The 139,253-nt window shown below is 42.9% G+C and overlaps 5 protein-coding genes, 2 non-coding genes and 2 pseudogenes across 28 annotated transcripts; 5 read left to right on the top strand and 4 right to left on the bottom strand.

The window, feature by feature from the left end:
* The first annotated feature begins 2,151 nt into the window (after positions 1-2,151).
* Positions 2,152-3,128, top strand: LOC133243193 (heterogeneous nuclear ribonucleoprotein F-like). The gene has a single exon (XM_061409774.1). It carries the CDS (start codon positions 2,184-2,186, stop codon positions 3,126-3,128), a length of 945 nt encoding a protein of 314 aa, XP_061265758.1. The 5' UTR covers positions 2,152-2,183.
* Positions 3,129-6,963: 3,835 nt separating this feature from the next.
* Positions 6,964-7,036, bottom strand: TRNAC-ACA (transfer RNA cysteine (anticodon ACA)). Its single transcript has one exon. It is a non-coding gene; the product is annotated as a tRNA-Cys (tRNA).
* Positions 7,037-18,635: 11,599 nt separating this feature from the next.
* On the top strand, positions 18,636-25,714 carry GJB1 (gap junction protein beta 1). 6 transcript variants are annotated; one of them, XM_061409770.1, is made up of 3 exons: positions 18,714-18,739; positions 22,908-22,965; positions 24,198-25,714. In XM_061409770.1, exon 3 carries the CDS (start codon positions 24,214-24,216, stop codon positions 25,066-25,068), a length of 855 nt encoding a protein of 284 aa, XP_061265754.1. In that variant the 5' UTR covers positions 18,714-18,739; positions 22,908-22,965; positions 24,198-24,213; the 3' UTR covers positions 25,069-25,714. The 6 variants fall into 6 exon arrangements, with proteins under 6 accessions (XP_061265752.1, XP_061265754.1, XP_061265756.1 ...); XM_061409768.1 differs by lacking the exon at positions 22,908-22,965 and having other exon boundaries at positions 18,636-18,738; XM_061409772.1 differs by lacking the exons at positions 18,714-18,739; positions 22,908-22,965 and adding an exon at positions 20,646-20,733.
* A 9,828-nt stretch (positions 25,715-35,542) lies between these two features.
* On the top strand, positions 35,543-36,592 carry LOC133242615 (large ribosomal subunit protein eL33-like; annotated as a pseudogene).
* A 1,045-nt stretch (positions 36,593-37,637) lies between these two features.
* Positions 37,638-52,985, bottom strand: ZMYM3 (zinc finger MYM-type containing 3). 10 transcript variants are annotated; one of them, XM_061409760.1, is made up of 25 exons: positions 52,934-52,985; positions 50,454-51,139; positions 49,475-49,518; positions 49,087-49,159; positions 48,357-48,651; positions 47,945-48,122; positions 47,371-47,589; positions 46,930-47,080; positions 46,598-46,713; positions 46,346-46,432; positions 46,068-46,218; positions 45,684-45,856; positions 45,317-45,482; positions 44,530-44,633; positions 44,290-44,455; positions 43,903-44,015; positions 43,585-43,759; positions 43,254-43,400; positions 42,663-42,766; positions 42,019-42,187; positions 41,595-41,746; positions 40,898-41,012; positions 40,108-40,362; positions 39,213-39,330; positions 37,638-39,102 (listed from the first exon to the last, which is right to left on the bottom strand). In XM_061409760.1, the coding sequence occupies exons 2-25, from the start codon at positions 51,118-51,120 to the stop codon at positions 38,910-38,912; spliced, it is 4,131 nt and encodes a 1,376-aa protein (XP_061265744.1). In that variant the 5' UTR covers positions 51,121-51,139; positions 52,934-52,985; the 3' UTR covers positions 37,638-38,909. The 10 variants fall into 10 exon arrangements, with proteins under 10 accessions (XP_061265744.1, XP_061265742.1, XP_061265746.1 ...); XM_061409758.1 differs by lacking the exon at positions 52,934-52,985 and adding an exon at positions 52,513-52,596; XM_061409762.1 differs by lacking the exon at positions 52,934-52,985 and adding an exon at positions 52,513-52,596 and having other exon boundaries at positions 44,536-44,633.
* Positions 52,986-66,265: 13,280 nt separating this feature from the next.
* On the top strand, positions 66,266-79,022 carry NONO (non-POU domain containing octamer binding). 2 transcript variants are annotated; one of them, XM_061409751.1, is made up of 11 exons: positions 66,266-66,374; positions 71,366-71,525; positions 72,551-72,744; positions 74,057-74,358; positions 75,162-75,257; positions 75,456-75,652; positions 75,997-76,081; positions 76,509-76,611; positions 77,127-77,166; positions 77,392-77,501; positions 78,195-79,022. In XM_061409751.1, exons 2-11 carry the CDS (start codon positions 71,375-71,377, stop codon positions 78,327-78,329), a joined length of 1,413 nt encoding a protein of 470 aa, XP_061265735.1. In that variant the 5' UTR covers positions 66,266-66,374; positions 71,366-71,374; the 3' UTR covers positions 78,330-79,022. The 2 variants fall into 2 exon arrangements, with proteins under 2 accessions (XP_061265735.1, XP_061265734.1); XM_061409750.1 differs by having other exon boundaries at positions 66,268-66,374; positions 71,355-71,525.
* Positions 79,023-79,499: 477 nt separating this feature from the next.
* ITGB1BP2 (integrin subunit beta 1 binding protein 2) lies at positions 79,500-117,311 on the top strand. 7 transcript variants are annotated; one of them, XR_009735018.1, is made up of 13 exons: positions 79,500-80,090; positions 80,328-80,377; positions 80,468-80,524; positions 80,602-80,747; positions 81,445-81,539; positions 81,647-81,705; positions 81,848-81,918; positions 82,032-82,131; positions 82,387-82,500; positions 82,738-82,800; positions 88,683-88,721; positions 116,684-116,799; positions 117,037-117,311. XR_009735018.1 is itself a non-coding variant. In XM_061409753.1 (12 exons), exons 1-12 carry the CDS (start codon positions 80,027-80,029, stop codon positions 116,725-116,727), a joined length of 867 nt encoding a protein of 288 aa, XP_061265737.1. In that variant the 5' UTR covers positions 79,500-80,026; the 3' UTR covers positions 116,728-116,798. The 7 variants fall into 7 exon arrangements, 4 of the variants coding, with proteins under 4 accessions (XP_061265737.1, XP_061265738.1, XP_061265736.1 ...); XR_009735020.1 differs by lacking the exon at positions 82,738-82,800; XR_009735019.1 differs by lacking the exon at positions 88,683-88,721.
* Positions 117,312-117,421: 110 nt separating this feature from the next.
* LOC133243576 (U6 spliceosomal RNA) lies at positions 117,422-117,524 on the bottom strand. The gene has a single exon (XR_009735131.1). It is a non-coding gene; the product is annotated as a U6 spliceosomal RNA (small nuclear RNA).
* A 4,690-nt stretch (positions 117,525-122,214) lies between these two features.
* Positions 122,215-122,782, bottom strand: LOC133243190 (large ribosomal subunit protein eL42-like; annotated as a pseudogene).
* Positions 122,783-139,253: the final 16,471 nt, after the last annotated feature.

The following is a 139,253-nucleotide window of genomic DNA, read 5'->3' as shown; positions in this document are numbered from 1 at the left end:
CGCCCGAGGTTGGGGGCGGCGGCCGGGAGGAGCTACCCCCCGCCCAAGGCCAGGGGCGGCATCTTGGAGGAGTTACCCCACGCCTGAGTTCAGGGGCAGCGGCCGAGAGTGCCAGGTTTCAGCGGTGTAGGAGTGGCCGTGAGGAGCTACCCCACGTTCGTGGTCAAGGGTGGTGGCCGGGAGAAGCTACCCACGCCTGAGGTCGCGGCCGGGAGGGGCTACCTAATGTCCGAGGTCAGGGCGGTGGCCGCAAGGAGTTACCCCATGCCCGAGGTCAGGAGCGACAGCCGAGAGTGCCAGTCGGCCATAGGCAGGAGCAGCTGAGAGGAGCTACCCCATGACCGAGGTCAGGGGCAGTGGCCGAAAGTGCCAGATTGCAATGGTGCAGGAACGGCCAAGAGGAGCTAGCCCACGTGGAGGTCAGGGGCGGCATCCAGGAAGAGCTACCCCACATCCGAGGTCAGGGGCGGCGTCCAGGAGGAGCTACCTCACATCTGAGGTCAGGGGCCGCCAAGTGCCAGTCTGCGACGGCGCAGTGCAGCCGAGAAGAGCTAGCCCACGTCGAGGTCAGGGGCAGTGTCCGCAAGGAGCTACTCCCCGCCCGAGGCCAGAGGCGGCAGCCAAGAGGAGCTACCCACCACCGGAGGCCACGGGCGGCGACGGAGAGGAGCAACTCCACATCCAAGGAGCGGTGGCTGGGCAGGTGCAGGAGGCCCGAGAGGAGCTACTCCACGTTCAAGGTCAGGAGGGGTGGTGGTGAAGAGATACACCTCTTGCAAGGTAAGGAGCAGCAGCTGCACTTTGCTGGAGCAGCCGTGAAGAGATACCCCATGTCCAAAGTAAGAGAAACACAAGTAAGACCGTAGGTGTTGCGAGAGGGCATCTGAGGGCAGACACACTGAAACCATAATCACAGAAAACTAGTCAAGCTTATCACACGGACCACAGCCTTGTCTAACTCAAAGAAACTAAGCCATGCTGTGTGGGACCACCCAAGACAGGCGGGTCATGGTGGAGAAGTCTGACAGAATGTTGTCCACTGGAGAAGGGAATGGCAAACCACTTCAGTATTCTTGCCTTGAGAACCCCATGAACAGTATGAAAAGGCAAAATGATAGGATACTGAAAGAGGAACTCCCCAGGTCAGTAGGTGCCCAATATGCTACTGGAGATCAGTGGAGAAATAACTCCAGAAAGAATGAAGGATTGGAGCCAAAGCAAAAACAATACCCAGTTGTGGATGTGACTGGTGATAGAAGCAAGGTCCATTGCTGTAAAGAGCAATATTGCAGAGGAACCTGGAATGTTAGGTCCATGAATCAAGGCAAATTGGAAGTGGTCAAACAGGAGATGGCAAGAGTGAACATCAATCAGCAAACTAAAATGAACTGGAATGGGTGAATTTAACTCAGATGACCATTATATCTACTACTGTGGGCAGGAATCCCTTAGAAGAAATGGAGTAGCCATCATGGTCAACAAAAGAGTCTGAAATGCAGTACTTGGATGCAATCTCAAAAACGACAGAATGATCTCTGTTCGTTTCCAAGGCAAACCATTCAGTAGCACAGTAATCCAAGTCTATGCCCCAGCCAGGAATGCTGAAGAAGCTGAAGTTGAACAGTTCTATGAAGACCTACAAGACCTTTTAGAATTAACACCCCAAGAGATGTCCTTTTCAGTATAGGGGACTGGAATGCAAAAGTAGGAAGTCAGGAAACACCTGGAGTAACAGGCAAATTTGGCCTTGGAGTAAAGACTGAGGCAGGGCAAAGGCTAATAGAGTTTTGCCAAGAGAACGCACTGGTCATAGCAAACACTCTCTTCGAACAACACAAGATAAGACTCTACACATGGACATCACCAGATGGTCAACACCAAAATCAGATTGATTATATTCTTTGCAGCCAAAAATGGAGAAGCTCTATACAGTCAGCAAAAACAAGACTGGGAGCTGACTGTGGCTCAGATCGTGAACTCCTGATTGCCAAATTCAGACTTAATTGAAGAAAGTAGGGAAAACCACTAGACCATTCAGGTATGACCTAAATCAAATCCCTTATGATTATACAGTGGCAGTGAGAAATAGATTTAAGGGACTAGACCTGATAGATAGAGTGCCCAATGAACTATGGACGGAAGTTCGTGACATTGTACAGGAGACAGGGATCAAGACCATCCCCATGGAAAAGAAATGCAAAAAAGCAAAATGGCTGTCTGGGGAGGCCTTACAAATACCTGTGAAAAGAAGAGAAGCCAAAAGCAAAGGAGAAAAGGAAAGATATAAGCGTCTGAATGCAGAGTTCCAAAGAATAGCAAAGAGAGATAAGAAAGCCTTCCTCAGCGATCAATGCAAAGAAACAGAGGAAAACAACAGAATGGGAAAGACTAGAGATCTCTTCAAGAAGAGAATAGGGCACAGGTATATTGAGGTGTTCAACAGCAGTCAGGAGGGAGTTAGGTCATACTTGGATCCCCCACTGAAGTTCATGTCAGTGCAGCTGCCAGGGCCCTATGACCGCCCTGGCACAGCCAGGAGGTATACTGGCATCATCAAGCAGGCAGGCCTGGAGAGGATGAGGTCTGGTGCCTACAGTGCAGGCTATGGGGGTCATGAGGAGTACAGCAGCCTCGGTGATGGCTATGGCTTCACCACCGACCTGTTTGGGAGAGACCTCAGTTACTGTCTGTCTGAGATATACGACCACAGGTATAGAGATGGTGAGTTCACTGTCCAGAGCACCACTGGACACTGCGTCCATATGAGAGGGCTGCCTTACAAAGCCACAGAGAATGACATTTACAACTTCTCCCTGCTCAACCCTGTGAGAGTCCACATTGAGATTGGCCCTGATGGAAGAGTGACCAGTGAAGCTGATGTTGAGTTTGCCACTCATGAAGAAGCCATGGTGGCCATGTCCAAAAACAGGGCAAACATGCAACATAGATACATAGAACTTTTCTTGAATTCCACAACAGGGGCCAGCAACGGGTCATATAGCAGCCAGATGATGCAAGACATGGGAGTGTCAACCCAGTCCACTTACAGTGGTCTTGAGAGCCAGTCTGTAAGTGGCCGTTATGGGGCTGGCTATGGTGCCCAGAACAGCATGGGTAGATATGAGTAGTTTTGTAGTAGCTTTTGAGTTATTTCAGTCAAGTTTTCACAGGCAGCCAACAAGCAGTGAAAAACAGTTACTACTCTAGAGCAAGCTAGGGGACCCATTTTGCACCATGAGTTTGTGAAATCTGGATTAAAAAATTACCTCTTAAGTGTTTTTTCATGCAAACTTTCTTCTAGCATGAGATATTGAGTAAACTAAAACCATTTTCAGCTTTTCTTGATTAACATTTTGGTAGTGTACTTCTGGAGTGATGTTATCTGAGTTAAAGTAGTTTTAAGTACGTTAAATGTGGATCTTTTACACCGCATCATCGTGTACACATTAGGGAGGCGTGCTTTTTTGGAAAACTCAAGGTGCTAGGTCCTTAATTCAAAGAGGACATTTCTCATGTTTGTTCATTCTAGTTTACTTTCATTTAAAATTTCTTAGGTTAAGTTTAAGCTTTTTAAAAATTTGTTTTGAAAATTGAGACACATCACTAATACTGTAGGAATTGGTGAGGCCTTGACTAACAACTTTCTTTGTACTGTGATTTCCTTTCAGGTGTATTTTGCTAAGTGAAACTTGTTAAATTTTTTTGTTAACTGAACTGTTTTCTTAAAGAGACTTTTTCACACACACACAGACACACAAAAGAAGACACCGAGGCTAGACCTCTGGGGAACATCTACAGAGGAGCCCAAGGAGGACAGTGCAGACAAAAATCATGAGCATGATATAATGGAAACCAAAGAAAGAATAATTTTCTAGAAATGAGATTTGTTCTTAGCATCACACACTACTGACAAGTTCCCTCTGAAGTATGTCTGCAGCTTTTCTAATATGGAAACCACTTATCAGCATAATGAAAGCTGATGGTTGGGGCAGAGACCAGAATGCAGAGACTGAACTATGATGTGAAGATGTCATTGTTAACTATTTTTTCTGAAAATCGGAATCTGGGTAGTTCTTTTCACAATAGCAACACTAGTTGTGTGTGTGCTAAGTCACTTCAGTCTCGCTTCAGTCGTGTCTGTGCTTAGTTGTTTCAGTCATGTCTGACTCTTTGTGACCCTATGGACTGTGGCCCACCAGGCTCCTCTATCCATGGGATTCTCCAGGCAAGAATACTAGAGTGGGCTGCCATGCCCTCCTCCAGGGGATCTTCCTGACCCAAGGATCAAACGAAGGTCTCCTGCATTGCAGGCACATTATTTACCGCTGAGCCACCAAGGAAGCCCACAATACCAGTTACCATGTGTTAAGTAACAAATATACAGAAGGTGAGTATTACAATTTCTTCCAACTCTGGAGAACATATTATTGGGTGCCTTGGCTCTTGGGGATATGAAGAAGATCAAGGTGAGGTCACTGTCCCCAAGGTGCCAATAACACAATAGGAGACAGACAAAGAGGTCTAGGGGCTTAGATGAGGGAAGAATAATTTCTATCAGAAGGGGTTGGGAATCTGAGAAATCCTGACAGAGGAAATGACTTTAAAGCTGGGATTTGAAAGATGAGTGAAAATTCTCCTGGTGAAGGGTGGAGAGGGCGTTCTAAGTAGAGGGATACAAAGGCAAGAGCTTGTAGACAGAAATGTCTCTGCCATGTTTGGGGATGACTTGTGGCTCAGTGCAGATAAAGGGCATGTTAGTGAGTTTGGACTTTAACAGAGATAATGGGAAGCTTCCAGAGTTATTTTAAACTAGATCAGTCACATGTCCAGAATTGAAAGAGTCCAACTGCAAGTGGGAAGAGACACTGAGAGACTTCCATAACTTTCTGAGTAAACGAGGATGAGCGCCTATTCTAAGAGGGTGGCAAAATGTTGGAGGAGAATGAAACAAACAGCAAAGCAAGGCATTTGAGCTAATTTAGGAAATAAAGATGATGACTTGGTGATTGATCATAGTGAAATTATTAATCTCTTGAGTTCTGGAATCAGGAAGAATTCTGGTTCTGCAACATTCCATTTGCGTGCTCTTAGAAACATTGGGCTTCCCAGGTGGCGCTAGTGGTAAAGAATCCTCCTGCCCATGCGGGAGGTTCAAGAGACGCAGGTTTGATCCCTGAGTCAGGAAGAGCCCCTGGAGAAGGGCATGGCAACCCACTCCAGTATTCTTGCCTGGAGAATCCCATGGACAGAGGAGCCTCATGGGCTACAGTCCATAGGGTCGCAAAGAATCATACATGACTGAGCAAGCACAGACGCATTATTTAATATTTCTGAACCTCAGTTTCCTCATCTGCATAATAGGGATAATGCCTACTGTATAGGACAAAACAAGATTAAGTACTCAATAAATGTTAGTGATTATGTTTAATACTATTATTTTTACTGCCAGCTAAATTGCAGTCACTGATGGAAGTGCCCAATAGGCAATTAGAAATGTGAACTGAAGTGCAAAAAGAAAATATGGACCAGAGATTTTTGATATACCTTATTACTTTGGAGAGTGGTTGCACTGCTGTGAAGGGCAGAGAACGGAACTTTGCAGAATATTTGCGCTTAGAAGTGGTAGGAGAAAGTGTACAGAAAAGTAGTGATGTGTGTGAGAGAGAGAAGTCTTACCTTTGAGAGGATCGTTTTAAACTGCTAAATGCAGTGGCTTCATCTAAATCCTTAATTCCTGACACCTCTGCACCCTTAGATGCAAGTGACCTCTTCAAACCTTCTTTTAGAAACTCTCTTCTTCAGTTTCCATGGCATTCTGTTCTCTTCTGTCTTCTCTGATTATGCATAGAACGTCTCAGCCTTATCGCTTACTTGTGCCAACTCCTTCATTTTACAAATGAGGAGACAAAAGAGCCAGGAAATGGAAGTAGCTTGTTCAAGGTTCACAGTCAATTGTTCCTTCCTTGTCTTTATTTCCACCCTTTTCTCACTTCCCACAGTTCTTTGCTCTTTGCCCTCCTATACTCACTTTCTCTTTCTAAAAACTCATCTTTTTGCACAGTTTCTAGGATTGCTTTTAGGTTTTTTGATTGCCAGCTTGAAATCTCCCATCCTTGCCTCTCTCCAGAGCTGCTATCCCACCCTTTCAATAGTTAGTCAGATGTTCCACCAATACCTCATACTTAGCATGTCTGAAATATCATCTTTCCCTACAACGCTAGCTTCCCTCTGACTCCATTACCATATCAATGCTGCCTTCATTCTCCTAGTCAGCTAATTCCTTATCAAATCTGGTCAATTGGTCCTATATAAATGTCCATGTAGTGCAGGAGTTAAGCACACTGCCTGTAGGGACAAGACTGCCTGGGACCAAATAATGGTTCTGTGATATTGGACAAGTGACTTATTTTGAACCAGAGGCCATTAGAGCTGGAAGAGAACTTAAAGATAATTATTTCCCAAAGCTTCACCTTTTTCAGAAAAGAAATCTGAATCCCTGAAAGGTAAATCCCCACAGCCTGTAAATATGAGTCAGGACTGGAACCCAGGACTACTGGAGCTCCAAGTCAATGTGCTTTGTCCTGCACCATGTTGCCTCTTGCTGTCGTATTGGACCTGTCACCACAGCCACTTCCCAAGACTGAATATTTATAACTTTGTGCCTGGATTATTGACACAGCCTTCTACCTACTCTTGCAACCTTTCCTTTACCCCATCCCCAGTTCATCCTGCCAAGTTAATCTCCCTAAAGCTTCATTTCCATCTTGTCATTCCCCTCATTGGAAAGTTTTTGGTGGTTCCTCCTCGCCTACTATATAAAATTCAAATGTCCGAAAGTGAAGTTGCTCAGTCGTGTCCGACTCTTTGTGATCCCATGGACTATAGCCTACCAGGCTCCTCTGTCCATGGGATTTTCCAGGCAATAGTACTGGAGTGGGTTGCCATTTCCTTCTCTAGGGGATCTTCCCAACCCAGGGATTGAACCTGGGTCTCCTGCATTGTAGGCAGATGCTTTTACCATCTGAGCCACCAGGGAAGTCTCAGATGTCCAAGCTAGGTATCAAAACTCCTCCAAAATGTGCTGCCAGCCCACCTTTCCATGCTTCATTACCCATACTACCCTTATTATACTTCATGACCCAGCCGTGCCCAAAACTCTGTGTTCTTTGAACAACTCATGCACTTTCATGCCCTACTGCCTTTTTACATAGTGTTCTCTCAACTTTGAATGTCTTTGATTTTCTTCCTGTCAAATTCTTACTCATTTTTCAGGGCCCAATTAAATGTCCTAGTGCATGAATACTTTTCAGATTCCCCCAGTCAGAATTAATCTTTATGATAACGTATGTTACAGGAATTGACAACATAGCTGAGTGTTTAGTGAGTTCCTGTCTCCCTTTTTTTCACCTGTGTTCCCACAACATATTGCTTATACTTCGGTTTAACACTTATTTCACTTACCTTATATTCAAGCTGATTATTTAACCTACTAATGAGACTTGTCTCATTCATCTTTGCATCCTCCATGGACCCAAGAGAGTTCTTGGCACACAATAGGTACTTAACAGATATTTATTGAAAGGAAAGGAAAGGAGAGGAAAACTGTGGAGCCAAGTCTTGAGACATCCCCTCATTAGTAATTCAGCAAGACCAACTCCTGTTGCTGAACATGGAGTGACATGTTGAGAGAAGAAAAATCTGGGAAACCCTACTGGCCGATCTTCAACAAAGTGCTTCAGGAAGCCTTGGTTCAACCTGACAGTTTGCTTGAGGGTGATAAGGTAGGAGAGGTGAGACAACTCAGATAAAATTCTTAACCACACATTCTTTAAAATAAGCTGAGATCAATGCAGGTCCATTGTTCCTTGCCAGCTGGTTTACAAATAGCTAGAGAGAGCAGTGACTGGTGCTAAAGAGGGGAGAAGGTAGAAGTAGAATGACGTTGGAGCCATTTGCATAGGGAGGTTCCCATGATCCATGAGTTAATCTTTCCCTGGAAAAGGATTCTTTCTGTCAATTGAAGTATAGTTGATGTATAATGTTGTGCTAATTACTATTGTACAGCAAAGTGATTCAGATATATATATATTCTTTTTATATTATTTTCCATTAAGGTTTATCATAGGATATTGAATATAGTTCTCTGTGCTGTAGAGTAGGACCTTGTTGTTTATCCATTCTGTATATAAAAACTATATCTGCTAACCCCAGTCTCTCACTCCATCCCTCCCCCGGTCCCCTCTGCCTTGGCAACCACCAGTCTGTTCTCTACATCCGTGATTCTGTTTCTCTCATACATATGATTGTTTGTGTCATATTTCAGATCCCACACATATGTAATATCATATGGTATTTATCTTTCTCTTTTTGATTTCAGTTCAGTTCAGTCTCTCAGTCGTGTCCGACTCTTTGTGACTCCATGAACCGCAGCACACCAGGCCTCCCTGTCCACCACCAACTCCCGGAGTTCATCCAAACTCATGTCCATTGAGTCCATGATGCCATCCAACCATCTCATCCTCTGTCATCCCCTTCTCCTCCTGCCTTCAATCTTTCCCACCATCAGGGTCTTTTCAAATGAGTCAGTTCTTCGCATCAGGTGGCCAAAATATTGGAGTTTCAGCTTCAATATCAGTCTTCCAATGAATATTCAGGACTGATTTCCTTTAGGATGGACTGATTGGATCTCCTTGCAGTCCAAGGGACTCTGAAGAGTCTTCTCCAACACCACAGTTCAAAAGCATCCTTTCTTCAGTGCTCAGCTTTCTTTATAGTCCAGCTCTCACATCCATACATGACTACTGGAAAAACCATAGCTTTGACTAGATGGACCTTTGTTGGCAAAGTAATGTCTCTGCTTTTTAATACACTGTCTAGGTTGGTCATAGTTTTACTTCCAAGGAGCAAGGGTCTTTTAATTTCATGGCTGCAATCACCATCTGCAGTGATTTTGGAACCCCCAAAATAAAGTCTGTCACTGTTTCCACTGTTTCCCCATCTATTTGTCATGAAGTGATGGGACCAGATGCCATGATCTTAGTTTTCTGAATGTTGAGTTTTAAGCCAACTTTTTCATTCTCCTCTTTCACTTTCATCAAGAGGCTCTTTAGTTCTTCTTCGCTTTCTGCCATAAGGGTGGTGTCATCTGCATATGTGAGGTTATTGGTATTTCTCCCGGCAATCTTGACTCCAGCTTGTGCTTCTTCCAGCCCAGCGTTTCTGATGATGTACTCTGCATATAAGTTAAATAAGCAGGGTGACAATATAGAGCCTTGACATACTCCTTTCCCGATTTGAAACCAGTCTGTTGTTCCATGTCCATTTCTAACTGTTGCTTCCTGACCTGCAGACAGATTTCTCAGGAGGTAGGTCAGGTGGCCTGGTATTGCCATTTCTTGAAGAATTTTCCACACTTAGTATGATAATCTCTAGTTGCAGCCATGTTGTTGAAAATGGCATTATTTCATTCTTTTTTATGGCTGTGTAGTATGGAAAAGGATTCTTGATCAAGCTCCCTGGATCACTTCCCTTGGAAGAGTGGGTAACTGTGAGGGGTAATGCAGGCCAAGTAGGTTCTTAATGGTCTCTCAGTAGCATTGGACACAGCTTTCAGCTAAGGCCTCTGTGCAGATCATCCTATTTCTAGAGTAATGGCAAGATAAAAGATGACTTGCATTCTCATTTTGGCCAGACCTTGTGGCTTGTGGGATCTTAGTTCCCAGACCAGGGATTGAACTCAGGCCCTCAGCAGTGAGAATACAGAGTCCTAATCACTGAATCTCGGGAATTTCCTGCATTCTCATGTTGACAGTTTAAGGACAGGTTGAAAACCTCAAGTTCATTTCTTTGTTGGCCACCTCCATCGTTATCAATTATCATTCATCAAAATTTTCCTAAACACCTACTACATGTAAGGTACATGGGTACTGATGCAGATTTGAATGGAATGTGCCCTTAAAAAAATTGTTATTCTAAGAAATTCCCTGGTGGACCAGTGGTTAAAACTCCACACTCCCAGTACAGGGGGCATGGACTGGATGCCTGGTTAGGAACTATATCCCACATGTCTATATCCCGCAACTATATCCCACAACTAAGACCCAGTACAGTCAAATACTTTTTTAAAGTGTTATCCTAATAGAGAAGACACATAACTAACCAGACAATATGGTGAACTCCGATAAGTGCTATCGCAGAGATATACAGTACAGAGGAGAAACTAAGGGAGAGAGAAAGTGGATGGAACAAAACCTTAACTCCTGAATTTAGCATAAAAGGCCACTGGCTACCTCTCTCCACTCCTCAGCCTTTGTATGTGAAGAGCAGACTATGTGAGCTGAGTTTCAAGGAATGGAGAGTTGGCAAAGAAATGAGGAAGAGGTATTATAGGCAGATTTTATCCTAAAAGCAATGAGGAACCAATGGAGAATTTGAAGCAGGGGAGGGGTATGATCAGATATATATTTTAGAAAGGCCACTCTAAGGAAAATTTGGAGAATGGATTGGAAGAGGCCAGGAATGGAGGAAGGGAGACAGGAAACTGGTTTACTAACCCAGTTGTAAAATTATTGTAGTCTATACCAGGGCAGTGGAAGTGGAATAGAAAGAAAGAAAAGGACCTGAAAGATATGAGGAAGCAAAACCTACAGGGTTCAGTTATTTATCAAATACAGAGTTAAAGGAGGCTAAGCAAGGGGAGGAAGCTAGTGCTGAGTCCGTAGATTCCTGGCTTGAGCTATTGGGTGGATATGAGACCATTCAATGGGATGAGGGAACACTGGAGGGGCAGCAGATTTGGGGGCAGAAGAGATGAGATGAACATCATATACATATTTGGAGACCAGGAGTGAGGTCTGGCCTGAAAATACAGATTTGAATCTATCTGTAGTTGAAGCCATGGGTTAGATGAGCCTACTCAGGGAGAGCCTGAAAAGTGACAGGAACAGAGGGACTAGAACTCTGAGGAACATCAACATTTAAGGGACAGAGTAAAAGAAAAGCATGGAGCAATCAGTTAGACAAGAGAGAGACCTGAAGAGAAAAGTGTAAGAAAATTCAAAAAAGATTCTGTAGCCATTAAAAAATACACTTTAAAAAAATATTTAGAGACATCTTTGTTGTTGTTCAGTAGTTAAGTCGTGTTCAACTCTTTGTGACCCCATGGGCTACAACACACCAGGCTCCCTTGTCCTTCACCATCTCCCAGAGCTTGCTCAAATTCATGTCCATTGAGTCAGTGATGCCACCCAACCATCTCATCCTCTGTCGTCCCTTTCTCCTTTTGCCTTCAATCTTTCCCAGCATCAGGGTCTTTTCCAATGAGTTGGCTCTTCTCATCAGGTGGCCAAAGTTTTGGAGCTTCAGCTTCAACATCAGTCCTTCCAATGAATATTCAGGATTGATTTAGGATTGACTCGTTTGATCTCCCTACAGTCCAAGGGACTCTCAAGAGTCTTCTCCAACACCACAATTCAAAAGCATCAGTTCTTCAGCACCCAGCCGCCTTTATGGCCCAAATCTCACATCCATACATGACTACTGGAAAAACCACAGCTTTGACTAGACGGACCTTTGTTGGCAAAGTAATGTCTCTGCTTTTTAATAAGCTGTTTAGGTTTATCATAACTTCATTTCCAAAAGGCAAGCGACATCTTTAAACATGATATAATAGCAAGTGAAAGAGGATATAGAACAGTATGCATTGCTGAGAACAGATTGATGATTGCCAGAGGTGGGGGGTGGAAGGTGGGCAAAAGTGTGAAGGGAATCAAAGGGTATGCATTTGCAGTTACAAAATGAATAAGTCATGGGGATATAATGAGCAGCATGGTAAATGTAGAAATAATACTGTATTGTATATTTGAAAGTTGTTAAGAGTAGATCTTAAAAATTCTCATCACAAGAAAAAAATTCTGTGGTGATGGATGTTAACTAGAGTGACTGTAGTGATCGTTCCACAATGTATACACATATTGAATCATTATGCTGTACACCTAGAGTTAATAAAATGTTATATCTCAATAAAAATAATATGTAGTATATGATGACAATTTTATAAAAGTATAAGTATATATTTTCATTGAAAAATGACTGTAAGGTTTCACACCTTGTAGTAATGCTTATCTCTGGATGGTGATGCTACAGATTATTTTTATTATTATCCTATGAATTGTTTTGGTATTTTCCAGTTTTCCATAAGGAACATACATTGCTTGTGTAACAGCAAACATAAAGATTAATATAAAAGGGAAGGACATCCCTGGAAGTCCAGTGGTTTAAACTCTGCACTCCCAATACAGGGTTTAATACGGGTTTAATCCCTGGTTAGGGAACTAAGACCCCACATGCCACAGGATGAGGCTATATATTTATATATGGAAAAATCAGAGAAGAAAGTTTAGAGAAGGTGGGAGTGGTCAAGTGAATCCAACATCTCAGAGTCAGTAAGACTAGTTCTGAGGAATGTCCAATGGATTTAGTAACAAAGTGACCTTGGTGAAAACTATTTCAATGGAGTAGGGAGCAGGTGCAGAAGCTGGATTGGAGTGAAACTGAAAAGTGAATACCAGATAAAGAAGTATAGATGGCAAGTATAGACATATCAAAAAATGTGGTTAAGAAGGAAAACAGATAGGGTAGAAGCCCAGTCTCAGATACCATTCAGTTTAAGATTCTCACACTATGTGTGGTGGCTTTGAGCATCCTGAAGAGAGGTAAGTTATGATGGTTTTCTGATACTCAGATTTTCAGTATAAGGGGTACAGCATAGTATGGAATTGGAAGCAGGAGCCATCAGGAAATCAGCATCAGAAATTGCTCTTCTGGGCTCAGAGACAAACTTAGCATCATTGGAACTGAGTGAAACACTCCAGTGTTACATATGTGGCTACACAATTTAGAGTGTGGGTTAATACTTGGGAAAGAGCCCTTCCCAAAAGCCTGTGATAAGTATGAAATCATTGTGGAAGTTCTAGTGACTCATGTGATAACAGTCAGGGCTTCTTTATCAAGGTGTGGAGCTCAGTTTCGTAGACGATGTTGTTCGCTAGGAATAATGCCAAACCTCAGTGCATGCTACGGCTCAACCCATCCCCAACACTGTGAGGTGAAATGTCAACAGTGAGAAAGAGCAGTTTATGTTTATTAAAGCACTAACACAGATTCAGCAATCAATAACTGCTTGACACTCTGAAAAGTGCCCTCATGCTGGCAAATCCAATGCCACTGAACACCCATTTCCTAGGAAACAGTGAAGTAGCTCAATCATCCTTGTGTTTTATAGGAGGAAAAAGCAACCAAAGGAACCAAAATGGAATAAAAAAGCAGTCAAAATTCATGATTTCAGGGATCTGAATGGGCCTAGGAATCAGCCCTTTAACTGTCAACAGAGTCAGTTGGGGCAGGTAAAATAGGGAGAAAAATGTCTGGGTTTCCTACCTAGATAGCCTTTCATCCCTCCTATGAACAATACTTGTTAGCAGAAGCCTTTGCTTTCAGGATGTCATCAACAGCCTGACACTCCCCTAGGTATTGACCTAGCAGTGCTGAGTGGTTCAAAGAAATAACAGGGGCAGAGTGGCTGATTGCTGAGACAAGGGGATTCTCAATAAGGCATTTGTGGTGTTATGGTTGGTAAACTTGGTTGACAGCGGGAAGGGCAGAGGAGTCCAAAGATTAGACAGAAAGGATGAGCCTCAGGGCTTCTATTTAGGGTCTGATTTACATGTTTTATTTAGATTATCAGTTTGAGGGGGTGGGTGATGAACCAATACGTTTCTAATTGGAAGTCCTGGAAACAGATCCTATGAAAAAGAAGTTCCCTTTATATACAATATGAGTTCAGTGATAGGTGTGTATATAAAGAAAGGAAACTGGAAAGTACTAAATTATTAACAGCTTAATGGGCAGGGTGTTAGCTCATCAGGTTGGACAATTAACAGAACAAGCTAAATTCTTCTGTGCTTTTTGCTTCACCCTTCATACTTGACACTTGGCTCCATTTTTTTTTTTTTTTTTTTTTAGCTACAACCTGGACTGCTCTCTGATTCCTCAACCCTATCACACTACTTCTACCCTTGGGATTGGATGCAACCTGGGAGTTTTCTTCCCCTGCTCTGCTCCCTGGGTCTTACAGTGCCTTGTACCCCAAAGCAGAAAAATCAGGAAATGGACATCAAGCTGTAACATTAAGATAGGAGCCCAACAGTTCCAGTTTCTCATTATGCTTGTTTCACTTGGCTACCTGAAATGATGTGGAATTTCCTGGGGTCTTTCGCAAGCATACTCTCCGTTGGTGCAGTGATCAGACATCAGTGAAATACAGGACCATTCCTAAACCCCAGGAGTTTGAGTCTCTTAAAAAAAGATTTATTCTTTTATTTTTTGGCTGTGGTGGGCCTACACACAGGCTTTCTCTAGTTGCAGCGAGCAGGAGGGCTATTGTTGCCATGTGCACCTGGCTTCTCATTGTGATGACTTCTCTTGTTGCAGAGCACAGGCTCTAGGTGCATGGGTTCAGCAGTTCCAGTGTTGGCTCAGGAGTTGTGGCTCACGGGCTTAGTTGCTCTGTGGCGTTTGGGATCTTCTGGGACCAGGGATCAAACTGGTGCCCCCTGCGTTAGAAGGCAGATTCTTGACCACTGGACCATCAGGGAAGTCCAGGGTCTTAATAAAATACAAAAATGAGGGAGGCAGGGGCAAAAAGAATTTCAAACTGCAGGGAGTAGATACGGTGCTGCTTAATGCTCTTACTCCCAGGAAATCTATAAGCTCCGAGAAGCACCACCTCACCTTTAGGCTTTACTGTTGGTAGAATGAGTGCACCATCCTGACAATATGGGGCTGGTTTAAGGATATTTCACACTTTTAGGTTTTTTGAGCAGGACAGCTGAAGCAATTTTGCTTTGTTCCCTGCTCCAAACTGTCCTGAGAGCAAAGGGTATATGCTTAACGTCAAGTGAATTGGTGCACTATCTGCGTCAGTTCTTCAGAAATCCCCTTGGAAAAATACTGATAACTCTCCCTTTTTGATCTCTTCTAAGAATATGAATTCCTGAGGCACAAACTCATTCATACAATTACATCTTTTAAAAAGGATCTGTGGGGACTTCTCTGGTGGTCCAGTGACTAAGACTCCACACTCCCAATGCAGGGGGCTCAGGTTTGATCCCTGCTCAGGAAACTAGATCCTGCATGCCACAATTAAGAGTTCACATGTCACAACCAAAAATCCCTTAGGCGTCAATGAAGATCAAAGATCCTGCATGCTGCAACTAAGACCTGGTGCAGCCAAATAAATAAATAGATAATTTAAAAATAAATAAATAAAAAGGATTTGTAACAACCAAGAGCAATTATTAATACAGGACAACTTCCATCTTTCCCTAGCAGCCCTTACTGGAAACAGTTTGCATAACCTTCCACAGCCTGAGCTGGGGTGGGAACTTTTGAAATGTTCTGCAGATTTTCAGGGTTAGCCACTTCCTTAATCCTATGGACCCATTTGGGAAGATCTTTTTGGCCTGTGTGTCTTAAGCAACATTTATATGGGAAGCTGTCTCCTTTGATTTCTGAGCCACACAGCAGTGCTGTCTCATTGATCAAAGCCATAGAAAATGCCACATTTTGTTTGGTAATGAGGCCCAGGGACAGGCTCGATGATGGACTCCACATGCGAGGCAGCGCTGCTGCAGACCATCCAGGGAAGCCTTAAGTTCGCTGGGCTGAGGCAGCTGGCGCTGTTCCGGGATGTAATGAGCAGAGCTCCCACTGGCTTTCTGATTCTGTTGATGAGTTTAGAACCTCTGAACTCTGACGATGTTGCTGGAGAAATGTGCTCTGAAATAAAGTGATCAATTTCTTCCAGCAACTGTCCTGGTCCTGGGTGGGACAGAACAGGAAAGGCCTTGTTTGGGCTAATATCTGAGCCATCCTGGAGACAGCAGGCTTATGTTTAAGACCTCTTATCTTGTATGTTTTGAGATCTAATAAAGATCTTCCTGAGTGAATTTGAGGAAGTAAACAGGCTGATGTAAAAAATAATTTTTTTTAATATTCCCCCCAGACGTCCATTGTGAGAAGAAAGGCTGCTTAGGATTCAAGGCAGACGCTGATTTTAGCTGCTTACCAGGAGCCAATGGATTTGCACTGCTTGCTGTAGTAGTTTTCCTCCTCTCCTCTCCATTTTCCTCCCCTCCCATGCTCTCTCTTCTGTCCCCTTTCCAGAAGATGTGTTCAAGCAGCAATAAACAGGCAGAGGACAAGTCAATTCTAGCAACAGTATTTTTTATACCACTACAAGCTACTCAAAAAGACTTCCTGTAGCCTAAAACTATAAGCACCTAGAGAAACCCTGCCAGAACTCTAAGAAACAATGAGTACACACTGATATTGACCTGTATTTTCCCTTCCTAGGAGCTCTGTTATAGGAGCTTTCTCTTCTGGTCAAACAGGTCTGCCCACCGTTCCCTAAACACATCTCACAGCTTCCTGTCACCTGGAATGGCTGGCCTCTCCATCTCCTTTATGATCTACATCCAACTCTGTCTCTTCCAATAATAAGTACCTTTTAATCCTACATCTGAATGCCTTCTGGCCCCTTGTATCTACACAGGTCATTCAGGACATAATCCCTTGTTGTAGGTACTTGGGCATATATCTTATCTCTCCAGCTAGTTTTGAACCTTCTAGAGTTAAGGACCAGTTCTCACTCAGATTCTCCATGGAACCTGTAGAGCTCATCAACTCTGATGTTGTGGTTAAACAACCTCTGGCACAAGACTATCTGGGTTCAAATCTTGCTTTGTCACTTGCTGGTTGAGTGACCTCACTCACGTCACTTAATTTCTGTATGCCTTAATTCCCCTGTAACATGGGAATATTAATAACACCTTCTGCAGAGAGCTATTTTGAGCATCCAAGTAATACTTGCAAAACACTTTGAACACTGCCTTTCACCCATTAAGTACTCCAGAAATGCTAGTCCTTGTTATCCACTCCAACCTGAATGCTCAGCATGAACTGCCAAGTGCCAAAGAATGGCACTCAGCCTACCCCCATGGTGTCAAGCTTAGTTTTGCCTTATAAGTTTACCAGACACTCACTGAAGGAATTCCCGACCTGACTTTGAATATCTTTCCTGCTCTGAGCCCTTTACCTGACTGCTGGTATTGTCCACAGCCACCCAACACAGTCTTGCCTCCTTTCTGTCTCCCAGTCATGTCCCACTCATTCCTACCTTTGTACCTTTACTCAGTGTTCCTCTTCCCTGGAAAGCTAGCCCTACCCTTCCCCTTTCCAATTCCCACCCATCCTTCACTTTTCCACTCAAGCTTTACCTCCTCCAGGAAGCCTTCCCTGATTATCTCAATTTATCTTCATCTTCCCCTTGTGGCTCAGCTGGTAAAGAATCTTCCTGCAATGCGGGAGACCTGGGTTTGATTCCTGGGTTGGGAAGATCCCCTGGAGAAGGGAAAGTCTACCCACTCCAGTATTCTGGCCTGGAGAACTCCATAGACTGTATAGTACATGGGGTCGCAAGGAGTCTGACATGACTGAGCGACTCTCACTTCACTTCCCCTTCTTCCAACTCCCTCAGCAGTCTAAGTTAGAACCACATAACTGAACATGCACCGACATTTTCCTGGCAACTTTTGAGTCTTCGTCTCATTTCCTCAGGAAGTTGATAAATTCCTTAAGAACAGCTAGAATGTTTTCCCCTCTTTTGCCATCTGCCCCTGGCATGTAACCAGTACTGGGTACTCAACAGGTGTCCAGTAAAGATTTATCAATTAATGTACCTATATGCCCGGGTATGGCCAAGGGAAGCCGGGGTTCTGGCTCTCTTCCTGGCAGTGAGCTCGGGCTGGAGTGAAGAGAAGGCAGGGAACCAGTGAAGCTGACTTCAGTTATTTCTTCACTGCCATCCGGGCCACAGAATTAGCAGGGTCTTCAGGTAAACTGTCCTTTAGACTGGACTTCTCTCTCAGTTAATGGTTGACATTCTCTGTTTACCTTAATGATTGCCAAGATCTGTTGCTGCACACGGTACATTTTGTGGCTCAACTGCCTTGGCCCCGAGGGTAGAAGGCAATTTGGAAGAGGTTTGGGGGTTGTGGGATGGGACTGGAAACACTCTGGTCCATCCCTAGCCACTTAGGGCATGGGTAATAAGCAGAGAGCCCAAGAGAACCCTGGTACTGCCATGTGGGGGAAGCCCTGCTGTCTCTCACTTTGGCCTCAAGGGGCCAGTAGCCATTGCCCATGGCTGTTTTTTCTCTCCCCATAGTCAGCATTTTCAAGGTTGGGAGCTGGAAGGGATGGCACCCAGTGCAGGAGCCCTCTCTGTAGCTCGTCCACACACCGGATCTACCTGTGGCCGGTGGGTGGGGGAAGGCTGAAGGCTGAGGCCCAGGTCCAGTTCCGTCTCCCAGATTGGGCTGAACATGCATACATGGGTGACAAAGATGCCTCTCTTCCTCTGGGATGGGGCAGTAACTTCAGGCTATGTGATTTGTCTCTCCAAAGTCACCGGGAGTTCAGGGGATCAATCTTATTTAATGATTGTATGAGGGAGGAGGTAGAGCTGGTTAATGTTTGTCTGGTTCCTCTTGGGCTGTGGGCCATATCTGGCTCCAGCCCTGGGCTCTTTGTCCCTCCCCTGGACTGGGCTGACAGTACCTAGTGACATAGTGCAGACACGCCTGCAGACATTCCCTGGGAAAGGGCAGCAGCAGCCAGGTGAGGAAGCTGCGGGCTGAGGGACGTGGGCCCAGGGGCTGGTGTGGCCCAGGAGGGAAGAAGTGGGGGTTGGGGAGAGGTTTGGGTCTTGCCTTCTCCTGGGCTCAGCATTCAGCCACTTAGATACCTTCTGTGTTTCCCTCTGAGCTGGACTGAGGCACCTCCTACCCGGGTGCCAGGCTTGCTTAGTCTTTCTCTGTAGCCCCCATCTCATCCTTTTCCCAGGCTCAGTGTTGCTTCTGCTCTCACTCTTTTTTGCCCAGGCAAGAATCACCCTCATCCCCACAGGGTCAAATCCCCAGAAAGATTGGAGGGGGCCCCCAGGCTCAGGGTGGCTAAGTTTATATCTTTAAGACATTTCCTGCCACACAGGGTTAGGGTTCAGTGGGGGCCGCTGGGCACTGCCAGGTGCTGTTTTCCTTCCCTGATTAGAAGGCTAACCAGGCGTGCAACCAACATAGGGGCTGCGGGCGGATGAATACAGCACACTCGGTAGGCACAGAGGACCAGCCAGCCGGGCCAAGGTTTGGGAGCATGCATTTCCATTTTCTTGAGGGAGGCAGGGAGACTCAAGCTGAGCTTGGAGTAACTGATGACTGGGAGATCTAAAGGATGGGTAGCCCCCTAGTTGTTTGAAAGTTGTTCCATCTGTTGGGAATGGCACGGCAGAATGCACGGACTTAGAAAATGAGATGAGAGGAGAATAGCGACAAGATGGGTTTGAATGGAGAGAAGTATAGAGGTGGATGCAGCAGAGCAATGGGGAAGGGACCCAGGCTTTGATGAGGGGCCAACATGAGCCCTAATCTGAGTTCCAGCACTGGCTTACCAGCTGTGTGATAAATTACTCAGCTTCTTTGAGTCTCCATTGCTTCATCTGTGAACTGAAGACAATAACTCACAGCTCACAGGTTTGTTGTGAGGATAAGAGTTAAGGAACAGACTACTCCTAGCACAGAATAGGTATTCCCTAAGTGGTGGCTGCTATAATAAGCCCAAGTAGAGAGCAACAGGAAGTCAGAGAGTTGATGGAGGAGTAAAAGGGTGTAGTCCCAACAGTGAGAAAGGGAGCTGATATTACCATGTGGAAAGATCATGGCAGAGCGAGAGAAGGAGAAAACTGGAATGAGCTAGACGGGCCCTGACCCAAGCCTGTCCACAGGATACATATGACAGTGTGGAGGGAACAGTGCAGTGACTGAGGTGCTGTGGAACCACAGGCTGGAGGCAGGGAAGAGAAGCGGGTGAAGAGGGAGAGGGATGGAGGGGTTTGGTCTTAGCCACACCAAATTGATGAAGGCAGCTGGAAACTCAGAAGAAAATCTGAAAAAACGTCCCCTGTCCTTTCTTGCCAGAGGCTGCCTGTGAAATGGGGGAGGGAGTATGGAGTCTGAGGCTGAGTGTAACCCCATTTAGCCAAGCCAGGCCCCTCTTTCCCAAACCAAAAAGATACAAGGATTTCCCATAGTTGGAAGGAGGGACAGGAAAGAGGTAGGAGCAGAAAGAGATAGACTTGAATGTGTGTGTGTACACGCATACACACGCATGCAGGCACATGTGGAAAGGAATGCGGAGAACAGTTTTTGAGTTCTGAGATCTAATTGATCTCAGAATGCAGTGTCCTTAAAGGATGAAAGGCTGCCAAGGTACAAAGACTTTGAGGTCAGAGGAAAACAAATTTGAAATTTGACTCTACCATTTAGCAGAAGTGCAGTTGTCATTGAGGTAAGTTGTTTAATTTCTCTGAGCCTCACCTTCTCTGTCTGAGAAGTGGGTATAATATTAGTTGGAGGGACTAAGGACAATCTCCTGATTTTGACCTGTGCTTGAGTGCTTGGGCAAATCTGGATCTGAGGACAAGGGCAGAGCCAGACAGGGTCAGAGAAATCTTGTCTAATTAAACACAGGAGCCAAACATGCCTGGAGCAACACAGAGCATATCAACACCTGGACTTTAACCCAAAGTCACAAAAACAGTTTGGATTTCAAAATCAGGTAACTCCCATGAATGTTTTTGAAATGAAACCCTTGAGGTACTGATGTTGACATAGGGATCAGCTCTTTCTAAACGGAGAGCAAAAATTGAGATCTCAGTGCTCACACAAGGGTCCTTAGGTGCTCTAAAGGGAGCTTCTGGCTATGTCCCAGAGGGCTCAAGAAGATGGGAGGTGGAGAGCTAAAAGAACCTAGAAACTCAGGGGTGGCCAGGCTGTCTGTGAGGCATCCCTAAACGACAGAGAGAAGAGAACAGCTGAAGTTCGCTTTGGGGTTTGAGGAAGCAGCCAGAGAAAGGTAAGGAGGGGGAAACAGAACAAATCTGGAGGCAACTGAAAGCCCTGGGAAGGGAGGAGAGGAGAAGAGTTGTCAGTTATAGGAAAGAAGAGAAGGGCTAGAGGAGAATAAAAGTCAGACCAATCTTCAATCTCTCTGTTTCTTAAAAGCACTCACAGAAAGAAAAATTATAATTGTATCTGAGGCAGCAAAGCTTCTGGGAAAAAACATGGGCTCTGGAGTCAGCTTGTGTGTGTGTGTGTGTGTGTGTGTGTGTGTGTGTGTGTGTGCATGTGTGTTAGTCGCTAAGTCGTGTCTGACTCTTTGTAACCTGCCAGGCTCCTCTGCCCATGGGATTCTCCAGGCAAGAATTCTAGAGTGGGTTGCCGTTCCCTTCTCCAGGGGATCTTCCCGACCCAGGGATCAAACCTGCGCCTCCTGCATCTCTTGCACTGCAGGCAGACTTTACCACTGAGCCACCAGGGAGTCAGCTTGATCTGGCTCAAAACTCCCAGCTCTGGCATGTACTCACCACATGAACCTTGTGACACTGAGATAAGTCCCTTCACCTTTGTCTACCTCAGTTTCCTCATCTGTGACATGAGGGTTGCAAATAACACCTACCTCTCAGGGTTCTTTTGAGGTTTACAGGAGATGGTGTGCAAGGGCCTGGCAGAGAGCAGGGGCTTGGGAAATGGTTATTCTTAACAATATGCTCCTCCACCACCTATTTTGACTCTAACAGGTCTCATTGGATGAAGCATTTCTTTCCATTGTACCTCCTGTACCGGCTCTGCCTTCAGAATCCCAGGGTTGGGAGAAAGGGCACCTGTGTTCCTGCTTTTCCCGCACTGGTTTAGGCCCACAGCATGAACTGACTGAGGCTTTTTTTTTTTTTTTTTTTTTAAGCTGCATGAAGAAACCTTGTGCAGACTATCCCTTTACCCCTTAGTTTCTTTCATTCCGCTCCCCCAACTTTTCTTGGGCTTCTCTGGTGGCTCAGTGGTAAAGAATCCATCTGCCAATGCAGGAGATGCAAGAGACCTGGGTTCGATTTGTAGGTTGGGACGATCCCCTGAGAAGAAAATGGCAACCTGCTCCAGTATTCTTGCCTGGAAAAACCCATGGACAGAAAAACGCAACCCATGGCTGGCTATAGTCCATGGGGTCACAAAAGAGTCTGCCATGACTTTATGACTAAATAACAACAAATTTTTCTAGCTACTAATACCCTCCCCCTTCCCCCTACAACAGCGAGGACCACCCAGAACTTGCCACAAAGTTCAGGCCTTATGTTCTCACAGCTAGTTCCTGGCTTGCAGCATGATCTTGTAATGGCAGACAAGGTGGGATGTAGAAGGAAGCCACCTCCCCTTGCCTAAGAGACAGAGGGGAATTTCTTCCCTAGAGCAACTGGCAAGCTCAGGAAACCAGGAGTTACAATATATACTTGACCCGCGGGCAGGGCAGCAACAGAATGGTCTGTTCTATTTCAGACAGACTCTATAGGTCAACAGCAGCATTGGGAAGAAATAAAGAGGGATATTGGGTTTGGCAAACCACTTAGTTCCCCCCCAAACCACATTGTTTTCTCTTCTTGATAAGGTTTTACTTCCCTTGATCACCAACCATGAAATTGGAGCTGAGCTAAGAACTTTTACAGGTTGCTTCATTGAACCTCACAATAACACTGGGTATGAACCTCATTTATAGATGTGCACACAGACTCAAAGGTTTGGTAACTTACCCCAAAGTCATAGTAGATTAAAAAAAAAAAAAAAAAAAAAAACCGAAGCTAGGTGGCTCTTATCTTTTCCATCTTCTAACCTTCTTCTGTTTGCTTGGTTAACTTGCCTTTTCCTTCTGGCTTGTCCTCACTTGGCCATCCTCTGTACGGGCTCAAGAAGAGATGGTCAGGCTTTGCTCCATGACTTTGGGATCGGACTGCACTCACAGGTTAGCAGCTTCCTTGCTTCTTGTGTTTTTATGGGTAGCCTTGCTTCTGTTGCTGTTGTTGTCATCATTAACAGCTAGCCTACACTTCGGGGAACACCATCTGCAAAAGCACAAAGACTGTACCATGCAAAGAGCTTAGACTTCTGCTTCAGACACTTTTGTGTTTCATCCTACTCAGACACTTCAGCTGTGTGACCTTAAGTGAGTTACTTAACTTATCTGGGCTTCAGTTTCCTCAGCTGGAAAGACTGGGGTAGTAGTCCTTAGAGGCTTGCTAAGTGGGTCAAAAGAAAGAATATATGGGAAAATACTTAGCACAGTTCCTAGCTTGATAAAAGTGAGCTCCTTTTCCTAACCTCAGGCTCACCCATATCCTGGAGGGGATTTAAGCCAGGAAAAATCCTGCTGAATCTAAGTTTCTAGTAGAGTCATGGGAGAGTGCCTTAGGCCAGAGGCTTCTGGTTCCCCTGGGTCCCATCTTACATGCACCTGTCCTTGTTCCGTCTTCCCCCCCGCTGTGGCCATTCTTCTGGTGGGGCTATGGGGTGGGTGCGGCGATGGACCGGGCGGGCACAGAACAGGTGGGTGCAGGCTGGGTGTCCGGCGCTGGGACACAAGTGCTCTGTGTGTAGGGTGGGCGGAAGTCAGGGCGTTTGATCTGAATTCTAAAGGGCGTTGTTCAGAGCCCCACAAAGGTCCCATTGTGCAGACACTGGGTATAAAGCAGCATATGACTCCCCAGCACCGGGCGGTGATGAATTGGGACGCAGGCGCGAACCCAGGGACCACTCCCCCTGCATAGACATGAGACCATAGGGAACCTGTCTGGGTGGCCTCAGGGATAGGCGCTCCCCAAGGTAACGGGGCTTTGTTGGGTTTAGCCCAGGTCCAAACTTAAGGAGCTGGGGGAGGGGAAGCTAAAGAGGATGGCTGATGGCAGAACAAGATGGGCCTGGCAAGGAAGGGCAGGAGAGGAGAGAATGTTGGATGAAGGTGGAGAAGAGAGATGGGGCTCAGGGAGGTCAAGTCATCAAGTGAATGAGTGAGGAGGAAAAGAAAGAGAAGGAGAGGCTGGCAAGGGAGAGGGAGTGGTGAGAAAAGCTATGACTCTCCTTCTTCCTTTCTTGTCACTGGCTCTTGGAAGGGTTGGGGGGAGGTGTCAGGCAGTGTTATGGAGCCTGGCTTTCCACCCCAGCTTTCTGACAGCTTGTTCTGTGGCTCATGTTTTGCAGGTGTGAATGAGGCAGGATGAATTGGACGGGTTTGTACACCTTGCTCAGCGGCGTGAATCGGCATTCTACTGCCATTGGCCGAGTATGGCTCTCTGTCATCTTCATCTTCAGAATCATGGTGCTGGTGGTGGCTGCCGAGAGCGTGTGGGGTGATGAGAAGTCTTCCTTCATCTGCAACACCCTCCAGCCTGGCTGCAATAGTGTCTGCTACGACCACTTTTTCCCCATTTCCCACGTGCGTCTGTGGTCTCTGCAGCTCATCTTGGTGTCCACCCCAGCTCTCCTCGTGGCCATGCACGTGGCACACCAGCAGCACATTGAAAAGAAAATGCTTCGACTTGAGGGCCACGGCGACCCCCTGCACCTGGAGGAGGTGAAGAGGCACAAGGTCCACATCTCAGGGACACTGTGGTGGACCTATGTGATCAGCGTGGTCTTCCGGCTGTTGTTCGAGGCTGCTTTCATGTATGTCTTTTATCTGCTCTACCCTGGCTACGCCATGGTGCGGCTGGTCAAGTGTGATGCCTACCCCTGCCCCAACACAGTGGACTGCTTCGTGTCCCGCCCCACAGAGAAAACCATCTTCACGGTCTTCATGCTGGCCGCCTCAGGCATCTGCATCATCCTCAATGTGGCCGAGGTGGTGTACCTCATCTTCCGGGCCTGTGCCCGCCGAGCCCAGCGCCGCTCCAATCCACCCTCCCGCAAGGGCTCAGGGGGCTTCGGCCATCGCCTCTCACCTGAATACAAGCAGAATGAGATCAACAAGCTGCTGAGTGAGCAGGACGGCTCCCTGAAAGACATACTGCGCCGCAGCCCCGGCACCGGGGCTGGGCTGGCTGAGAAGAGTGACCGCTGCTCGGCCTGCTGATGCCACAGACCAGGCAACCTCCCATCCTGCCCCCTACCCCTGTCCTGCCCCAGGCCTGCCCCTCCTTCTCCCCTGCCAGTGTGCAGGCCTCTGCCTGCTAGGGGTTGCTCCATCAAAACTTTCCTTCCCTCCCTACTTCCCTTCCTCCCCAGGGCCTTCTGCCTCAGGGCCTGAAGGTGTGGGGAGCTGGAGGCCACCCACGCCAGCACTCAAGGCTACCGGGGGTGCAGGCAGCTCTCGTTGCCTGCACCCCTTCCTCTTCCCTCTCCCTCTCCCTGGGACCACTGGGGACCAGAGGTGGGATGCTCTGACAACATCTCCAATTATGAAACTAATCTTAACCCCGTGCTGTCAGATACCCTATTTCTGGAGTCACATTGGTGGGGAGGGATGTGGGCAAGTGGAGTGGAGGGAGGGTACTGTGGACGTGTGGGTGGGGAAGGGAGGGTAGCAAACGAAAGAAAAGGAGGAACAGTGCTTGCTGGCCCTGAGGAAAAGGAGGACATATCTGGGGTGGAGGAGCTAGGGAGGGAGAAGCAGGCAGATAAGCTGGAGTGGGGGTTGGTCAGGGTTGCCTTTGCCTCTAGTCCCCAAGGCCTCTCTGCCTGAAATGTTACACATTAAACAGGATTTTACAGTAAACGAAGAGGTGGCTTGTGTGTTTGTGAAGTTCTTTCTCCTGCAATCTCTGACCACCCCCTGGATGAGCTGGCCTTGGCTTTTTGCTGATCAAGAAAGAAATGGGAAAAGAAAGAGAGCAATTTGAGTAGCTAAAGCTACCAAGGAGGGACTGCCGCGCATATCCCACTACCTCACAGGCCAGGCACAACCAGGCCCAGAGCCATTCTCTCCTGTTTTTTGTTTGGTTTGGGTTCTTTTGCCCCCGTTTTAAAATAACAGCTTTATTGGACTCTAATTCACTCATCCCTTTCTCTGACTGATTTTTTTCATCCATTTTAAGTATGTAGGTAATATATTGAGTTTGGGTAATTTTGTGCAGTTTTGTCAACATGACCACAATCTATTATAAAACATCTACATGCCCTCAAAAAGTTTCCTTGGGCACCTTCCTCTGATTTTAAAAAGATTAAAATGACAACTCCCTCTGGAAAGACAGGAAATGATGGAGAAAGTTCACAAGTCTGAGAGGGTAACATACATCACCTTGGCGAGGCCTGTCCCCTGCACTCCTGGGAGGAAATATGGCCTGTCCTCCCTCAAAACTGAGCCTTCACTGCCTATGGATGCTCTCCAAGCCACCCACTGGATTGCACAGTGACTCTGACCCCTTTTCTCAGATGGTAGCCCTAATTCTACCCTTCTCCCCAGTTTCCTTCCCTCAGGAATCAATGCCTCTCACCACAGAGATGTCTCTAACACAGGTTAAGCATTTTATAGCAGCAGTTTCCTCAGCATCACTCACCCAAGCAAGAGGTACCTCCCCTCTTTCCCTGGGGGGCTGTGGTGGGAAGAGCCCCAGGCTGGCACTTGATAAAGCTGGGTTCGAGTCTTGGTTCTGTCACTTAGTAGCAAGGTATTCCCTTCTGCAAGCTTCAGCTTTCATATGAGCAAACAAGGGCTGGCCCAGAACCTTTCTAAGCTTCCTTTGACACTCTGGGCTCCATGGATTCCCCAAAGCCTCCCCCAGTCTCATGAGGGTTCCCTGTGGCAGAGTCACTGCCCTCACCAATGGCCCCTAGGAGTAAAAGTTTCCCCTACAGTGGGTTTCTCCCTTCAGCTTCCCTACCTCTTACCAGAAAAAATTATTTGCTACTCCCTTTCAGAGAATGCTGACTCCCTGTGGGAAGTATGTCAGAAAGGAAGAGAAAATCAGGCATAATCTTATCAGAATTGTTCTCTAGAAACAGTCTTTTTCCTTCAGACAGAAAGCCTGGGAGGGTTCCTCATTCAAGGAGGTTTCTCCTTTAGAAAAGAAAGGAGTGCACAAATATTCCTTTCTCACACACTTTGCAATCCTGAAAAAGAGTTTCCTCCTCTCTTAAAAGAGAGACATTTCTTTCCTGCAAGAAATCTCCTTCCTTAGTAAACCGACAGCTACTGTCAGAGGAGAGGTCCCATCCCCTCACAGTGAGTGGAGATTTCTTATCTTATTGAAATACATTCTCCCTCCCTCCACAACACAACACAACACAACAAACAACAGCACCTCCTTTCTGTCCAAAAGGCCAAAGAAAGTTTTTAAAATTCCATCCTGGTTCAACAAAGGAACTTCATACCCTTCCCACATTGAGAAATGTTAAATCTATCACCTCAGAAATCTAGTTTCTCTTCAGATTCTAAGAATTCCCCTTGGAAAGGGGTTCCATCTCCAGATCAAGACTTTCCTCTCCAGGGGGCAGTGGTGGGACAATAAAGCTACTGGGCTGGGTGTTCCAGACAAAAGGACACTTTCTCTTGTGTGTTGTGAAACAGGTGCATGCATGTGTGCTCAGCTGCTCAGTCGTGTCCGACTCTTTGTGACCCCATAGACTGTAGCCTGCCAGGCTATTCTACCCATAGGATTTTCCTGGCAAGAATACTGGAGTGGGTTGCCGTTTCTTCCTCTAGGGGATCTTCCCGACCCAGGAATCAAACCCACATCTTGTGCACTGGCAGGCGGATTCTTTGCCACTGAGTACCTGGGAAGGTGGGAGCAGACCAAAGGAAGTTTGAGGGGAGCTGGTGTACATAATATATATAGCAAAGAGGGAGGTGGGTACAGCAGACTAACCCTAGGACTGACTTTTTTATTTGAGGTTATGTCACAAACATGTAAGGGTTTCTTATACAGGAGGCAAGTGGGGCTTAGTACTTGCCACACTGAAGACACCCAGTAGAGCAACTGTAGTAGTGAAGATGGCAATGAAATTAGGAAACCTACTTCTAGCCCCTGGCAACTTCATACTTATCCTGAGTCTCAGCTTCATCATCTGAAATATAAGGCTCTCTACCTCTTTCACAGAGCTTTTGTGAGACTCAAACAAGGTATGTTCAAAAGCTGGTTATACACTGTAAAAGTAAGGGACGATAGTATCATCAGCACCGAGACCACAGCCTTAGGGCATGCTAGAACTCGATGAGCCAGAAAGGAGTGAGGCTGGTTCAGCCAGGTTGGAGCTAGTGGAAGGAACTTGGCAATGAAGGGTTTTCCCAGGGAATGGACAGCAGTCTAAACAGCAAAGTCCAGGAGATGTCACAAACTTCTTTTGAGCATGACCCATTCAAGGGTAAATATTCAAGGGGTGTGATCTGAGGGTGGAAAAGGCTTGACATTCTCTCTCACGGTACTAGTACTTCTTAGAGACATTTCTGGTCTTTTTAGAGCATCTGTGTGTGCTGAGATACCAGGAGCTGGGGGCAAAGGAACAGAGTCAGCTCCTGGATGAAGGGACTGGTTGAACTAGGAGAGTAGTCAAGGCCCCAGCCAGCTGAGTTGGGATTTCAAAGCAGGCTGCAGTCTCCATAGAGAATTGGCATGGCAACCATGAACTGATTCGGATGCCCAATCAGATAGCCTGGGTGCACACAGTGGTGGCTAGAGGGGAATGCTTGCTCCATTTACTGATTCCACAATACGTAAATGCCAGACTTGACCTATGAGACAGAAGGGGCTATAGAAGGGGCTATAAAAGCCCACCAAGCTAGGCTCCCTTTGATTCCTGGACTAGGCCAGTCTGAACCTGTCAGGTGGGGAAAGGATTGGGGCACTTAGGGAGGGAGAATAAAGCGGACAGAAACCATACAGATATCTGAAAGGGTATGGTGTTGTCTTCAGAGTTAGATAAACAATCAGGTATGAAGGATTTGAGGAGGGAAATGGCTAGATGGGAGGTAGGACAGATAAACTGTGACCTGTTAATAATGGGCCTTGTATGTCACTATAAGGCATTAAGACTGTTTTATAGTTGAGTTTTGAGTAGGGGAGGGCCACCTTCAGATTTGCAGTGTGGGAGCTCACTCTGGCAGCTGCAGAGACAGTGGACTGGTGGTTGGAAAAATGAGGGGAAGAATGACTGGCCATGGGACTGTGGTAATAGCCCAAGTAGGGCCTGTGGGACTTGGACAATGGTAGGAGTTAAGAGGACACAAATGTAAGAGGCCCTTTGGATGCAGGATTGACGCCAGGACTTGATGTCTGAGTGTGGCGAGACTGAGGAGCCAAAGATCATTTGGAGATTTCCTCCCCCTTCCTTGACTGGCAGACTCCTAATCATTGAAGACTCAGCTCAAAGGTCAGTTCCTAATATGAAACCTTCAACTCTCTTCTCCTTGCACCCTCCCCCCAACCCCTCAGAAAGAAGGAGTCCTCCCCCCATTCTGAATTCCTGCAGGATATTGTAGTAGTATGTGTTGATTAGAGTTCTTATCAAACTGTGTGCTAATTACTTGCATAATCTTAGCACACAGTAAGTGCTTAGTCTGTTGAATTAAGGGCAGTAGGAAAGAGGATATAGGCATGTGCAAAGGCTCAGGGTCTTGAAAGAGTGGAGTGTGTTCTAGAGCAAAGAATGCCTGGGATGGGGCTCAGGGTGTGATAGGGAATAAGACTGGCAATTCAGGCAGGGGCCAGGCCATGAAGGGTCTCATATGCTATGTGTAGAAATTTACACAGGAGTTTGAACTCTTAACTATCACAGGTAGGTATGCTTCTTTTTTAAAAGTTAGGTCCCTGCTAGTGTGGGTGCATGCTAAGTTGCTTCAGCTGTGTCCGACTCTTTGCAACCTTAAGGACTATAGCCCACCAGGCTCCTCTGTCCATGGGTTTCTCCAGGCAAGAATACTGGAATAGGTGGCCGTACCCTCCTCCAGGGGATCTTCCTGACCCAGGGATCAAGCCCATGTTTCTTATATCTCCTGCATTGGCAGGTGGATTCTTTACCACTATGCCACCTAGGAAGCCCAGGCTCCTACTAGACTTGTAGGCAATTCTGTACTCATCATGGTAGGCAGACTGGAGATACTGAGGAGATTAAGGTCAGGGCAGACCTTGCACAACTTGATGCATTAAGGTTGATGGAGAACTATGGAAGAAAGGGCAGAGCGATTTGACAGTGGACTTCAAAGAGAAAGGGTAATTTATTCAGGATGGTGAACAACTGTTCTCCATGTCAACTGAAGACCCTCTGAAAAGTCAGTACAGCATAGTGACCTTTGCCAAGTTGTTTGGCCACTCCATGCCTCAGTTTCCTCTTCTGTAAAATAGAGATAATAATAGTACATCTATCGCAGGGCTGCAGTGAGGATCAAATGCACTCATTACATAAAAGACACTTAGAATAGTACCTAGTTGATAGTAAGTTCTATGCAAGTGTCTGTTTTTATTTCCTCCTGCCATCTTTGCCATCCTCCAAAGATTCACCAAGAAAAAGAAATGCAAAAAGGCAAAATGGTTGTCTGAGGAGGCCTTACAAATATCTGCGAAAAGAAGAGAAGTGACAGGCAAAGGAGAAAAGAAAAGATATACCCATTTGAATGCAGAGTTCCAAAGAATAGCAAGGAGAGATAAGAAAGCCTTCCTCAGTGATCAATGCAAAGAAATAGAGGAAAACAATAGAATGGGAAAGAGTAGAGATCTCTTTGAGAAAATTAGAGATACCAAGGGAACATTTCATGCAAAGATGGGCTCAATAAAGGAGAGAAATGGTAGGGACCTAACAGAAGCGGAAGATATTAAGAAGAAGTGGCAAGAATACACAGAACTATACAAAAAAAGATCTTCACGACCCAGATAACCACGGTGGTGTGATCACTCACCTAGAGCTAGACATCCTGGAGTGTGAAGTCAAGTGGGCCTTAGGAAGCATGTCTATGAACAAAACTAGTGGAGGTAATGAAATTCCAGTTGAGCTATCTCAAATCCTAAAAGATGATGCTGTGAAAGTGCTGTACTCAATATGCCAGCAAATTTGGAAAACTCAGCAGTGGCCGCAAGACTGGAAAAGCTCAGTTTTCATCCCAATCCCAAAGAAAGGCAATGCCAAAGAATGCTCAAACTACCACACAATTGCACTCATCTCACATGATAGCAAAGTAACGCTCAAAATTCTCCAAGCCAGGCTTCAACAGTGTGTGAACCGTGAACTTCCAGACATTCAAGCTAGATTTAGAAAAGGCAGAGGAACCAGAGATCAAATTGTCAACATCTGTTGGATCATCAAAAGAGCAAGAGAGTTCCAGAAAAGCATCTACTTCTGCTTTATTGACTATGCCAAAGCCTTTGACTGTGTGGATCACAATAAACTGTGGAAAATTCTTAAAGAGATGGGAATACCAGATCACCTGACCTGCCTCTTGAGAAATCTGTTTGCAGGTCAGGAAGCAACAGCTAGAACTGGACATGGAACAACAGACTGGTTTCAAATCGGGAAAGGAGTACGTCAAGGCTGTATATCGTCACCGTGCTTATGTAACTTATATGCAGAGTACATCATGAGAAATGCTGGGCTGGATGAAGCACAAGCTGGAATCAAGATTGCCAGGAGAAACATCAATAACCTCACATATGCAGATGACACCACCCTTATGGCAGAAAGCAAAGAAGAACTAAAGAGCCTCTTGATGAAAGTGAAAAAAGAGAGTGAACAAGTTGGCTTAAAACTCAACATTCAGAAAACTAAGATCATGGCATCCAGTCCCATCACTTCATGGCAAATAGATGGAGAAACAGTGGAAGCAGTGGCTGACTTTATTTTCTGGGGCTCCAAAATCACTGCAGATGGTGACTGCAGCCATGAAATTAAAAGACCCTTGCTCATTGGAAGAAAAGTTATGACCAACCTAGACAGCATATTAAAAAGCAGAGACATTACTTTGCCAGCAAAGGTCCATCTAGTCAAAGCTATGGTTTTTCTAGTAGTCATGTATGGATGTAAGAGTTGGACTATAAAGAAGGCTGAGCACCGAAGAATTGATGCTTTGGTGTTGGAGAAGACTCTTGAGAGTCCCTTCGACTGCAAGGAGATCCAATCAGTCCATCCTAAAGGAATTCAGTCCTGAATATTCATTGGAAGGACTGATGCTGAAGCTGAAACTCCAATACTTTGGTTACCCGATGTGAAGAGCTGACTCATTTGAAAAGACCTTGATGCTGGGAAAGATTGAAGGCGGGAGGAGAAGGGGACGACAGAGGATGAGATGGTTGGATGGCATCACTGACTCAATGGACATGAGTTTGAGTAAACTCCAGGAGTTGGTGATGGACAGGGAGGCTTGGCAGTCCAGGGAGGCTGCAGTCCATGGGGTCGCAAAGAGTCAAACACAACTGAACTGAACTGAAAGATTCACCAGCTCTTTCAAACACTGAGCTAAATTCTTTGTCTCACCTAACATGTTTTCTTGACTGTCTAGTTGTCAATTGTGTGCTGAAGTAGGTAAATCTTTATGTTTGCACACATGTAATGGTACATATGGCCACATTCGGATATAAGTGGAAGGATGGTTGTGGGGGGAGGGCCTTAATTCTTAATGTAGTTTTAATGAAAAGAATGTGTCTCAATCATAATAAATTCTGAAACTTTATTCCCAGACTTACAAATAACTTAAGTGTGGGACTTCCTTGGTGGTGGTTAAGACTCTGTGCTTTACTGCAGGGGGTGTGGGTTCAGTCCCTGGTTGGAGAACTAAGATCCCACATGCCATGCAGTGCAGCCAAAAAAGAAAGAAAGAAAAAGGGAAATAACTTAGGTGGATGAAAGGAAAGAAAGGGGATTGCTCATGGAGCACCCAGTATGGACCAGATTTGGTGATAAATTAAGCACTTATATGTATCATCTCAGTAATGGTAACATAGCTATTACTATACCCATACTTGCAGATGAGGAAATAGAGGTTTTGAGAGGTTGAGTAGTATGTCTGGCTGAAAACTGCAGAGCTAGAATGAACACTTAGGTCTATTCTAATCCAAAATCTGTGCTATCTCCTCTATCCCAAAGTAACCGCTCTATGTTGCCCTAGGAAGGCTTTCATGATAGAGGGGGGTTGTGGGGGAAGCTCAGTATGATATGAAAAAATTAAGTTGCTGGAAAACAAGATGTATGTTTGGGGGGCCCTAAGGTTAGGAGAGAGGAATGATGAAAGCTGAAGAACAGGCTGCCCTGTGCTTCTTCCAAGATCTCTGCTTGGAGCAGGATCCAGAAATTGTCCATTTCTAGGAAGCAAGGCAATTTGGGGAGTGCAGGCAAGAGGGGGAGAGAGAGTTATTTAGAACCCCTACCTTTCAACCCCGTGAATCATGACAAGTTTTTAAATCCTACTATTTCTCTCCCTTAAGCTTAGAAATCTCAAATGCGGTCTTCATTTTCCAGCAGTTCCTTTACCACTTTCTCTTTGCCTTCCACCTTCCCTTTAAGGGGCAAAGCCCCTCACCCCACAATTAGAGATAAAGGTCTTGAAAAGCAGATTCCTTGGAGGATTAATGCCAACAACAACAACAAAAAATCATTCACACTAGAATATAATCAATTCACCAACAAAGAAAGTCTTGTAAGTCGGCTTCCCAAATCTTTCTCAAGTTCCTTTCCTCCTCAGCATTCCCATTATGTTGCAGTCTTCCTTCAGGCCTTGAAATTATCTCCTAACTGGTAATGTAGACAAAAGCTAATGTTTATTAAGTGCTTGTTGTGTGCTGGGCACTGTGCTAAACCGTATCTCCCTTAATCCTCACCATTCATGGAGGTAAGCATAATTACTGTCCCCAATTTACAGATGAGGAAACAGGCCCACATAGTAACTTGGCCAGACCAAACAGCTCTAGGAAAGAAAGGGCTGAGCCACGGATCTAGAACTCATGTCTGCCAGATGCCCTAGGCAAAGGACATACCCATTTCTGTACCACTGGCTCCCTGAAACTGGCCTCCTGGGTTTCTTCAGCACTCAGTTCTCCATTCACCCAGACATGCTAGAGTCACCTTAAAACGTGATGCCAAAGACTACCCTGGTGGTCCAGTGGTTAAGACTCCATGTTTTCAATGCAAGGGGCATGGGTTCAATCCCTGGTCAAGTAACTAAGATCCCACATACCCCATGGTGAGGTCAAGAAAATTTAAAAAACAAACAAACAAAAAACCATGAAGCCTACCCTGTCAATTCTTTGTGAAAATCCTTTGATGACTTTCCACTGCTTTGAGGAAGGTATGACTGTTTCGGTTTGCCTGGACCAAGGGGTTTCCAGGATGCTGGGCTTTCATTGCTAAAACTGGTTGGTCACCTTAGCAGGCCTTTCACAACCTGATTCCTTTTCCCCCAGCAACACCTCCCATCACTCCTCAGCCCTTTTCCTGTGCAGTCTCCACCTCCTGTGCAGCCCAACCACCCTTTCCTGAAGACACTCCCAAGATCTCTTTTACCTACATGCCTTTGTGCACATTGATCCCTGAACCTCTACGCTACCTGATAAACTATCTACTCTTCATGAGAACACAGCTGCCATGTCACCTCCGTGGTCCATCTTGATTTCCTGGGACAGAATGAATAGCAATTACTTTCTACCTTGGTTATTTTATTGACGTATGAGTCTTCCCCAGGGTCAGACCAGGGTGAGACAATCAAGGCACCTAGGGTATAAAACGCCTCCTTAAGGAGGCAGTCACTCTTAGGGTGGCTCAAATGCCAACCTTATATTTGCATGACCCCAGCCAGGAGTGCCTCCTTAAACTTTGCACCCCAAATGCCTTAATTGGCTCACTCTTGACCCAAGCTTGGTCCTATCAGATTGGGGACTTCTCAGAACAGACTCTAAGTTCTTACTCATCTTACTTATGATTAGCACAAGGCTGGGCACAGGGCAGAAATCTAGTTGGGCAAATGACATCACACCCTTCTCTGTTCTAGTAGGGGAAGGAGGTAGGAAAGCTACATGGCTTTGGGCCCTGCTGAGGATGGGAGTAGGAGAAAGCAAATTAACAGGCTTCACCCTGGCCTGTGGTATAAAGATAGCTTTTAATCAGGTGGTTTTACCTTTGGCACCTGGCAGATTTGGGGTTCCACCTATTTGTCTGGTCTCTCCTTCTCAGTTCCTTTCACTGGTTAATTGAAGATATTCTCCAAGGTACCGTTTTTTTATCCTTTTCTCTTCTTATTTCCCCCGAATGATCTTGTCCATTCTCATAGCTTCAGCTAGGAGCCTTTTGCAGATGACTTCTAAATTGACACCTCATGCATTATGCTAAGTGAAACGAGTCAGACAGAGAAAGATAAATACCGTGTGATATCACTTGTATGTGGACTCCAAAAAAGCTGAACTCATAGAAGCAGAGAATAAAATGGTAGTTTGCAGGGGCTAGGGTGTGGGGGAAAATTGAGAGATGTTGGTCAAAGGGTATATACTTCCAGTTCTAATATGAGTAAGTTCTGAGGATCTAATGTGCAACATGGTGACTATAGTTAACAACACTGTATTATACACTAAAGAGTTACTATGAGAGATCTTAAAACTTCTCACCACACATACACAAAAAAATGGTAAATAAATGACAGGATGGAGGTGTTGGCTAATGCAATGGAGGTAATAATTTTGCAATATGTAAGTGTACCAAATCAACACTGTACACCTCAAACTTATGCAGTATTATATGTCAATTATATCTTAATAAAGCTAGAACAAAGTAAGACACTTTCTCTCTCTTTTAAGCCTCAGACCCACATTTCCAACTGCCTAGTATATATAGTAGCATCTAGCATCATCATTGCTCTTTCATACCCGTTTTGTCATCTGACCTTTGCAATAATTCTGTGAGCAAGTCAGGGCATTTTTTAGAGGAGACTCAAAAGGTAGGCTTGCCCAAGTTTTCGTGGCCGAACTATGATTAAAACTCAAGTTTGGGTATTTTCTTTTATGCCATGTTCCACAGCCCACCACATGGATATGTCAGTGGAGTCTCAAACCAAATGTGATCAAAACCTCAACTTGTTACAACATCCTCCTACCCTAACTCCCCTGAAAAAACCAACCAACCAACCCCCAAGACAAAACTACAAAACCCTGCCTCTGTTTCCCAACTTGGTTAAAGGAGTGTCACTTTCACTGTTTCAGCCATCTAGGAGCCTGTGGAGGCCTGCTTAGAACAAGACTTCTAAAAGGACAAACATATCTGGAAGGCTGTGGTCCAAGGCCATTTTTTTTGCTTGCTATAAGCAGGGTGTCCAGAACCAGAAGGAGCACACAGCCCTTTTTAAAATTGAAAGTCTTAAAAAAATAAAAATAAAATTGAAAGTCTTTATGCTTAAGATGAAATTGAACTATATGTAGGCAAGAGACGTGCTTACGTGTTGAAAGCAAAGAATAACACAGCAACTCCTGGTGAAAAGCCTAACAAAACCAGAGCAATCTGGGGAAATGTAATTTGTCCTAAGGAACAGCAGCAGGGCTTGTGTTGAATTCCGAAGCAAACTTCATGCTAAGACCATTGGACACAGAATCTGTGTGAAACTGTATTAAGTAAATAAAAGTGTGGATTTGTTCTGTTTTTTAAAAAAGATGTCTCACTTTTCCAGTCATCAAGGCTAGAAACCTGGATTTCATGTTTGATTCTTTCCTCTCTTCCATAGCCTACAGACCTGACCTTCAAAATGTCTGAAACTCATTTTGAATTCATCCTCTTTTTCTTCTCTGTCCCCATTGAAGCTCATAGAATTTTAGCTACAATCCTTCCACTGATGTCCGGGCCTTCTGATCTACCCTACCCCCTGACCCTCCATATTGTCCTGGAGATCTCCTCCCTAAAGCAACACATCTGATCCCCTCACCCCCTCATCGGAAATCACAGCCTTTGATTGTGCTGGTCCCCAACCCCTCCTACTTACTGAGACCCGGGTCAACTGCCACCTCCCTCAGTGAACTTGCATACAACCCCCTGTAAACCTGAAATGACTTCCTTATTCTTTGCTCTCTCATAGCACTGCTGCTGCTGCTGCTGCTGCTGCTGCTAAGTCGCTCTGTGCGACCCCATAGACGGCAGCCCACCAGGCTCCCCCGTCCCTGGGATTCTCCAGGCAAGAACACTGGAGTGAGTTGCCATTTCCTTCTCCAATGCATGAAGGTGAAAAGTGAAAGTGAAGTTGCTCAGTCGTGTCCAACCCTCAGCGACCCCATGGACTGCAGCCTTCTAGGTTCCTCCGTCCATGGGATTTTCCAGGCAAGAGTACTGGAGTGGGGTGCCATTGCCTTCTCCGTCCCATAGCACTAGGTATTGTATTTCATTCTGCTAGTCTCGCAGCTAACTGTTCACTGTTCTCTCCCCGCTCTAGCCTGGGAACCTGCTGGGGATAGGATCCCAGTCTAGTTCATCTGTCTTCTCTGAAATGTATAATCTGAAACTAGGTCCTTAAACGTAGTAAGTAGGTCCTTAATAGATAGCTGCTGCATAAATCTTTCTCTTGAGTGTTTGTAAACTTGTTATAACAAGGACCATATTCCTAGTGGATTCATTCAGTGAGATGGATAAAAATGATTCTCAGCCTGCAGTGGGACACCTCACTTTACACCTTGAGAGATCTGAAGTAGTCCAACATTGCTCTACTGTATCATTCACCCCTCAAAACATTGCTCTCCCTCCCCAATAGAAGGCAAAAGACAATTTTAACTCTTTATTTGAAACAATTCCAGAGACAGAAGGTTAGTCGTGACAACAGCTTCTCACTACAACACAAGGTGGGCATGGCTCACTGAAGGGACAGGCCAGGTGCCTCAGAACAATATATACAATTTAAACAGTGGCTAAACTGGTGACAGTTATAAAAACACAAAAAGGAGGCTGGGGAACAGCAAAGCCAACAGGGAAAGAACTAGGTACCCCCTTTGCTGGACGCTAAGAGTTTTCTGCAACTACAGAGGCAAGATGGGGAAGAGAAAAGATGGAGGCAGTGGGGGCAGGACCCATGCCCACAATTCTTCACCTATCCTTTGACCACAGATCCCATCCTGCATGACTCAGGGCCCCCACAGGCTTGGCCTGGCTCTTACAATGGGGGAAGAACAAGAGTGGGGAACCCAGCCCCAACCCAAGTCAGAAGGTGGTTTTTGCCTTCGGAACTCTGTCCACTGAACTAAAGGGAGGCAGTTACAGAAAGCCGCTAAGCATGTTGACACCATGGCTCATGCCAACCTAAGATGGCAGAGAGACAAACACATAAACCAAGGGGATAGGAGTCTTCTCCCCATACTTAAGAGTCATTCTCTGCCTTTGAAGGAAAAAAAGCATTTAGAAGATTTTTTAAATTGCAGCACCAAGCGTTGGTGCTTGCTGGGGTGGGGAGGAGGAACAAGGTAGTGAGGGGCTTCCAACTACCAATTATCTTGTGGGAGGGAAGAGTGCCTAAGCTCTGTGTTTTAGGTAAATGGTCTCTTCATCACTTTCATAGTTCCTTTCATATCTTTCATACAAGACCCCTTAGTTTGTGACCAGGGAAGAGTAGAGAAGTGAGTGGGGACAAGGTTGAGAAGGCAGCTGGGTTCTTCCCTCGGCCAAACCTAGGAACAAGGGCCTTGACCTATGTGGGATGGGTCAGGAAACCCAAAGCCAACAGGATCACCAGAGCTATGAACACTTCACTCAGAGTTTGGCCCCAGGAGTTTACTCTGAAACATGAAGAAAATGGCCTAGCTGGTTTTTGCCCATCCCTGGGAGACCAGTCTCTCAGTACAGAGGACTGGGGCCTTGTGGTCGTCAAGTGGTTTGGGAGAAGGTAAAAGCCAGGGATTCCTAGGGAAGGCAGGGAATGGATGAGTAGAAAAGGGCAGTCAGAGCCCTTTCAGAATGAGTAGCATCGGTTCCTGGGCCTGTCGCCCTGTGGAACGTGGCCGTGGGACAGACGTCGTGGAAGATGGATACGGGAAGCATGTGGGCTCAGTCTAGGTCTTCCTCCCCGGGACGACCCAGCTCCTCATAAATCTCACGCACAGCCAGAATGCGATTGAGCATGCTCTCCAACATGCTGCGGTCCATGGGGATCACAGAATACCAGAGAGGTGACTCAGCAATGCAGGACCGCTCGGGTTGCAGGTAGAACACGTCATTGCGCGTCCGGAGGCTTTCAGGACTGCAATGGTGGGGGCAGGAGGGGGGCAGGTGGACAGAGGTCAGTAACTGGGAGAAGTAGGGCCCGTGCGTCCCCAGGCTAATGCCATTCCTGCGAACCTGCCAACTCACCATTTTGAGAGATAGAATTCATAGAACTTGACAGGGCAGCGGAGGGGATTCATGCGGTTCTCACGCTGCTCTAAAATGGGGGCTTCATCATCTCTCTTCCGTTTCCCAGGACCTGTGTCTGTGGAGGAGGCAAATGACCTGGACTCATTAAAAGTGCAGTCTCAACGATGGATCTCCAAGAGCACAGTCCAGGGCACAGGTTGAAGGCCTCAGGATACAAAATGGGCTCATGGAGAAATAAAGGCAGAAGAGTCGGTCAGTCTCTCTGCACCAACTCAACATTCTGCAACGCGCTGCTCTGAAGGGTGCCCTGGTTCTCACTGTTAAAACACTCTCTATCATCTTCCCAAAGTTGATTTCCTAAAGAGGTGATCTCAGAAGTCACATGGACAAACTGACAAAACAGACCCTACTGTAAAATCAGGGCTGCTTTCTGGGACAAACAGCGATGGCTCCAGCACCCCACACATTAGTCCTGGTAGAGTCTCAGGTCCAAAAGGGACCTTGGGAACTGATTCCAGGGCCAGAATAGAAACCAAGGTACTGTGGCAGTTACGCCCAGCAGCAGAGCCATGGAAAGCCTGTCATTCACTCTTGTCAACTCCCCCTTCAGCCAAACACACCCAACAGCTTCCTACCTGTCCACCACACCTCCTAAAAAGTAAATTGCCCTGAAATGAGGAAAGGCAGGAAACAGGCAACTGGGTAACCTCCTATATGTGATAATCACTTCCCACCAGATTGAAAGACTGGTTGTTGTTCCTTTTTTCTGGAAACCAGGAATGGAAGGATAGGGAAGCTAGAGATAATGGAGAGGGCCAACCTGGTGGTATGGTGGGGCAGGGAAGGGGAAAGCAGAGGGAGAGGAAAAGCAAAGGCGGGGGCAGCATCATACCTCGCCCTTTCCTCTGGCGGACAGGAGCGTAGTAGCGGATGCTCACCACCTTGGTGGTGCCCCGAGGGGTGGTACACTTGCGGGACTGCCGGACCACATTGGTGAAGGAGAGCTGCATGTGTTCCTCGGCTGTCTGAAGCCCAAAAAACTTAGTGTTGAAAAACATGAGGGTGTTGAGAAGGACAAAGGGCGAGTAGACCCCCAGCTGCTTACACTCCCAGAGGTGCTCTTCCTCTACTCGGGAGAACACCGTATCTGCAAAGGCAAGGGGGGGAGGCTGTCAGGAGGGACTGGCTACCCACACCTATCCCCTTTGCTCCCACACATTCCACTCACAAGCACTGAGCACACCAGACTCGTTTGGTCACTAAAGGACCACCATGTGTAAAACCCTGACACCTTGCTATACTGCACAGGAGGACTGGATTTGTTTGTTGGCTTTTGGTGGGGTTTGGGGGGAATTTTTTCCCCACAGTTTCCACCTGCATTAGAAGTTTCACTCATGTAAACCTTCAGGAGTCCAACTTCCTTCTTTCTTCACTTACCACTCAACCCTGGTCACTTTTTTGGTCCCAGAGATAGCTCTTCAGACCTAAGGCTTGATCCCCTCCTCATGTTCAAGGACAGGGGCTCTGATTCCCCTAGCTCTAAACCCCAAGGCACCCAACTACACGCTCCTGTACTCAGACCCTTTTGTGAAGAGTGGCAGACCCAAGAGTCCAGGGCTCGGAGTGGTACACTGGAAGAATAGAGCAAAGGGCAGAGGGGTTGCCAAGTCCTTGGCCCTTACTGTTAGGGAGGAGCGTGGGCTGCCAGGTACTCAGAGACTTGTTGAGTTCTTGAACAAAAGTCAGGTAGTAAAGGTCCGTGAAAATGTTCACCATTCGGTTATTTTCCAACAAGTACTGGAAAAAGAAAAACAGACACACATACAGCTAGACTCTGGGCCCTACAGGAAAGACAATGATGCCAACGGCCTCAGGCATGGCGACCTGGACAGTTAGGAGACCATGGGAAACAGTTGCTGGGTTAAGTGATCCAGAGTGGTTTTCCCCAGGTAAACCTACAGCTCTCAGGTGCTGAGGCCCTGTTGGAGGAGAAGACAGTTTGGAAGAGACGTATCACAGCTGCTTCTTCACAAGCCCACACCCCTTTGTCAGCTAAGGCACATGTGACTTCTCCCCATGGAAACCAAACATTACCCCACCATTCAGGAGACCTCGCTCTGCCCATCCGTCCTCTCTGAGCATGGGTTTGAGGACAACAAAGCAACCCAGACAGCAATGAATACTGCTCCTTGGTCAATAGTCCTGGAATGCAGCTTTGATTTTGGTAGAGTATTGTCATTTCTTGTCCTGTCTGGAGTAGGAGATGCCTGCTCAAGGCAGCAGATGAGGTGAGGAACAGGAAGTGGGACAGAATCATTTCAGGTAGGACCCTGCCTACTGTGCTGAGTTACGACAAGTGAGGCGGCATGTCAGTGGTACCTGTTGGATGCCAAGACACAGATAGTAGATGCTATCAGGTTCATATCGTTCACCGTTGGGTCGAGTGATTTCTCTCACAAACTGGGCCAAACCATAGTTGAGTTCAGCAGCTGAGCAGGCCAGAATATCCTCCTTGATACGCATAGGTTTGGCTGCAAAGATACACAGTGGAGGTAGCTGGCATTAAGACAGCTCCACATGGAGAATTTCCCTTAGCTCCATCATTAACCCCTTCATCCCTTAGTCACGTCCAGCTCCAGAACAAACCCAACAATCACACAAAGAGCCTTCAGTCTTGAAACCTAGATGGCATCTCCCCTTATTCTGTAACTCCTCTACATCTGCACAGGATGCCCTATGGACACCTTCAGCTGAATCACAGCCCTGCTCCCTCTCCCCTTCCCCTCCTCCCCTGGGTACTTACGGCCAAAGCGCAGCTCATCACCCTTGCTAGTTTCTCCATTGGCATATTTCGACTGCACCCAGCACTTCCAAGCATTGACACCATAGGAATAGTTGAGTCCAGTACAACTAGGCTGGCTGCTCATGGAGTCCCGGGAACAGCTCTCTGAAAGCACCAGCCGCTTTTGACCCTGGAGAGGAAGAGAAAGGAGTGGGTAGCAGAGGTAAGGCAAGGAGCACTGTGGAAGCAAGTCAGGACAGTGTTCACCACCAGGGCGGGGTGGGACCAATTTAAGAATGCAGCAAGCTTCCACAGCACAGGACCCCAGGAACAGCTCTGATGAGCTCTGATGAACTGGGGAGAAACTAGAGTTTGGCTGTACCTTAATGCAAACAGTCCCTGGAGAATGGAATGGCAACCCACTCCAGTATTCTTGCCTGGAGAATTCTATGGACAGAGGAGCGTGGTGGGCTACAGTCCATGGGGTTGCAAAGAGTTGGACATGACTGAGTGAATAACACAACACAATGCACACAGTGGTAGAGAAAGGAGGCTAGGGAAGGGGAAACTAAGGCTTCTGATTTGGCTATGAAAGCCCCACACCCACCCCACTGCCCTTCATGCCTCCATCCCTCTTCTGTGGATATAGAAGCTCCAGTCCTCACCTTCCTCATGGCTCGGGGAAGGTCTTGTTCAGTAGACACGTCCTCAGGCCCTACCAGGCCACAATCAAAGAGGAAGTCCACACTGGGGTTAATGTCCAAAGGATCTAGAGGGGAAAGGAAGAAGAAATCGATTTTTTAAGACCTCAACCCTGTAGTCCTCCCACCTCACTCCCACTACTTGTCCACTTGACTCGAGATGAGCCTCCCAGACATCTTCATTATAGTCAACAGGACAAAGCTATACACAAAGAACATGCTCACAGGCATGTACACATAAAATTCACAACATTGGGAAGATTCCTAACACTACTGAATTATAAACTTAAACATGGTTAAGTTGGTAAATTTTATGTTATGTGTTTTTATTTTATTTTATTTTTAAACTTTACAATATTGTATTAGTTTTATAACAACTACAAAAAGAAAAAAAAAAAAACAAGACTCAAGTGTAAAAAAGTGTCCTGGTATCTCTGGCACTGCTCTCTGTGAGAGTCTTCTGTTTAGGGTCATTCTTGGGGTCACAAGCAACATTTCTTTCCTGACGGTACACATGCTACTATATGCAGTGGGCACACCCTGAATCCTACTCACTCTTGGGGAAGTCTGCCTCCAAGTCTTGTCCAGGCTCATCCAACACATTGGCCATCTTGACGGCCATGGCCAGGACATCATCCCGAGCTGGCCCAAACAGGTCACAATCTTCCAGAAGTCCCTCTGCACTCTGGTTGCTCACAAGATCTGGATGGCAGGGAGGTTGGCTCAGTCTCTGCAGCTCTTCCTTGGTGCCCCCCAAAGGCTTTCAGGGGCTGATCCCAACTGTTCCCCCATCCCACCAGGCAACAAGATCACCATTCTCCACCCCCTTAGGCAGACACAGACTGGCAGCACCCTGTCTCCCTCACCACCGCTGCCCATGGCATACCACAAAGGTCAGATGAGGCCTTGTCCAACTCCTCAGCCTCTGCGATCATCTCTGCCATAGCCAGGATATCGGCCTCCAAGGGGTTGGACGGGATCTTCACCTTCAGCTCCTCAATGGTCTCCACAATCTTGTCTGTGCTCTCCAAGGTAGTGGGCAGGAACATGGGCACAGGCACCTGGAGGCATGAATCCCAACTAAATGCCAAGAACCACACTAGCACATGAGATGAACAGCTAGTGAGAGGGAGGGAGTGGGGGTGGTGGCCTCCAGCCTGGAAAAGTGAAAGAGGCCCCCAGCAGGAAGGGCAGGAACACTCACCGGGATAGGCATTGAGAAAGGCACCGGGACTTTCTGGCAGTACAGATGCATAGGCACTGGCACAAAGATGGGCACTGGGATGGGCAGCACGATCACCTGTGGCTTCCACTCTTCTATTGACAAGAAAGGGGTCTTCTCAGAGACCCTGGCAGATGAGTCATATCTACCCCAGGACCTGATACTTGTTCATCACCCCCAAAAGCTCTAACATGTGCTCAGTATCACAAAGCTGCCCTTGAAACAAATGTTGACAGATGACCCTGGGACTCCAGAACAATATGCAGGACACTTCAGCCATCTAAGAAACTCCCTTGTCCAGCTCCCAGGCATAGGAAGAGGCCTAAGACCATAAAATACAGCCTGTGGCACCTTGGTACCCTCGCTCACCTGTCTGACTCCCTTTGGACTTCATCTCCACCTTGCAGGAGACCCCCCGATTCTGCATCAGTGGTTTACACATAGCAGCTTTGTTTTTGCGGGGTGCTGCTGGGGGTGGTGGCGGTGGTGGTGGAGGAGTGGAAGCAGCAGGGGCTGGTCGGGTCTTCACAGGGATCTGCAAACACAAAGGAACATGAGTACCACTGCTACAGTAACCCCTTTGAGACCATCTTCCCCCTTGGCTCTTGCCTTGACCTTGCCCAGATTTCCATTTTCCTGTAGGGTCTTTATGGTGTTTCTGTTCTCCACTTTGGTTTGAGAGGGTGTCTGGGGCTTTGCCTCAGAAGACTGACCTGTAGATCAAAACAAATGAATGCTCTCATCTGAGGCACTAGCTCTCTGTTTTCCTCACCCCTGCTCCAGGAGGGCTTTGTTAACAGAACTCCGAATGTGAATGGTAAGTCTAGAATTTTCCCTTCACTCCACCCCAGCTCTAATCTTCTCTAGGTCCCAGCAATAGTGGCCAAAAAGATTCTTTGCTCCCGGCTGCCAAGAAGGATTAAAAACATTGCTTCCCCAATAACCCATAATTTGAGACCTTCCATTAAATGGCCATCAGGAGTTTAGTACCCCTGGAGTGTGGAGGTGCCATGGTGATATTCTAGAAATGACAATAGTCTTCATTCTCCCTAAAGGTGTTTACGTTGAGCTTGTGTTGACACTTCCTTCTCTCTGAAAAGGAACCACAACCCCTATATGCCCCACTCTACCAGGGCAGGTACCCATTCCTTACAATATATACCTTATAGAAAATCAGTAGGATCTAACTCTCAGAACCCCTTTTTAAAAGCTCTCAGAACCTTTAAATGAGACTCCTCTAGTACCTGCACAGTTCAGAAGCTAAAAAACAACACAGAAACAGGAGCTCTGGCCAGGGATGAGGTGAAAGCAGGAGAGGAAGAAGAAAGGGGCTGGGCCCAGGGTCAGAGGAGTCCAGGCCAGTTCTAACAAACTGTGCCCCCTGCCCAGGACTCACTGTTCAGGAGGCTCTCAGGCCCACTCTGGGTATCCAGGTTGGGTTGGTTCTGCTGGCTGTAGAAGCGCAGCAGACACTGTTGGTTGCAGAAATGACGGATCTGCCCACGCCAGTGGATGGTCTCCAGCAGCTTCCCCTGGCGCTTACAGGCATGGCACCGGGCAGCCTGAGGGTGTTGACAGGGTGGTCAGACCTGCCTCCCTAAAATGTGCTGGGTCCCTTGCCCTGGGATAAGCCATGCCACTCTACGGAAGCTGGGCTAGTCGGAACCTCCTCCCTGGAGATGGACCCACAGCCTGATGATGGCACAACAGCCCGTGCTCCTTGCTGCCCTTTCCTTCCTTTGTGACATGCAGCCCCCCCTTACCTTGCAGTACCACAGCAGGTACTTGCTCTTACAGTCCTCGCTGCAGAAGTCCCAGGTGCTGCCATCCAGCTGCTCAGTGACTCCGCGCTGGCAGGTCTGGGAGCAATAGGTACAAGTGATACAGCATAATCCCAGCTTCTTAGTGAAGTCCTGTTTGTATAGCAGCACACAGCCTGGAAAGGGGGCAACAGAGAAGAGTCCAGAGACATGAGATCTCCATGTGGCCATGAGACCCAACTTTCTCAAGGCAGTGCACCTGAAACGTTTAACAGCCTCCAGAGTGTCCTGAGCAGAATGGACCACCCTGCAAGCCTACCTTACTTAATCTGCTGTTCTTCCCAGCTGCAAGGTACAGGACTCTCTGGCCCTTCCCCATCTCCTTACCTTCACTGCAGAAGCTCTTCTCCACCCCACTGAATCGGAGCTTCTCATGCAGGAGTTTCTCCTGCCGGCAATGCTCACACTGGGACACCACACCCCGGAGGCGCTTGAAGTCCTCACAGCAATCACGACAGCAGAACTGGAACACCTGGTCCTGGGACGGGGCATGGGGTGGGGGAACAGGGCTGCGACATCTGGACCCAGCGAGAGCCAAGCAGAAGGACCCCTTCAGACAGATGTCTGGTCATGTAGCAAAATATGGGTGGGGGTGGGGATCTTACCTGCCAGTCCAAGACCTCAGGCTTGCCACTGAAGAGGCTGTGGCAGTAGTGACAGCTCAGGTGAATGCCCCCCTCGGGGCTCGTGCGCTGGAGGGAAGGAAGACAAACAAGGGAGGGCCATGATGTGTGCAGTGGGCTGGCGGAGGGAGGGGAAGTCAGGCTTGCTCTTTGCTCTGCCCAGGCCTACCTACCCCAGGTCTCATACCCTCTCTATTGCCACACCCATTATCCCTCGTCCAGGGTCTGGAGTACCTGGAACTTGGTCCAGCAGCTGGGGCTGCAGAATTGGTAGACTGTGCGATCAACCTTGTTGTAGTAACAGGGGTCAGAGAGGCTGCGGCGGCAGAAGCTGCAGGGTCGGGGAGGGCCTGGGGCACAGAGAGAAAAGGACAGAGAGAGGAGAGGGAGAGAAAGAGAAAAAGAGAGAACACACAGCAGGTGTAAGGCAGTGCAGAGATGGAACGGGAAATCCACGGGAGAGTGTGGTTGGGGCCGAAGTTGGGCAGCAGGGGTTACTATAGAAGGAGTATGGGAGGTAGAAGGAAGGCCAGCAGGGGTCTCAGAGAAGAGGGCTTTGCACCTACCAGTGAGCCCTGCCTGCTTCACTTTGTAAGAAGTGGTACAGCACAGGGAACAGAACAAGCTGGTCTTGCCATTACGGTCCACATGGGATAGCATCTCAAAGTTCTTACACAGGGTCTTGCACCAGACACATGGGTACACCCGTGTGTTTTTCTGTGAGGATGGGGAAGGAGAGGCTGAGGCTGGATTTGTCCCTTCACTTTTATTTTTAAAATTTTTAAAACATGAGATATTTCAGGCATACAAAAAAGAATAGATGATGAGATAACAAACACCTGTGTGTCCACCAGCCAGCTTCAAAAATAAAACATAACAGATACAATTGAAACCCCCTTTATTTGTTTTATTTCTCCCAGCCCTCGACCCGTCAGGCACCTTTATTTCTCACCCAAGGACCACACCCCCTTCCACAGCCCTCTAATGCGCTACTCCCTCGGCCCCACCTTCTTGTATGCCCCCAAGCAGGTTGTGTTGCAGAACCGCTTTTGTTGGCCCTCGTGGAAGAGGAGCTCGGGGCCAGGGCTCCCAGTCTTGGTGTAGATGTAAGCCCCGCACTGGTCACAACAGTTGGTTTTCAGTCCCTTGTTGGCCCGGAATTTGGAGAAGCAAGAATTGCTGCAGAGCCGGTGCACCACGCTGCCATTGCTGACCTCATGCAGGACCTGCCACACACACACACACACACACCCTGAGCTGGGGCCTGGCCACCACCACCCACCCTGGTGCAAGGATGGCCCGCCCCACCTCACCCTAGACCTTTACAGCAGACAGCGGGCCCAGGGACCCCCCAACCTGCACATCAGGATGTCGACTTGATGCTGAGGTCCTGGGAGGCAAGGACGGCCAGCTGCACACAATCCTGGAGAAGCTCTAGCCTTGAATCCACTCCCTCACGATGGCTGCTTCCCCCTCCCCACATCCCTCATCCACAGGGCCTGGCCCCTGCAGCCCCAGGATTGCAGGGGCGGCTCAGGGCTGGCCAGGCTCTGAAAGTCAGCCCCCATCCAGCTTCCTCACCTCTCCAGTCTTCTGGCATATGCTGCAGCGAGTGGCATCAGCAAGATCCCCAGACTGGGGGATTGGGCGCTGCTGCTGGGCCTCATACAGGGAGAGACAGACGGATGTGCAGAACTCATGGAAGGAACCTCCCAAACCGGTCTGCGCCACAACTGAGTCCTTGGTGTTCCAGATCTCCCTGGAGGTGGGGACAGGCTTGTACATTTAGTCGATACCACCCCCTCATTTCATGAGCCTCCACCTTCCGCCTCTGGGATCAATGACCACAGAATCAAAAACATTCTCAGACACCCTTCCTATTAGTGAACTGCCTCTATCCCGTATGGTGCTAGGGTCTTGCCAACAGAATCTGTCTCACCCTTTACTCCCGGCCTGATCCCTGCTCTCCCCACAGCCCCAGACCCTCACGTACTTCTTGCAGAAGGTGCAGGTCTTTTTGCCAGAGGGCTTCTTGGAGAAAGTGGTGAGGCAGGATGAAGAGCAGAAGAGCTGAGGCAGCCCCTTGCGTTGGTAGGCCGTCTGGCCCTTCTGCAGCGGTGTCCGGCAGTGGGCGCATGTCATCTTGGTGCCTACTGAAGAGCGCCCGGCCCTCTGTGCCACACTCGAGCGTAGAGACATGCGAGGAGAGCGCCGGGGCCGGAATGGCACGAAGTCCTCATCATTGGGATCATCTACCATGGCATCAGAATCCTCATCTGACACTGGAACTGGGTGGGGGGGGGGGGGCGGTGGTGCGTGGGGAGAAAAGGCTAAGGGACCAGGCCTCCAGCCATCACCTGACCTGCAGGTAGTTCAGCTGATCCTGGGATCCCCAATCCCCATGGTTCTTGGCTTTCCACTCTGCCCCTATTACACTGGAATCTCAAGCTACTGGTGTCACCATCCCTTAGTTACTCTGTAATGTCCTAGGGAGGGGAAGGTAGGGATCCAAGTGAGAAGATTCGGGGACAGGGATGGCAGAGTTGAAACAGGAAACTCCATTCTCACTGCTCTTGTTTTCAATTTCCCCCACTGCCCCAGGTTCCCATGCCAATCCAGGGCAGAGATAGGTGCTTCACATTCTGCATGGTGTGCAGCACCACAGGAGCTGGGAGATCCATGCCGGCTACATCCCACCCGGTCACACTTCAAGTCCTACTCACTGCTTTCAGTGGAATCCACAACCTCAGGTTTTGGAGGCTCTACTCTTCTAACGCGCTCGCTTCTCTTCTGCACCTTGGAAACATGGGGAGGAAAGCTGACACCAGGGGCAGGCTAAAGGGCCAGCTGCACTAGTACAGGGTTTGGGGGGTGTACAGAGATGGGAGGGGGAGAGAGAGTAGGGACCCTGGGCCCAGCCCTTAGGAGGAGGGGAGAAAAGGACGCTGGACTTTCTCCTTAAGAAGCAATAGACACAAGTGCTCCCTCCCTCCTCCTAACTCTCCTCACATACACTCTCCACAGAACAACATCTGGGAGGGAAAATGAAGGGTCTGCCCTTCCCAGAGCTATAGGGGGAACCAGACTCCTTCCAATCCCCTCCCCCCTCACCCTCTCAGGCGGCTTCTCACTCGCCTTCCCAGTCAGGCCATCTCCTGCAAAGGAAGCAGAAAGCAGCCTAATTCTTGAGCCTGCCCTCACCACCCCCTCCCTGGCTCAACCCCCGCCTCCATTCCTGGGGAAGAACTTACTCAAAACTGAAAGGGAAAACTCGCGTGCCTGTGGCTTCTTGAGGCCCCTCTCAGGGTTACCTCGAGCTCTGCACTAAGGGGGGGGGGCGGGCTGCAGCTATTCTCCATGAAAAAACAATCCTACCTTCCCACCAGCTTTCTATCCCAATGGTTGGGAGTTAAGGAAATACAGGTAACATCCCTTTCAAGAATTTATAGTTTATCAACAAAAGCAAATGCAACCACCCAAAGGTAGCAAGGGGAAAAGGAAGCAATAATGTATGGGGAGGTTCGCCTGGACTCAGGTGGTTATATAAGCCCTAAGACCCTGGTCACAACCTGGGAGAGGCACTGTGCTAGGTAGAACTGGGAAGAAATGCAAGCCTCTTAAGTTTCTGACTATCAGAGACACAATCCTAGGCCCTGCATGTCTACCATTCCTCTGAAAGCACTCTGCACTTGGCTCCAGAACCTAGCATCATTCATCAAACCCAGAAACCCCACTCTCATCTAGAACAAAACAGAAAGATCTTAGAACCAAGAAGCCTGGTGTCCTCCCCAAGTCCTGAAGGAAGGACCCTGGTAACCAAAAGCCCACCGGGAGAAGAAAAAGGGACTCTCTCCCACAAAATCCAGTCTTCTCAACCCACCCCCTGAAACCTTGCCCCTATTTTTCCTCCAGAGCCACTGAGCTTCTCCCTCCCTACTTTCCTTCATCTTCTTCACCACATCCCTATTCCTTCTTTCCAAACCCCTAACTCCTCCATACACATCCCTACTCTCCACCCCCACTTCTTCCCCACACAGCCACCTCCTTACCATCCCCCAGCCTTGATTTTCCAGCTGATCAGGCAACCTACCTGGCAAGGAAGGGTGTGCAGGGGGGCTAGGGCTCCCAGGTTTGGTCTGAGAACTGTTGATTCCATCCCCCAGAGTCTCTCCCACTGAAGGGCTGGGGGGGCCATTTGGGCTCTGTGGTTGCCCTTGGGGAAGCTCCTCCTCCTGCCCAGGGGAGCCCCTTCTCCCTGTAGCTATGGAGGTGGTCTCCTCCTCTTCAATATGTGGGGATTGCAGAGTTATTGGAGAATCTGGAGCCAAAGGCTCTAGTAGCCCCTCAGGTGAAGAGGGATTTGCCCCAGCTCCTGGGTCAGGTGGCACCACCTCAGGGGTCCTGCCCCCTGGTCCAGGCTCTAGGGTCTGATCGCTTGCATCCCATGCAAGGGTCCCCTCAGGACCATGGTCCACCTCTGGGGGAGAGGGGGCTTTATAGAGTAGCCCCCCCAGCCCCAGCAGCTCAGTGGCTCCATCCAGGACTCCAGGGTCTTTCTCCAGGCCAGCAGGGGTATCAAGCAGGTCCAGGGCTCCCGAGGATGGAGAAGGGCCAGGGGGGGCCCATCCTCGAGTTGGGGCAGTCTGAGATTCCAGTAGATCCTCTCCAAATTCCATGTCTACTGGAAGGTCTCCAGCCAAGGGCTTCTCTGGCAGGGTCAATGGGTCAAACGGACTGGGGAAATCACTGGGATCCATGAGGATGACTGGATGTGGGCTGTAGATTAAGGGTAGAAAAGAGGGCAGAAGAGGTGGTCTTCGCCAGAATTCCTTCTTATATAGGCTCTGGGACACACCCCACCATCCACTTGGATTTCTCTTGAACCGCCCCCACCACTATCGACAAACATTAGCACAGGTTTTAGTGCGAATGACCACTCCCCCCCCAGTACAGCGCCCCCTGTGGGAAGAAGCGTTCCCCGCCTTGGCCCTGTACCCCCACTCTTCAGGCGCTCCACCCGCCCGCCTAGCCCCCGCCACCCCATTGCAACTCCCAGTTCCCCTCCCCCTTCACCTTTCCCTCCCCCCCCAACTCCGGCTGAACGCCCCCTTAGAGTCTTCCAGGGCCGTAGCCACCAGGAGCCTTTCCCGCCCCCGCGGTCTCAGTTTCTATCTCCCCTCCCCTCTCTCCAAGAGCCCCCCAGTTCCCCAGTCTTTACCCACCCTGTCTGGCCCCACCCCCCTCCCCGCGTTGCATAGTCGTCCCTCAGCCCTTTCCTCGCCCCCCCCAACTGCCTTTCCTAACCCCTCCCCCCAGTTACCTTTCAGGGTCTCCCACTTCCTCAAGCCCAGTCCCCCTTTCCTATTGCTCCCCTGGTCCTTCTTCTCCTGTTGCCCACCCCCCACCGCAGGCATTTACAGGAAGACATTTTGGAGCTACGGTCTCTCTTCAGACCCCCCTCCCGGCTACTGCGAGCTCCTGCTTGCAGGTTCGGTTCGGCTTATTCAGGCCCGACCCCTACCTGCGGCAGGGTTAGTGTAACCGCTACAAGCCTAGAACTGCAGTCAGCGACGGCCCCGCGCTCCTTCTCCACCTCCCTCCCTAGCAGCCGGGACAGGGGTCGCGGCCCCTTTAAATGGCAGCGCCGCTCACGGAGCCCAGCGCTATGCACCAGGCGGGCGGGCGGCGTCAGCAACCAACCCCATTGGCTGGCTCAAGGAGGGGGCTCGCGAGACAGCGCCGGCCCCCGGCGCGAGACTCCCAGCCCAATGGACGCCTGGAAATTGCGGAGTGGAACGTCGGCACTGGAGATGGAGCTTGAGCCCCCGCCCGGGGCCCCGTTAGTTGAGGAAAAGCTAGCCTCCGGAGCTTGGAAGCCCGCCCCTGGGGAAGGAGGCACCCCCTTTTCCACCAAAGGGCCAAGTACACTAACCCACAAAAAACAAATCTACGCACCTGCTTCCCTTACCTGGCTCAAGAGTCTGGCCCCTGGTCAACACCCGTGCCCGCCCTACCTCCTGGAGCCCACTCTACCCGTGATCCCCTCCTCTCATTCAAATGGTTCCCGGTCCCCTCCCCCTCCTCGTGTCTCTCTCCGCTTCCCACTCGTGTTCAACCCCCCAGCGTCCGCCCCCCTCAACAGTCCCTACCTACGCCATGCAGCAGGCGCCTGCCAAGATTACCCTCCCCCCAACCCCACCTCTCCGGAGCCCGCCCCCTGGGCGACTGCTGGGGTAATGAGTGACAGCGGAGGGTGGGGGGAGGCAGGGACCCAGCCCTCACGTGCCCCTCCTCCTCCTCTTGTCTGCAGCCTCGGGCCCTCCTAACCATTCTGAGACTCAGAGTTGTGGGGTGTCTTAAGCCTGCTCTGCAGCCACTCAGGGAGGGTTAAATGGCTCTGGCTCAATGACAACGCCTATGCAGTAACTGTTACTGCCTGGTGACCCCAAAACCAGGTCCTGCAAAGACACTCCCCCACTCCTTCCATGGTCTTAGGGTAAGTTCTGGGATCTTCTCCCTGAGTCTTCCCCCAAGAGCCCCCTGAGTTATCTCTTCAGTAGTTTTCCTCACCGAGGCCGATAGATTTTCTTCCTCCTTTTTCTCTGTTTCTCCCTCCTTTCTGTCCTTGTCCCTCACCCCCCACCCCCACCGCGCGCACTCTCTCCCCCAGTCTCTTTTTTGTCTCTGTCTCTCTGTCTCTCTTAGGCACGAGCACGCACGCGCGCGCGCACACACACACACACACACACACACACACACACACACACACACCCCCCCACACACACACACACACACACACACTCCCCCTCCTGGATGGTCCTTAGCATGTGGGTGTGGCTGGGGTTGAAGCTAGAGAAGTAGGGGAGGGGGAGGGGGTATTAGCATTAGGCCTACTGGCTTTAAAAAAAAAAAAAAAAAAAAATGCGTGCCAGGATCCATTCCCAGCCCTCATTAGAGTTAGAGCACTTTACAATCCCCGCTCTCCACTTCCCCTCTCCGACCTCCAAGGGTTGGAGAGTATTTAGTATCCTGAGATACTAGAAGAGGCTCGGGCTGGAAGGGAGTCCCGACACATGTTTAGGTTTGGTGTCCAGTTCCTGCTCTGGCCTGCCTCTTTGCTCTGGGCCTTTCTTCCTTCCCACACTAAGCCTCTCCTAGCCTTGTAGTCCTTGGGAGTCTTATCCTGCCTTGCCTCATTCACTTTCTCAGAAACCTTATCCTTCCTGGCTCCCCTCATGGCCTTGAGGTTATCTTTGCTCTCTCCTATACACAGAGATAAAAGCAAGAATTTTCCCGTTTAGGTTTCCCAAACCCAGCTTTCTCTTTATCTTAACCAGTATACTGTGTAACCATCTCTCATTTTCTTATTTCTCTGTCCCTGTACCTCCTTTTTGCATTTTCAGTTTGTTCCATCTCAGTTGGGCCACCTTGTTCTTTTGTATTGCCAGCCCTTCTCAACACATGCTTGGATCTTTGGCTGCTCTGGTTGTGATCCTTGTGCTGGTTTCAAGTTGAGGGGAGACAATCTAAAGGGGGTTGATGGTGTATTCAGAGGTATAGTGTGTGGGTTCTGGAGACAGACCAGAACTCTAATCTCAACTCAGCCTTCTTTTTAGCCAGTTGCCTTTGGATACATCACTTGTCAAGTCACTAGGTCTTATTTTTCTTATCTTTAAAACAGAGATAAGAAAACCATCTAAATCTACAATAGGGGACTGGTCAAATCAACTTTGGTTATGTTCATACAATAAATGTAATCATTAAAAACATTTTTGAAAAAACTAATGATACACAGAGGATTTTTAAGGCAGTGAAACTATTCTGCATGATTCTGTAATGGTGAATACATGTTTGTGACATGTTAGAAGTCATAGAATGCACAACAAAAGTGAACTCTTACCTGAAGTATGGGTTTTGAATGATATTAATGTGTCATCTTCTGCTGCCCTTTTCTCCTTTTGCCTTTAATCTTTCCCAGCATCAGGGTCTTTTCCAATGGGTAGCAGAGGATCAGTGGTTAGATAGCATCACCGACTCAATGGACATGAACTTGATCAAACTCTAGAAGATAGTAGAGGACAGGGAAGCCTGGTGTGCTGCAGTTGATGGGGTGGCAAAGAGTTGGACACGACTTAGGAACTGAACAACAACAACAAATGCCTCAGTGTAGGTTCATCAGTTGCAACAGATGTACCACGCTGTTGGGGAATGTTGATAGTTAAGGGAAGCTGTGGAGCTGGGAGGCAGGGAGGGCAGGGAGTATATGGGAACTCTGTACTTTCAGCTCTATTTTGCTGCAAACCTAGAACTACTCTAAAAATAGTCTATTAAAAAAACAAATGACACATGAAAACACTTCTGATATTACATTTTTTACAAAAGGAGTTAAAATATGATGCTAACTTTGTAGAAAAATTCTATATATAGATGTGCTTAGAAAATTACTGCAAAGGGGTTCCCTGATGGCTCAGTGGTAGAGAATCTGCCTGCCAATGCAGGAGACACGGGTTCAATCTCTGATCCAAGATGATCCCACCTGTTGCGGACCAACTAAGTCCTAAACCTGTGGGCCACAGCTGTTGAGCCTGTGTTCTAGAGCCCAGGAGCCGCAACTACTTAGGCTTGAGTGCTATAGAGCCCATGCTCTGCAACAAGAGAAGCCACCAGAATGAGAAGCCTGAGCACTGCAACTAGAGAGTAGCCCCTGCTTGCCACAACTGGAGAAAAGCCTGAGCAGCAGTGAAGACCCAGCACAGCCAAAAATAAATAAATACAATTATATAAAAAAGAAAATGACTGGAGTGAATTTAATGATATCTCATATAGCAATGCTACTAAGATTAAGTGAGATGTACACTTGCCTGACATATAGCAGGTGTTTAATAGATTCTTGTTCGTATTATAAGGGAAACAGAGCTGATTTCATGAATGATTTGGGACTTCATACCCTGGAGCCTTCATGTTGTTAAAATACATATATATATATATATGCATATATATATTTCTCTTTGAGTAAGCGAAGAGTGCCCATATTTAATAGGTTTGAGTATGTATTAGCCACAGATGAAAGGCTCTAACATAGAATGAGCTGATGGGGGACAATAGAGCAGGTGTTGAGTAAGATTGTGGCCTGCAATTCAACACTCATTTCAGCCTTGTTACAGTTATGAATAGTACTGAGTTCTATTACTTGTTATTCACCATTTATAAAGCAGTCCTAACGTTCTGTAAACACCATAACAGGTAAAAACTCAGTCCCTGTCTTAATGGGAGTTCTTTCATTTTAGTTATATATATACTTTTCTGATTATAAAAATATAAATGTTCACTGTAAAAATGTTGAAAAGCATAGAAAGTTTGAAGAAAGCAATGATCACTTTTATCCTACCTATCATACCTGGAGATACAACTACTCTTTTTGATGTATATCCTTCCAGTCCTTTGTTTTCTTTTCACATATATATTTTTTCAAAGTAGGAATTATCTTGTACAGTGTGTTCTACAACATAATTGTAATAGCTGTAGATTATTCCATCATTTGCATGTGCCATGCTTTACTTAACTAACTACTGCCAGATGTCAAACTTTTATTATTTTTTCATGACAGGCAAGGCTGCATATAACTTGATTAAACAAATGGTGATACTTCCCTGGTGGCTCAGCTGGTAAAGAATCTGCCTGCAGTTTGGGAGACCTGGGTTCCATCCCAGGTTGGGAAGATCCCCTGGAGAAGGGAACAGCTACCCACTCCAGTATTCTGGCCTGGAGAATTCCATGGACTATTCCATGGGGTCACAAAGAGTCACACATGACTGAGCAACTTTTACTTTCACTTGGCAGCCATTTGATTAGAGTGCTGTTCACTCTTTAGAACCTACTCTGGAAACATATGGATTTTTACGTAATGTTCTATACCATTCTAAAGAACCCTTGGGCTTCCCTGGTGGCGCAGATGGCAAAGAATCCGCTTGCAATGCAGGAGTGAAAGTGAAAGTGAAGTGGCTCAGTCGTATCCGACTCTTTGCGACCCCATGGACTGTAGCCTACCAGGCTCCTCTGTCCATGGGATTCTCCAGGCAATAGTACTGGAGTGGATTGCCATTTCCTTCTCCAGGGGATCTTCCCAACCCAGGGATCAAACCTGGGCCTCCTGCATTGTAGACAGACGCTTTACCGTCTGAGCCACCAGGGAAGTAACGAGAGTTCAATTCCTGGGTCAGGAAGATCCCCTGGAGAAGGAAATAGCAACCCACTCCAGTATTCTTGCCTAGAGAATCCCATGGACAGAGAAGCCTGGTGGGCTACAATCCATGGGGTCGCAAAGAGTCAGGTATGACTGAGCGACTAAGCACGTGCACACACACACATACACAAAGTACCCTGGAATGAAGAAAAGGATATATGCATTTAGGGAGACAATGGGGAAATGCTAGACTGTGAGCTCCTCAACAATAGGGGCCAGTTCTTACTCTTCTCTATCTCCAACCTCTAGCGTAGTCCCTGGTATGTTTATTGGATGAATTGCTGGACAAATGAGTTACGGAGAAAGGGGGAAAGCCTCAGTGAATTCAAATTGCAGTAACATTTCTATAATATAAGATTAATAAGGAAAGAAAGAAGAGTGAAACAAGAAGGGAGAAAAGGCAGACAGTCAAAGATAAGGAATCTTCATCTTTAAACAGAAGAATACTACTCAGCCATAAAAAAGAATGAAGTAATGCCTTTTGTAGCACCATGGATGGACCTAAAGATTATCATACTAAGTGAAGTAAGTTAGAGAAAGGCAAATACCATGTGATACCACTTATATGTTGAATCTAAAATATGATGCAAATGAACCTATGTATGAAACAGAAGCAAACTCATAAAGAACAGACTTGTGGTTGCCAAGGGGAGAGAGCTGGAGAAGGGATGGAGTGGGAGTTTTGGGGTTAGCGGATACAAACTATTATACATAGTTAGGATAAACAACAAGGTCATACATACTGTATAGCACAGAGAACTATATTCAATATCCTGTTATAAACCATCATAGAAAAGAATATAAAAAAGAGTGTATATTTATCTATAACTGAATCACTTTGCTGTAAGGAGAAATCAACACAAATTGTAAATCAACTTTACTTCAATTTTAAAAAGTAAGCAGAGTCAATAACATTGCTTCAGTGAAAATTAAGAAAAAAATATTCTATTGAAAGCAAAATTCTTTTTGTATTGTTAAGAAATGTTAAAAACACAAAATAAAATTATTTGAAGATTTTAGAAAAAGAAGAAGGAAAGAAATGTAGCAAAAGGGCACCTATTCCTCCTAATCAGAAAGTCCAATGGTGGCAGTTTGACTTAATGTAAATTTGACTACACTCTTTTTTAATATTAATTAATTAATTTATTTTATATGTGGCTGTGCTGGTTCTTCATTGCTATGAGCAGGCTTTCTCTAGTTGTCCCAAGTGCGGGCCACTCTCTAGTTGTGGTATGTGGGCTTCTCTTTGCAGTGACTTCTCTTGTTGCAGAGCGTGGGCTCTGGGGCTTGAAGGCTTAATTGCCCCACAGCATGTGGTATCTTCCCAGACATGGGAAGGATCAAACCCCTGTCCCCTGTATTGACAGGCAGATTCTTAACCACTGGACCATCAGGGAAGTCCTACACTCCACTCTTTAACATTCACTCTGACCTGTCCAAACATCTCTCCCAGGTTGGGAAGCAACATATCCTAATTTACTCCACAGAGGGTCAGCTGACTTTATGAGACACACACTCTTGGGTCTATATGGGTCCTAAGATCTCTACAGGACTTTATGCTATGGTGCTGTCCCTTGAGAAATCAACTTAGGTTAATATTACTTCTTTGGGTGCAACTTATACTTCTTTTTTTAAAATAAGAGCTTTTTTGAGATGGAATTTATATACTATACAATTTGGCCATTTAAAGTGTACAACTTAATGGATTTTAGTATATTCAGGGATATGTGCAACCATTAATAATCAGTCAATTTTATATTTTCATCATTTTAAAAAGAAATCTTGTATCCTTTAGCAATCTTCCCCCATCTCTCCATCTCCCAAAGCCTTATCCAAGCACTATTCTACTTTTCTTCTCCATAGACTCCCCTATTCTGAACATTTCATATAAATGGAATCATATAAATATGTTGGTTTTTGTGACTGGCTGTTTTCACTTAGCATAATGTTTTCAAGATTCATCCATGTTGTAGCATGTATCAGAACTTCATTACTTTTTTATGACTGAATAATATTCCATTGGATGGATATATCATATTTGTTTAACCGTTCATCAGTTGATGTACCTTTTGGCTATTATTAATAATGCTGCTATAAACATTCATTTTGACCAGCTTTTATGTGAATAAATGTTTTCAGTTCTCTCAGGTAGAGTGCCATTTCTGGATCATATGGTAACTTTATGCTTAATTGTTTGAGGAACTGCCAAACTATCTTCCAAAGTAGCTGAACTATTTTGTATTCTCACCAGCAGAGTTCCAGTTTCTCTACATCCTTGATAACTCTTGTTATCTGATTAATCAAAGTCCATTTATTTAGATCTTCTTTAATTTCTTTCAACAATGTTTTGTAGCTTTCAAAGTATAAGTTTTGCACTTCTTTTGTTAAATTTGTTCCTAAGCATTTTATTCTTTTTCATATTATTGCAAATAGGATTGTTTCTTATTTTCATTTTCAAATTGTTCATTGCAAGTGTATAGAGATATATTTGACATTTGTATATTGATCTTGTATCCTGCAACCCTGCTGAACTTGTTTATTATTCTAAACATTTTTTAGTGGATTCCATAGGATTCTCTGTATATAAGATCATGTCATCTCCAAGTAGAGAAAGTTTTACTTTTCCCTTTCCATTTTGTATACCTTTTATTTCTTTTTCTTGCCAATTATCCTGGCTAGAACCTCTAGTACAATGTTGAATACAGGTGGCATCCACTTATAGTTCTTAAGACAGAGTCTTGTAGACTTTTTGATTTCAGCCATTCTGACCGGCCTGAAATGGTACCTCATTGTGGTTTTGATTTTCATTTCTCTGATAATGAGTGATGTTGAGCATATTTTCATATGTTTGTTAGCCATCTGTGTGTCTTCTTTGGAGAAATGTCTGTTTAGTTCTTTGGCCCATTTTTTGATTGGGTCGCTTATTTTTCTGGAATTGAGCTGCAGGAGTTGCTTGTATATTTTTGAGATTAATTCTTTGTCAGTTGCTTCATTTGCTATTATTTTCTCCCATTCTGAAGGCTGCCTTTTCACATTGCTTATAGTTTCCTTTGTTGTGCAAAAACTTTTAAGTTTAATTAGGTCCCATTTGTTTATTTTTGCTTTTATTTTTGTTACTCTGGGAGGTGGGTCACAGAGGATCCTGCTATGATTTACGTCAGAGTGTTTTGTCTATGTTTTCCTCTAGGAGTTTTATAGTTTCTGGTCTTACGTTTAGATCTTTAACCCATTTTGAGTTTATTTTTGTGTATGGTGTTAGAAAGTGTTCTAGTTTCATTTTTTTACATGTGGTTGACTAGTTTTCCCAGCACCACTTGTTAAAGAGATTGTCTTTTCTCCATTGTATATTCTTGCCTCCTTTGTCAAAGATAAGGTGTTCATAGGTGCGTGGATTTATCTCTGGGCTTTCTACTTTGTTCCATTGATCTGTATTTCTGTCTTTGTGCCAGTACCATACTCTCTTGATGACTGTTGCTTTGTAGTATAGCCTGAAGTCAGGCAGGTTGATTCCTCCAGTTCCGTTCTTCTTTCTCAAGATTGCTTTGGCTATTCAAGGTTTTTTGTATTTCCATACAAATTGTGAAATTATTTGTTCTAGTTCTGTGAAAAATACCATTGGTAGCTTGATAGGGATTGCATTGAATCTATAGATTGCTTTGGGTAGTATACTCATTTCACTATATTGATTCTTGAAAAAAGGAACCCTCTTACACTGTTGGTGAGAATGCAAACTAGTACAGCCACTATGGAGAACAGTGTGGAGATTCCTTAAAAAACTGGAAATAGAACTGCCATACGACCCAGCAATCCCACTGCAGGGCATACACACCGAGGAAACCAGAATTGAAAGAGACATGTGTACCCCAATGTTCATCGCAGCACTGTTTACAATAGCCAGGACATGGAAGCAACCTAGATGTCCATTGGCAGACAAATGGATAAGAAAGCTGTGGTACATATACACAATGGAATATTAATCAGCTATTAAAAAGAACTCATTTGAATCAGTTCTAACGAGGTGGATGAAACTGGAGCCTATTATACAGAGCGAAGTAAGTCAGAAAGAAAAACACCAATACAGTTTACTAATGCATATATATGGAATTTAGAAAGATGGTAATGATGACCCTATATGCGAGACAGCAAGAGAGACACAGATGTAAAGAACAGACTTTTGGACTCTATGGGAGAAGGCGAGGGTGGCATGATTTGAGATAATAGCACTGAAACATGTATATTACCATATGTGAAATAGATGGCCAGTCCAGGTTCGATGCATGAGACAGGGTGCTCAGGACTGGTGCACTGGGATGACCTTGAGGGATGGGATGGGGAGGGTCAGGATGGGGAACACATGTACACCCATGGCTGATTCATGTCAATGTATGGCAAAAACCACCACAATATTGTAAAGCAATTAGCCTCCAATTAAAATAATAAAAAAAAGACAGAGTCTTACACACTGGACCATTCACTTTTTTCTTTTTGGCTGCACCACGTGGCATGTGGGATCTTAGTTTCTTGATCAGGGATGGAACCCGTGGCCCCTGAATTGGAAGTGGAATCTTACCCACTGGACTGCCAGGGAAGTGCCACCTTTTTTAAAAAATTGATGTTACCTGTTTATCTAGTTGGTAATTTGTGGAGGACAGATCATCCTTAGTACTGAGAAACCCTATATTACTATGTTCAGTGTGCGTGCTAAGTCGCTTCAGGTGTGTCCAACTCTGGGCAACCCCACTAGGACTGTAGCCTGCCTGGCTCCTCTGTCCATGGGATTCTCCAGGCAAGAATACTGGAGTGGGTTGCCATGACCTCCTCCAGGTGGATCTTCCTGACCCAGGGATCGAACATGTGCCTCCTGCATCTCCTGCATTGGCCGGCGGGTTCTTTACCACTAGCGCCATTATTATGTTCAGCACCTTGAAAATATTCAAGTATTATGTGATTGATAATAATAATTAGGAAAAAATGGACTTATCAGAGCCTTGCTTTGACCCTTTTCCTCTGTTGCTTGGTTGGCTCTTCTCACCTCAAACTCACCTTGACCAAAACTGCACTGATTGACTTTCCCTCTGCTTCCCGTCCTAGTTAGTGGCACAACCAGACAATCAGGCACCCAAACCAGAAACCTGCAAATCATTCTAGTCTTCTACTCCTTACCTTCTTAATTGATTAAGTCTCCTTGATCCTGCTGCTGCTGCTGCTGCTGCTAACTCGCTTCAGTCGTGTCCGACTCTGTGCAACCCCTTAGACGGCAGCCCACCAGGCTCCCCGTCCCTGGGATTCTTCAGGCAAGAACACTGGAGTGGGTTGCTATTTCCTTCTCCAATGCATGAAAGTGAAAAGTGAAAGTGAAGTCACTCACTCGTGTCCAACTCTTCGCGACCCCATGGACTGCAGCCTACCAGGCTCCTCCGTCCATAGGATTTTCCAGGCAAGAGTACTGGAGTGGGGTGCCATTGCCTTCTCCCTCCTTGATCCTACCTTCTAATTATTTAGATTTGGTTTCCTCTTCTTTGTCCCTACAAAGACTTCGTTCAGTCCTTCCCCATCTTTCACCTGAAATTATGATTGTATTCTAGCTGGTGTTCTGATCTCTTAGCTTGTCTCTCCCAATCTTTACTACACACTGTTGCCAGAGTGACTGTGGTAGCTGAATAATGCCCCCCAAATATATCCATGTCCTAATTCATGGATCCTGTGAATATTACCTTATTTGGCAAAAAAGTAGGACTTTGCAGATGTGATTAAGTTAAGGATCTTAAGATGAAGAGTATTCCAGGTGGTCCCTAAATCTAATGACAAGTGTGCTTATATGAGAGAGGCAGAGGAAGATTTGACATATAAAGAAGAAGAAAAGGTCCTGTGACCACAGAGGGAGAAATTGGAGCCATGCAGCCACCAGAAGCTGGATGAGACAAGAAACACTCTTAGAGCTTCCTGAGTGATCCTGGCCCTGCTGGCACCTTGATTTCCTCCCAGTGATACTTATTCCAGACTGCTGGATTCCAGAACTGTGAGAGAATAAATTCCTGTTAAGTCACAAAGTTTGTGGTAATTTTTTTACAGCAACCTCAGTACATTAATACAGTAATCTTTCTGAAGTTCAGACCTATCATATATGGAAAAAATTATTGTCTTTGTCTCTCAGTCTCTTTGTCTCTCTCTGTCTCTCTGTCTATGTGTGTGTGTGCGCATGTATCTGTGATAGCCTGGAAGAAAATCTACCAAAATGCTAACAGTTGTTTCTTTTTAAAAATTATTTATTTATGGTTGTGCTGGATCTTTGTTGCTGTGTGTGGGCTTTTCTCTAGTTGCGGTGAGTGGGGCTACTCTTCGTTTTGGTGTGCTGGCTTCTCATGGCAGTGGCCTCTCTTGGCACAGGCTCTAAGAGTATGGGCTTTGGTAGTTGCAGCAGGTGGGTTCAGAGTTGCAGCAGGTGGGCTCAGAGTTGCAGCAGGTGGGCTCAGAGTTGCAGCAGATGGGCTCAGTTGCACATGTGGCCTCTAGGGTGCGTGGGTTTCAGAAGTTGTGGTGCATGGGCTTGGTTGCTCTGTGGCATGTGGGATCTTCCCAGACCAGGGATCAAACCCGTGTCCCCTACACTGGCAGGTGGATTCTTATCCACTGTACCACCAGAGAAGTCCAACAGCTATTTCTGCATAGTGAATTTTGATGTTTATGTGTGTGTGTTTAGTCACTTCAGTTGTGTCCAATTCTTTGTGACCCCATAGACTGTAGCCTGCCAGGCTCCTCTGTCCATGGGATTCTTCAGGCAAGAATACTGAAATGGGTTGCTATTTCCTTCTCCAGGGGATCTTCCTGATCCAGGGATTGAACCTGTGTCTCTTAGGTCTTCTGCATTGGTGGGCAGGTTCTTTACCACTAGCGCCACCTGGGAAGCCCATGGATGGTGTTTATGTGTATTTTTGAATGTTTCCTTCAATAAGCATTTATTACTTTTAAAATGAGAATAAAGACATGTTACTTTTACAAAACCCTTAAATCTCTCCATCACCTACAGATTAAAGTAAAAAATTCTAAGCATGGCACAGGCTCTTAATTATTTGTCTTCCCTGGTGGCTGAGACAGTAAACAGTCTGCCTGCAATGCAGGAGACCTGGGTTTGATCCCTGGGTCGGGAAGATCCCCTGGAGAAGGGAATGGCTACCCACTCCAGTATTCTTGCCTGGAAAATCCCATGGACAGAGGAGCCTGGTGGGCTGCAGTCCATGAGGCTGCAAAGAGTCAGAGATGACTGAGCTCCATCATATACAGATTCAAGTAAAAAATTCTAAGTATGGCACAAGCCCTTAATTATTTAGCCTATATCCATCTCTTCAGTCTAATTTCCAATCATTCAGTCTCCCCACTTCTCTTCAGTCATGACAAATTACTTAAAACATAGGTCATTCTGTCTCTGAACCTTTGTACACTGGTGTCTCTGACTTCAACCTCTTAGTTAAGATGATTAAAAGGTGCTCTTTTCTGTGAAGCCATTCCTGATCCACTCAAGTAGAGCTGTGTTACCTTTACCTTTTCAGTTCAGTTCAGTCACTCAGTCGTGTCTGACTCTTTGTGACCTTTACCTTTAGCATGATACTATTATTTCATTTGCCTACAGTATTGTTTACATTAACATTTCTCTGCTTATGTTGTGATTGCCTTAAGAAGATACACAAAAGTACAAGTTTTCTTTTGTTATTTTATTTGGTTTTCCAATGGTGTAAACAGCTATGGTAAGTAAAAAGTTCGTTGAAATGTTATTGAATCCATAGCTTTTTTGTAACTTTGTTTTTCACTCAACATATACTAAAAACAATCATGCCAGAGTCTGTAAGATATTTGATGTTAAAAGTCCTTATAGATCTTTATGCATTTATATGGAAAGATAGCTAAAGTATTTTTAAAATGAGAAAGCCATGGCCCAGAAAAATATATGTAGCTTAATCCTTCATGTATAAAAAGGTAGAAACTTTTCTCTTTGACCAGGACAGTATAAATATAGAAAATAGAAATGCAAGAATGCAGTCATAATTGTAACCACTGGGATGAACAGGAGAGACTTTTCTCTTTTTACTCCTGGGTATTTGTTTTTGTTTTCTGTAAGCAGGAAAAATGTCTTTTTCAGGGTAGAGGTATTAATTCATTTTTCATTATACAGGTGTTGCCTGCGTGCCAAGTTCCTTTAGTCATGTCCCACGTTTTTTGACCCTATGGACCATAGCCCACCAGGCTCTTCTGTCCATGGGATTCTCTAGGCAAGAATTCTGGAGTGGGTTTGCCATGCCTTCCTCCAGGGGCTCTTCCCAACCCAAGGATTGAAGCCCAGTCTCTTGTGTCTCCTGCATTGGCAGGCGGGTTCTTTACCACTAGTGCCACCCGGGAAGCCCAATAGAGGCATTATTTATTCTCAAAAAGTTTGGTAATCATTGGTATTGATATGTCCAATATGGTAGCCACTAGCCTTGTGTGACTGCTTGAATTTTAGCTAATTAAAATGAAGTTGAATTAATAATTCAGTTTCTCACGCGCACTCCTCCAAGTTCTCAATGGTCACATATGGCCAGTAGGTACAGCCACATTGAACAGAGCAGAAATAGAACATTTCTGTCATTGCAGAAGGTTCTAGACAATGCAGATTTAGATCACTGTGTCCCCACATAAGGTGGCGCCAGTGGGAAGACCCTGAAACCCTGAGTGTGAGTTAGTGGGAATTAACTACAAAGACCTATCAGGTGAGCAGTTGTAGTCCTCGATTAGCCACAGGGCTAGCTAGGCATTATTGAAAAATTGGCATCCTTTGGAATACAGAAATCAGTCTGGATCTGGAGGCCTAAAATGTATCCATGGCAATGATGACACCTGTTGATTCTCTCTGTAAAGCACGGGAACAATAATGATCTTTGGACTGCTGGGTTCCCTGGTTACCATGGAAATAAGAGTGCTGGTTACAATTCTGTGTAATTACGCAGAGACTGAAGTATCGATCTCCCCTCCTCTCCTCCATCCCTTTCTTTAACCATAACCATTGTGATGACTGTTTCAGCTGGGCTTCATGAGTCCACCTGGCAGCAGGAGACGCAACTAGAAAATCTGATTAAGTAAGAAGTGTCAGAGTGTAAGTCTTAATGAGGAAATGTGAAAAAAGAAACATGGCGGGGCATTTTTTCAGTAGAAAAAAGCGAGATCTACTACACTGAATACAATGACATTGTTACTCTAGCTGTTTGCACAGGCGCAGTGCAGGAATTCTCAGAGCACGCCTACGCGCACATTATCTCCCCTTCTCTTTCCCTCTCTTTTCACTTTCCTCTCTCTCTCCCTTTTTCCCCCTCTCCTCTGCCCCTCCCATCACTTGGTCTTTCGGTCTTTCCGTTACTTAGTTGACGTCTCTCCTTCCGACCCTCCACTCCCTACCCGTTTATCCCCCTCCCCCCTTCCTTTTCCGCCTCTAGCGGACGCAACTTGCGCAAGCGCACTCGCTACAAAGCCTCGCTCTTTGTCCCCATCTGTCGTTCACACGAACTCCAGTCTTTCACATTTAGTAGCCAATAAGATCGAAGAAATGGTGGAAAACCGATTCCACCTCTGGAGAGAAATGTTGATTGGCATATCAGATAACCAATAGGGAACGCTACTTTGTACCCCTTGGGAGGCACCGATCTCCGCCGTCTCGTTTCCGGCGGTCGCGCGCTCTTTTCTCGGGACGGTAAAGGCCGTGTAGCGTCGCCGTTACTCTGAGCAGAAAACAGTCGGTGGAGGGTGAGTATGGGGTCGACTTAGTTCTTGTTGGAGAGAAGAGTAGGATTTCTAGCGACAATCGGTGAAGGAAGAGATGAGGGCGAGGCTGGGTTTGAAGGAAGGTGGGCCGTTCGTTCTGCGGCCCCTTGAGGCCTTGTCTCCGCGGCCACACGTTCTCCTCATCCCACCCGCGGGGGCCCATCGCTCTCCCTTGATCTCGCCTTCTGCTTTAACTTGGTTCCCGTTTCCCTTCCCTTGTCGTTTTTTGTGCAACACATCTTGGAAGCTGAACCTTGTCACTAAGTTCCCCAATCGTTGAGCCGCCCTGGGCCTGAGGGTGTGGGGTCTATTATCCGAGAGCCCTGAAGTCGCGGCTGCAGGAGGAGGCGCTTTGTCGGGCGCTCCTCCTCTCGACCTCGTGAGGCCGTTAGTTCCGGAGGAGAAAGGGGGCCCCCTCCCCTACCCCAGCGATGCTTCTTTGTCAAAACTCTGAGCTGGGAAGTTCATCTGCTAGTCCAGCCCTTGTTGTTTTCCTAGGCAGATTCCTGAAGACTTTTTTTTGTCCTGTTGCCTATCTACTCGACCTATTTATGACATCACTTTTTAAAAAATTAAAATTAATTTTATGGATTTCCTATCGGGTATTTTACCTTTGGAAAAACTATTGTCGTAAGCTGCCGCTTTGTGTTCTTAACAGAAGTCGAGGTTAAGGAGGACTGGGAGGCACTTTGTTATTTTCAAAGTTGAGGTAGGGGTAGGGTTGTCAGAGAAAATACAGGACACCCCGTTAGATTTGAATTTCACGTAAACAACAAATTTTTTAGTATACGTAGAATGGGACACTAAAGATCATTTATTTTTCAAAATCTGAAATTCAGATTTAACTGTAATGTGTTTTTATTTGATACATCTGGCCACTCTAATGGGGGGATCCTGGCTAGATTTATATTGTGTCTTTGTCCATGTTCCTTGTAACTAAATGAAAGGTCCTAAGAGATTCTTAGAAAAGGGCCTTACGTTGCCAGTGCCTCCTGCAGCTTTCAGGCTGGTCCACATCCAGGCAGCCATCTCCATCTGGTAGATTTTTACCAGATTTCCCCCACACACAGTTTTCACTTAAAAGTTGATCCTTTTCCTGAAAATTAAGGGGACATTTTTTTTAGGTTTCAGATATGTGGTGTAGTGTTTGGTCTTAAACAACATTTGTGCAGTTGTGTTGCAAATAGCCCCAGTTTTTCTAACAGCAATATGTATTTGCTCTCAAGAAGTCCATCAGGGTTAGTCTTTGGGGCAAGTAAGTAGACATAAATCCTTACTGTTGATCTTTATGATTTATTCCCTTTTCAGAGGCCCCAGTGCCTAGGGGCAGTGAATTTATTACCCAGATATCTGCACATATTTCCAAATTATATTGGTGGTCATCATCAGAAGTAGATTACAGGGACAAATGCTTACTGAATACTTGCTACTTTGTGGGCACTGTTTTAGGTGATTTATACAGTATTATTTTGTGTTCACTGTTGAATGCCTTCTTGGGAAATAAACTGAAGGGAAAGAGTATAAAGATTGGTATTATGGAGACATTTACTCGACACAAAGGTAGGCAGTTTGGTTGTAAAAATAATTTTTGCTAGAATCCAGAAGAGCAAGGGAAGAATGTAATTGATGAAATTTGTCTAACTGGAGCACCGCATATGTAGAAATAGGGGTGGTGATTGCCAGCAGGAACAAATAGCTGTTATGTCCATTATCTGGTTTGGTCAAAATAACCAGCACTGTGAGATAGATGTTACCCCCATCTTACTAGTGAGGAAACTAAGAGGTTAGGTGACATTTTAGTAAGTGTTTTGAATCCTAAAGTCTAAAATCAAGGTGAGTTCGATTACTCACAATGAGCATGAGCTTTAGAGTTCAACAGACCTGAGTTCTACTCCATGCTTCATCACATTTGTGTGACCTTGGATGTGCATCAGTTTTCTTATTCAGAAGATAGTTGTGAGTATTAAATGAGATAATATAGTCTTAGCACAGTGCCTGACATTCAGTGATCAGTAAATATCTGGTATTAACATCTTAACTACCACATTGCACTTTCTAAAATAAAAAATAACTTCCATTGAAGTAATTCTAAATAGTTTAAAACATCCCTATGATCAAAGAAATAATTTCTACTAAGAAATTGTAAAATGGCCTTTTTGAATGGAGTGGTGAGGTGTGGTTAGGATGTAAATATAGAATTTTTAATATTTCAGTTTTGAGTGGATCTCTGTAAGGATTTCTATTAACATATAACAGTGTGGGTTCCTGAATGGGATGCAAGGTATTGAGGCTGGGGCCACTGACTCTTAAAGGCTGGAGATTAAAAAAAGAGAAAGACTCTTTGGATTCTAGCCAGAGGTAAGAAGAAATAGTTGGAGAAATGGCTGTGAAAATAATTCAAGTTTCTGCTATAGGCTTTTGGGATCAGGGGAACAGGGATGTTTAATATGTAGGACTCATAGGGGAAAACATCTGATGCTAATGCCCACCTTACCTATCCCCAGCTCTATTTTTATGTTTTAATTTCTTGTATCTTATTTTTAAAAACATTTTCTCTTTTTTTAAGGTGTCAAATTTGCTCTGAAACTGCTGCACTTATTCACAGTATTTAAAGTTGTTAAACTATAAGCTATGTGGCAAGAGTCACAAAGGTGTTTAAGAATTTATCCTACGGAAATACTTACTGCAACATTATAATAGGAAAAAGCTGAAAACAGCCTAAATGTCTCATAGGGAGTAGTTTAGTAAATTAGTGTACATCCAATTGGACTTTATGTAACCATTAACAATTATAATTAAGTTGACAGGAGGAATGAGAAAAGGGTGAATATAAAATAGTGCATTTATGGTTGCAGTTTTGGAATGATAGTGTATCTTTTTAAAGGTTAAGAAGCAAAAATGGAAATTGTGGGAGGAATATCTGTTCATGGAGGTGCCCTAAGACTTAGCTGAGCGCATTGGTGTATAATAGTGACAAATTATAAATAACCTAAGTGTCCCAGGACTATAAGGGCTTGGTTGACAGCAAAATACAGAGTCCATTAACAATAAATGTAGAAGATATGTAAATAAGTGACTGAAATGGTATATCAAAATGTCAACAGTGACTTTCAGTGGTCAGTTTTTGGGTTTTTGTTTTATTGTTTCCTATGTTAAAGATGTAGTTTGTACTTTATTAATGAAGAACAAAAGACTGATGAAATGATATAAATGAGAATTCAAGTTTTGGCTTAAATGTCAGATTTCTAGTGAGGCTAAACTCACAACTCTATTTAAAATTGCAAATCTTCCCCTTCTACTCCCTATCCACTTTCCCCTCCACTCAACTTTTATTTTCTCCTAGCATTAAACCTCTTAAGTACTATGTAAATTAATTATTATGTATATTTTCTCTCACTGGAAGGTTATCACTGCTGAAGGCAAGACTGTTCATTGATTCATCCCAAGCAACTAGAATAGTGTCTAGCAAATAAGCATTTGGTGAATATTTGTTGAATTAATGTAAAAAATCAGTAAAAAAGAAAAAGTCATTTTTATCATTTTGTTACTGGAAAGTCAGTTACAGTGACTATTTCATGGATGTAGTTTTTAAGTCTTAAAATTATATTCTTAGAATAAATTATTAGAAGTAGAATTCCTGAGTTAAGAAATATGAACATCTTGATACCTCTTGTTACCTATTGTCTTATAAAACAACTTTATATAAACTTAACTGCATTGATATTTTCAGTTTTGGTAGGATATGATATAAAAAATGTATCAATGTTTAGAAAGTTTTATACACATAAGTGTCTTGTATATTCCTCATCCAGAATCAACAGTTACCAAGCCTTTGTCACATTTTTTTAATCTGAGGAATATAATTTATTTTAAGGGAATCATATGATGTTAATAATACAGTTTTCAGGGAAATGATAATTTTCTGCATCTTTCAGTTAAATCTGACTGGAGGGTCTTATGTTTAGGGTAAAAGATTCAGAATTGATTTTTGTCCTTTAATTTACTGGAAAACTGCCTTTGGATAAGGGAGATGGTCCTCAGCTGATCTGTTAGGAAATTTCCATCTTAAAACCATCAACTTTTGTATTCAGCCTGGATTATACCAGGAATTTTCATTTTAATCTTATGAGTTTTTTGGCCATGCTGAGTGGCTTACAGGATCTCTTATTACCCAGTCAGGGATTGAAGCCCAGCCACAACAGTGGCTTGGAATCCTAACCACTAGGCAACCAGGGAACTCCCTTATGTTGATTTTAAATGACAAAATTTAATATTTTATGATTGTATATGTTTGTATTTGATGCTTCTATTACTTTGATAGTCATTTATCTTTCTATTGTGATTAATAATGATATTTAATAATAACAATATATGCTAGTACAGAACTAGTATTTTCACATATTTATTCATCTTCATAGTTACCTTGAGAGGTAGGTGTTTTTATTATCCCTTTTATAACAACTTAAGGAACTGGTTCAAAAGTAATTTACTAGTAAGTGTTAGGACCATGTTTCACATATAAGTATGTCTAAGTCTATACAGCCCATACTTTTCCACAGTATCAACTGTAGGCTAGGGCTGCAAGGTGCCAGAGAAAAACAAAGACTTACTAGTCCTGGAGATAACAAGAATCTATTTCAATAATTGTATTTTTAAAGTGATTTAATATTATGATAGGGCCATTTTTTAGGGAGTAGATTATTTTGGGAAAGTCACTTCAATGCATGTAGTTATTGAACTGGAAGGTTCCTCAAGTCATTCTATTGCAAGCTGTTCTTATTTAGTACTTGTCTAGTTTCTGTGTGCAATATAACTGCTAGTGCTGGTGGTTTTAGATACTTGAATTGTACTCCTTCACCATACCTGTTTGAAATAGTACCATAGGTGATTAATTGACATGTAAGTCACTAGGAAATTAGTGACTGAATATGTTCTAAGCACTGAATATGTCTGACATTCCAGTTTATTTTTAGGGTACAAAGATGCAGAGCAATAAAACTTTTAACTTGGAGAAACAAAACCACACTCCAAGGAAGCATCATCAACATCACCATCAGCAGCACCACCAGCAGCAACAGCAGCAGCCACCACCTCCACCAATGCCTGCAAATGGGCAGCAAGCCAGCAGCCAGAGTAAGTACATGCTAGGTAATGAAGTAGAAACCATTCCCAAGTCGGTTCTCTCTTGGGAATAGTTTCTTGATTTTTAGATTCGACTCTTGGGATTATAAAGGAATGGGCTTTTGTGGCACACCTTTGTTGTTCTTTTCCCTATTTATCTCAATATTTAGGATAGAAAAAGGCTGATTCTCTGAAATAAGGAGCAGATCTGTAGGATAGCAGTTGAATACAGGTTGCTTTGCTGCATTGGCACATCCTTTTGCTAAACAGATGGCTGCATGTTTTACCTGAGAGCTTGGTTCTTACTGTGGTAATCATCATATGACTAGTAGGTAGAGAAAATATAAAGAAGGTTTTTAAGACTTAAAGGAGAAGAAATCTGATACTGAGTATTATACTTTTAGCCTGGGGCCTCTGCCTCCCTAGTTTTAATCAGAGTAAAAGATCTTTAAAGATACATTCCCATCCATTCAGCTAACTTTGAGCACCTCTTGTATGTGTCTAAAACTACAAACAACCGCATCTTCCTTATTTCCAAAATTTCCTACAAAGAATACTCTTTCCTAACTCATTTCTTTTCATTATATTACCCCAAGCCTGAAAGAATGGGAACTGTTAAGGTTATGAAGATTGATTTGGGATTGGGAAATGGGACAGTTTTGTTTTTGTTTTTTGGTTTTTTTCTTTGTAATTATGTTTTAAATGTAAAAATCCAGTCACTTCTGACATAGAGCTCCTTGACTTGCTTGGTTTTCTCTTTGACAGTAACTCTTGTATTGTCTTTCTGTCTCTGAGTTAGTCTAGGTTGGCTCCTGGACCACAGTAGAGTTGTTGAGAAGTCTGTCCTCCCTCCCTCCACCCCCCAGATCTTTGCATACTGCTTTCACATTCTAAGTGCAATTTACTGATAAGTGGTTAGTGGATAGATTCCATTGGGAAATGGTGTTGACTTCTCTACAGCAATTACATTTCTTATCTAGCAGCAGTTGTTGTAAATCTCTCCCCAATCTTTTAAGTGACTATGTTTCTTCTCTCAGATGAAGGCTTGACTATTGACCTGAAGAATTTTAGGAAACCAGGAGAGAAGACCTTCACCCAGCGTAGCCGGCTCTTTGTGGGCAATCTTCCTCCTGACATCACTGAGGAGGAAATGAGGAAACTGTTTGAGAAATATGGGAAGGCAGGCGAAGTCTTCATTCACAAGGACAAGGGCTTTGGCTTTATCCGCTTGGTAAGCAGCTGTAGGCTTTTAGAGCATGTGCTCTAAAAGGTGGTGAAGCTGGGAAATGATGGATATGGAAAATTAGGCAGTAGAAATAATTCTTAGATGATGTTTGTAAAAGCTTATAGTTGGTAGAACAGGACAAAATGCATATTTTATTTTAATTTTTCCTGATAGGTTTTTGTTTCAAGGCAACATAGGTTTATTTGCCTAGGACTCTGGGGCTTATATGCCCTTTGGAACTTTTTTTAATTGGGAAATTTCAAGCATATAGAAGTGGAGAGAATAGTACAGTGAACCTGCACATAACTTGTTACCCAGCTTCAATAACTTTCAAGTCATAGTTAATCTTGTTTTTTCTGTACCTTTCCCCTGTTTACTGTCCTCTACAAATACTTTTAGTAAGTTAAGATTTTTTCCTGAAAAAATGGGAAAAGACTTTTAGTAATGATCAAGATTTATATAATTTATTTCCAAAGCCCTTGTGCATGTATTATCTCACTTAAGAGTCTTCAAAACTTTGAGGGGACAGTTTTTTATCTATTTTTTTTTTTTTTGTATCTACTTTGAAAGAAAAATTTTAATTGCTAAAATCCACATAATATAACGTTTATCATAATCATTTTTAAGTGTAGATGTCTGATTTGATTTAGGAAATGTGTTTAAGTATGTGGGGGAAACCTTTTTGGGTGTTATCTATCTCCATAAATGAGGAACATAATGTGCTAGTAAGATCACTGGATGTTACGGTTAGAACCAGTCTTCATTCCAGATCTACCACTAACTCAAAACTATATGGGCAGGTCTTTTTTTCTGGGGCTCAGATTCCTCTTTAAGAATGTGGAGGGGAGGGTCCCATCAAGGTCTGTGGTTCTAAAGAGGCCTCTTGGAGGGTATAATGATTCTGATTACTCTGGTACATAGCTAGCTGAAACTAAAATAATTCTGACTTCTGTATTGTAAGGGTAGGTTTTATGCTGGTCATTGTTGTCCAGATTTAACACTTAAGAGAATAGCTTGTGATACTGATGACCATGTAAGTCATGTTAACTCTAGAATTTCCAATTGATTTATTACAAGGCCATCAGAGCAATTAGGTTAACCAAAGAATTATCTGAAACACATGAATCCGTTCTTCCAGTTCCATCCTTTTTTTTTTTTGTATGCTTGTTGCCAAGGGTTTTGGGTTTTGTTTTTTTTTTTTTTTTTTTTTTTTTTTGAGACATTGAGGTATTGAGCTATGGTACTTTAGACTCTTGATGGCTGTGTAGGTGGTCATTGTTCAGCTATTGAGTTATTCTGACTTTGCTCTGCTTCCTAGGAAACACGAACCCTAGCGGAGATTGCCAAAGTAGAACTGGACAACATGCCACTCCGTGGAAAGCAGCTGCGTGTGCGCTTTGCCTGCCATAGTGCATCCCTTACAGTCAGAAACCTTCCTCAGTATGTGTCCAATGAACTGCTGGAGGAGGCCTTTTCTGTGTTCGGCCAGGTGGAGAGGGCTGTAGTCATTGTGGATGATCGAGGCAGGCCCTCAGGAAAAGGCATTGTTGAATTCTCAGGGAAGCCAGCTGCTCGGAAAGCTCTGGACAGATGCAGTGAAGGCTCCTTCCTGCTAACCACGTGAGTGAGGGGTCATTTTCAGAAACATACCTTAAATGCTACTTCCTTCTGTGGTCTCGGGAGTTAGCCTCTAAGAAGCATGTTCTTGTGTTCATTTAGAAGACTAGATACAATCCAGCTCTCTGGTAGGGTTTTCAGTATAATCTTAAATTAATGGAAATGGTATGAGGATTAAAAGATAGACATTTTCAGTAAGTTGTCATTTAGTCAGTGTTAAATCTCCCCTTACTTTGAAGTTTTAGAACTCGTAAGTTGTTTTGCGCATGCAACATTTCTCTTAGTATTTATTCTAAGTCATTATCTTGAGTTCTGAGTTTGCTTGCTCAGTTGTATCTGACATTTTTGTGAACTCATAGACTGTAGCTCACCAGGCTTCTCTATCCGTGTAATTTCCCAGGCAAGAATACTGGAGTGGGTTGCTGTTTCCTTTCCAGGGGATCTTCCCAACCCAGGGCTCAAGGCTGTGGCACCTGCAGCATCTCCTGCGTGGCAGGCAAATGATGGCTGCAATGGGGCAGCCCCGCACTTAAGTACTTTACCTACTTAAAGGCTGTGTTCAGAGATCTGAACCCTGACCCCATCCTGTCAACCCCAGATTCCACAGAGTTCTGTTTAAAGGACTTGGTTACTTGGGACTAGGTGTAAAAGCACCTTCAGAAGTATGTTTAATTGTTTAGTGCTAAAAAAAAAAAATTGTTTAGTGCTGACACTTAATTAGTTCATTGTGCCACTGACTCATGTGGAGAGGGAAGCCTAATGAAGGTTATAATTTGACTAACACTGAGTGTTTTTCTTTCTCCCAGATTTCCTCGACCTGTGACTGTGGAGCCCATGGACCAGTTAGATGATGAGGAGGGACTCCCAGAGAAGCTGGTTATAAAGAATCAGCAATTTCACAAGTATGTGATCCTGTCAGATTCCCTGTTAGTTGTTTGCCTATTTATTCTTAAGGAGGCTTGTAATGGGTTGTGTAAAAGAGGCAAGTCTTTGCTGTATGTGTTCAGTGGCAGCCATTGTCTTGGCCCTTGGGAGGAATGTAGTGTTTAGTTGGGAGAATCTTGGACAGAGTTTTAGTAACCCAGAAACCTTGTCAATAGAGAGCGAGAGCAGCCACCCAGATTTGCACAGCCTGGCTCCTTTGAGTATGAGTATGCCATGCGCTGGAAGGCACTTATTGAGATGGAAAAGCAGCAGCAGGACCAAGTGGACCGAAACATCAAGGAAGCTCGTGAGAAGCTGGAGATGGAGATGGAGGCTGCTCGCCATGAGCACCAGGTCATGCTAATGAGGCAGGGTGAGTATCTACCTAAGGCTTAAAACTAGAAGAAGGACAAAATAACTTTTTTTCAGGAGTTTCTTTGTATCAATCAGTAGAGAAAGGCGTAAACTTCAGCTTTTATTCTCTGAAATATTTTGTTGATCTTGGTAGGCAAATGAGCTTGGAGATGTGGCAGAGGATACTGGATTCTGTGGAGAAGGAAATAATAGGTTTGACTTCATTTTTGGAATCTGGATACCTCGGATGGCCACTCAGGGATTAAATATCCCCTTTGCTTTCTGGATCTTTATTTGTGGAAAATTAATGGGCCTATATGAGGAGGGTGAAGAATATTCTGAATTGGTCTGTTGTTTTTCTAGATTTGATGAGGCGTCAAGAAGAACTTCGGAGGATGGAAGAGCTGCACAATCAAGAAGTGCAAAAACGAAAGCAGCTGGAGCTCAGGTAACTTTTTTTTCCTCCAACCCTTTTTCTCCACCAGCTCTACAGGGTAATGTCTCACTCCTGCTTCTTACCACCATGCTACCTCATGCATTTGTAAATATGTTGGCAAATATTTCCTGGCTGCTTCTCAAGTTCTCCCTTTAGGTAGATGTTTTGACTGCCCATGGTTCTGTGAATTCTTGGGACTGCACTAAAGAGGAAAGCAGCTGAGTGACTGGTCTCATGAGGCTGGCTCCTTTGGGAAAGAACTTTTTCCCCTAAAGGACACATCTGGGTTGTTTTAGGGCTGGGCCCACTTAACAGTTGCCTGGAGAACTAAGGTAGTTTCAGTGGGCTCTTGGATCTCCTTGGCTGAGTCCCCTATTAAGATAGATAATCTGTTCAAGTTCTGGAATGCCTGTGCTTAAATATCTTGGTGACTCTGTAGGCAGGAGGAGGAGCGCAGGCGCCGTGAGGAAGAGATGCGGCGGCAACAAGAAGAAATGATGCGACGACAGCAGGAAGGATTCAAGGGAACCTTCCCTGATGCGGTATATCTCTCATGTGCCCATGATACGACAAACTCACCACTAGGATTAGAAAACACAATAGGCTATGACCAATTTTTCCATTCTGTGACACTTCTTTTAGAAAGAAGCAGTCATAGGAAGGAAAGGTAAGGTTTGAAGAGGAGCTCTTTTTACCTCACAGGCAATTTAGGATGAAAAGCTGGGGCTAGTATATGCTGTTTAATCTCAGTGACTGCAGGATCAGATAGATTCAGTCCTGTGGCAGCCTTGCCTGGTCTTCTGATGTCCTCAGCAGTTGTTGTACAGGTTGGAGCCCTGAAAGAAATCATGTGTCTCTCCTTTCATCTCTCAATTTGTTCCTAATAGGAAACTCTGACTTGTGTCCTAGTAGCTCTAAACTGAATTCATTGTACAACTACAGTGAGTTAGTTCAAGGAGCTGTTGCAGATGTTCTTTAGTGTGTGGTCCTTAGTGGATTGTGGTAGAATGAATGCAGTGCTGTCTTGGACTGTCTTGAGTGTTTTTTTGTTTTTCAGAGAGAGCAAGAGATACGGATGGGTCAGATGGCTATGGGAGGTAAGGACTTAGGAGATTAATGGTACAGATTTCTTTTTTTGTCTCATCTCTGGTGGACTATGTAGCTTCTCCTACCTAGTCCAAATTTAAGGGGCTTGACATTTCTGGAAGCAAATTTTGGTGGGAGGGTAACATGTCTTAGCCCAGAAGTCTTGACTTGTTTCCTTTGGCATAGATAAAGAATGTCAATGTCTGTCTCCTCTATTGATCACTACTCTGCTTTAGGTGCTATGGGCATAAACAACAGAGGTGCCATGCCCCCTGCTCCTGTGCCAGCTGGTACCCCAGCTCCTCCAGGACCAGCCACTATGATGCCAGATGGAACCTTGGGATTGGTAAACTGCAGAGCTTTATAGTAGCTAAATGGTGATAGGAGGAAGGACTTTGCCTTCATGGTCCTTGGGCCTGCTGCAATTTTGCTACAGATTAAATAGTTTTTAGGATCACTGTTATCTATAAAATGTTAACCTCAAGCTCTTTGAGTCTTGTGCAAACCCAATCTTAAATTATATTTTATCCTCTGACTGGCTAGTCTTGATTGACATTTTTTTGCTACCCTGGGTAAATAGGTTCCTTTTTGGAGGGAAGGCAACAAAGGTTAGGCATTATCATATGAAATACATGTGAGTCCAAAAGGTTTATGGCTCATGCAATCCTGAGGTGGTTTAGTTGTAGTGTCAAAATGTTTACTTTGAATAGGGTTAAATTTGCTGAAGAGTGATGGCCTGCCCTTGTCCATATACCTAGTTCAGGAAAAAGGACTTGGCTAACATTTATCTAGCCCAGGAATTTAGTATATAATGTTACTTAGCCTGTAGGAATCAGGATAAAAAGTTAAAGATGGTTGGGTGGAACTGTCAGCAACTTCCTTTTTAGGGTTATCCACTATAGTTCTAAACAGGCTTAGTCTCCCCTACCATCAGGAACCTTGAATGTGGTGTGGAAATGGCCTCCAGGGGAGGAACTATGGATGGGTGGGAAGCTAGGGCACAGGTTCTATTATAACGTCATTCTCTTTTCTCTTTAAGACCCCACCAACAACTGAACGCTTTGGCCAAGCTGCTACAATGGAAGGAATTGGGGCAATTGGTGGAACCCCTCCTGCATTCAACCGTGCAGCTCCTGGAGCTGAATTTGCTCCAAACAAACGTCGCCGATACTAATAAAATTGCAGTGTCTAGTTTCCCAAAACCCTTAAAAGAAGGACCCTTTTTGGACTTAGCCGAATTCTACTCTGGAAAAGTGTTAGGGATTCCTCCCAATAGTTTAGGTCTTCCCTGCCTGTAGTACTCTAGGGAGTATGTTGGAGGCAGAGGGTAAGGGAGGGGTGATATTTAACAAATCAGTTCTATGTGGTATATCCTTTCACTAATCAATTCTGTGTGGTGCATTCCTAAAATCTCATGTGATTGTTGAGAGCCTGTGAGGGCCAGGGAGCCATGGCAAAATGGATCCAGTTAGAGCCCCCATTAATCTTAATCATTCCACTCTTTGTCCACCCTGTTCTATTTGCTTTCTTGTTCTTACACCCCCCCCCCCCCGCCACCCCAGTCGGTAAAGAATCTGCCTGCAGTGCTGGAGACCTGGGTTCGATTCCTGGGTTGGGAAGATGCCCTGGAGAAGGAAATGGCAACCCACTCCAGTATTCTTGCCTGGAGAATCCCATAGACAGAGGAGCCTGGCAGGCTACAGTCCATGGGGTCGCAAGAGTCGGACACGACTTAGTGCACTGTCTCACCCCAGAGATCCTGCCACATATACCACAAAAACCAAACATCCCCCAATGACCTTGGCCCCACTGTTCCAATCACTCCCAGGTGGGAATTCAGGCACATGTCCACAGAGGTCACAGACAACATACATACGGTTCTGTTATGTCCCATATATTACCCTTTCATGTCCCAAGGAAGACATTTTCTCTTAGAGATTTTCATTTAGTGTATCTTTAAAAAAATCTTGTGTTAAACTTGCCTCCATCTTTTTCTTGGGTAAGGACAACCCAGAAATGGCCCTTTTGTGTCTGTGATGTTGCCATTCACAGCTTTCTTGATAGGCCTAGTACAATCTTGAGAACAGGGTTGCTGTATGCTGAATGTCAGACGGTAGCTCTTAGCTTTGCCTATCTTAGGTAGTTACGCTGTGCATTTTTTATTGGTGTACCATGTTTGATTTGTCCCTAATACCTTTGAAGTTTTTCTGAGAAATGAATAATGCAACATGAACTTATTAAAATACATTTTAAGCCTTTTAATTTTCTGTGCTGTTTTTGAAGGGGGAGGAAGGGAAGTTCTGTCTCAGATGAGTGCAAGGCTATAAGAATAATCCTTTATGACCTTTTGCTTAAAATATTAATCTAGGCAAACATGGGAAAGTTAGATGTATACTATGGTCAAAGTGGTTGAAGATCTGGTGCTATTGGTGGTACACAGAAGTAATGAGGATGGGAGGAAAGCTACTGCTTTGAAAGAGGAAGAAAATAGCTGGAGGAATTGGGGTACCTTCACCAAACTGGGAGGGGGCTTAAAATTGGTTATTTCTTTCTGACCAGGCTTGAAATTGGCATGGTAAATCTAAAACAAGTCTCAGCAATGGTTAGCTGACCTCACCCAGGTTCCAAGCCCTGCTCTGCCTGATACTTTTTTCTTAAGCCTCAGAGCTAAAATGTTCCTGAGTTCTTTTCTATTGGCTGGGAAGACCAATTGAAGTTCCCTTGCCCATGTTAGGAGGTATACGCCTCCTGAACTAAAGATAGAAACAGCTGGCCCTTCCAGGCAGCTAAAAGCCTCCAGACTAAGAGGTGTTCCCCACTCGGCAGCCAGACTCCTTGAAATACCCTTTCAGTAATTCTACCAACGCCTCCATGTCTCTACTCTGCCATAACAAAGGCTGTGGGCAGCATTTTGACCCCCAAACCAACCTTCCTGGTGAGTAATCCTGACCTTGCCAGGAGCTCTGTGGGTGCTAAGGGAGTTGTCAGCTGTAGGCAGTCTGTTAAAGGAACAGAAATTTAGTGTGTACCTGCCTTAGTTCAATTGGTCTGGGTGTTCTTCAGTCTTTACTGATATTCTTTTTTTTTAATACCATATGGAAAGATGGTAAGCATATAAACCTGGAAAAGTAAGAATTCCTTTCCTTCCTGATCTTGTTACTGGTATCCACAGATTCCTGTTACCATCACCCTGGGGTCCCAATCTTCCATGATGCACTTAAGGTGAGGAATAGGCAAGGGGGGAATAGCAAGAGCATTTTGCAAAAGAAATACAGCCAGGAATCTAAGCTGAGCTGGGTCTTTTGTTATCAGGGTTGGTCCTGCTGCCGGAAGCGAACTGTAGATTTCTCTGAGTTTCTAAACATCAAGGTAAATTCTTTACTTTCAGGTATTCTGCCCCCAGTAGAAGGATTCCATCCCTAATCTTCTTTCCCTATCTATACTAGGGCTGTACTGTGGGACCACACTGTGCCGAGAAGCTCCCTGAGGTCCCTCAACCTGAGGGCCCTGGTACAAGCAGTTCACTTCAGGAGCAAAGACCTCCGAATGTGATTCCAAAGTCAGCAGAGACTTTGCGTCGGGAGAGGCCCAAGTAAAGAGGAGGTCCCTGGGTTTTTCGTACATTCATGAAAATTCCTAGGAGGATTAATGGGTCATTGAGGTTTGGGAGCTAGAGATCAGAGATATGAGGAGACCCAAGTGTCAGGGCTTGGTGTATGTTTTTGTGCCTTAGGGGAAATTTGTCCAGAAATAATGTCCTTGGCTCTTAAGATGGTATGGGGTAATGGGGTAGGTATTTTGAATCACCAGAGTAGATAACCTCTCACAAATACATACATAGTTATAATACAAGGGTGATTGTTGAATGAATTGGGTTTTCTTTTTGGAAAAGAGTTTTAAAATATGTTTTATATATTAAGAATGTAGTAGTATTGGCAGCCAGGAGGCTGCCGAGAAGAATAAATCAATTTTGTGGCAATAATATGAGCAACAGAAGAAAGTCTACAGTTAATTAGATGAATAAAAGGGAATGATTGCAGTTGTATAGAAAAATATGGATTTAGAGCAACTGAGTAGTTTGGCAAGAGAAGCCCTGGGGAATTCCCCAGGGTTCAAGGATTTGGCATATCCACAGAGAAGAAAATTGGCAATGGGATTACTATCCATCTTCTCTAACTCTGCCCTACTTTCACCAGACTTCTTCAATTCCAATACCATTGGTGGGAAGGTTGGCACTGCTGGTCACAGTTAGTGGGTCAGGACTAAATCACCCCACGCATACCCCCTAGGTCAGAGTTGCTTCCAAAGTTGCTTCCGCTAAATATATCCCAAGCCCTGGAAATGGCACTGGAACAGAAGGAATTAGACCAAGAACCTGGAGCAGGTAAGTGGGTCCTTAGTAGGACAGGTTTCACAGGCTGGAATTTAGTGAAAGTGGCAGTTGGGTGGAAGAAATGAATAGGGTTCCTGACTCTTGTTTTCTTTGCCCAGGAGTTGACAGTAGCTTGATCCGGATTGGGGCCAGCTGCCAGAACCCAGGATGTGATGCTGTGAGTGAGAGTTTGTGGAGGACTCAAGCGTGTGTTTGAGAGACGTGATGCCTGAGGGATGGCTGGGTATAGATGTGAGGCTGCATACATTTTTATTCATTCTGATCTGATTCTTATCCTGATTCTCCTTTATCTGTCTTAGGTATACCAAGGCCTAGAGAGTGATGCTACTCCATGTACCTACCACCCTGGAGCACCTCAATTCCATGAGGGGTGATGGAGGGGACTGGGTGGGCTGTGAGACAGGTTTTTCCCAATGTTGACCTTAAGATGGAGTGCTTGTGGGGAGGGGAAAGGAGATTAAGTGAATTCTATTCCTACCTCAGGGTGAAATCTTGGAGCTGTTGTGGCATCCAGACCCTGGATTTTGGGGCATTCCTGGCACAGCCAGGATGCAGAGTTGGTAGACATGATTGGGGGAAGCAGGTAAGTCCTGACTTTACTGAACTCTTGATTAGAACCCAGTTCCCAAATAATTTCTCCTCCTTGTACCTCATGGCCAAGCTCTGTATCTTCTCCCTTTTGCATGGACCAAATAAGATTTCTGCTCCCAGTGGTTTTGCAATATGAGGTCGTGTTAATCTTTCTGACACTCTCTGTTTCTTCTCCACATACACCATGAGAATGCCCCTTGGGATAAGAGTCCTTTCTTACCATCCACATTTCACATCTTCTTTTTAGGTGCCAGCATCTTGCCGTCATGATTGGCATCAGACAGATTCCTTAGTAGTGGTGACTATATATGGCCAGATTCCACTTCCTGCATTCAACTGGGTGAAGGCCAGTCAAACTGAGGTGAGGAATGTCTGATGCTGGATGGGAGGCCAGTGAATTGGGTGATATCATCTTACCTGCTGAGTCGTCATACACAGTTAATACGTAGGCGCCATAGTCCTCTGGTAGAGCTGTAAGGTCAGGGTTATTTGACTGGCCTGTGGATGTAGGGAATACACCACTGGCCTGCTTCTGTGTCATAATAATGTGTTCTGACCTTCTGAGATTGTTCCTACCCCTGTAATTCTTTTCTCTCAGCTTCATGTCCACATTGTCTTTGATGGTAACCGTGTGTTCCAAGCACAGATGAAGCTCTGGGGGGTAAGTGAAGAGAAAGGGGCACAAGAAGGGGAGGCAGATGGGGTAAAAAGAAGGGCCGGACTGGAATGAATAGAGGGTGTCTTGAGGGACGAAGTTGTAGTGGGAAAGTGGAGGTTTTCTCTTCATTTGCTTTGATATTCTCTCTCTCTCCCCCTCTTCTCCCTATTTTCTCCCCTTCCCCCCAACTCCCCTTTCTTTCCTCTTTCTCTCTCTCCCTTACTTATTCCTTCCCTATATTTTTCCCCATCTTGCATTTTTTATTTTTCTCCCTGTCATTCATCACCACCCTGCCCTGACCCCAATCCCTTTGGTTTCCTCATTTTCTCTTCTGTGTTCGTCTATCTTTCCCTCCTCCTCAGGTCATAGACGTGGAGCAGAGCTCTGTCTCCTTGATGCCATCTCGGGTTGAAATTTCCCTGGTCAAGGCTGACCCAGGATCCTGGGCCCAGCTGGAGCACCCCGATGCACTGGCTGAGAAGGCTAAGGCTAAGGTTGGGTTAGAGATGGATGAGGAAGAGTCTGAGGATTCAGATGATGACTTGAGCTGGACAGAGGAGGAGGAAGAGGAGGAAGCAATGGGGGAATAGTGATACCAGACAGTCAAGTCTAGATAGGATCTCAGTGACTCCCTTAGAATTTCAGAGACCAGGATATGGTTGGCCATGGAGTGTCACTGAGCAACAGGAGGCAGGAGGGGAGAACAAAAGTGTCCAAACCATGCTGTTTTTTCCCTTAAATAAATCTTGTATTCTGCAGTTTCACATAGTGTCGTTCTCTCACCTCACTATCTAAGATTGCATTCGTTCCCTCCAGCTTCTGTGTGTGTGTGTAGCACACATGTGTGAATACAAGCACATGCAATCAATTCTTCACAACCACCAAGTATTTACTGAGTACTTACTACGTGCCCAGTTACATGTTAGGTGGTTTAGAGGTATCTGAGAAGCAGTAGACTTATTCATTCCTCTTAGGAAAATTGTAGTGTGGTTGACAAGTCAAGGCTAATATACATGAGATAATAAAAAACATTATCAAGTAGTTTAACTGAGTGCTAAATTGTGCAGTACAATTTTAAAAGCTATAGGAGTTGAGAGAATGGAGTGATTAATGTGGACTGTAGTAGAAAGGGAAAACACCATGGAACAAGTACATTTTTTACAGCTTTAATTAAATATAGTACACATCCTATACAATTTACCCAAGTGTAAGTGTAAAATTCAGGGTGTTTTTTTTTTTTTAGTATACTTAGAGTTGTGCAGCCACAATCAATTTTATTTTTATTTTTTGGCCACACAACAGCATGTGGGATCTTACTTAGTTCCCCAGCCAGAGATCGAACCCATGCCCCTGCAGTAGAGTGCAGAGTGTTGTTAACCATTGGACCACCAGGGAAGTCCCAACTACAATCAATTTTAAAAGTTTTTGCCATTCCCAAAAGAAACCCTATACCCATTAGCAGTCACTCCCAATTTCCCCCCAAACTGATACAACCACTGATCTACTTTCTGCCTCTATGGATTTACCTATTCTGGATATTTCATACAATATGTGGGTTTTTGTGGCAGACTTCTTTCACTTAGGATGTTTTCAAGGTTCATCCATGTTCATCCAACATGATGCTCATCCGACATCAGTACTTTGTTCCTTTTAATGACCAAATGATATTTCACTGTGTGGATATAACACTTGTTTATCTTTTCATCACTTGAGGTATATTTGGGTTATTTCTACTTTTTGGCTATTATGAGTAATGCTCCTGTAATAATGCTCCCGTGAGCATTCAAGTTTTTATGTGGACCTATGTTTTCATTTCTCTTAGATATATACCAAGTATAATTGGAGTGTAATTTCTGGGTAAAATGATAACTTTTAACCTTTTGAGGAATTGCCAGACTGTTTTCCAAAGAGGCTGTACCATTTTACATTCCCATCAGCTGTGTATGAGGGTTCCAGTTCTCTACATCCTAGATATCATTTGTTACTTGTCTTTTATTTAAATTACAGCCATCCTAGTGGGTGTGAAGTGGAATCTCATTGTGGTTTTAATTTGCTTTTTCCTGATGGCTAATGATGCTGAGCATCTTTACATGTGCTTGTTGACCATTTTTGTATCTTATTTGGAGAAATGTCTAAACCAAACCTTTGCCCGTTTGTTAATAGGGTTGTTTGTCTTTTTAGTGAGGTTTTTAAAAAATATGTTCTAGAGATAAATCTCTTGTCAGAAACATTTATAAATATTTTCTCCATTCCTTGTGTTGTCTTTCTACTTCCTTGGTGTCTTTTGATACACAAAAGTTGTAAATTCTTAGGAATTCTAATTTATCTATCTTTCCTTTGGTTGCTTATGTTTTTGATGTCATATCCTAGAAACCATTGCCTAATATATGAAAATTCATTCCTATGTTTTCTAAGAGTTTTATAGTTTCAGCTCTTTCTTTTTGATCTTTGATCCATCTTTTTAAAAATACTTATTTATTTGGCTGCACTTGGGATCTTCATTGTGTTATGTGGGATCTTCCATTGTAGTGCACAGACTCTGGTTATGGCGCGTGGGCTCCAGAGCACAGAGACTTCAGTAGTTGTGGCACATGTACTTAGTTGTTCCACGCCACGTAGGATCTTAGTTCCCCCACTAGGGATCAAACCTGCGTCCCCCGCATTGCCAGGTGAATTCTTAAAATTTTTCGTATGTGGTATGAGGTAGGGGTCCAACTTTATATTTTTGCCTATAGCTATCCAGTTGTCCCAACATTGTTTGTGGGAAAGACTATTCTGTCCCCACTGCATTGTCCTGGCACCCTAGTTGAAAATCAATCAACCATAAATGTGAGGGTTAAGAAATATATTTTGAGTGGAGATTTGGAGAATAAGAAATTTGGATAGCTATGGAAGAGTAGGGAGAGCCAGGCTTGGGTAAGAAGGTGTTCTATTTTACTTTTTATATTTTATTATAAATTCCAAAGGGCTTCCCTGGTGGTTCAGAGGGTAAAGCAATACATTGTCATTGTAAGACAATGCAAAAATGTGTAGAGTAAGAAGTAAGAACTCCTCTTTGGATTCTCTCCAAACTTAGTCCTTTTGCTGTTTGTAACCACTGCTAACATATCAGAGGATTTTTTTTTTTTTTTTTTTGGCCACTTGGCATGCAGGATCTTAGTTCCTTGACCAGGGATCCAACCTGTGCCCCCTTGAGTGAAACCATGGTGCCCTAACCACTGGACCACCAGGTAATTCCCTCAGAAGGTTTAAATGAGGGAACAAAAGAGTCAAGTGAAGTGTGGCTAGATTGGGAAGAACCTAAAATTCTAGATCAAGGATTTTGAATATGATTTTAAAAGAGAGTTAAAAAGGCATTATAAGCATTTTCTTTTTAAAAAATTTTGTTCAAAATAAATAAATAAAAAATTTTGTTCTATTTATTTGGTTACACTGGGTCCTTGTTGCTGCATGCAGGATTTCTCTAGTTGCAGCAAGCGGGGGCTACTCTTTGTTGCAGTGCACCAGCTTCTTGGTGTGGTGGCTTCTCTTGTTGCAGAGCACAGGCCCTAGGTGCACATGGGCTCAGCTGTGGTGCACAGTCTTAGTTGCCCTGTAGCATGGGACCAGGGATCAAACCTGTGTTCCCTGCATTGGCAGGTAGATTTTTATCCACTGTACCACCAGGGAAGTTCAGCCTTTTCTTTTTAAATGTAGTTTTGGTTTGGTTTTTTTTTTTTTGCGGGGGGTGCACCTCACAGCTTGTGGGATCTTAGTTCCCTGACCAGGGATTGAACCCAGAACCATGGCAGTGAAAGCACTAACCACTGGACCATCAGGGAATTCCCTTAAATGTAGATCTTAATTAGAGGAGTGATATCTCTTTTTTGGAGTCTCTCTTGAATCAGATTTACTCCCTCAACAGCATGGCCAAGAATCTGGGATTTCAGATTCTTAGAAACATCAAACTAGGAAGCTTACCAAACCTCAGGTGATCTCAAGTATTTTTCATAGCACCCTTTTATCTCAGTTCAGATTCAAGGAACATAAGGTTTCATTAGTAGCTAGGCGTAAATGGGGATGGGAGAATGGACATGGTCAGCAAAGGTGAGGGATTGCAGCATAGCGTGGCTGAGAATTTGGAAACTGAGGCAAGATTAGGGGATGTTAAAGAATGCATCAGGAAAGTTTCCTCTACCTTTCCTCTACCTTGCAGGAAAGTTTAAACAGAAATAAAGGGGATTCCTAGACCTCCAGGATATTCAATAATTCTGGCTTAGCTCTCTGCTCTCATTCAAGTGCAAATAAAGTTTTCCCCTTGAACTGAACCCTCCAGATCCTTTCTAACTAGGTGGCATGCGGGATGTTAGTTATCCAACCAGGGGTCAAACCTGTGCCCCTCACTGTGGAAGCTTGGAGTCTTAACCACTCAACCACCAGGGAAGTCTAGAAGTTTACTAGACTAAAAAAAAAAAAGTTCTTTTAAAATAATTTTATTTATTTTTGTCTGCACTGGGTCTTTGTTGCTGTTCATGGGCTTTCTCTAGTTGTGGCAAGTGGAGGCTACTCTTCATTGCGGTATGCGGGCTTCTCATTGAGGTGGCTTCTTTTGTTGTTGTACAGGCTCTAGGCACATGGACTTCAGTAGTTGCAGCACGTGGTCTCAGTAGCTGTGGCTCATAGAACTCAGGCTCAGTGTTTGTGGTGCACAGGCTTAGTTGCTCTAAGGCATGTGGAATCTTCTGGAGCAGAGATCGAACCCTGCATTGGCAGGCAAATTCTTATCCACTTGCGCCACCAGGGAAATCCCACAAGTTTGTTGTTGTTCAGTTGCTGTCGTGTCCGACTCTTTGTGACCCTATGGACTGTAGCACGCCAGGCTTCCCTGTTCTTCACTATTTCCCAGAGTTTGCTCAAACTCATGTCCATTGAGTCTGTGATGCTATCTTATCTTATCTTATCTCCCGGCAATCTTGATTCCACCTTGTGATTCATCCAGCCCGGCATTTTGAATACTCTGCATGTAAGTTAAATAGAGTGACAATATACAGCCTTGTCATATTCCTTTCTCAGTTTTGAACCCGTCAGTTGTTCCATGTCCAGTTCTAACTGTTGCTTCTTGTATAAGTTTCTCAGGAGACAGGTTAAGTGGTCTAGTATTCCCATCTAAGGATTTTCCATGATTTGTTGTGATCCACACAGTCAAAGGCTTTGGCATAGTCAATGAAGCAGAAGTAGATGTTTTTCTGGAATTCTCTTGCTTTCTCTGTGATCCAGCAAATGCTGGCAATTTGATCTCTGGTTCCTCTGCCTTTTCTAAATCCAGCTTGAATATCTGGAAGTTCTTGGTTCATGTACTGCTAAAGCCTAGCTTGAAGGATTTTGAGCATCACCTTCCTAGCATGCAAAATGAGCTCAAAAGTTTACTATTTTTTTAAAGTAGGAACACTTTATTATTTTGGTTGCACTGGGTCTTTGTTTCGGTGAATGGACTTTCTCTAGGTTGCAGCAAGCAGGAACTACTCTTTATTGCAGTGCTTGGGCTTCTCATTGTGGTGGCTTCTCTTGTTGTGAAGCGCAGGCTCTAGCAGGTGTAGGCTTCAGTAGTTGTGGCGCGTGGGCTCAGAAGTTGTGGTGCACAGGCTTAGTTGCTCTGCAGCATGTGGAATCTTCCTGGAGCAGGGATCAAACCCATGTCCCCTGTATCAGCATATGGATTCTTATCCACTGAGCCACCAGGCAAGTCCAAAAGTTTACTTTTAATGTCATTTTTCTGTGGGTGAAACATCAAAAGGGGCTTTAAAGGATGTACTTTTTTAAATTTAGAGATGTAAAATATATATAGAAGAGTGTATAAAGTACACTAATCTTAAATGTACAACTTTTTTCTATCTTATCAAAATCAGGGGACCAGCAACTACTCAGAATTCCTGGAGAGGATGGAGGTGAGGAATCAAAAATTTCAAGTAACCCTTGTATATAAACTTGATATATAAAGCTTAAAATTTGCAGCATTAATAAAGTAGTATACTAGATCCTTTTACATAGCCCCAAACCCAAAATATGAGTTTCAAGCAGGTGTATAACATTATTAACCACCACTACAACAATAACCATAGCTACCATTTCTGATACAAACTAACCTGCCAACCATTATACTAAGTGCTTTACATGTATTATCTTATTTAATCATCTACTTCCCACCATCACATCTACATAGTTATTCATAATAGCACAAATACTCTCCCTGCCTCCTTTTATAGTTCTCATTTCTTTCCACTGTGCATTGTATCATATTCCCTCACACCTCTCTGGAAACCTCACACCATTAATTATCCTCTCTCTCCCCTGTTTGTTCAGCCTTTCTCTCTCTGGATATTTTCGTTGACATTTAAACATGTGCAAGTCTCCTCAGTCTTACAAAAACAATTTCCCTTGACTTCATATTCCTCTCCAGCTACTATTAATTCCTTTCTCTCCTTTGTAACCAAACTTCTTAAAATAACTACTCTTTTTCCATTTCCTTCTTCCTAGTCCATTCACAACACACTTCAATATGTCTTCTAACTGCCTCAATCTGGGGTGATAAGATTACCATTGACTGGGCCACCAAGTCACTAAATCCAATGGATACTTTAGTCCCTATCTTACTTGAACTCTCAAGCAAAATTTGACATTAATGATGGTTTCTCTCTTGAAGTACATTTCATGGCTTCTATGACCCATCACTCCTCTTGGTTGTCTTCCTACTTCTCTGGCCATTTCTTTCAGTCTCTTTTACAGGCTCCTCCTCTTCTTACTGGCCATTCAATGATGAAGTTCCTCAGGACTCAGTCCTAGGCTCAGTCTCTTCATTGTTGTTGTTCAGTTGCTAAGTTGTGTCCAACTCTTTGTGACCCCATGGACTGTAGCACGCCAGGCTCCTCTATTCTCTATCTCCCAGAGTTTGTTCAAATTCATCTCCATTGAGTCGGTGATGCTATCTAACCATCTCAACTTCTGCTTCCCCTTTCTCCTTTTGCCTTGAATCTTTTCCAGCATCAGGATCTTTTCCAATGAGTTGGCTCTTTGCATCAGGTGGCCAAAGTTTTGGAGCTTTAGCATCAGTCCTTCCAATGAATATTCAGAGTTGATTTCCTTTAGAATTGACTGATTTGATCTCCTTGCAGCCCAAGGGACTCTCAAGAGTCTTCTCCAGCACCACAATTTGAAAGCAATCAATTCTTTGGCGCTCAGCCTTCTTTATGTTCCAACTCCACATCTGTATAAGACTACTGGAAAAGCCATGACTTTGACTATATGAATCTTTGCCCATAAAGTGATGTCTCTTCTTTTTAATATGCTCTCTAGGTCTCTTCATATATTGATATATATAACTCTCTTCTAGACACTCTTAATTATGCCCATGACTTCAAATACCACCCACAGGCAAATGACTCATGTATTTTTCTCTCTAGGCCATATCTTTGCTTTGAGGTCTAGATCTGTGTATTATAATAATAATAGCTAATGCAGATTTAGATCAGTATCTGACATATAGTAAGTACCTATTATTAGTACCGCTACTATTCTTCTTTCTTTTCACCAAAAGCTTTCACCTTGGCCTTTTGGGAAGGTCGAGGTGTTTCTTTTTTTTTTTCCCTTGGAGAAGAGGGACACATTTCCAATATCCAATTTTATAATGTTTCAGTAAGAAAATAGGATTCTTTTAGCTGCACCTAATGACTTGTTGGATCTTAGTTCTCCAACCAGGGATTGAACCTGGACACCTAAGCATGGACTACCAGGGAATTCCCAGAAAATAAAATTTTTCTTGACACTCAGGTTTTGCTAGTCTGTGAAGTGATAACATATTTACCATACAATTGCATTAGCTTCAGCATTATGTATGATTGTATTCACCTCCTGAGGGAGTAAACATCATATATAGAATGCCACTGTGTAGGACACTTCTACCCACATTATTTTACTTAATCCTCACACCTGATCTCTGAGGATTATTATCCCCAGTTTTTATAGATGAGGAAACCAAAGCTCAGAGAAGGACATAGCTTGCTTGAGGTCACATGGCTACTGATTAAAACCTCAGTCATTGTTCAAGAGCCATCTGAGAATATCCAAATACCTAAAATCCAATTAAAATCTTAGAAGAGGAGCTTGATATCATACCCCTCTAGCCTAACAGAGTCCCTTTGATAAGCCTCTCTGGGAACCAGCAAGGCTCTTGGTAATATCTCACATTGATATAATGCTTTCCTAAACTAGGGATCCCCAACCTCTGGGATCTAATGTCTAATGATCTGAGGTAGAGCTGATATAATAATAGAAATAAAGTGCACAATAAATGTAATGTGTTTGAATAATCCTGAAACCATCCCCAAACCCCCTGGTCCATGGAAAAATTGTCTTCCACGAAACCAGTCCCTCATGCCAGAAAGGTTGGGGACCAGTGTCCCAAACAACTTTTCACCTCTGATCACCTCATCTCTAACCTAAGTGGGACCCTTAGGTACTTTACCTGTCACTTCATCTGGATCAGTAATTCTCTCTCAGTTACACCAGATTCAGTGTTACTGATTCTGGGACCCATGCCTCCACTGTCCCCTCTCTCTCTGCTCCCAAGGTCCCAGAACACTGCTGGAGGGAGAACCAAGCAGGCCAGTATAAATTCATGCTGTCCAGTTTCAACTTGGCCCTTGCAGCTGCTCAGCAACCCTTTTATTTGTCTCATACATTCCCTGGCACTCTCCCCACAGAGGCTGTTCCAGACCTTCCTCTTCTCATATTCCAGCTCCTCCTGTTCCACTCCTTCAGATTAATACACACACTTTCATCAGATGCTTGATAATTCAATAACATTTTAAAAAGCATTTTAATGGAGAATGTAAAACATGTACAAAAGTAGACTGAATACTGTAATGAATCCCTTACTAAACACTCAGCTTCAACTAGTATCAACTCTTGGGCACTCTCGTTCCATCTGTTTCCTCTGTACCATAATATTTTGCAGCAAATTCCAGATATGATGTCATCCCATACCTAAATAGTTCATTATGTATCTTTAAAAGGTAAGGATTCTTTTTTAAAAATCATAATTGTAGTATCATTAGCGCACATAAAATAAACAAGCAGTATTTCCTTGATATCATTAAATATCAAGTCAGCATTTAAATTTCTAATAGTTTCATAAATGTCAAAATAATTTTACAGCTTTTTTGGTTTGAATCAGTATCTAAGATCCACACATTGTGATTGAATATGTATTATATGTCACTTTTTTCCTTTCAACTTTTTGTTGAGGAAGTTGGATTGTTTTTCAGTAGAGTTTCATAGTCTGGGTTTTGCCAATTCCATCTCTGTTGTATAGGTTCTCTGTTGTATATATTGGTAAGATCAATAATGTCTGTACAATGCATATTCTATATTAATTGTCCTATTTTCAGCGGTGTGAGGAAATTGTCTACGTGACCAAAGAAATGGAGGGTGTCTGGCCTAGAGACTGACTCAGGAAGAAGCTAGGACCTCTTTAGCAGGAATGAAACAGATGGTTCAATAAATAGTAACGGAGGTCCAGGCAAGATAAGATGGGTGAGGGGCCATGCAGTGTCAGATTTCTTCTCTGCTGGTATGTAGAGCAGGACAGTCAGGGAAGCAATGATCAGGCTGAAGTCAGAACTAGAAAAGGAGAGGTAGCTCTTGAGGCAGCAGCTGGGATTATTTCTCAGGGGATTACTCTTCTTGCTATACCCTGTTTTCTAAATATATCTTATTCATTTCCACCTCTGTGCCTTTGCCCTGGATGTTTCCTCTGCTTGGAATAGCATCTCCTTTCTCTCTACCCACCCAAATTCTACTTACCTTTAACGACCAGTGCAAGTTCCCTCTTCTCTGTACTTTAGCTTGTAGAGTCATAAAATATTTCTGAAAGGATAAACAAGAGATCAAGAACATTGATTGCTGTCCCGGGAAGGAAACTGGATGGCTAGAGGACAAGGCTGGAAGGGAGAAAGATATTACTGATTTGCTGCAGGATGGACAGTTGATCTGATGAAAGTGTCTAATATGAAATCTGTGGAAGTAGAAGGAGGGAGATTGGAGTTTATAATTTGAGGAGAAAGAGGAAGGTCTGAAACAGCCTCTTTGGGGAGACTGCCAGGGAACATATGAGACAAATAAAAGGGTTGCTGAGCAGCTGTGAGGACCAAGTTGAAATTGGACAGCATGAATTTATGTTGGTCTGCTTGGTTCTCCCTCTAGCAGTGTTCTGGGACTTTGGGAGCAGAAAGAGACAGAGAGGACAGTAGAGGCAGGGGTCCTAGAGTCAGAAACACTGAATCTGATGTAATTGGGAGATAATTACTGATCTGGATAAAGTGACAGGTAAAGTACCAGGGTGGGGGTCCCACTTAAGTTAGAGATGAGGTGATCAGAGATGAAAAGTGATTTGGAAAAGTGTTATATCAATATGAGATATCACTGATGAACTAAGGGCCTCATTGATTCCCACATAGGCTTGTCAAAGGGATGCTGCTAGGCTAGAGTAGTGTGGTTATCTTCTAAAATCGTCTTCTAAAATCCCAGTTGGGTCCTTAGGTTTTAGATATTCTTTGATGACTCTTGGACAACTCTTAGCAATGACTGAAGTTTAAACATGTGGCAGTCATCACTGAAACTGGAACTTCTGCAAGATACATGACGGGAAGGGTAATTTTAAAAAAGCTCTTTATTGAGCCTTTACTATGATATAAGTATTGTAATCAAAAATGTGCATGTGTACATGCACACTTTATCTGTTATTTCTCTTTGTATATATTATATATACATATATCTCAAATGAGAATATATATTCTCCTTTACTTCTCACAATAGTGTATTAAAAGCATTATTATTATTTTTTTAATAGATGATGAAACTGGGCTTCAGGGAGGTTGCATAATTTTCTCTAGGTCACACATCTATCAAGAGTCAGAACTGGGACTCAAATCCAGGTTTGAGTACAAAGCCTGTAGTCTTTCGTTTCTAGCACTACTTTCCAGCAAATACCTCCATCCATTAAATCAGTATTATTTTGCCAATGACATCCATTATTAAAACTTTAGATTCATTCTCACCAAAAAGATTTATACACTGAATTGAAAGCTTTTGGTGAGTAAGAAGTTAATTGACTAGGGTGGAAGAAAGAGACAGTGAAACCAATTGAAGATGGTTGCAGTAGTCTAAGAGAGAAAGATGAGACCTCAAACTTAAGTGGGTGTGGTAGTAAGAAGGGAGGAGAGAATAATGTATTTAAAAGATATGTCTTAGTTGATTCATGCTGCTATAACAAAGTACCATGGACTAGGTGGTTTATAAACAAATAAATTTATTTCTTACAGTTCTGGAGGCTGGAAGTCTGAGATCAGGGTACCAACATAGTCACGTTCTGATGAGGGACCTCTACCAGGTGGAGAGGAAAGAGAGAAAGCAAGCTCTCTCATGACTTGTATAAGGGCACTAATCCCATTCACGATCTCTTGTAATCCTAGTTAGACTTCCCTGGTTGCTCAGACGGTAAAAACATCTGTCTACAATGCGGGAGACCCGGGTTCAATCCCTGGGTTGGGAATATCCCCTGGAGAAGGAAATGGCAATCCACTCCAGGACTATTGCCTAGAAAATCCCATGGACAGAGGAGCCTGGTAGGCTACAGCCCAGTTACCTCCCCAAAGCCCCATCTCCTAATACCATCACATTGAAGGGTCGGATTTTAATGTATGAATTTTAGAGGACACAAGCACTGAGTCCACAACATCAGAAGGAGTGAAAGAAATATGGCCACTGCTAGTCTCTATGTTCCTTAAACTTACTGTAACTCACTCCTTCCTCAGTGCCTCTGTACTACCTGTTCCCCCTACCTGGAATAGTCTTTCTCCAGGTCTTTGAATAGGTGATTCTTTCTTAACATTCACAGCTCAACTATCACTACTCATGATACGGAAACAATTCAACTATCACCACTCATGATAGGGAAACAATTCATTATCTCAAAAATTAATCAATAAAGGGAGATAATCAAGTATTTATCCTGCCTTTCCTGGATGAACTGGGTAGATGAAGGGACATGTCTTTTTCCAAAACCATTCCAATTAATAAAAAGAAATAAAATTAGGATATCACTGTTCTGCAATCCTTGATAAATAGTGAGCAAAGATATTAGACATTATGTCTATCCTATAGTCATATGAAAGGAATGGAATCTGAGTTTGATCTAGTCTTTGGATCCAGGTGCCAATTTGTAGTAAATACATAGAAACCACATAATGCCTATGTAATTAGCAAAATGCAGAGTGAGAAGCTTCATAGGTCAAATTTGAGTTCTTCCATTAAACAAAAAAAAATCACACTTCTCAGTGAGGCCTTTCTTGACCATCTTCTCTAAATTAGCACCTACTCGCCAAGGTACTATCACATTACCCTGTTTGATTTTCCCCATATCCATTATCATCTGCTGAGGTTTCCTTACATGAGAAGCAATATAACATAACAGTTAAGAGGACAAACTATTAATATAACATCAGGCTGCCTGGGTTCAAATCTTGACTACTTACTAGTTATGTGACCTTAAAGTACTTAAGAGCTATAGACCTCAGTTTCCCCAACTATAAAATGGGATTAATAACAGTGCCTATATCATAGGGTCATTAGGAGTATTAAATGAGATAAGTCTATCTCATTTAATATCTACCTCATAGCTTATCATAGTACCTAGTACAAGATAAGCATTATAAATGCTAACAATATTGCATAATTATTTTTTTCTTGTACATTATTTCTCTCATTCACTAGCATATAAGTCTTTCTGCACTATATGCAGCATCTAAAACTGCCTAGCGCATATATATATTATGTGCTTAATATATGTTTGTTGAATGAAAGGCCTGAGTTAGGGTGATAAGGAAAGTAGAAAGGAGATATGTAAGATATTATTTAAAAAGAAGGAAAAAAAACCTTGGGCTTGATTTTTTTCTGATAAAGAGGGAATGGTATAAGATAATTATCACAAGGCTTCAAACTTAAGTAACAGGTAGGTTAGTGCTTTTAACAGAAACAGGAAAACTGGGAACTAGAACTAATATTATATGAATATTCCAATAGTGAATTTTATTTTAGATACGAGTTTGAAATGATTGCAAAAGATGTGAGTGGAAATGCTGCTGCTGCTGATACTGCTGCTAAGTTGCTTCAGTCGTGTCCGACTCTGTGCGACCCCATAGACAGCAGCCCACCAGGCCCCGCCGTCCCTGGGATTCTCCAGGCAAGAACACTGGAGTGGGTTGCCATTTCCTCCTCCAATGCATGAAAGTGAAAAGTGAAAGTGAAGTCGCTCAGTCGTGTCCGACTCTTAGCGACCCCATGGACTGCAGCCTACCAGGCTCCTCTGTCCATGGGATTTTCCAGGCAAGAGTATTGGAGTGGGTTGCCATTGCCTTCTCCAGTGGAAATGCTCGCAGGCAGTTAATTAGAAATGCAAAATTAGAGTTCATGAGAAAAATCAGTGCTGAAGATAGATTTCAGTATCATCTGCATCAATATGATACAAACATTTAACTTACTAGTATGAGCTTCCTTCATCTTTAAAAAACAAAAACATACAGATGTGAATAAAATGGAAAACACAGTATTTGAACTCTTAAATTGTTCTCAGAAGAAGTCACCATAAGAAATTTGGTGTGTATTCTTACATTTTCTATACATTTATAAGCATATTGGCATACAACATGTAGAGACATAGTAAAAGTATGAGCAATACCTATGTTTTTATAGAGAGGTTTGGTTTTTCTTTTTGCCCAATTTGGAATTATTCTATAAATATTTTTCTGTAGCTTAATTGTTAAGCGTATCACTTTATTGTCCTTTAAAATATTTCCACATCAATATATATAGATCTCTGACATTCTTTTTTGTGCTGCATAGTATGGATATGCCATAATTTATTTAACTCTTCTGCTATTGGCGAACACTTAAGTTGTTGACAGTTTTTTAATATTACAAATTGCTGCTGCTGCTGCTAAGTCACTTCAGTCGTGTCCGACTCTGTGCAACCCCATAGATGCAGCCCACCAGGCTCCCCCATCCCTGGGATTCTCCAGGCAAGAACACTGGAGAGCGTTGCCATTTCCTTCTCCAATGCATGAAAGTGAAAAGTCAAAGTGAAGTCACTCAGTTGTGTCCAACTCTTCACAACCCCATGGACTGCAGCCTCCCAGGCTCCTCCATCCATGGGGTTTTCCAGGCAAGAGTATTGGAGTGGGTTGCCATTGCCTTCTCTGAATATTACAAATTATGCAGCAATTAAAATCATTATACATGTATCTTTGAATATTTATACTAATATTTTTTGAGGATAGATTCCTAGAAGTGGGATTGCTGGAAAGGAGTTATAAATATCCTTACACATTTGAAGTGTTAATATATACTGCTCAGTTTCCCTCCACAAAGGCTGTTTCAGTTTACATGGCCACCCAGCAGTGTACGAGGTACCAGTTTCCCCAAAACCCTCTTCAATATTTTGTTATGAATTAAAATTTTTATCAACAAGATATGCAAATAATGGTAGCTCATTTTTATTTTGCATTTCTTCTGGTCTCAGGAAATGGTAAGCATTTTTTACTGAATATAGTAGTCCTCCTTATCCATGGTTTCACATCCCATGATTTAGTTACCCTCAGTCAAATGTAGTCTGAAAACATTAAACGGACAATTCCAGAAATAAGCAACTTGTAAGTTTTTAAAAAATATTTTATTGGAGTATAGTTGATTTACAATGTTGTATTTAATTTCTGCTGTATAGCAAAGTAACTCAGTTATACATGTATATATATATATATATTCTCTTCATATTCTTTTCCACTGTGGTTTATCACAAGATATTGAATATTGTTCTCTGTACTATACAGTATGACCTTATTGTTTATCCATCCTATATATAATAGTTTGCATCTGCTAATCTCAAACTCCTAGTCCTTCCCACCTCTACCCTCTCTCTTGGCAACCACAAGTCTATTCTCAGTATCTGTAAGTCAGTTTTTGTTTCATAGATTATGTTCATTTAGTATTTGTCTTTCTCTTTCTGACTGACTTTGCTTAGTATGATAATCCCTAGGTCCATCCATGTTACTGCAAGTGGCATTATTTCATTCTTTTTAATGGCTAATATTCCATTGTGTAAACATACATACCACATCTTCTTTATCCATTCATCTGTCGATGGGCATTTAGGTTGTTTCCAAGTCTTGACTATTGTGAATAGTGCTGCTATGAACATAAGGGTGCATGTATCTTTTCAAATTATAGTTTTGTCTGGGTATATGCCAACAGTGGGATTGTAGGATCATATTATACATAGGTCTATTTTTAGTTTTTTGAGAAACATCCATATTGTTTTCTCTAGTGGCTATACAATTTACATTCCCACCAACCATGTAGGAGGGTTCCCTTTTCTCCACACACTCTCCAGAATTTATTACTAGTACACATTTTTTTTGACCACACTGCGTGGCTTGCGGAATCTTAATTCCCCAACCAAGGGTCAGACCTGGGACCTGACAGTGAAAGCGCTGAGTCCTAACCACTGGAATTCTGCCAGGGACTTAGACTTTTTAGTGATGGCCATTCTGACTGGTGTGAGGTAGTACCTCATTATAGTTTTGATTTGCATTTCTTGAATAATTAAGCGATGATGAGCATCTTTTCATGTGCCTATTGGCCATCTGTATGTTTTGTTTGGAGAAATGTCTGTTTCAATCTTCTGTCCATTTTTCAATTGGGTTATTAGTTTTAAATTGAACACAATTCTGAATAGCAAGATGAAATCTTGTGACATCCCACTCTAGGATGTAAATCATGCCTTTGTCCAGCACATCCATGCTGTATACACTACCCTCTTATTAATCACTTAGTAACCTCCTAGAAGTTATCAGATCAACTGTCTCAGTGTCACAGTGCTTGTGTTCAAATAACCCTTATTTTATTTAGTAATGGCCCCAAAGTATAAGAGTAGATGCTGGCAATTTGGATATTCTCTTACTGTACCTAATTTGTAAAATAAACTTTATCATAGATACTATATTATAAGTTTTGGTACTATCTGTGGTTTCAGGCATCCCCTGGGGGTCTTAGAAAGTATCCCCTGTACCAAATTTCTGTTAAACTCTGTTTCCAGCCCCATATGTCATGTGCATCCTCTGCTGTACCTGGTGTCTTGGATCTTTGCATAGTTTTTCTGGTGAAATGGCCCCTTCTTATCTGTATCCTCTGTAGTAGATCAAAATCTCTTCCCAGCTACTATTAATATTTCAGCTACAGTTTCTCAAATGACATTCCTGCATCGAGAAAATCCCAAGAACTTTTTATCCTTTCGGGTTTGTACATGTTTTGTATGTTGTTTTGGTTTACTTTGGTGCCTCAGAAGAGATTTGAAATGCAATACTTGTCATAAACTAAATTCTCACACATAACTGCTTCTCTATTCAGTTCCGTTGATATATTTGTCTATTCTTGAACTATTTCACAACTTTATATAATAATTTGATATTTGGTAGGCAAAGCTTCCCTTACTTCTTCTATCTTTTAAAAGTTTCTTGGCTCTTTTTATATGTTCTTCCAGATGAACTTCAGAACCAACTTGTTTAGTACTCTTATCCCTGACCTCACAAATCCCAATGAGATTGTTGTAGAAATTTATACTTACTTGAAAAGTTTTTAAATAATGAAACTTCTCATTCAGGAATATTGTACATCTATCTGTTTGTCAAATATTCATACTTATAGCCTTCAGTAGTATTCTGTAATTTTATTCATGTCAGTATTTTGTATGTTTCTTGTTAGGTTTATTCCTATCATTTTTTTCACTGCTATGAATTAGATCTTCCCCCCATTGCATTTTCTAATTGGATATTGTTTTTATAGAGAAAAGTTATTGATTTAAAACTTAAACTCTATTTCTATTTAATTTTAATAGTATCTCAGTTCATTCTCTTGTATTGTCTATATATCATATATAAACAAGGACATTTTATGATTCTTCCTTTACAGCATTTTAACTTTTGTCTTCATGCTTTGGCTAGAACCTGCAGAGCAACATTCAGTATTAGTTGAGAAAACAGGTGAATATTCTTGATTTTGTTCTGACTTTAAGGTGAATGCCACTAGTATTTCACTATTATGATGATTGCAGTTGTTTTCTTCTTTTTTTTAAGTAAAAAATTTTTATTTACGGCTGTGCTGGGTCTTCATTGCTGTGCAGGCTTTTCTCTAGTTGTAGCGAGCAGGGACTACTCTAGTTGTGCACAGGCTTCTCATTGTGGTGGCTTCTCTTGTTGCAGAGCACAGGCTGTAGGGCACATGGGTTTCAGAAATTGTAGCACAGGCTCAGTAGTTGTGGCGCACGGGCTTAGTTAATCTGCAGCATGTGGGATCTTCCCAGACCAGGGATTAAACCCAGGTCTCCTGCCTTAGCAGGCGGATTCTTTATCACTGAGCCACGAGGGAAGCCCTGCCGTTGTTTTCTATATTCTCTTTCTTTGGCTGCACTGGGTCTTAGTTGCACCATGGGGGATCTTCAGTCTTCATTGCAGCATGCAGGGTCTTTAGTTGTGGCATGCAAACTCTTAGTTGCAGCCTATGAGATCTAGTTTCCTGACTAGGGATTGAAGCCAGGCCCCCTGCATTGGGAGCTCGAAGTCTTAGCCATTGGACCACCAGGGAAGTCCCTGTGTCTCTATTTCTGCTTTGCAAATAAATTCACCTGTACCATTTTTCCAGATTCTGCATATAAGTGATATTATGCAATATTTGTTTTTCTCTTTCTGACTTACTTCATTCTATATGACAGTCTCATTTGTTTTTTCAGTATTGAGCTGCGTGAGCTGTTTTATATTTGGAGATTAATCCTTTGTCAGTTGCTTTGTTTGCAAATATTTTTTTACCATTGTGAGGGTTGTCTTTTCATCTTGTTTATAGTTTCCTCTGCTGTACAAAACCTTTTAAGTTTAATTAGGTCCCATTTGTTTATTTTTGTTTCTATTCCCATTAATCTAAGAGGTGCGTCAGAGAGAATCTTGCTTCAATTTATGTCAAAGGGTGTGCTGTCTGTATTTTCCTGTAAGAGTTTTATATTGCCCAGCCTTATATTTAGGCCTTTAATCCATTTTGAGCTTATTTTTATATATAATGTTAGAGAGTATTCTGATTTCATTCTTTTACATGTAGCTGTCCAGCGGATTTTCCTGGTGGTCCTGTAGCTAAGACTCAAAGCTCCCAGTGCAGGGGTCCCAGGTTCAATCCCTGATCAGGGAATTAGATCCCACATTCCCCAAGTAAGAGTTCACATGCTGCAACTAAGAGTTTTCATGCTGCAGGTAAAAAAGAGATCCCGCACATGCCATAGCTATAGATCCTGCAAGTGGTTTAGTCACTCAATCGTGTCTGACTCTTTGCAATCCCATGGACTGTAGCCCAGCAGGCTTCTCTGTCCATGGGATTCTCCAGTCAAGAATACTGAAGTGGATTGCTGTTCCCTTTCCCAGAGGATCTTCCTGGCCCAGGGATGGAACCCTGGTCTCCTGCATTGCAGGCATATTCTTTACCATTTGAACTACAGGAAAGTCCTAAAGATTCTGCATGCCGCAACTAAAAGATCCTATGTGCTGCAATGGAAACTGAATATAGGGCATGCCACGACTAAGACCCGACACAGCCAAATAAACAAACAAACATATAGCTGTCCAGTTTTCCCAGCACCACTTATTGAAGAGACTGTATTTTCTCCATTGTATATTCTTGCCTCCTTTGTCATACATTAGGTGACCATAGGTGTGTGGGTTTGTCTCTGGGCTTTTTATCCTTCCATTGATCTATATTTCTGTGTTCTGTGCCAGTATCATACTATCTTGATTACTTTAACTTTGTAGTATAGTCTGAAGTTGGGGTGGTGCCTGATTCCTCCAGCTCCATTTTTCTTCCTCAAGATTGCTTTGGCTCTCATGGCCAATTTTGTTTCATCTATATTTTGCTAGCTCCTGCTTCTCTGCCCATGTAAGATTATTCTGAAGCAAATATCAGATATCATATTATTTCATCTCATCCATAAATATTTTGGTATGTATCTGTAAGACATAAGAACTTTTCTTAAACATGACAACAAAACGATCACCTCTAAAAAATTCTTATATTCATCAAGTGTACAGTCATTGTTCAAATTTTCCTGATTGTCTTATAAATGTTTGTGTGTTTATTTTTAGTTTGTTTGAATCATGATCCAAGCACAGGTTATATGCTGCAATTGGTTGATATGTTTCTTTTTTTAAAGAAAATACTTAGTTATTTATTTAGGGCTACATTGAATCTTAGTTGTGGCATGAGGGATCTTTTGTTGCACTGCTCGGGCTCTTTATTGTGACTTGCAGGCTTCTCGCAAGTTGTGGGGTATGGGCTCTCTAGTTGTGGCACACTGGCTCAGTAGTTGTGGCATGGGGGCTTACTTGCCCCACACCATGTGGGAATCTTAGTTCCCTGACCAGGGATCAAACCCATGTCCTCTGTAGTGGAAGGCAGATTCTTAACCACTGGACTACCAGGGAAGTCCCTGTTTCTTAAGTCTCTTAATCTATAGGTGCCCGTTCCTTCTCCCACCATTTTTTTTTAACTCCCATGAGATTTATTAGTTCAAGAAACTGAGTGATTTGTCTCATAGCACTTTCCATAAGATACATTTTAGTAATTGTATCCCTGTGGTGATATTTTCTTGTTCCTTGTATTTCCTAAATACTGATGAGAGCTAGAGACTTGATTAGATTTATATTTCCGTTCTATTTTTTTCTCTATTGAGGGACAAGAATATGTCATAGGTAGTATTGTGTACTATAAGTAGACACAAATTCTCTTGTTTCTTTTACAATCTTTTTTGATGTTCTGAAGTTTCATTAAAAATGTCCGAGTGGAGATTCCTTTCTTTGTTTTCTTTTTCCTGTTTGGGATTCCTGAGTTTTAATGTTGGCATTAAAAAAAAAATCAATTCTCAGCTATTTCCCTTCAAATATTGCTGTCCTACTGTTTTCTCTATTCTTGGCCTGAACTCCAATTAGACAACACCTGTAAACATAGGGCTTTTAAAACTTACATTGTTGGCCACTAGGGATCAGATGACTTCAGAGCAAGAGTCTGCTGCAGCAATTACCCATTAGAGTTGTAGTTATTCATTGTTTCCTCTGCTTTACTGCCAATGTTCCATATATATATATATATATATATATATGGACAGAGATATACATGTATCTCCACACACAGTTAAAATATATCTTAAAATTCATTCCTATCAGTATATAATTCACCTCATTTTTTCCACTGAGGTATAACTTACATACAGTAAAATGTTCAAATCTGAAGTATACATTTTTGTGTATGAATACATCTATGAAACAACCCCCAGCTCAAAACAGAACATTTCCAGCACTACAGAGGCTAGCTCCTCGTGACCTCTTTCAGTCATTATCCAGTTCCAAGATTAACCGCTTTCTGACTTCTATAGTCATAGACTAGATTTGCCTATATTTGAATTTCATATACATGGAATCATACAGAGTATGAACTCTTTTGAATCTGACTTCTTTCAGCATTGTCTTAGAGCTTCATCTATTTTCAATGTATCGATAATTTGTTCTTGGGAATTCCCTAATTGTTCAGTGGTTAAGATTCCAGGCTTTTACTACCAGAGGCCTGGGTTCGATTCCTGGTCAGGGAACTAAGATCCCTGTAAGCCATGCAGCGCTGCCAATAACAATAATAATAATTTGTCCTTTTTTATTGCTGTGTAGAATTCTTTCTTAAAATTAACTTCCTCTGTGATGACCTACAGAGCAGTGAATGGCACCCCACTCCAGTACTCTTGCCTAGAAAATCCCATGGACAGAGGAGCCTGGTAGGCTGCAGTCCATGGGGTCGCTAAGAGTCAGACACGACTGAGCAACTTCACTTTCACTTTTCACTTTCATGCATTGGAGAAGGAAATGGCAACACATTCCAGTGTTCTTGCCTGGAGAATCCCAGGGACGGGGAGCCTGGTGGGCTGCTGTCTATGGGGTCGCACAGAGTCAGACACGACTGAAGTGACTTAGCAGCAGCAGCAGCAGCAGCAGTGATGACCTAGAAAGATGCGATGGGGGGAGGGGAAGGAGGCTCAAGAGGGAGGGGATTATATCTATAATTATGGCTGACTCATATTGTTGTATGGCAGAAAGCAAGACAACATTATAAAGCAACTTTCCTCCAATTAAAAAAATTAACTTTCATTTTGTGGATATATCATAATGTAGATAACAAATCCTCTGTTAATAGATATATAAATGGTTTTCACCTTGGTACAAACACTCCTGCAGTACATATGTTTATTCATGCACCTTTGCCAATATGTATATCAATAGGATAAAATCCTAGATGTGTAGGTGCTAGGTGAAATATTCTGTGCATTATTAATTTTAATAGATTTTGCCAGATTGTCTTCCAAACAGTATATATGAGTCTGATTCTCATCACCCTTGCTAACTATTAACAATTTATAAATTGAGGTATAGTTGATTTATAATATTACACTAGTTTCAGGTATATAACATAATGATTCAAAATTTTTATAGATTATATAGCATTTAAAATTATAGGGACTTCCCTGCTGGTCCAGTGGCTAAGAACTCATGCTTCTGGGTTTGATCCCTGGTCGAGGAACTAGATCGCACATGCCACAACTGAGGGTTTGCATACTGCAACTAAAGATCCTGCTTGCCACAATGAAGACTGGAGATTCTGTGTGCTACAACTAAGACCTAGCAGAGCCAAATAAATAAATAAATAAGCAGAACTTGAAAAAATTAAATTATTATAAAATATTGGCTATATTCCCTGTGTTGTATAGTATATCCTTGTAGCTTATTTATTTTTCTTTGGCTGCACTGGGTCTTCATTGCTGCGCATGGGCTTTCTCTGGTTGCAGCGAGCTGAGGCTACTCTCTAGTTCTGGTGTGTAGGCTTCTTATTGCAGTAACTTGTTGTGGAGCACAGGCTCTAGGGCATGCAGGCTTCAGTAGTGGCACACAGGCTTAGTTGCCCCGCTGCGTATGGTATCTTCCTAGACCAGGGATCTGACTCGTGTCCCCTACACTGGCAGGTGGATTCTTAACCACTGGACCACCATGGAAATCCACGTAGCTTATTTATTTTATACATAATTTTATATTTTAGACTTCACATATAAGTGGCAACAAATTATTTTCTCTGTCTTATTTCACTAGGCATAATACCTACCAGGTCCATCCATGTTGTTGTAAATGGCAAAATTTTATTCTTTAACACATCTTCTTTATCCATTCATTTGTTAATGTACACTTACTTTGCTTCTATATCATGGCTATTGTAAATAATGCTGCTATGAACATCACAAACTCCTTATTGTCAAATTCAGACTTAAATTGAAGAAAGTAGGGAAAATCACTGGACCATTCAGGTATGACTTAAATCAAATCCCTTATGATTATACAGTGGGAGTGAGAAATAGATTCAAGGGATTAGATCTGATAGAGAGAGTGCCTGAAGAACTATGGATGGAGGTTCGTGACATGGTACAGGAGGTAGGGATCAAGGCCATCCCTAAGAAAAAGAAATGCAAAAAGGCAAAATGGTTGTCTGAGGAGGCCTTACAAATAGCTATGAAAAGAAGAGAGGCAAAAGGTAAAGGAGAGAAGGAAAGATATACCCATTTGAATGCAGAGTTCCAGTAAGAAAGCCTCCCTCAGTGATCAATGCAAAGAAATAGAGGAAAACAATAGAATGGGAAAGACTAGAGATCTCTTCAAGAAAATTAGAGATACCAAGGGAACATTTCATGCAAAGATGGGCACAATAAAGGACAGAAACTGGACCTAACAGAAGCAGAAGATAATAACAGTTGGCAAGAATACACAGAAGAACTATACAAAAAAGATTTTCATGACCCAGATAACTACTATGGTATGATCACTTACCTAGAGCCAGACATCCTGGAATGTGAAGTCAAATGGGCCTAGGAAGCATCACTACAAACAAAGCTAGTGGAGGTGATGGAATTCCAGTTGAGCTATTTCAAATCCTAAAAGATGATGCTGTGAAAGTGCTGCACTCAATATGCCAGCAAATTGAGAAAACTTGGCATTGGCCACAGGACTGGAAAAGGTCAGTTTTCATTCTAACCCCAAAGAAGGGCAATGCCAAAGAATGCTCAAACTACCACACAATTGCACTCATCTCACACGCTAGTAAAGTAATGCTCAAAATCCTCCAAGCCAGACTTCAACAGTATGTGAACAATGAACTTCCAGATGTTCAAGCTGGATTTAGAAAAGCCAGAGGAACCAGAGATCAAATTGCCAACATCTGCTGGATCATTGAAAAAGCAAGAGAGTTCCAGAAAAGCATCTACTTCTGCTTTATTGACTATGCCAAAGCCTTTGACTGTGTGGATCACAATAAACTGTGGAAAATTCTGAAAGAGATGGGAATACTAGACCACCTAACCTGCCTCCTGAGAAATCTGTATGCAGGTCAGGAAGCAACAGCTAGAACTGGACATGGAACAACAGACTGGTTCCAAATAGGGAAAGGAGTATGTCAAGGCTGTATATTGTCACCCTGCTTATTTAACTTATATGCAGGGTACATCATGAGAAATGCTGGGCTGGATGAAGCACAAGCTGTAATCAGGTTTGCTGGGAGAAATATCAATAATGTCTGATATGCAGATGATACCACCCTTATGGCAGAAAGCGAAGAAGAACTAAAGAGCCTCTTGATGAAAGTGAAAGAGGAGAGTGAAAAAGTTGGCTTAAAACTCAACATTCAGAAAACTAAGATCATGGCATCTGGTCCCATCACTTCATGGCAAATAGATGGGGAAACAGTAGAAACAGTGACAGACTTTATTTTGGGGGCTTCAAAATCACTGCAGATGGTGACTGCAGCCATGAAATTAAAAGACCCTTGCTCCTTGGAAGAAAAGTTATGACCAACCTAGGCAGCATATTAAAAAGCAGAGAGATTACTTTGCCAACAAAGTTCCGTCTAGTCAAGGCTATGGTTTTTCCAGTAGTCATGTATGGATGTGAGAATTGGACTATAAAGAAAGCCGAATGCTGAAGAATTGATGCTTTTGAGCTGTGGTGTTGGAGAAGACTCTTGAGAGTCCCTTGGACTTCAAAGAGATCCAACCAGTCCATCCTAAAGGAAATCAGTCCTGAATATTCATTAGAATTATTGAAGTTGAAGCTCCAGTGCTTTGGCCACCTGATGCAAAGAGCTGACTCATTTGAAAAGACCCTGATGCTGGAAAAGATTGAAGGCAGGAGGAGAAGGGGACGAGAGAGGGTGAGATGGTTGTATGGCATCACCGACTCAATGGACATGAGTTTGAATAAACTCCAGGAGTTGGTGATGGACAGGGAACCCTGGTGTGCTGCAGTCCATGGAGTCAGACACACTGAGCAACTGAACTGAACTGATGAACTTTGGGGTACATCTGTTTTCTTTGTGTGTGTGTGTGTGTTTATTTCTATTTTCTTTTTTTTAATATAAATTTATTTTAATCAGAGGTTAATTACTTTACAATATTGTATTGGTTTTGCCATACATCAACATGAATCCGCCACGGGTGTACACGTGTTCCCCATCCTGAGCCCCACTCCCACCTCCCTCCCTGTACCATCCCTGTGGGTCATCCCAGTACACCAGCCCCAAGCATCCTGTATCCTGCATTGAACCTTCTGTTTTCAAATTAGTGTTTTCATTTTCTTTGGATATATGCCCAAGTGTGGAATTGCTGGATCATATGGTAATTCTGTTTTCAGTTTTTTTGTAGAATCTCCATACTCGTTTCCACTGTGGCTGCACCAATTTACCTTCCCACCAATAGTGTACTGGGGTTCCCTTTTCTCCATATCCTCACCAACACTTGTTATTTGTTGTCTCTTTGATGATAGCCATTCTGACAGGTGTGAGGTGATATCTCAATGTGGTTTTGATTTGCATTTCTCTGATGACTAGCAGTGTTGAGCACCTGTTGACCATCTGTGTGTCTTCTTTGGAATAATATTTATTTAGATCATTTTTAAATTTTTAAATCAGGTTTTTTTTTTTTTAATATTGAGCTGTATGTAGTATTTATATATTTTGGATATTAACCCCTAGTCTGTCATATAATATGCAAATATTTTTTTCCCATTCAGTAGGCTGCCTTTCCATTTTCTTGATCATTTCTTTGTTGAGCAAAAGCTTTTACATTTAATGAGGTCCCATTTGCTTATTTTTGCTTTTGTTTCCTTTGCCTTAATTGACACATCCAAAGAAATATTGCTATGATTTATGTCACAGAGAGTTCTGCCTGTGTTCTGTTTTAGGAGTTTTAAAGTTTATTTTTGTATATGGTATTATATAATGTTCTAATTTCAGTTTTTACATGTAGCTGTCCAACTTTCCTGGTACCATTTATTGAAGAGACTGTCTTTTTTCCATTGTGATTAATTGACCCAGGTGTGTGGTTTTATTTATTTATTCTGTTCCACTGATTTATGTGTCTGTTTTTGTGCCAGTACCATACTACTTTGATTATTATAGCTTTGTAGTATAGTCTGAAGTCAGAGAGCATCATTCTTGAGTTCTGTTCTTTCTCAAAATTGTTTTGGTTATTAGGGATCTTCTGTGTTTCCATGCAAATTTTAAAATTATATGTTCTACTTCTGTGAAAAATACTATGGGTATTTTGTTAGGGATTGCATTGAATCTGTACATCACCGTGGGTAGTATTTTAACTACTAGGTCTTCCAGTCCATTAACACAGTGTATCTTTCTACCTGTTTGTGTCATCTTTAATTTCTTTCATCAGTATATTATAGTTTTCTGAGTACCAGTCTTTTATTTCCTTAGTTAGATTTATTCCTAAGTATTTTATTCCTTTTGGTGTGATTGTAAATGAAATTGTTTCCTTAATTTCTCTTTCTGGTAGTTTATTGTTAGTGTATAGAAATGCAATGGATTTCTGTATATTAATTTTGTATCCTGCACTTTACCAAATGATGAGCTCTACTCTTTTTTTGGTGGTGTCTTTAGAATTTTCGATGTATAGTATTAGGTGGTCTGCAAAAAATGACAATTTTCTTTCCCTTTCAATTTGAATGCCTTTTATTTCTTCTTCTTGTCTAATTGCCATGGATAAGACTTCCACTATTATGCTGAATAAAAGTGGCAAGAGTGGGCATCCTTGTCTTGTTCCTGATTTTAGAGGAAATGCTTTCTGCATTTAACCATTGAGTATGATGTTAAGTGTGGGCTTGTCGTATATGGCTTTTATTATGTTGAGGTATGTTCCCTCTGTGGGCTTCACAGGTGGCACAGTGGTAAAGAATCTGCCTGCCAATGCAAGAGATGCAGGTTTGATCCCTGTGTCAGGAAGATCCACTGGAATAGGAAATGCCAAACCACTCCAGTATTCCTGTCTGAAAAATTCCATGGACAGAAGAGCCTGGTGAGCTACAGTCCATGGGGTTGTAAAGAGCTGGACATGACTGAGTGACTGAGCACACATGCACACATGTTCCCTTTATACCCACTTTGTTTTTTACTCTTTGGCCTGTAGGATCTTAATTCCCTCACCAAGTATTGAACCTGGGCCCTTGGCAGTGAAAGCACAGAGTCCTAACCTCTGGACTGCCAGGGAATTCCCTTTTTTTCTATACCACTTTTGTAGAGAGTTTTTTAATCATAGGTGAATGCTGAATTTTGTCAAAAGCTTTTTCTGCATCTATTGAGATGATCATAAGATTTTCATTCTTAAATTTGTTAATGTGGTATATGACATTGATTGATTTGTAGATATTGAACCATTCTCACATACCTGGGATAAATCCCACTTGATCATGGTGTATGATCCTCTAATGTATTGTTGAATTTGGTTAGCTAATATTTTGTTGAGGATATTTGCATCTAAGTTCATCACTGATAATTGGCCTATAATTTTCTTTTTGTGTGATATCCTTGTCTGGTTTTGGTATCAAGGTGATGTTGGCCTCATAGAATGAGTTCCAAAGTGTTCCTTCCACTGCAAATTTTTTTAATAGCTTGAGAAAGATAGGTGTTAACTCATCTTTAACTGTTTGTTTGGTAGAATTCTCCTGTGAAGCCATCTGATCCTGGTCTTTTGTTTGTTGGGAGATTTTTTTATTATTATCACTGATTCAGTTTCATTACTGGCAATTAGTCTGTTCATATTTTCTATTTCTTCTTGGTTCAGTCTTGGGAGATTGTGCATTTCTAGGAATGTGTCCATTTCTTTTAGGTTGTCCATTTTATTGGCGTATAGTTTGTAGTAGTCTCTTATGATCCCTTTAATTTCTATGGTACCAATTGTACTTTCTTTTTCATTTCTGATTTTATTGATTAGGACCCTTTCAGTTTTTTTAAAAAAAATGTTTATTTATTTTTGGCTGTGCTGGGTCTTCATTGTTGCACAGGCGGAGGGGGCAATGGCACCCCACTCCAGTACTCTTGCCTGGAGAATCCCATGGGCGGAGGAGCCTGGTAAGCTGCAGTCCATGGGGTCGAGAAGAGTCGGACACGACTGAGCAACTTCACTTTCATTTTTCACTTTCATGCATTGGAGAAGAAAATGGCAACCCACCCCAGTGTTCTTGCCTGGAGAATCCCAGGGATGGCAGAGCCTGGTAGGCTGCCATCTATGGGGTCGCACAGAGTCGGACACGACTGAAGCGACTTAGTAGCAGTAGCAAGAGGGGGCTACTCTCTAGTTGAGGTGCCCAGGCTTCTTATTGTGGTAGCTTCTCTTGTTGTGGAGTACAGGCTCTAGGGCTCATGGGCTTCAGTGGTTGTGGCTCACAAGCTCCAGAGCACAGGCTCAATAGTTGTGTCACATGGGCTTAATTGCTCTGTGACATGTGGGATCTTCCCAGATCAGTGATTGAACCTGAGTCTCCTGCATTGGCACATGGATTCTTTACGACTGAGCCACCAGGTAAGCCCCTCGTTTCTTTTTTTTTTTTTTTCCTTGATGAATCTGGCTACATGTTTATCAATTTTATTTATCTTTTCGAAGAATTAACTTTTAGTGTCATTGATATTTTCCATTGTTTATTAGTCACTATTTCATTTATTTCTCTCTGTTTTCTTTCCTTCTACTAACTTTATCTTTTGTTCTTCTTTTTCTAGTTCCTTTAGGTGTCAGATTTATTTGATATTTTTCTTGTTTCTTCAGGTAATCTCATATCACTGTATTTATTTATTTATTTGGCTACACTAGGCCTTAGTTGCAGCATGTGGGATCTTCAGTTTCAACATACAGAATCTTTAGTTGTAGCATATGGGCCCTAGTTCCCTGACCAGGGATCAAACTGGGGCTCCCTGCATTGGGATCAAGGATTCTTATCCACTGGACCACCAGAGAAGTCCCTTGTGTCACTATAAACTTCCCTCTTAGAACCGCTTTTGCTGTCTCCCATAGATTTTGGATCATTGTGTTTTCGTTTTCTTTTGTCTCCAAGTATTTTTAAAATTTTGTCCTTGATTTCTTCACTGATCCTTTGGTTTGTTTAGTTTCCATGTATTTGTGGGGTTTTTTTTTTTTTTTACAGTTTTATTTTCTTGTAGTTGATTTCTAGTCTCATAGTATTGTGGCTAGAAAAGATATGATACTTGATATGATACTAGTTTTCTTAAATGTACTGAAACTTAGTTTTATGGCCTAGCATTTGATCTCTTCTGGCGAGTATTCCATGTGCGCTAGAAAAGAGTGTATATTCCACTGTTATTGGATGGAATGTACTATATTTATCTATTAAGTCCATTTGGACTAATGTTTTATATAAGACCAGGGTTTCCTTGCTAATTTTTCATCTAGATTATCTGTCCATTGATGGAAATGGGGTGTTAAAATCACCTAGTATGATTGTGTTGCTGTCAGTTTCTCCCTTTATGTCTGTTAATATTTTCTGTATGTATTTAGGTGTGCTTATGTTGGGTGCATATATATTTACTATTGTTATAGCTTCTTTCTGTGAGGAAGCTTTGCCACAGCATGCAAGATCTTAGTTCCCTGACCAAGGATCAAACCTGTGCCCCATACAGTGGAAGCACAGAGTCTTAACCATTGGACAGTCAGGGAAATCCCTGTTATATCTTCTTTGGATTGATCCCTTAATTATTATGTAATACCCTTCTTTGTCTCTTGTTACAGTCTTTGTTTTGATATATATACACTGCTGCTGCTGCTGCTAAGTCGCTTCAGTCGTGTCCGACTCTTAGCGACCCCATGGACTACAGCCCACCAGGCTCCTCCATTCATGGGATTTTCCAGGCAAGAGTACTGGAGTGGGGTGCCATTGCCTTCTCCGATATATACACTACTATGTATAAAATAAATAAGTAGTAAGAACCTACTATATAGCACAGTGGACTCTACTCAGTACTCTGTGGTGACAAAGGGGATGTATTATACATATTGCTGATTCACTGTGCTCTATAGCAGAAACTAACAACATTGTAAAGCAACTAAATTCCAATAAATTTTTTAATAACCTATAAAATAAAGTCTATTTTGTCTGATATAAGTATTGCTACCCCAGCTTTCTTTTGATTTCCATTTGCATGAATACCTTTTTCCATACCCTCACTTTCAATCTGTGTGTGTCTTTGGATCTGAGGTGTATCTCTTGTAGGCAGCGTATATTTGGGTCTTGTCTTTGTATCCGTTCATTCACTCCATGTCTTTTAATTGGAGCATTTAGTGCATTTCCATTTAGTGCATTACCCATTATTGATGGATACATACCTATTGCCATTTAGTTAATTACTTGGGGGTAATTTTTGTAATTTTTTTGATCGTCTCTTATTCTTTTGTTCTATTCTCTTGTAATTTGATGACTGTCTTTAGTGTTAGTTTGGATTCCTTTCTTTTTGTGTATGTGTTTCTACTATAGATTTTTAGTTTGTGGTTATCATCAGGTGTGTGTGTGTGTGTGTGTAAAATCAATGTATATACACATATATGTGATTAAGCTGCTAATCTCTTAATTTCAAAGGCATTTTAACAGCTCTGCATTTTTACTTCCCTCACCCCATGGTTACTGTTTTTGACATCATATTTTACATCTTTTCATCTTGTGTAGCCTTTAACAACTTATTGATTTTTAGTGCTTTTATTTTAAAACTTTCCTACTAGCTTTGTACGTGGATGATTTACTACCTTTACTGTATATTTGCCTTTATCAGTAAGCTTTTTCCTTTAATAATTTTCATGTTTATAGCTGTGGCCTTTTCTTTTTCACTTCCCTTTAACATTTCTTATAAAGCTGGCTTGGTGGTGCTGAACTTATTTTTTTGCCTGTCTGTAATACTTTTACAGATTTGATTTGATTTCTCCATCAAATCTGAATGAAAGCCTTGCTGGGTAGAGCATTCTTGATTGTAGGTTTTTCCTTTACTTCACTTTATTTATTTTTTTCCTTTACTTTACTTTATATGTACTGTGCCACTTCCTTCTCACCTGAAAAGTCTCTGCTGAAGTTAGCTGATAGCTTTATGGGAATTCCTTTGTATGGTATGTGTTGCTTTTCCCATGCGCTTTTTATATTCTCTTTATCTTTAATTTTTGCCCTTTTAATTACAGTGTGTCTTGGTATGGTCCTCCTTGAATTGATCCTGTTTAGGACTTTGTGCTTCCTGGACCTGGATATATGGATATCCAGGATAGGGAAGTTTTGAGTTATTATGTTTTCAAAAAGTTCTCTGTCCGTTTCTCTCTCTTCTCCCCCTGGGACCCCTGTAATGTGAATGTTAGTATACTTGATGTTGTTTCAGAGGTCTCTTAAACTGTCCTCTTTTCCTTTTATTCTTTTTTCTGTTTTACTTTGGTGATTTCCACTACTCTCTCTGTATGCCAGTTTGCTGATCCATGCCTCTGTATCATTTAGTGTACTTTTAATTCCTTTTAGTGTAGTTTTCGTTTCACTTATTGTATTCTTCATCTGTTTTGCTGTTCTTTATATATTCTAAGTCTTTGTTAAAAAACTTCTAACTTCTCAGTCTATTCATCTCTTCTTATCCTGAGTTCTTTGATCATGTTTACAATCATTACTTTGACCTCTTTATTGGGTAGATTGTCTATCTTCACTTCACCTAGTTCTTCTTCTGGAGTTTTATCTTGTTCCTTCATTTGGAACATGTTCCTCTGTCACCTCATTCTGCCTAATTTGCTGTTTTTATTTCTATGTATCTGGTAGATTGGTTATGTTTCTCAACCTTAGAGAAGTAGCCTTTTGTAGGAGACATCTTATGTGTCCCAGCAGCACACTTCCCTGTTGTCACCAGAGCTATATGCTCTAGAAGTGGTTCCTTCTCTTATGGTGCGTTGACTACTGTGGGTGGTCTCATAGGTGTGGCTCACCCCTGGTTTGGTTGGTTTTCAGACCCTGCATTGTATAGAGGCTACTAGCTGCTGGTCAGCAGGGTCAGGTCACAAGATCCTGGCTGAAGGACCCAGGTTTGGGGGTGGGGGTGGTCCTGGGCTAGTGCTTGCTCACTGGTGGGCAGAATCAGTTTCTAGGATGGATTTCCTGGATCTAGTGTCAGCCTTCTGAATGGGGCTGGTGAATGGCGCTGGTTCCTGATGTGCCTGGCTGCAGGTTCCCGGGTATTCCACTGCTGGTACTGGCCCACTGGTAAATAGGGCTAAGTGGCTGGCTGAGGAGTTCAAGGCATCTCAGTGCTGGTATTGGCCTGCTGATAGGTGTGGCTAGGGCCCAGGTGGTCCCAAAGCTAATTAATGCCAGCTCATTGGTGTGCAGAGCCAGGTCTTGGTATCTCTGGCTTCAGGGCCCTGTGCATCCCAAAGCTGGTTTCAGCCCACTGGCGTATGGGGCTGGATCCCCGGGCTGCTGGCTAAAGAGCTCAGAGTGTCCCAGGGCTGCTCTCTGCCTGCTGATGTTTTGGCTGGGTCCTGAGAAGGCAAGCTGTGGGGCTGTGGTGATCCTGGGGCCAGTGTCTACCCATTGGTTGGTGGGGTTGAAGTCCAAGAGATCTCAACAGTGGTGCCCACTCACCAGTGGGTGAAGCTGGGTCCTGGCACTAGTGCCAATCCACTTGTGGGTAGAACCAGGTCCTGGGGTCTCTGGCTGCAGGGCCGAGGGGTCCCAGAGCTGATGTCTGGCCACTGGTGGTTGAGACCAGTTCTTGACATGGCTGCAGGGTCTGGGGTGTCCTCAAGCTTGTGTCAGCCCACTGGTGATTGAGGATGGATCCTGGTGGCTGAGGGGCTCAAGAGGTCTCAGAGCCGATGTTGGCCTGCTGGTGGGTGAGGGCATAGCCCAGTAGGTTCCAGGGCTAGTGCCAGCCTGCTGGTGGGTGGGCTGGGTCCTGCCATGGCAGGTTGTGGTGCTACAGTGGTCCTTGGGCAGATGTCTGCCCACTGATGGGTGAGGCTGGTTCCAAGGCTAGAGCTTGCTCACGGGTGGGTGAGTCCAGGTCACAGAGTGTCCTGAGGCTGGTGCCTGCCCACTGGTGGACATAGCTGAGTCCTGGGGGTCTCTGGCTGCAGGGCTTTGGGGGTCCTGGGTCTAGTACCTACGCTCTGGTGTATAGGACTGGGTCCTGGGCCCTCTGCGGACAGGGCCATGTCCAGAGGCAGCTGTGGGTTCAGAGGGTTTTAAGACCACCTGCCTGCTGGTGTGTGTGGCTGTTCCTGCCTGGCTAGTTGCTTGGCCTGAAGCATCTCAATATGGGTGCCTACAGGCTGGTGGGCAGGAGTGGGGCAGCATCCCAAGGCTAATAAACTAGAAGCAGGATTCCAAAATGGTGCTTGCCAGCCCCAGTGTCTCTGTCTCCAGGATGAGACATATGTCTATGTCCAGTTGTCTCTTGCCTCTCTGGAAGGCTGGCCAAGATCAACAGGTGGCTCTGATCTAAGCTTCTTTCAAATTACTGCTTCAGCCCTGGGCCCTGGAGCATATGAGATTTTGTATGCCCTTTAAGACTGGAGCCTCTATTTCCCATAACCTTCTGGCTCCCCTGAAAGTAAGCCCCACTGGCCTTCAAAGCCAAACATTCTGGGGATCATCTTCCTGATATTGGACATTTGGACTGGGGAGCCCGATGTGGGGCTCAGACCCCTCGCTTCTTGGGGAGAGCCTCTGCAATTGTAATTATTCTCCCATCTATAGGTTGCCTACTCTGGGGTATGGGTCTCGACTATACTGTGACTCTGGCCCTCCTACTCATCTCATTGTGGTTCCTTCTTTACGACTTTAGTTGTAGGAGATCTTTTCTGCTAGATTCTGGTCTTTCTCATCAATAGTTGCTCTCATCAAATAGTTGCGATTTTGGTGGTGCCAGTGAGAGGAGGTGAGCTCAGTCTTCCTGCTCGGCCATTTTGACCAATAAAGAAACTAGTAAGAAATATTTTTATCTTTGACAATCTTACAGGTTAGAAACCTATAACTAATAATATTTTTTTTCTAAAAATACATGTACATGGCAAAAAACAACACAAGCAATATAAAAGGATATACAATTGAAATTATAACCCCTGTTCCCTCAGTTCCCTTTCCAGAGATGCCCACTGTCAGTTTCTTGTTTATTCCTCCAGATATCTTGTATGCAAACCATGTATATACAAGTATAATAAATGGGTGTATATGTGTGTGTGCACATGCATTTGAATATGTATGTCTGATTTACTGATGAAAACATCTGAACATACTTATTTGTTCATGTGGGTTAGTATATTTTAGGAAACATTCCTAGAGGTATGATTGTTGTATCAATGTATTATACTGATTGATATCATTCCCAGCCCACTATCCATGCCATGTCTTCACCATTGTTCAGCAGTCATAAAATTTGAAGACAGTGGAACTGATCTCACTCCCAGCTTCAAGAGTTGGTGCACCACCGTGTAACATGATCAAAGTAAGTCTATCCCCTATGCCTTGGTTATTGGTTCAGGCAAGCCAGGCCTTCACCAATCAATGCATACCACTGTCCTATCAAAGGGAAAGTTCAGGAATGGTCCAGTGATACCAAGTCAATGAAATGTTAGAAGATATTTGTTGATGTATTGGGAGGAAGAAGGTTGATTTTCTTTTTTTTTTTCCTTTGCTGTTGTGAGAGAGAATAAAAGCCAGCTTTGTCTCTTCTTTTGCACAGTATGTTGTAGCTGATGTGAAGAGTTCAAGTGCTGCAGCCCTTTTGCTACCAAGAACGGAGTCAAACAGTGGAGCTTGCACTTGGGATGACTGAACTGACAGATGGTAGGAAATTAGGTCCTTGGTGATATTGTTGAGCCACAGAAGCAAACCAATTTCCAAGCCCACTCGTCCCCTGGAATTTGTGTTACTGGAACCAATAGATCATCTTTATTGTTTAAGACAATTGGAGTTGAGTTTTCTGTTACTTACAAATAAAAAAGCATATAAACTTTATTTTTTTTTCCTTTTTTAAAAAAGTTTTTATTGGTGTATAGTTGATTTACAATGCTGTGTTAGTTTCAGGTGTACAGCAAAATGATTCAGTTATACATATACATGTATTCAAAAATGTGGAACGCTTCATGAATTTGTGTATCATCCTTGCGCAGGGGCTGTGCTAACCTCTATATCATTCCAATTGTAGTAATGTGCTGTAGTAATGTAGTAGAGTGTTCCAAAGTGAGCACACTTTAAAAATTTTTTGATGAGTTGCCTTACAAAAGATATACCGATTTACAATCCAACAACAAAATATGAGTGTTTCTCCACAGCCTTGCTAAAATAATATATTATCAAACTATCTGATACTGCCATTTTTATAGGAAAAGAGTGGTATCTTAACAGTCTTTTTATCATGAGTAAGGTTAAACTTTTTGTTTGTTTGTTTATGTTTTGGCCACGCTGCTCAGCATGTGGGATCTTAGTTCCCTGACCAGGGACTGAACCTGTGTCCCCTGCATGGAAGCATGGAGTCCTAACCACTGGGCCACCAGAATTCCCTAAGCTTTCTAATGTACTTAAAATTCACATATATTTCCTTTTTTTCTGCATGTGTGTGTATACTACTCATGTCCTTTGCCTAGTTTTCTATTTCTCTTTTCTTATTGCTTTGTAAAAGCTTTTTGTATCCTAAGTAAATCAGGTTCTTGTTATGTGGGTTGAAATGTACTTTCTGAATCTCTTCTTTGGCTTTTGATTTTCTTTTCCCATTAAAATGTTTTTTTTTTTTTTCTTTTCTTTTGGCTGCACTGGGTCTTCATTGCTGCTTGTGGGCTTTCTCTGTTGCAATGCACAGGCTTCTCATTGCAGTAGCTTCTTTTGTTATGGAGCACAGGCTCTAGGGCACGCAGGCATCAGTAGCTGCAGCTCATGGGCTCTAGAGTGAGGGCTCAGTAGTTGTGACACATGGGCTTAGTTGCCCTAGAGCATGTGGAATTCTCCTGGACCAGGGATTGAACCCCATCCCCTGCACTGACAGGCTGATTTCCAACCACTGGACCACCAAGGATCTTTTTGCGTTTTTAAAAAATTTTGTTTATTTATTTATTTTTGGCCGTGCTGGGTCTTCATTGCTGTGCAGGCCTTTCTGTAGTTGCTGTGAGCAGGGGTACTCTCTAGTTATGGTATTCTCTTGTTGTGGATCACAGACTCTCGGGTATGCAGACTTCAGTCGTTGTGGCTCCTGGACTTGAGAACACAGGCTCAGTAGTTGTGGTGCATGAACTCAGTTATTTGCTCCATGGCATGTGGGATCTTCCTGGACCAGGGATCAGCCCCATGTATCCTGTGTTGACAGGTGGATTCTTTACTACTGAGCCACCAGGGAAGCCCTGCTTTTTGCATTTTTATGGCAAATATATATAACATAAAATTTAGCATTTTAAAGTGCACAATTCATTGGAATTAAGTATATTCACAATATTGTATAACCTTTACCACTACTTATTTCCAGAACTTTCTCACCCTAAAGAGAAACTCTGTTCCTATTAAACGATATTTCTCCATTGTCCCTTCCAACAGACCTGGTAAACTCTATTCTAATTTCTGTCTCTATGAATTTGCCTATTGTAGGTAACTTATATGAATGTAATTGTACAATATTTGAATTTTTCTGTCTTATTTCATTTAGCATGTTTTCAAGATTCATATTTATTGTAACATATATCAGAATGTTATTCCTTTTTATGGCTGAATAATATTCCATTCCATGTATATACCAAATTTTATTTATTCATTCATTTCTCAGTTCAGTTCAGTCGCTCAGTCATGTCCGACGCTTTGCGACCCCATGGACTGCAGCACACCAGGCTTCCCTGTGATCACCAACTCCCAGAGCTTACTCAAACTCATGTCTATTGAGTCGGTGATGCCATCCAACCATCTCATCCTCTCTCGTCCACTTCTCCTTCTGCCCTCAATCTTTCCCATCATCAGGGTCTTTTCAAATGAGTCAGTTCTTCACATCAGGTGGCCAAAGTATTAGAGCTTCAGCTTCAACATCAGTCCTTCCAATGAATATTCAGGACTGATTTCCTTTAGGATTGACTGGTTGGATCTCCTTGCAGTCCAAAGGACTCTCAAGAGTCTTCTCCAACACTACAGTTCAAAAGCATTAATTCTTCAGGTTCAGTTTTCTTTATAGTCCAACTCTCACATCCATTCATGACTACTGGAAAAAGCATAGCTTTGACAAAACAGACCTTTGTTGGCAAAGTAATGGCTCTGCTTTTTAATACACTGTCTAGGTTGGTCATAGCTTTTCTTCCAAAGAGCAAGAGTCTCTTAATTTCATGAGTGCAGTCACCATCTGCAGTAATTTTGGAGCCCCCCAAAATAAAGTCTGTCACTGTTTCCATTGTTTCCCCATGTATTTGCCATGAAATGATGTGACCAGGTGCCATGATCTTAGTTTTTCAAATGTTGAGTTTTAAGCCAACATTTTTACTCTCCTCTTTCACTTTCATCCAGAGGCTCTTTAGTTCTTCTTACTTTCTGCCATAAGGGGTGGTGTCATCTGCCTATCTGAGGTTATTGATGTTTCTCCCATCAATCTCGATTCCAGCTTCTGCTTCATCCAGCCTGGCATTTCGCATGATGGACTCTATATATAAAGTAAATAAGCTGGGTGGCAATATACAGCCTTGATGTGGTCCTTTCCATATTTGGAACCAGTCTATTGTTCCATGTCCAGCTCTAACTGTTGCTTCTTGACCTGAATATGCTGCATTCAATATGCTAGCAAATTTGGAAAACTCAGCAGTGGCCGCAGGACTGGAAAAGGTCAATTTTCATTCCAATCCCAAAGAAGGGCAATGCCAAAGAATGCTCAAACTACTGCACAATTGCACTCATCTCACACGCTAGTAAAGTAATGCTCAAAATTCTCCAAGCCAGGCTTCAACAGAACGTGAACCATGAACTTCCAGATGTTCAAGCTGGTTTTAGAAAAGGCAGAGGAACCAGAGATCAAATTGCCAACATCGGTTGGATTATCAAAAAGCAAGAGAGTTCCAGAAAAACATCTACTTTTGCTTTATTGACTATGCCAAAGCCTTTGACTGTGGATCACAATAAACTGGAAAATTCCTAAAGAGATGGGAATACCAGACCACCTGACCTGCCTCTTGAGAAATCTGTATGCAGGTCAGGAAGCAACAGTTAGAACTGGACATGGAACAACAGACTGGTTCCAAATAGGGAAAGGAGTACATCAAGGCTGTATATTGTCACCCTGCTTATTTAACTTATATGCAGAGTACATCATGAGAAACGCTGAGCTGGAAGAAGCACAAGCTGGAATCAAGATTGCCAGGAGAAATGTCAATAACCTCAGATATGCAGATGACACCACCCTTATGGCAGAAAGTGAAGAACTAAAAAGCCTCTTGATGAAAGTGAAAAAGGAGAGTGAAAAAGTTGGCTTAAAACTCAACATTCAGAAAACTAAGATCATGGCATCTGGCCCCATCACTTCATGGCAAATAGATGGGGAAACAGTGGAAACAGTGGCAGACTTTATTTATTTTTTTTGGCCCCACAATCACTGCAGATGGTGACTGCAATCATGAAATTAAAAGATGCTTACTCCTTGGAAGAAAAGTTATGACCAACCTAGACAGCATTTTAGAAAGCAGGGGCATTACTTTGCCAACAAAGGTCCGTCTAGTAAAGGCTATCGTTTTTCCAGTAGTCATGTATGGATGTGAGAATTGGACTATAAAGAAAGCTGAATGCTGAAGAATTAATGCTTTTGAACTGTGGTGTTGGAAAAGACTCTTGAGAGTCCCTTGACTGCAAGGAGATCTAACCAGTCAATCCTAAAGGAAATCAGTCCTGAATATTCATTGGAAGGACTGATGTTGAAGCTGAAGCTCCAATACTTTGGCCACCTGATGTGAAGAACTGACTCATTTGAAAAGATCTTGATGCTGGGAAAGATTGAAGGTGGGAGGAGAAGGGGATGACAGAAGATGGGATGGTTGGATGGACATGAGTTTGGGTAAACTCCGGGAGTTGCTGATGGACAGGGATGCCTGGTGTGCTGCAGTCCATGGGGTTGCAAAGCGTCAGACATGACTGAGTGACTGAACTGAACTGAATACTTAGGAATGAAGTTTTTGTATCATGTGGTAATTCTATGTTTAAATTTCTGAGACCCTACCAAACTATTTTCCACAGCAGCTACAAACATTTTACATTTCCATCAGCAATGTGCAAAAGTTCCAATTTCCTTTTTAAAAAAACTGTATACAATTTATTTAAACGTAAAAAAGTTCATGCATTTCTCCCAACCCCTACCCCCAACTTCTTAAAACCCCTGTTTGCCTCTTGCCACCATCAGTCTGATCTCTGTATCTCTAAGCTTGGGGATTTTTGTTGTTATTATTTTCAGATTACACACATAAGTAAGATCATACTCTATATATCTTTCTCTGTCCTACTTGTTTCATTTCCCTCTAGGTCCATCCATGTTGTTGCAGATTTCAAGATTTCATTGTTTTATGGCTTAGATGTATATATATATATATATATATATAATTTATTTATTTATCACTTCATCTATCAGTGCATAGTTACATTGTTTCCATATCTTGGCTATTGTAAATAATGCTGCAGTGAACATAGGGGTGCATGTATCTTTTCAAATTAGTGTTTTTGTTTTCTTTGGATAAATACCCAGAAGTAGATAAGACTTCCCTGACTGTCCAGTGGTTGAGACTGTGCTTCCAATGCAGGGGGCTCTGATTTGATCACTGGTTGGGGAACTAAGATCCCACACGCCGAGCATTGCAGCAGGAAAATAAAATTAAATAAATAAAAATTAAAATACCCAGAAATGGAACTGCTGGATCACATAGTAGTCCTATTTTTAATTTTTTGAGTAACCTCTATACTGTTTTTCCATAGTGGTTGTATCAATTTACATTCCTACCGACAGTGCATAAGGGTTCTCTTTTCTCCACATCTTTGCCAACACTTGTTATTACTTGTTTTTTGTTTGATTGTAATAGTCTTTTTTTTTTAAGTAAAGAATCTCAAATTTTTATTGTCTTCATAATAAAAAATGAAGCTCAAAACTGGATCACTTGGCCTTTTTTCTTCTTATTTCCTCCTAGCTAAAAACACTTGTATCTCTTAATAGCCAACATTCTCTTAGATCTGCAGTTGGGCTCAATGCATTCAAGCCTGAGTACAATCTACTTTGTAGTTTTAGCCTTTTTCTGGAAAATCGGCTTAGTCTGCCCACCATAGTCACTCTGCTTCCTGTCAAAATGCTGCTTTCCCTGGCCATACAGAGAATGCTTGCCCTTCTTGTACTATGTCACTTTGTGAGGTTGGTACTTGCCATACTTGTAACAGAAAGTCCAATGGGCTTTGGGAATGTTCACCATGTTTGCAAGAGCGTTATCAGAGAAAAGAGACCTGGCCAGAAAAGAAGTATATCCATCATAGTCATTTTAACAAGTGTGAGGTAATATCTATCCCACTGTGGTTTTGAATTGCATTTCCATGATGATTAGTGATGTTGAACATTTTTTCATGTACCTGTTGGCCACCTTTTGTCTTCTTTGGAAAAATGTCTTGTTCAGATCTTTTGCCCATTTTTAATCAGACTTTTTTTGCTGTTGACTTGTATGGGTTCTTTGTATTAAATATTTTTCAGATATATGACTTGTAATTATTTTATTTCTTTTTAATTGAAGTTAATTGGTTTACAAATGTGGTGTTAGTTTCAGCTATACAATAATGTGAATCAGCTATATGTATACATATATCCCCTCCCTCTTGAGCCTCCCTCCTGTAATTATTTTCCTCATTCAATAGGATGCCTTTTTATTTTGTTGACGATTTCCTTTGTTGTGCACAAGATTTTTAGCTTGATGTAGTCTCACTTGTTGCTTTTGCCTTTGTGGCTTTAGTCTTTGCTGTCAGACTAAAAAAAATCATCATCATCAAAACCAATGTTAAGGAGATCTACCTCCTATATTTCCTACCTATATTTTCTTCTAGATGTTTTATAGTTTTAGGTCTTACATTTAAGTCTTTAACCATTTTGAGTTAATTTTTGTATATGATATAATATAGTGGTCCAGTTTCATTCTTTTCAGTGTGAATGTCCAAATTCCCAACACCATTTATTGAAGAGACTGGTCCTTTCTCCATAGTACATTCTTTGTTCCTTTGTCATTGACTAGAGTGCTAGTCAATTTCTTAGTCAAGTTAAGTTCTAGTCTAGTTTCTTAGTCTAGTTAATTTCTTCACATCCTCACCAACACTTGTTATTTTTCATTTTTAGTCATAGCCACCCTAATAGTATGAAGTTGTATTACATTGTGATTTTGATTTGCATTTCCCTAATGACTAATTATGTGTTGTACATCTTTTTGTATATTTATTGGCCATTTATTATACCTTCTTTGAAAAAAATATCCCTTTGCCCATCTTTGAATTTGGTTGTTTTATTATTTTTCAAGACCATTTTGACTATTCAGGGTCCCTTCAGATTCCAAATGAATTTTAGGATGGATTTTTCTATTTCTGCAAAAAATTACATTGGAATTTTGATCAGGATTGCACTGAATCTTTAGATCACTTTTTCCCCTACAATGTGTGTGTGAAGTGAAAGTCACTCAGTCGTGTCCGACTCTTTGTGACCCCATGGACTATACAGTGTATGGAATTCTCTAGGCCAGAATACTGGAGTGGGTAGCCTTTCCCTTTTCCAGGGGATCTTTCCAACCCAGGGATTGAACCCAGGTCTCCCGCATTGCAGGCAGATTCTTTACCAGCTGAGCCACCAGGGAAGCCCTTGGTGTGTGTATGTGTGTATAAAATTTGAGATGATCATGTGATTTTAATCCTTTATTATGTTAATATCGTGGATCATATTGATTGATTTGCATATACTGAAGCACCCCTGCACCCCAGCGCTAAATCTTACTTGGTTGTTGTATATGAACTCTTTAATGTGCTGTCGAAATTAGTATGCTAGTATTTTGTTGGGGATTTTTACATCCATGTACATCAGGGATGTTGGCCTGTAGTTTTCTTTCCTTGTGGTATCTTTGTCTGGCTTTGGTTTCAGGGTAATAGGCCACAGAGTGCATTATGAGGTATTTCCTCTTCAATTTTTGGGAAAAGTCTGAGAAGAATCGGTGTTGCTTCTCTTTTAAATGTTTGGTTGAATTCACCAATGAAACCATCGTACTCCTGCGAATTTCTTTGTTGGGAAGTCTTCAATTACTGGTTAAATATCCTTACCAGATATAGATCTCAGATTTTCTATTTCTTTTTTTTTTTCTATTTGTTTTATTTTTATTTTTTTATGGGCCATTTTTGGTAATTTATGAAGGGGATATACTCATTTCTTCTACCTATAGACTACTGTATTTCAAATGTGTGAGTGTTTTTTCCACACCAAGAAATTCTGCAGATCTCAGGGGATACCAACTAGGTGTTCTATGATTTAACTCAATTCTGACACTATCTACCAAGAGATAGCATCAGATCCTACAAGTTAAGTATTCAGTCCCACAAGTGTGCCCCCACTTCAGATGCCAATTGCAAGTCCGGATTGTCGTTTGTGTTTCTGACTGAGCAGCTACATATCGGAGGTTCCCAACACCCCCTTTTTGTGTTTGGTAACTTGTTAGAATGGCCCCACAGAACTTAGTAAAACAGTTTACTTACTAGATTATTGGTTTGTTATAAAAGGATAAAACTCAGAAACAGCCAGATGTAAGAGATACATAAAGTTATGGGGGAAGGAGTGTAGAGCTTCCATGACTTCTCTGGGTGTGATACCCACTTAGTACCTCCACATGTTCACCAACCTAGAAGCTCTCCAAACTCCTTTGGTTAGGATATTTATGGAGGTACATGTTTGATATACATGTTTGATTGAATCATTGGCCATTGGTGATTGCACTGATTTCCAGCCCCTCTCCCTTGAAAGTCAAGGGATGGGACTGGAAGTTCTAATCCTCTAATCACATGGTCATTTCCCTGGCTGTCACCTCCCATCTGAGGGTATCCAGAAGTCCCCAGTCAGCCAACAGTCATCTGGTTTATAGTCTTGTTCAAGTCGTCTATTTCTGCATTGATTTGTTTGGTTGCTTGGCTGATCAAATTGTCCTGTTCCTTTTTCCCCTCCAGTTTTAGTTCTTACTTCTAGTCAATGAGTAATAACTCCTGTATTCAAAACACTTAAACTTATTCTTTTTCTGTCTGTAGCAATAATTATTTTGTACCTATTGTTCTTTCATATTTTTCCCCACCTCTAATGTTTCTGTAAAATTATTTCAGATTTTGGTTTTAGGATTATTAAAATTCTTGGCTAAATTATACCTCTTTTATTGTAGGAATCCTTAATGATTATATGAAAGTCAGAGCCATATTATCAGAAAATATTTATTTTAATTGTTATTTACTTTTTGAATATTTACGTAGTTTCACAATTTCAAAAGTTTCAAGAGGATATACAGTTTAAAAATCGCCTTGTAACTCTTGTCCCCAAGCCAGACAGTTTCTCCTTCTAGGAAACAACTAAAGTTACCAGTTTGCTTTTTACTTTTGCTACACTGCATAGCATGTGAGAACTTAGTTCCCTAACAAGGGATCAAACCCACATGCCCTAAACTGGAAGGACAGAGTCTTAACCACTCACCAACACGAAAGTCCCTAAAGTTATCAATGTCTTGAGTATCTTTTCAGAGATAGTCTGTGATATATAAACAAAAATTCATAGTCTTTCTTTTAATTTTTTTCTTATCAAATTGATAGCGTACCATCCACATGTTTTGGATCTTGTTTTTATCTTAACACTATATCTTGGAGGTCATTCCAAACTCTCATTTTTAAAGCTTTTACTGTGGAAATTTTCAAACATATACAAAGGAGAGAGAATAGTATAATAAGTCCCCATGTACCTATCACCCAATTCAATAATAATGAATACTCTGTTATTATTGCCTTAGCCCTCTCATTTATTACTATTAATATTATTATTAGGAAAATTTTGCTGTAGTATTTAAAGCATATTCTAGACATCTTCCTACACACTTCACTTTTAAATATTTTGGCTTATATATATCTTTAGAAGACAAAGATTTAAAAAATATAACTACAATAACATTATTACACTCAATAGAATGTATAATTTCCCAATTTCATCTAATGCCTAGTCTGCATTTAGTTTTCCCTTAGTAGCTCTAAATGTTTTATTTTGCAGTTGCCAACCTTCAGGTATTTTTATTGACAATTTCAGAAGCTCTGCAAAGAACAATGCAAAGAAATAAAGGAAAACAATAGAATGGGAAAGACTAAAAATCTCTTCAAGAAAATTAAAAATACCAGAAATGGTATGGACCTAACAGAAGCAGAAGATATAAAGGTGGCAAGAATACTAAGAAGAACTATACAAAAAAAAGCTTAATGACCCAGATAACCACAATGGTGTGATCATTCAACTAGAGCCAGATATCCTGGAGTGCGAAGTCAAGTGGGCCTTAAGAAGCATCACTACGAACAAAGCTAGTGGAGGTGATGGAATGCCAGTTGAACTATTTCAAATCCTAAAAGATGAAGCTGTGTTAGTGCTGCACTCAATATACCAGCAAATTTGGAAAACTCAGCAGTTGGCCACAGGACTGGAAAAGGTCAGTTTTCATTCCCATCCCAAAGAAAAGCAATGCCAAAGAATGTTCATACTACCATACAATTGTACTCATTTCACACCCAAAATCATCCAAACTAGGCTTTAACAGTACATGAACTGAGAATTTCCAGATATGCATGGTAGACTTAGAAAAGATAGAGGAACCAGAGATCAAATTGCCAACATCCATTGGATCATAGAAAAAGCCAGGGAATTCCAGAAAATCATCTACTTCTGCTTCATTGACTATGCTAAAGCCTTTGACTGTGTGGATCACAAACAACTTGGAAAATTCTTAAAGAGATGGGAATACCAGACCACCTGACCTACCTCCTGCAAAACCTGAATGCAGGTCAAGAAGCAGCACTTAGAACCAGACATGGAACAACTGACTGGTTCCAAATTGGGAAAGGAGTACGTCAAGGCTGTATAGTGTCACCCTCCTTATTTAACTTATATGCAGAGTGAAAAGTGAAAGTGAAGTCACTCAGTCATGTCCGACTCTTTGTGACCCCATGGACTGTAGCCTATCAGGCTCCTCCGTCCATGGGATTTTCCAGGCAAGAGTGCTGGAGTGGATTGCAATTTCCTTCTCCAGGGGATCTTCCCGACCCAGGAATTGAACCCGGGTCTCCCGCATTGCAGGCAGACGCTTTACTATCTGAGCCACCGGGGAAGCATATATAGAGTACATCATGAGAAATGCTGGGCAGGATGAAGCACAAGCTGAAATCAAGATTGCCAGGAGAAATATCAACAACCTCAGATATGCAGATGGCACCACCCTTATGGCAGAAAGCAAAGAGGAACTAAACAGCCTCTTGATAAACGTGAAAGAGGAGAGTGACAAAGCTGGCTTAAAATTTGACATTCAAAAAACGAAGAACACGGTATCTGGTCCCATCACTTCATGGCAAATATGTGGGGAAAAAACAGAAAAAGTGACTTTATTTTCTTGGGCTCCAAAATCAGTGCAGATGGTGACTACAGTCATGAAATGAAAAGCTGCTTGCTCCTTGGAAGAAAAGCTATGACAAACCTAGACAGTGTATCAAAAAGCAGAGACATTACTTTGCCAATAAAGGTCCGTCTAGTCAAAGCTATGGTTTTTCCAGTAGTCATGTATGGATGTGAGATTTGGACCATAAAGAGGGCTGAGCACCAAAGAATTGATGCTTTTGAACTGTGGTGTTGGAGAAGACTTTTTTTGTTTGTTTGTTTGTGTTTTTGTTTTTGTTTTTTTGAGAAGACTCTTGAGAGTCCTTTGGACTACAAGGAGATCAAACCGACTGGTTTTCCTCAAGGAAATCAGTCCTGAATATTCATTGGAAGGACTGATGTTAAAGCTGAAGCTCCAGTACTTTGGCCACCTGATGGGAAGAGCCAACTCATTGGAAAAGTCCTTGATGCTGGGAAAGTTTGAAGGCAGGAGAAGGGGGCGACAAGATGAGCTGATTGGATGGCATCACTGACTCAACGAACATGAGTTTGAGCAAGCTCCAGGAGATGGTGGACAGAGAAGCCTGGCATGCTGCAGTCCATGGGATCACAGAGTAGGACAAGACTGAACAACAACAACAGAAGCTCTGCCACTGCCGCTCCCCGTTTTCCTTAAGCTTTTTTTCCTATTTGACACTATTGTATATATTTCTTATAACTTTTATTTTTTTTTCAATTTCTATATTTTATTTTTTTTATTTTATTTTTAAACTTTACATAATTGTATTAGTTTTGCCAAATATCAAAATGAATCCATCACAGGTATACATGTGCTCCCCATCCTGAACCCTCCACCCTCCTCCCTCCCCATACCATCCCTCTGGGTCATCCCAGTGCACTAGCCCCAAGCATCCAGTATCGTGCATCGAACCTGGACTGGCATCTCGCTTCATACATGATATTTTACATGTTTCAATGCCATTCTCCCAAATCTTCCCACCCTCTCCCTCTCCCACAGAGTCCATAAGACTGTTCCATACATCAGTGTCTCTTCTGCTGTCTCGTACACAGGGTTATTGTTATCATCTTTCTAAATTCCATATATATGCATTAGTATACTGTATTGGTGTTTTTCCTTCTGGCTTACTTCACTCTGTATAATAGGCTCCAGTTTCATCCACCTCATTAGAACTGATTCAAATGAATTCTTTTTAATGGCTGAGTAATACTCCATTGTGTATATGTACCACAGCTTTCTTATCCATTCATCTGCTGATGGACATCTAGGTTGCTTCCATGTCCTGGCTATTATAAACAGTGCTGCGATGAACATTGGGGTACACGTGTCTCTTTCCCTTCTGGTTTCCTCAGTGTGTATGCCCAGCAGTGGGATTGCTGGGTCATAAGGCAGTTCTATTTCCAGTTTTTTAAGGAATCTCCACACTGTTCTCCATAGTGGCTGTACTAGTTTGCATTCCCACCAACAGTGTAAGAGGGTTCCCTTTTCTCCACACCCTCTCCAACATTTATTATTTGTAGACTTTTGGATCGCAGCCATTCTGACTGGTGTGAAATGGTACCTCATAGTGGTCTTGATTTGCATTTCTCTGATAATGAGTGATGTTGAGCATCTTTTCATGTGTTTGTTAGCCATCTGTATGTCTTCTTTGGAGAAATGTCTATTTAGTTCTTTGGCCCATTTTTTGATTGGGTCATTTATTTTTCTGGAGTTGAGCTGTAGGAGTTGCTTGTATATTTTTGAGATTAGTTGTTTGTCAGTTGCTTCATTTGCTATTATTTTCTCCCATTCTGAAGGCTGTCTTTTCACCTTGCTGATAGTTTCCTTTGATGTGCAGAAGCTTTTAAGGTTAATTAGGTCCCATTTGTTTATTTTTGCTTTTATTTCCAATATTCTGGGAGGTGGGTCATAGAGGATCCTGCTGTGATGTATGTCGGAGAGTGTTTTGCCTATGTTCTCCTCTAGGAGTTTTATAGTTTCTGGTCTTATGTTTAGATCTTTAATCCATTTTGAGTTTATTTTTGTGTATGGTGTTAGAAAGTGTTCTAGTTTCATTCTTTTACAAGTGGTTGACCAGTTTTCCCAGCACCACTTGTTAAAGAGATTGTCTTTAATCCATTGCATATTCTTGCCTCCTTTGTCAAAGATAAGGTGTCCATATGTGCATGGATTTATCTCTGGGCTTTCTATTTTGTTCCATTGATCAATATTTCTGTCTTTGTGCCAGTACCATACTGTCTTGATAACTGTGGCTTTGTAGTAGTTCCTGAAGTCAGGTAGGTTGATTCCTCCAGTTCCATTCTTCTTTCTCAAGATTGCTTTGGCTATTCGAGGTTTTTTGTATTTCCATACAAATTGTGAAATTATTTTTTCTAGCTCTGTGAAGCATACTGTTAGTAGCTTGATAGGGATTGCATTGAATCTCTAAATTGCTTTGGGTAGTATACTCATTTTCACTATATTGATTCTTCCAATCCATGAACATGGTATATTTCTCCATCTATTAGTGTCCTCTTTGATTTCTTTCACCAGTGTTTTATAGTTTTCTATATGTAGATCTTTAGTTTCTTTAGGTAGATATATTCCTAAGTATTTTATTCTTTCCGTTGCAATGGTGAATGGAATTGTTTCCTTAATTTCTCTTTCTGTTTTCTCATTATTAGTGTATAGGAATGCAAGGGATTTCTGTGTGTTGATTTTATATCTTGCAACTTTACTATAGTCATTGATTAGTTCTAGTAATTTTCTGGTGGAGTCTTTAGTTCTCCATGTTCTGTTCTAAATCCTTTTTATTGGCTCCTGTACTTCCTTTTACCTGCACCCTTGAGGCCCAATGTGGAACTCGCTTCTCTTTTTCTCTACCTTTCCTTCTTTCAGGTAACTAATCTATATTATTGTTTCAATGATCACCTTTGCTTGAAACTTATCAGTCAGCCAGTCAGTTCAGTCACTCAGTTGTGTCCAGTTGTGTCCAACTCTTTGCAACCCCATGGACTGCAGCACACCAGGCATCCCTGTCCATCATCAACTCCCAGAGTTTACTCAAACTCATGTCCATTGAGTCGGTGATACCATCCAACCATCTCATCCTCTGTCATCCCCTTCTCCTTTCTGCCTTCAATCTTTCCCAGCATCAGGGTCTTTTTAAATGAGTCAGTTCTTCACATCAGGTGGCCAAAGTATTGGAGTTTCAGCTTCAACATCACTCCTTCCAATGAATATTCAGGACTGATTTCCTTTAGGACTGACTGGTTTGATCTCCTTGCAGTCCAACGGACTCTCAAGAGTCTTCTCCAACACCACAGTTCAAAGCATCAATTCTTCGGCACTCAGCACTCCTTATGGTCCAACACTCACATCCATTCATAACTACTGGAAAAACCATAGCTTTAACTAGATGGACCTTTGTCAGCAAAGTGATGGCTCTGCTTTAATATGCTGTCTAGGTTGGTCGTAGCTTTTCTTTCATGGAGCAAGCAGCTTTTCATTTCATGGTTGCAGTTACCATCCATAGTGATTTTGGAGCCCAAGAAGATAAAGTCTGTCACTGTTTCCATTGTTTCCTCATCTATTTGTCATGAAGTGATGAGGCCAGATGCCATGATCTTTGTTTTTTGAAAGTTGAATTTTAAGCCAGCTTTGTCACTGTCCTCTTTCACCTTCATCAAGAGGCTCCTTAGTTTCTCTTTGCTTTCTGCCAAAAGGGTAGTGTCATCTGCATATCTGAGGTTGTTGATATTTCTCCTGGCAATCTTGATTCCAGCTTGTGCTTCATCCTGCCCAGCATTTCTCATGATGTACTCTGCATATAAGTTAAATAAGGAGGGTGACACTATACAGCCTTGACGTACTCCTTTCCCAATTTGGAACCAGTCAGTTGTTCCATGTCTGGTTCTAAGTGCTGCTTCTTGACCTGCATACAGGCTTCTCAGGAGGCAGGTCAAGTGGTCTGGTATTCCCATCTCTTTAAAAATTTTCCACAGTTGGTTGTGATCCACACAGTCAAAGGCTTTAGCATATTCAGTGAAGCAGAAGTAGATGATTTTCTGGAATCCCCTGGCTTTTTCTATGATCCAATGGATGTTAGCAATTTGATCTCTGGTTCCTCTATCTTTTCTAAATCTACCATGTATATCTGGAAATTCTCAGTTCATGTACTGTTAAAGCCTAGTTTGGATGATTTTGGACATGACCTTGGTAGCATGTGAAATGAGTGCAATTGTATGGTAGTTTGAATATTCTTTGGCAGTGCTTTTCTTTGGGATTGGAATGGAAACTGATCTTTTCCAGTCCTGTGGCCACTGCTCCCTCAAATTTGCTGGCATATTGAGTGCAGCAGTTTAGCATCATCATCTTTCAGAATTTGAATTATTTCAGCTGGAATTCCATCACCTCCACTAGCTTTGTTCATAATGATGGTTCCTAACGCTTTGGAAGCATCAAGCATAGTGACGCTTGACTTCATACTCCAGGATGTCTGGCTCTACTTGAGTGATCACACCATCATGGTTATCTGGGTCATTAAGCTCTATTTTGCATAGTTCTTCTGTGTATTCTTGCTACCTCTTCTTTATAGCTTCTGCTTCTGTTTAGTCCATGCCATTTCTGTCCTTTATTGTTCCCACATTTGCATGAAATGTTCCCTTGGTATATCTGACTTTCTTGAAAAGATGTCTAGTCTTTCCCATTCTATTGTTTTCCTCTACTTCTCTGTATTATTTACTTTAGAACATTTCTTATCTCTCCTTGGTATTGTTTGGAGTTCTGCATTCAGATGGGTATATCTTTCCTTTTCTCCTTTGCCTCTTGCTTTTCTTTTCTCACCCATTTGTAAGGCCTCCTCAGACAACCATTTTGCTTTATTGCATTTCTTTTTCTTGGAGATGGTTTTAATCACTGCTTCTTGTACAATGTTATGAACCTCTGTCCATAGTTCTTCAGGCACTCTATCACATTTAATCCCTTGAATCTAAAAGATTTGAACACGTACTATACAGGAAAGCTATATCAATAGCAATTAAGTAAATGAAATGCTGTTCAAATCATTGGGCATCAGGGAAATGCAAGTGGAAACCCCCATGAAATACCACTATATATACCCACCTGAATTGCTAAATTAAAAAGACAATATGGGATTTCCCTGGTCATCCAGTAGCTAAGAATCCACCTGCCAATGCAAGGGATGCTGGTTTGATCCCTGGTCTGGAAAGATCCCATATGCCGTGAAGCCAATAGGCCCATGCACCACAGCTACTGAGCCAGTGCTCTAGAGCCTGCAAGACACAACTACTGAGCTCGTGTGCCTAAAGCCTGTGCTCTGCAACAAGAAAAGCCACTGCAATGAGCAGCCTGGACACCAAAAGGATGAGTAGCCCCTGCTCACTGCAATTAGAGAAAACCCACATGCAGCAAGGAAGACCCACCATAGCTCCCCCCCAAAAAGAATATTAAAAAATAAAAAGACAATAGGAGCTTCCCTGGTAGTCCAGTTGCTAAGATGTCACATTCCCAATGCAGGGGGCCTGGTTTCAGTAGCTGGAACCCAAATGCCACGACTAAGAGTTCACATACTGCAACTGGAGCTCCCACATGCTGCAATGAAGAACGAAGATCCCAAGTCGAAAGTATGACCCAGCACAATCAAATAAATAAATAAAGACTTAAGACTAAGTGATGGTGAAGGTGTGGAGTCACTGAGACTGTCATACATTAGCATTTTAAATGGTACAACCACTTTGGTGTGCTATTTGATAGTTTCTCAAGATGTTAAATATTCAAAGTTAAACATACACCTACCCAATGACCCAGCAATTCCACTCTTAGGTATCCCTCTAAAGAAATAAAAATATGTGTTTAAAAACAGACTGATGAACGAAATGTTCAAGCACTGAGGTGTGGGGGGAAGTGATTCTGGCTTATACCTGAGTTAACTTGAATTTTATACACACAGCCTGTTTGTGGCCTATCAAGCATACATTCTAACTCTGCTTTAATTAGTAAAGAAAAGGACACATTGACCAGAAGTAAAAAATGTCCATGTTAAAAATAAAGATTAAATTCCTCCCTTCTAGAGATGTCGATACTGATAATCCTTTCAAGATAAGATGTCTTTTCCAGGTGCTAAGGCCAGTACTTGGAGAAGGCAATGGCACCCCACTCCAGTACTCTTGCCTGGAAAATCCCATGGGTGGAGGAGCCTGGTAGGCTACAGTCCATGGGGTCGCTAAGAGTCGGATACAACTGAGGGACTTCACTTTCACTTTTCACTTTCATGCATTGGAGAAGGAAATGGCAACCCACTCCAGTGTTCTTGCCTGGAGAATCCCAGGGATGGGGGAGCCTGGTGGGCTGCTGTGTATGGGGTCGCACAGAGTCGGACACAACTGACGTGACTTAGCAATAGCAAGGCCAGTACTGACTCAGGGTGTACATGCTGATCTGTTTTTTTGGTTTGTTTTTGAAAGCCTTAAAAGAATGTATCCATGACTTCTTTGATGTTCTTTGTTCTGGCAAGATGTAAAATTGTGTTGAAAACCATGCTTATCTGGAGCAGTTCCTTAGGGTTATCTGAGAAGCTGTCTTCTGGGCTACAGTTCTCAGTTTGGCTCAAATAAAACTCTTTTCTATTCCTATTATTGTTTATTATTTTTGTCAGTAAGACTTATACACAAATATTCATAGCAGCTTTATCCATAATGGCCCCAAACTGGAAACAAATTGCATATCCTTGCTACTAAGCAATAAAAAGGAAGAAACTACTGTTATGCCCCACAACATTAATAAATCTAAAAAATATGCTGAGCAAAAGAAGTGGACACAAAAGAGTAAATGCTCTGTGATTCCATTTATATGAGGGTCTAGAAAAGTATAATTAATCTTTAGTGATAGCAAGCAGAACAGTGGTCCACTGGGGGTGGTTGGGATTGACTGCAAAGAGATACAGAGGAACTATTTGGGGGTAATGGAAATGTATGTCTTGATTGTGGTAGTAATTACATGATGCATACATTTGTCAAAAGTCATCAAACTATAAACTTAAAACAAGCTTATTTAATGGCATATAAATTATACCTGTATAAATCTGATTTAAAAAGAAAAAATATAATTTAGCAATAAAGAGGGATGAAATATTAATACATGCTACATTGTGGATGAAACTCAAGAACATTATGCTAAGTGGAAGAAGCCAAAGGCAAAAAGATAATATATTGTGTGATCCCATTCATGTGAAATGGTCAGGAAATACAACTTTAGAAACAAGTAGATCAGTGGTTGTTGCCTGGGGGTTGGGAGCAGGGAGTGACTGTTACTGGGCATGAGAGATATTTTGGGGTGACGGAAATATATTAAAATCAAATTGTGATGATAATAGTACAAAGTTTTAAGTGTACTAAAATTCATTTAATTGTACACTTAGAATGAGTGAATTTATGGTATGTAAATTATATTTCAATATAGCTGTTTTAAAAGGTAATTGACCAGCAAACACGCTCCTTGATATCTATCAAAATGGGTTGAAAACTCATGTCTGCACAAAAACCTGCACTTAGATGTTTATATTGTTTTGTTCATAACTGCTATATCTTGGAAGCAACAAAGATGTCCTTCAGTGGGAGAATGGATAAACTGTAATACATCCAGACAATGAAATATTATTCAGCACCAAAATGGAATGAGCTATCAAGCCATGAAAAGACATGGAAAAACCTCAAATGTATATTACTAAGTGGAAAAAGCCAATCTGAAAATGCTACATACTGTATAATTCCAATTATATAGCATTCTAGAAAAGGTAAAACTAAGAGACGGTAAAAAGATCAGTGGGTGCCAGGGTTAGGAGGGAGAGAGGGATGCATAGACAGGCCACAGAGGATTTTTAGGGCAGTGAAACTATTCTGTATAATACTATTATGGTGAATACTTATGTTAAAATTCATCGAATGTACAGTTCCAAGAATAAATCCTAATGTAATCTATGGACTTTGGATAATACTGATGTGTCAATGTAGGTATGTTGATTGTAACAAATGTATCATAGGAACTCTGTACCTTCCACTCAACTTTGCTGTGACCCTGAAACTGCTCTAAAACAAGAAGTACTAAAAAGTAAATGTTTTGGACTTCCCTGGTGGTCCAGTGATTAAGAATCCACCTTCCAATGCTGATCTTCCCAGGTGGCTCAGACGGTAAAGCGTCTGCCTACAATGCCTACCACATGGGAGACCTGGGTTCAATCCCTGGGTCAGGAATATCTCCTGGAGAAGGAAATGGCAACCCACTCCAGTATCCTTGCCTGGAAACCCCCATGGATGGTGGAACCTGGTAGGCTACAGTCCATGGGGTCGCAAAGAGTCAGACACGACTGAGCAACTTCACTTCCAATGCTGAGGACAGGGGTTAGAGTTTGATCCCTGTTCAGGGAACTAAGATCCCACGTGCTACAACTAAAGATCCCACATTCCACCACAAAGACCCAACACAGCCAAATAAATATTTTTTGAAAAAGTAACTGTTAAAAAAAAAATAACATGTATTATGAGATACAAGTAGAATGTATAATAAGAGTACTCCAGGAAGAGAAAAATGAATCGATATTAATATGAGGTTCTTATACTTTTTGTAAAGTGGTATAATAACACTTGAAGGTAGACTAAGTTATAGATGTACACTGTCAACTTTTAAGCAACCACTAAAATAACACAACAAAGAGGTACAGCTAAGAAGCCAACAAAGGAGATAAATGAATAAAAATAATATTGATTGATTCAAAAGAAGGTGGAAAAAGAACAAAGAAGAGTGGGGGAATGAAAAAAATAGCAAGATGACAGACTCAAACCTAATCATATCAGCAATCATGTTAAATGTACATGACCTAAAGACCCCAGTTTCAGGGTAAAGATGATCAGACTTGGTAAAAAAATAAGACCCAATCATACGCTGCCTACAAGAAATATTCTTAATACAAAGATACAAATAGGTTAAAAGTATATAAAAAAAGATGTATCATGATAACACTAGTCAAAAGAAAGCTGCAGGAGCTATATTAATATTGGACAAAGTAAGTTTCAGAGCAAAGATACCAGGAATAAAGAAAGTGATTTTGTAATGACAAAGGAATCAATGAATGCTGCTGCTGCTGCTAATAAGTTGCTTCAATCGTGTCCGACTCTGTGCGACCCCATAGACTGCGGCAGCCCACCAGGCTCCTCTGTCCCTGGGATTCTTCAGGCAAGAACACTGGAGTGGGTTGCCATTTCCTTCTCCAATGCATGAAAGTGAAAAGTGAAAGTGAAGTCGCTCAGTCTAGTGACCCCATGGACTGCAGCCTACCAGGCTCCTCCGTCCATGGGATTTTCCAGGCAAGAGTACTGGAGTGGGGTGCCATTGCCTTCTCTGGAAAATTAATGAATGAAGAGACATAACTCTAACGTTTGTGCCTCTAATATAGGAGCTACAAAATACACGAATCAAAAACTGATAAACTTGCAAGGAGAAATAGACAAATCCACAGTTCTAATCAGATATTTCAATACTCTCCTCTTAATAATTGATAGAGTAGGCATAAAATCAGCAAGGATATAGTAGAGCAAACAACAATGATCAACCAAATTGACCTGGTTGATGTTTATAGAACACTCTACCAAATACACATTCTTTTCAAGTGTACATAGAATATTTACCAGGATGTGAAGGCTTCCCTGGTGGCTCAGAGGATAAAGCGTCTGCTTGCAATACAGGAGACCAGGGTTTGATCCCTGGGTTGGGAAAATCCCCTGGAGAAGGAAATGGCAATCCACTCCAGTATTCTTGCCTGGAGAATCCCATGGATAGAGGAGCCTGGCGGGCTACAGTCCATGGGGTCACAAAGAGTCAGACATGACTGAGCAACTTCACACAAGTGAACATAGAATATGTATTTCAAGTGTACATAGAATATTTACTAGGATAGGCTATGTTATAGTCCACAAAACAAGTCTCAATGAATTTGAAAGGATTCAAGTCACACAAAATATGAATAATGGAATTGAAATTACCTACTAAAAACAGAAAGATCAAAAAAAAAAAAAAACCAGAAAGATCTCTGGAAAATCCTCAAATATTTGTAAATAAACAATCCACTTCTAGATAACACAGTAATCAAAGCAAAGAAATAGAGGAAAAAAAGAGAATGGGAAAGACTCGAGATCTCTTCAAGAAAATTAGAGATACCAAGGGAATATTTCTTGCAAAGATGGGCACAATAAAGGACAGAAATGGTATTGGACATAACAGAAGCAGAAGATATTAAGAAGAGGTGGCAAGAATACACAGAAGACCTATACAAAAAAGATCTACATAACCCAGATAGCCATGATGGTGTGATCACTCACCTAGAGCCAGACATCCTGGAATGTGAAGTCAAGTGGGCCTTAGGAAGCATCACTACAAACAAAGCTAGTGGAGGTGATGGAATGCCATTTGAGCTCTTTCAAATCCTGAAAGATGATGCTGTGAAAGTGCTGCACTCAATATGCCAGCAAATTTGGAAAACTCAGCAGTGGCCACAGGACTGGAAAAGGTCAGTTTTCCTTCCAGTCCCTAAGAAAGGCAATGCCAAAGAATGCTCACACTAGCACACAATTGCACTCATCTCACACACACGCTAGCAAAGTAATGCTCAAAATTCTCCAAGTCAGGCTTCAACAGTACGTGAACTGAGAACTTCCAGATGTTCAAGCTGGATTTAAAAAGCAGAGGAACCAGAGATCAAATTGCCAACATCCTTTGGATCATAAATAAAGCAAGAGAGTTCCAGGAAAACATCTACTTCTGCTTTATTGACTATGCCAAAGACTGACTGACTGGATCACAACCAACTGTGGAAAATTCTTCAAGAGATGGAAATACCAGACCACCTAACCTGCCTGCTGAGAAACCTGTATGCAGGTCAAGAAGCAACAGTTAAAACCATACATGGAACAACAGACTGGTTCCAAAGTGGGAAAGGATTATGTCAAGGCTATATAGAGTCACCCTGCTTATTTACCTTATATGCTGAAGTACATCATGCGAAATGCCAGGCTGGATGAAGCACAAGCTAGAATCAAGATTGCCTGGAGGAATACCAATAACCTATGATATGCAGATGACAGCACCCTTGTGACATAAATCTAAGAAGAACTAAAGAGCCTCTTGATGAAAGTGAAAGACGAGAGTGAAAATGTTGGCTTAAAACTCAACATTCAAGAAACTAAGACCATGGCATCCGGTCCCATCACTTCATGGCAAATAGATGGGGAAA

Source organism: Bos javanicus, chromosome X, assembly GCF_032452875.1.
Source record: "Bos javanicus breed banteng chromosome X, ARS-OSU_banteng_1.0, whole genome shotgun sequence".
In the NCBI taxonomy this organism is placed as follows: domain Eukaryota; kingdom Metazoa; phylum Chordata; class Mammalia; order Artiodactyla; family Bovidae; genus Bos; species Bos javanicus.
This window is presented reverse-complemented; position numbering and strand designations above follow the sequence as displayed.

Excerpts from the sequence above, each read along its gene's own strand:
- LOC133243193 (XM_061409774.1), top strand. The coding sequence starts at position 2,184 with ATGGAAAAGAAATGCAAAAAAGCAAAATGGCTGTCTGGGGAGGCCTTA.
- GJB1 (XM_061409768.1), top strand. The coding sequence starts at position 24,214 with ATGAATTGGACGGGTTTGTACACCTTGCTCAGCGGCGTGAATCGGCAT.
- ZMYM3 (XM_061409760.1), bottom strand. The coding sequence starts at position 51,120 with ATGGATCCCAGTGATTTCCCCAGTCCGTTTGACCCATTGACCCTGCCA. Across the intron at positions 46,433-46,597 it reads GCTGCTGGACCAAGTTCCAG|CGCACGAGCCCCGAGGGGGG; the intron begins GTACTCCAGACC and ends CCTTCCCTCCAG. Across the intron at positions 44,634-45,316 it reads GCCTGAGAGCCTCCTGAACA|GTCAGTCTTCTGAGGCAAAG; the intron begins GTGAGTCCTGGG and ends TTTGATCTACAG.
- NONO (XM_061409751.1), top strand. The coding sequence starts at position 71,375 with ATGCAGAGCAATAAAACTTTTAACTTGGAGAAACAAAACCACACTCCA. Across the intron at positions 75,653-75,996 it reads GGTCATGCTAATGAGGCAGG|ATTTGATGAGGCGTCAAGAA; the intron begins GTGAGTATCTAC and ends TTGTTTTTCTAG. Across the intron at positions 77,502-78,194 it reads CAGATGGAACCTTGGGATTG|ACCCCACCAACAACTGAACG; the intron begins GTAAACTGCAGA and ends TTTCTCTTTAAG.
- ITGB1BP2 (XM_061409752.1), top strand. The coding sequence starts at position 80,027 with ATGTCTCTACTCTGCCATAACAAAGGCTGTGGGCAGCATTTTGACCCC. Across the intron at positions 80,378-80,467 it reads TCTTCCATGATGCACTTAAG|GGTTGGTCCTGCTGCCGGAA; the intron begins GTGAGGAATAGG and ends TTTTGTTATCAG. Across the intron at positions 80,748-81,444 it reads TTGCGTCGGGAGAGGCCCAA|GTCAGAGTTGCTTCCAAAGT; the intron begins GTAAAGAGGAGG and ends CATACCCCCTAG.